General features: G+C 44.2%; 1 protein-coding gene across 1 annotated transcript; it reads left to right on the top strand.

The window, feature by feature from the left end:
* Positions 1–31,615: 31,615 nt before the first annotated feature.
* LOC109870906 (immunoglobulin superfamily member 3) lies at positions 31,616–132,729 on the top strand. Its single transcript, XM_020461601.2, has 9 exons — positions 31,616–32,714; positions 48,374–48,751; positions 81,367–81,786; positions 88,397–88,783; positions 93,767–94,174; positions 107,063–107,503; positions 123,241–123,651; positions 128,133–128,561; positions 128,944–132,729. The coding sequence occupies exons 1-9, from the start codon at positions 32,675–32,677 to the stop codon at positions 129,192–129,194; spliced, it is 3,165 nt and encodes a 1,054-aa protein (XP_020317190.1). The 5' UTR covers positions 31,616–32,674; the 3' UTR covers positions 129,195–132,729.
* Positions 132,730–144,179: the final 11,450 nt, after the last annotated feature.

Raw genomic sequence — 144,179 nt, 5'->3', positions numbered from 1 at the left:
TCTTGTTTTGTGTTATGTTTCGTTTAGTTATTTAAACACTCACTCCCTGAACTTGCTTCCTGACTCTCAGCACATCATTACAGAATAACGCCTCACCTAAGGGAAACATCAGGGAGTGTTTTTTTTGTGTCAGGTGGAATGACTTTGGGTTCAGGAGTCGCTACAGGCTTTCATGCCTCAGCCAGATCACCAGGCCCCCTTGCCTCTGCCGGCTCATCAGGCTCTCAAACCTCAGCCGGATCGCCAGGCTCCCCTGCCTCAGCCAGCTCGTCGGGCTTTCATGCCTTCGTCGGTTCGCTAGGCTCCCCTGTGTCGACAGGTTCCGATGTATCAGCAGGGGTGACTGGTCCACTCCTGATCCCCAGGATCGTCCCTTGGGTTGTCGGCCTGCGGCTGGAGCCTAACGCGCCGGCAAGGGGTACCGTCAGGTATGCTCTCTCTCTGGCGCTCTAGGTCGCCATGCTCCTGCGTCTCAGCCAGATTGACAGGTTTCCCGCGCCTCTGCTCCTGATCCCCGGGATTGTCATTTTGGTCGGCGTTCTGCGGCTGGAGCCGTGCGCTGGGGAGGGGATACTGTCACATGTGCTCCCCCTTTCTGGCCTCTAGGTCACCAGGCCGTCACCATCGTTACGTGCACCTGCGCCTCATCAGACTCACCTGGACTCCATCACTTCCCTGATTACCTTCACTATATATGTCACTCCCTTTGGTTCCTTCCCCAGGCATTATTGTTTCTGTTCCTGTGTCATGTCTGTGCGTTGTTCGTGTTTCTAGTTTTGTATTATGTTGTGTTTATTTATTAAAACACTCACTCCCTGAACTTGCTTCCCGACTCTCAGCGCACATCGTTACACCTGTCCCAAACCTAAACCCTATTCTGAATTAATGCATAAACTTAACTTTCAAAATGTGTCGTCTATGGACAAAAGTTATATTCTGCAGTGAGTCTTTGAGAGCTTGTTGAACACAGAAACACATACAGTACATATGTGCACGCTCACTCAAACACACACAATATTCCTAAATACATTCCGGCGTAAGGAATAAATTGTAATGATTGGTTTCTATTTTGTTTCACACTTTCTAAATATACACATTTTGTCAAGGGTGGTTGCCGTGCTGCCATAGCAACCTCCTCCTTGAAGATATAGCTATTTTAAAAACCTTATTAGCTCTGTCTTAGGTCTCACTAACAGGACTATTCTCACTGAATTATCATCTCAGTGACAGTATAATTTTCAGTGAGACTCTTGTGTCATTTCAACATGAGGGTCATTTCAGGTTATGAGCTGATACACAGTAGATGTACAACAAGCTCTCAATCTCACTGCAGATTCTAACATTTTGTAAGGGTTTTCCTGTGGTGAAGGAGAAGCGGACCAAAATGCAGCGTGGTGGTTATTCATGTTCTTTAATAAAGGAACTAGACATGAAATAACTAACAAAACAAAAATTGCACTAATAAACAATGGGGAATTGTAGCCTACTCGTCCTTCTGCAGCTTGCCTGCCAAAACATGTTTTGTCCCAACTAAGCACCCAAGATACTGGCTAACGTTGGCTAGCTTGCTAACTAGCTACTTCCAGACACAAATGAGAAAACACCTCACATTTTACTCGCCCTAGCAGCGCTGGTTAGCTAGGCTGTGTGCTGACACCGGTCATATTCAGGGTGTTGAATGTTCATAAATTCATCAGTTATTCTGCACTCTGGCACACTCAGATGAGAGTGCTCTGAAATCGGAGTAGATTGTCAGAGTGAATTTGCAAACGCAAGATATATGTTAACTGAATAACATTTGTTCAAGTTTTTGCTAGCTAACCAAATGACACCTACATCTCTAGCTGTGTATAGCCACTGAAAAACGATTTGAGGGGAAAAAGTCAGTCACTCACCCACTCCTCGAATGACAAGACATGACACCCTCCTAGCAGCTACCTAGCTAGCTAATGTTCGTTTTTTTTAATAGATACGCTAGCCTATTAGCCACATTATGACTGTTTGTATAGACATTCCCAGCCTTAGTTACATTAGTCAGTTTTTGTCCAAAATATTGAATCATTGAAACTGAAACAGTGCATCCCGATTTGAGGCAGCAAACAATGTACCAGGCCAGCTGTGATTTAGAACCTGATAGCAATCTTTTTTGGACTACCAAGAAATGTATTGGTGAATTGTATTAATCATGTATTGAACTGCATCCATCTATTCTGCCAACAATGCCTTAGTGTACGTTACGTCATGGAATGTTGAGTAAAATATAACCTATTTTTAAAACCTCTCCTGAAGTTGGTTTTGTAGCATAAACTGGGAATTTGACATTTTTGACTGATATTAAGATTGTCTGATTGTTTCATATCTGCAAAGTAGTTAAAACACTGTCAGTTCCACTTTAAGAATTAGGGTTTGGGATAGGGTTAAAACAAAGCATTTTAAAACTAGTGCCTATCACTGGGATTGAAAGCTCAGCCTTCAGAGCCAAGGCTTGTATCTTACACCTAACGGCCTAGCAAACCCCAAGCCTACTTGAAAGTAATAGCGCTCACTGTTGCCTCTAGTGGCCAGTTTTGAAGTAATCTCCCTACATCCTGTTTACCTGGACAGACGTTGAATTTCGCAGTGGATCTTGAGTGACCTGGCAGAGATGTTAAATCATGGAGAGATGAGAAATACAGAGATTGACAGGACCTGCCATCTTTTGTTGCTCTCTATCACTGCTCCCCCTCTGCCTCAACCCCCCCTTTCTCCCTCCTCTCTCTCTCTCTCTCTCTATCTCTCTCTCTCTCTCTCTCTCTCTATTTCCCTGAATTCTCTCTCTCTATCTCTCTCTTCCTCTGTCTCTGCAGGTATGTCGGCTCTCAGCTATTGTGGCTACCATGGCTGGTGTCTGGTTGACATTCAGGCAGGTTTGTCACCCGGCATCACTGTCCCACAGCTTGACACAGCTGGGCCAAGGAGGCGAGGGGACAGAGGCACAGTGGGCCAGTCTGCTCCAGTCTGCTCCGTGTCTCTAGTACTTTCGTCTCTTTCATGTAGTGAGCAGCATCACATCTGTGGTGGCTGGGCTCTTCAAACAGGCACAAGTACAAACAGACTTGTGCAAGAAACAAAGCAACTGCATGTTGTGAAACTAGTGTTTTGTGTCATTCACCAGCCCTCTGTCTCTGGACATGAGTAGTGTATGTGTGTGTGTGTGTGTGTGTGTGTGTGTGTGTGTGTGTGTGTGTGTGTGTGTGTGTGTGTGTGTGTGTGTGTGTGTGTGTGTGTGTGTGTGTGTGTGTGTGTGTGTCATAAAATAAGGATGCACTAACATCCCCTCCCCTTCCTCGTAATATTAGCTCAATCTCACAAAACATACTGCACTTACCAAATCACCTTCCTAAGGCAAATATCAATGAGAGAAAAAACCCATATTTACCTTTTTCAAAAAATGGACCATCATCAAAATGGATTCATACGTTTATACAAATGGATAGTGGGAGGTTGTTCCTCTGAAATGGAAATGGAGTGTTTCGATTTCTATGTGTCAAGCATGTTTTAATGGTGAGAGGCATTCCCATCAGCTATTTCAAATCAAATAAAAACATTTTGCTAACAGGCTGGCGCTTGGTTCAAACTGAGGAAGCAAGTTTTATGGGGAAGGGGGAGTTTAGATAGAATACTGCAACCCATCTCTCTCTCTCTCTGTCACTCACACACACACTTTTCTCTCACACAAAAACACATACCCGTAGATGAAGTGGGAGTCAGTAGAGGCCTAAAATAGCTCTGCTGTTGTGTTATCTCTATGGGAAAATACACTTCTGCTAGATATGTGTTGCTCAGAGCATGCTCCAAACATGTAGGATTGATCTATTACTAAGACCAAGATACAGGACAGTACTTGGACAGTATCTGTTAAAGGGGTATAGTAAAGATGGTCATTGATGGTCATTGTGTGACAAAGTGGTAATTCCAACCTGACCAAACTCACAACCCTCCCCAGCATAACACAAAGTCTTAAAGCACCGTCAATACTACTGACCCCCAAAATATCAGGTGTTTTCTGGATTTGGGGAGACCAAGGTCCCATGAAGGCAGTAATGATGCAACAATTGATCACTTCACTCTATTAGTCGTGAAGCTCTGATTTCTTTATTTGGGTAGAGGTGTGCTGCCAACTGGGTTTGGCAGGTGCTGAGAGAGAGAGAGAGAGAGAGAGAGAGAGAGAGAGAGAGAGAGAGAGAGAGAGAGAGAGAGAGAGAGAGAGAGAGAGAGAGAGAGATACAAGGAGAGGGACAGAAAGACAGAGAGGGAAGAGTAGAGAAAAACGATGAGAGAATCTTAAGGCCGATTAGAAAATCTGTATTCTGTATGATACAAGACAATGTGGCAGAGAAAGAGGGAGAAGGTAGAGCTTTTGAGAGGGTGAGAACGATACAGTTTGCATAAGAAGATTGGATTGCGTCAGTGAGTGCACACGTGCCATTGTGTGTATGTGTGTGTGTGCACCTACGTGTGTATCTGTTTAAGATAGAGAGAGCTGTTTGCATGACTGTTTGCATGACTGTTTGCATGACTCTCTGCATGGCTCTGGGGTAAACATCTCATGTTTCTCCTCCTCTGCGGGTAGGCAGCAGCAGAGATGAGAACCGACTGACCTGACCATTTATCAGCCCTGATCTCGGCCAACCTACACACCAGCAGGACTTAGAAATCTGTGTTTACAAACACTAAACCCGCATCTGATTGGTTTGATTAGGTGCCAATAGACAGATCACCATGGTAATGCATGGCACTCTCTTATCAAGGCTGTGTGAGAGCTTCCCTCTTTTATTTAGTTCTGTGCAGAGGAGTGTCAGCAGTCAGCACAGAGTTTATAGGCTGAATTGTGTGTGTGTGTGTGTGTGTCCATCTGAGGCTAAACACTCATCCTTCATTCTGAGTCAATACTCCACCCCCAAATGCCCTTTGAGTTTGAGTAAACCAACAGCTCACCCACATTGTAAAGGGGTTGTTGTGAATTTGACAGTAATTTACAGGATATATTTAATTTTACAGTACACCTAGTGTAATCTTAAAAGGCTATCAAAGCAAGTACTGTGTAATGACACACAGTACAATATTGTAAAAGTGACTGTACTATACTGTAAAAAATGTAATGCCACCATAATCGGAATTAATTCATGAATAAATGGACCAAATCACGTTTTATTTGTCACCTACCTGGTAAGCAATGTGTGTAGAGTAACAGTGAAATGCCTACTCAAGGGTCATTTTACAACAATGCAGAGCTAAAGATAAAAAAGACAGAAAATATTGATATAGTGACATGAGGAATAAATGCACAGTGAATAACGAATAAGAATAACGAGTAAAAATATGAATATTTGGTGTTTTTATATCCCTTGCACTTTTGGCAGCGACTACAAGGCAAAACAGACCAAAACAACATGCCAAAATGCTCAACCATTTCAGTTTTAAGACTTGTTGCCACAATCTGTCCCTTATACATTGTAATTTGATGGGGCAGTATAACCACCTCTGTCAGGAGTTAAATTGGTACAGCCTTCTCACTCAAGGATGCAACAAATATAGCCTCTTACAAGGCACACCTCAAAATATGTTAATGAGACAATACCATGCACCCACTAGTGGTAAAAAGGTTTTGGGGGATCCAAAGAGACAGTACTGTATTCTGTGGGGTGAAATAACAATACCAACTGTTTCCCACAATGCACCATAAGTTAAAGTACGCAGCAGTAAAAAAAAGTATTTTACTGTTGATAATTCCCCAAATTAAAGTGTTATGTTACAGTGCACGACTGTGCACAAGCATGTGTGTGTGTGTGTGTGTGTGTGTGTGTGTGTGTGTGTGTGTGTGTGTGTGTGTGTGTGTGTGTGTGTGTGTGTGTGTGTGTGTGTGCGTGTGTGTGTGTGTGTGTGTGTGTGTGTGTGCATGCATTTGCTGGCCATCCTTTTACATCTACATTCTTGTCATCCAGAGCGACTTACAGACTTACAGTGCATTTATCTTAAGATAGTTAGGTGTGACAACCACATATCACAGTCATACACTAGTAAGCAAAATGGTCCTCAATAAAGTAGCTATCGGCAAAGTCATAGTTAGAAAGTACCACACCACAGAGGGACTGTAAGCTGGACACAGGATCCTGTTTCCTGGCGACCATGCGCTCGGGTGTTTTCTGCTTCTGGTATTAGAGAGAGTAATAATGACCCCACCCAGATGTGCTCTCTCTCCATAGATACAGAGCACACACACAGTCAGAATACATGCATAAACATGCTTTCATTCCATATCCGATGTGTTCATTCAATGTCACTGGCCTCCACCCAGTACCCTGCCCTGAACATTAGTCACTGTTACTAGCCGGCTACCACCCGGTACTCAACCCTGCACCTGTGAGTGTTGCTGTCACGATCGTCGTAAGAAGCGGACCAATGGTGTGAATGCATCATTTAATAGATGACGAAAAACACTAAGTAAACTGTACAAAAACAATAAACAAATAACGACCGTGAAGCTATCATAAGAACTGTGCTGACACAAGCAACTAACATAGACAATCACCCACAAACAAACAGTGAAACCCAGGCTACCTAAGTATGATTCTCAATCAGAGACAACTAATGACACCTGCCTCTGATTGAGAACCATACTAGGCCGAAACATAGAAATCCTAAAATCATAGAAAAACAAACATAGACTGCCCACCCCAACTCATGCCCTGACCATACTAAATAACGACAAAACAAAGGAAATAAAGGTCAGAACGTGACAGTTGCCCTATGTACATAGAGTGTTGCCCTATGTACATAGTCGTTGAACACTGTTCATTTTAATAATGTTTACATACTACACAATACAACACTAAGCAATACATGAATTGCACTATAACGGTGGCAAACGGTGCCCACAAACTGTTAGGGCCTACATAAAGCTGTCCAAACAGCAGTCCCAACACCTTACCACTGCTACACCTGGCTATCAGCGGAGCCTTGTCTGGCAGTGAAACAGTTAATTCAGCTCATTTACTGCCTTTAAAAAAAACTGAGCTGATTTGGCTCACTGAGCTAAACGACTACCGCCCCGTAGCACTCACTTCCATCATCATCCATCGTGCTTTGAGAGACTAGTCAAGGACCATATCACCCCTACCCTACCTGACACCCTAGACCAACTCCAATTTGCTTACCGCCCAAATAGGTCCACAGACGATGCAATCTCAACCACACTGCACACTGCCCTAACCCATCTGGACAAGAGGAATACCTATGTGAGAATGCTGTTCATCGACTACAGCTCAGCATTTAACACCATAGTACCCTCCAAACTCGTCATCAAGCTCGAGACCCTGGGTCTCGACCCCGCCCTGTGCAACTGGGTACTGGACTTCCTGACGGGCCGCCCCCAGGTGGTGAGGGTAGGTAACAACATCTCCACCCCGCTGATCCTCAAAACTGGGGCCCCACAAGGGTGCGTTCTGAGCCCTCTCCTGTACTCCCTGTTCACCCATGACTGCATGGCCATGCACACCTCCAACTCAATCATCAAGTTTGTGGACGACACTACAGTGGTAGGCTTGATTACTAACAACGACGAGACGGCCTACAGGGAGGAGGTGAGGGCCCTCGGAGTGTGGTGTCAGGAAAATAACCTCACACTCAACGTCAACAAAACAAAAGAGATGATTGTGGACTTCAGGAAACCGCAGAGGGAGCACCCCCCTATCCACATCGATAGGACAGTAGTGGAGAGGGTAGTAAGTTTTAAGTTCCTCGGCGTACACATCACGGACAAACTGAATTGGTCCACCCACACAGACAGCATCATGAAGAAGGCGCAGCAGCGCCTCTTCAACCGCAGGAAGCTGAAGAAATTCGGCTTGTCACCAAAAGCACTCACAAACTTCCACAGATGCACAATCGAGAGCATCCTGTCGGGCTGTATCACCGCCTGGTACGGCACCTGCTCCGCCCACAACTGTAAGGCTCTCCAGAGGGTAGTGAGGTCTGCACAATGCATCACCGGGGGCAAGCTACCTGCCCTCCAGGACACCTACACCACCCGATGTCACAGGAAGGCCATAAAGATCATCAAGGACAGCAACCACCCGAGCCACTGCCTGTTCACCCCGCTATCATCCAGAAGGCGAGGTCAGTACAGGTGCATTAAAGCAGGGACAGAGAGACTGAAAAACAGCTTCTATCTCAAGGCCATCAGACTGTTAAACAGCCACCCCTAACATTGAGTGGCTGCTGCCAACACACTGACTCAACTCCAGCCACTTTAATAATGGGAATTGATGGAAATTGAAGTAAAATATATCACTAGCCACTTTAAACAATGCTACTTAATATAATGTTTACATACCCTACATTACTCATCTCATATGTATATGTATATACTGTACTCTATATCATCTACTGCATCTTTATGTAATACATGTATCACTAGCCACTATAAACTATGCCACTTTTGTTTACATACCCTACATTACTCATCTCATATGTATATACTGTACTCAATACCATCTACTGCATCTTGCCTATGCCGTTCTGTACCATCACTCATTCATATATCTTTATGTACATATTCTTTATCCCTTTACACTTGTGTGTATAAGGTAGTAGTTTTGGAATTGTTAGGTTAGATTACTCATTGGTTATTACTGCATTGTCGGAACTAGAAGCACAAGCATTTCGCTACACTCGCATTAACATCTGCTAACCATGTGTATGTGACAAATACAAGTCTGTGAATGTCCATGAATGGCCGAGCCAGAGCCCAGACTTGAATCCGATCGAACATCTCTGGAGAGACCTGAAAATAGCTGTGTAGTACACTCCCCATCCGACCTGACAGAGCTTGAGAGCGTCATGCCCAATAAGACTCAATGCTGTAATCGATGCCAAAGGTGCTTCAACAAAGTACTGAGTAAAGGGTATGAATACTTATATGTCATATTTCAGTTTGAATTGTTTTACGTTTGCAACGTTTTCTAAAAACGTGTTTTTGATTTGTCATTATGGGGTATTGTCTGTACAGGTGAATAACAATTTAATCAATATTAAAATAAGGCTGTAACAAAACAAAATGTGGAAAAAGTCAAGGGGTCTGAATACTTTCCAAATACACTGTATACAGTTGAAGTTTAGCCAAATCCATTTAAACCCAGTTTTTCACAATTCCTGACATTTAATCCAAGTAAAACTTCACAGTTTTCAGGTCAGTTAGGATCACCACTTTATTTTTCAAGAATGTGAAATGTCAGAATAATAGTAAAGATAATTTTTTATTTGAGCTTTTATTTCTTTCATCACATTCCCAGTGGGTCAGAAGATTACATACACTCAATTCGTATTTGGTAGCATTGCCTTTAAAAATGGTTTAACTTGGGTCAAACGTTTCAAGTAGCCTTCCACAAGCTTCCCACAATAAGTTGGGTGAATTTTGGCCCATTCCTCCTGACAGAGCTGGGGCCTCCTTGCTCGCACATGCTTTTTCAGTTCTGCCCACATATTTTCTATAGGATTAAGGTCAGGGTTTTATGATGGCCACTCCAATACCTTGACTTTGTTGTCCTTAAGACGTTTTGCCAAAAGTTTGGAAGTATGCTTGGGGTCATTGAGGGTTAGGTGGTTAACAGTCTAATATTGGCTATTAATGTAGAAAGAAACTAACTATAACTTGTTTTAGGGACATGGGATAAGTTTAGAGTTCATTTTTGTCAAGTTGTATGGGAAGAACACGACAGAAAGACAAGAGTAGACAAAATATCTAAGTCTCACAGAAGACGTGGCTAGCTAGCAGACATGCTAGCTAGCCACAACGAGAACCAGAGCAGCATGGATACACAAGAAACTGCAATCTCAAGCAAGAGAATGAACAAACCTGACCAGGATGAAATCCTTGCAACCTCTTTACCTCAGACCCCATTTAAAAATCCACCAGTGAAAAAAGTAAAAGACGACATGTCTGAACTTTTCTCTGAACTTATTAAGTTTAAAGGTGACGTTCTAGATTCCACATCTTCACAAGACGGGAGATGGGTCATAGTAACTGTTAAATTTGACAATGCTATTTTCATCATCTGTAATGTATATGGACATACTGTAACTCACATGCTCATAATAAGACCCTTTTTTACCCAATTTACCAGGAAAGTACTGGATTTAAGCAACAAATAAAATAAATATAAATATTCGAATTATTTCGGGTGATTTTAATGAAACACCTGATGCATCTGCTGATCGTTTTCCTCCTAGAACGAGTCAAAGCCCTCAAATTAGCAATATTATCACTACATTATGCAAGGATCTCTGTGTTGAGGATGCCTGGCGTTATTTGCTAAGGGTTATACCTGGACCAACAAAACTATGTCACGTAAATCTAGAATAGATTTCTTCCTAATTTCCCCTTTTTTTGTTACAATTTGTTATAGATGTAGATTATCAGTTGGCTCCCTTTTCTGATCATCACTTGATTTCCCTGAATTTACAAGCAACTAAAAAATCTAAAGGTATTTGAGGATATTGGGAATGAAACAACACACTTCTTAAAGATACTACTCTCATTGAAAACATCAAATCATTAGCTAAATATATTTTTGCAAGAAAAGACTTGGGTCATAGAAGTAGATTGGAATTTTTTCAAATATGAAATCAGAGTGGTAGCCATTAAACGTGCCAAAGAGCTGATGCAATTAAAGACAATTAGAGAAAAGGAGATGATGAGCAAGCTTGACAGTTTTCTAAAGAAAGATAGATCTGAAGAAGAGGAGTCTATGTTCAGGTCTTTACACCTAGAATTAGAACAGCTTTACACGGATCTGGCAACGGGTGCCTTTGTAAGGTCAAGAGCAAAATGGATTGAAGAGGGGGAAAGAAACATTAGTTACTTTTTTGCACTTGAAAAGAGAAACCACAAAAGGAAATGTATAACTGCACTCAAAATTAACGATATTTTATGCAAAGATCCCATTACAATATCATCATTTGTCAATTCATTTTATGAAAACCTTTACAGCTCTCAATTTCAGGAAGATGGTTGTGAAATCTACGTTTGCCGCTTTCAGAAGTATGTCCCTGTAATTGAGGATGATTTCCACTCAGTTTGCGATTCACCTGTGACAATTGAAGAAATTAGAGAGGCTCTGAATTCAATGAAAAAAGGGAAATCACCTGGCCCTGATGGGCTGTCAGTTGAATTCTATAGACAGTTTTGGGAGTTACTAGAAGACCTGATATTACATTTTTCAAGATTGCATTAAAAGTGGGGAAATGATCTCCACTATGAAACAGGGCCTTATTTCATTGATTCTGAAGCCCGATAAAGACCCTTCTCTCATTGACAATTGGAGACCAATTACTTTATTAAATATTGATTACAAATTGATTGCTCTGGTTTTTGCCAAAAGATTAAAGAAAGGAATAGATACCATTATAAATGAGACTCAAACAGGATTAATCAAGGGCCGTCACATAAGCTCTAACATTAGTTTAGTCTTGGACCTTTTAGATTATTCAGATGCAATAGACTCAGATGCGGTTGTCTTTTTTTGGACTTCTGTTAAACTTTTGACACAATTGAACATGAATTTCTCTTTAGGTCTCAAACTTTTTGGATTTGGTGAAAATTTTATGAAAGTCATTTGTATGTTTTACAAAGATATAAATAGTTCTGTGCTACTAAACCTTAATATTTCCTAAAGATTCAGTATCAACAGAAGTGTACGACAGGGATGCCCAATTTCACAATTTTTATTCATTTTGGTTGTGGAACTTCGATCTCTAGATATTGCTATAACTGCATTTTGTATTGCATCAGGATTAAAATGTAGTGTTTCTAAATGTGAAATGTTATGTTTATTTGACTCTGATGATAAAGAAATAGAAAATATTCCTGTAAAGGACTGGGTTAAATATTTAGGAATACATCTGTCAAAAAAACAGACAAAATTTGAATTTCTCTCCTAAAATTAAGAAAACCAAAAATATATTAAATAATTGTCTACAAAGAGATCTTTCTATACTTGGGAGAGTACTTCTGTCCAAGGCAGAGGGACTGTCTCGTTTTGTGTACCCCTCATTATCGTTATGTGTAAATTATGCTAAAATAAACACGTGAAAAAAAAACATGACATAATTTTCTGGAATTTTCCAAGCTGTTTAAAGGCACAGTCAACTTAGTGTATGTAAACTTCTGACCCGCTGGAATTGTGATACAGGGAATTATAATGGAAATAATATGTCTGTAAACAATTGCTGGACAAATTACTTGTGTCATGCACAAAGTAGATGTCCTAACCAACTTGCCAAAACTATAGATTGTTAACAAGAAATTTGTGGAGTGGTTGAAAAACAAGTTTTAATGATTCCAACCTAAGTGTATGTAAACTTCTGACTTCAACTCTATATTTATATTCCGGACTCTGACATTGCTCATTAAAATATTTCTATATTTCTTAATTCTTTATTTTTATTTGGGGGATTTGCATATATTGTTTTGCATTGTTAGGTATTACTGCACTGTTGGAGCTAGGAACATAAGCATTTCGCTACACCCGCGATAACATCTGCAAAATATGTGTATGTGACCAATACAATTTGATTTGATTTTATCCCTTCGATCCCAACTGCGTAATCATTGCATTAGTACCTACATCAACAATATTGAAACACATAGAATACTGAGAGCTTCTGAGAACAGCGTTCATCGACAAAGTGAATATAGTAGTTGAGTGGTGTGCATTAGACACCCACCCACTGCTAATATGCTATAGTTGCGGTTGAGCTGGTGTTGAGTCATCTATCTTGTCAACATGGTTGCTCTTTCTTCTTTATTGTCTATATTTCCTGATGTGACCTCATGTCTACATGAAATTGTTCATTTTCATGACAGCGTATTGGGTCAATTTCTCCACTGCATTTCCTCACACATGATTTTCCTGATTGTGTAATAAGCGTCTCCGATTCCCCTGTATTTTCTCCAACATGTCCTACCAAAACAAAACCTCCTTTGAGCATGTGTGACCTTGTTCCTGGGGTAGATCGTATCTCTTTTCTTATTATTGCCAAGCTGACATAGTAACAGCAGGCAGTACTGTACCTGTATACTGTGTGTCACTCGTGATGATTTACACTGAATAAAACATTAGGAACTCCTTCCTAACATGCTGACCATATCAAATCAAATCAAATTGTATTTGTTACAAGCGCCGAATACAACAGGTGTAGACCTTAGAGTGAAATGCTTACTTACAAACCCTTAACCAACAACGCATTTTTTAAAAGTGTTAAGTAAAAAATAGACAAGAAAAGGTTACAAATAATTAAACAGTAGCAGTAAAATAACAATAGCAAATCAAATCAAATGTATTTATATAGCCCTTCGTACATTGGCTGGTATCTCAAAGTTTTGTACAGAAACCCAGCCTAAAACCCCAAACAGCAAGCAATGCAGGTGTAGAAGCACGGTGGCTAGGAAAAACTCCCTAGAAAAGCCAAAACCTAGGAAGAAACCTAGAGAGGACCCAGTCTATGAGGGGTGGTCAGTCCTCTTCTGGCTGTGCTGGGTGGAGATTATAACAGAACATGGCCAAGATGTTCAAATGTTCCTAAATTACCAGCATGGTCAAATAATAATAATCACAGTAGTTGTCGACGGTGCAGCAAGTCAGCACCTCAGGAGTAAATGTCAGTTGGCTTTTCATAGCCGATCATTAAGAGTATCTGTCACGCCCTGGTCTTAGTATTTTGTGTTTTCTTTATTAATTTGGTCAGGCCAGGGTGTGACATGGGTTTTGTATGTGGTGTGTTTTGTCTTGGGGTTTTTGTTAGGTATTGGGTTTGTATTATAGTAGGGATATCTAGCATAGTCTATGGCTGTCTGGAATGGTTCTCAATCAGAGGCAGGTGTTTATCGTTGTCTCTGATTGGGAACCATATTTAGGCAGCCATATTCTTTGAGTGTGTCATGGGTGATTGTCCTTATGTCCTTGTTCCTGTCTCTGTGTTACTTTGCACCAATATTAGGCTGTTTCGGTTTTCGTGTTACTTTTATTTGTTTTTGCATTTGATTCATGTTTACTTTGTTTTATTAAACATGGATCGCAATAGCCACGCCGCATTTTGGTCTGACTCTCTTTCACCTAAGGAAAACCGTTACAGAATCACCCACCACAACAGGACCAAGCGGCGTGGTAACGGGCAGCAGCAGGAGCAGCGAAAGGAGGACTGGACATGGGAGGATGAATTGGACGGTAAAGGACCCTGGGCACAGCCTGGAGAATATCGCGGCGAAAGCAGGGGGCGCTGGTATGAGGAGGCAGCACGGCGACGCGGATGGAAGCCCGAGAGTCAGCCCCAAAAAATTATTGGGGGGGGGGCTCACAGGGAGTATGGCTACGCCAGGTAGGAGACCTGTGCAAACTCCCTGTGCTTACCGGGGGGCTAGAGAGACCGGGCAGGCACCGTGTTATGCTGTGGTGCGCACGGTGTCTCCAGTGCGGGTGCATAGCCCGGTGCGGTACATTCCAGCTCCGCGTATCGGCCGGGCTAGAGTGAGCATCGAGCCAAGTGCCATGAAGCCGGCTCTACGCATCTGGTCCCCAGTGCGTCTCCTTGGGCCGGCTTACATGGCACCAGCCTTGCGCTCTGTGTCTCCGGTTCGCCTGCATAGCCCAGTGCGGGCTATTCCACCTCGCCGCACTGGCAGGGCGACCGGGAGCATTCAACCAGGTAAGGTTGGGCAGGCTCGGTGCTCAAGAGCTCCAGTGCGCCTGCACGGTCCGGTCTATCCAGTACCACCTCCACGCATCAGCCCTCCGGTGGCAGCTCTCCGCACCAGGCTTCCTGTGCGTGTTCTCGGCCCAGTACCACCAGTGCCAGCACCACGCATCAGGCCTACAGTGCGCCTCGCCTGTCCAGCGCTGCCAGAGCCTTCCTCCTCTACAGCGCTGCCGGAGTCTCCCGCCTGTTCAGCGCAGTCAGAGCCTTCCTCCTCTCCAGCGCTGTCGGAGTCTCCCGCCTGTTTAGCGCTGCCAGAGCCTTCCGCCTCTACAGCGCTGCCGGAGTCTCCCGCCTGTTCAGAGCTGCCAGGCTGCAAGGAGCTGCCAGTCTGCAAAGAGCTGCCAGTCTGCAAGGAGCTGCCAGTCTACAAGGAGCTGCCAGTCTGCAAGGAGCTGCCAGTCTGCAAAGAGCTGCCAGTCTGCAAGGAGCTGTCAGTCTACAAGAAGCTGCCAATCTGCAAGGAGCTGCCAGAGCTGCCAGTCTGCAGGATGCTGCCAGAGCTGCCAGTCTGCAAGGAGCCGCCAGAGCTGCCAGTCTGCAAGGAGCCGCCAGAGCTGCCAGTCTGCAAGGAGCCGCCAGAGCTGCCAGTCTGCAGGATGCTGCCAGAGCTGCCAGTCTGCAAGGAGCTGCCAGAGCTGCCAGTCTGCAAGGAGCCGCCAGAGCTGCCAGTCTGCAAGGAGCCGCCAGAGCTGCCAGTCTGCAAGGAGCAGCCAGAGCCGCCAGTCAGCATGGAACAGCCAGAGCCGCCAGTCAGCATGGAGCAGCCAGAGGCGCCAGTCAGCATGGAGCAGCCACAGCTGCCAGTCAGCCAGGATCTTCCAGATCCGCTATTCAGCCAGGATCTGCCAGAACCACCAGCCAGCCAGGATCTGCCAGAGCCTACTACCTGCCTGAGCTTCCTCTCAGTGCTGAGCTTCCTCTCAGTCCCGAGCTACCCCTCAGTCCCGAGCTACCCCTCAGTCCCGAGCTACCCCTCAGTCCCGAGCTGCCCCTTGATGAGGACTACTAGGCCAAGGTCGGCGTCGAGGGTCGCCTATCTAAGGACGCGAGGCAAAGGAACTAAGACTTTGTTCGAGTGGGGTCCACGTCCCGCGCCGGGGCCGCCACCGTGGACAGACGCCCACCCGGACCCTCCCCTACGGGTTTAGTTGTGCGGTCGGGAGTCCGCACCTTGGGGGGGGGGGGGGGGGGGGTTCTGTCACGCCCTGGTCTTAGTATTTTGTGTTTTCTTTATTAATTTGGTCAGGCCAGGGTGTGACATGGGTTTTGTATGTGGTGTGTTTTGTCTTGGGGTTTTTGTTAGGTATTGGGTTTGTATTATAGTAGGGATATCTAGCATAGTCTATGGCTGTCTGGAATGGTTCTCAATCAGAGGCAGGTGTTTATCGTTGTCTCTGATTGGGAACCATATTTAGGCAGCCATATTCTTTGAGTGTGTCATGGGTGATTGTCCTTATGTCCTTGTTCCTGTCTCTGTGTTACTTTGCACCAATATTAGGCTGTTTCGGTTTTCGTGTTACTTTTATTTGTTTTTGCATTTGATTCATGTTTACTTTGTTTTATTAAACATGGATCGCAATAGCCACGCCGCATTTTGGTCTGACTCTCTTTCACCTAAGGAAAACCGTTACAGTATCTCTACCACTCCTGCTGTCTCTAAAGAGTTGAAAACAGCAGGTCTGGGACAGGTAGCACGTTCTGGCACAGTCCTCAATAAATTGGATTTACCACGGGTGGACTCCAATCAAGTTGTCGAAACAGACGGCTGTGTTTGTACAGAGGTTGACGCCCACATAATCAAGTCCTGAGAAGTAGAGAGACAGAAAGAAAAAAGAGAGAATGAAAGGTAATGACATAGAGAGAGAGAGACAAAGAACCAGTGTGAACTATATCATCTGTTTGATAAAGCTCCTGGAAAATGTATTCTTCCTAGTGTCTAATAATATCACAACTGTCTCTGTTCATTACACAACTGTCTCTGTTCATTACTGTGATTAGGTGCAATATCTGCCAGTTGCTGCAATGATAGCCATTCGTTTGTTAGACCAGTCAAAGGAGGTAAGCAGGACTAGCCAGACCAGTGGCGGTCGGTGACGTTTAAGACATGGCAGGACATGTTTCATGTGCATGGAGTTATTTCTACTACAGCACATTGGATGACTGTCATTCATATTCCATTCAACCAGCTCAATGTTACGTTGATAGGTTTAGGCTACTACATGATACTAAAATTTTCCCTGTACCCTTCATGAGGTTGCTACAACCTAGCCTATGAATGAAAGTTTACAGAGTAGGTGCACAGGTCGAGGAAAAATGTAATAATCGAGGTGACACACATTCAATACCGCCTTCCACACTCTTGCCTGCATCTAGCTGATCTAGGGTGTAATCATTTGTCCAACAGTTGCAAAAGATAGTTTCTATTGGACGAATTCAGGTATGTTTATCCCCGTTTCATTCCGAATGCTTCCGTTTAAGAAGAATCGGCAGAATGAATACACCCCTGATCATACACAAACACTGTTCACGTCCATAGCAGCCACATACAAACAGCATGATCTGCTCGTTGTATAATTCCTTCTCACATCTACTTGCTCTCCTCCTCTCACCTTTTCCCTTCATTTGTGGACTTCAGTGCATCAGCTGTCTGTGACCAGGCGAAAGAATTTACAAGCCAAACCTTCATATCCTAACTGCTAACTGCTACACACAGGGTTCATCGTTGTCACCAGATTAGCTAACATCATAGTCAACAGAGCTACTAGAACTAACACGCTAGTAAACCCACTACAATCATGCAGTACACTGTACAGTCAGCAAGCAGTTTAGCAGTTACACCGGCGGGGCCTGGCAGCAATAAATTAATAATACGTAAAGCTTACCTTGACTTAGAAGAGTTCAAGTGTTGGATAGCCATAGCCAGCTAGCTCACATTGCATCCCTCTCTGTTTGAGACAGCTGTTTGAGTGTGAAAAAATACAACTAAATATAGCTAGCTCTGTCTCTCTCTCTGTTGCTCTTGCTTCATTTTTTAAAGAAATTAATTTGTTCAAAACTGGTCAACTATTGTCTTTCTCTCTCTTTGAGTGAACTACTCACCACATTCTATGCACTGCAGTGTTAGCTAGCTTATATTTTCAGTACCAGAGTCATTCTCCGATCCTTTGATTGGGTGGAAAACATGTCAGTTCATGCTTGCAAGAGCTCTGATAGGTTGAAGGATGTCCTCTGGAAGTTGTCATGATTACTGTGTAATTCTATGGAAAGGGGTGAGAACCATGAGCCTCCAAGGTTTTGTCTTGAATTCAATGTACCTTGGGGGAATGGAAACTAGCTGTCCTCTGGCTACACCATGGTACTGCCCTACAGAGTACTGGTGAGGCTATTGTAGACCTTCATTGCAAAACAGTGTGTTTAAATCAATTATTTGGTGACATTAATATATTTAGTATAGTTTAAATTAAAAAGGTTTTTAAAAAATGTTTCACAATTTTAATTTTTATGAAATTCACTGAGGAGGATGGTCCTCCCCTTCTTCCTCTGTGGACCCCCCACTGAACCAGACCCATTTGATAACAGCTTTATAGGGGCTAGAACAGACACGCATAAACACACACATGCACACACTCACACATGCGCACGCACGAACAGCCGCACACAAACACACACGCTCAGTTCTCACACATGTACAATCATCTTGTATCCTGTAATTATGTCTCTGATTCTTGGTGTACAAGTGGAAATGAAAAATGAATGAGTGTGTGTGTGTGTGTGTGTGTGTGTGTGTGTGTGTGTGTGTGTTTACAGTGCATTCGGAAAGTAGTCAGACCTCTTGAATTTTTCCACATTTTGTTATGTTACAGCATTATTCTTAGATGGATTAAATCGTTTTTTCCCTCATCAATCTACACACAATACCCCATAATGGCTGAGCAAAAACTGGTTATTAGACATTTTTGCAAATGTAAATCAAATAAAAAAATGAAATAACACATTTGCATAAGTATACAGACCCTTTACTCAGTACTCTGTTGAAGCACCTTTGGCAGTGATTATATTCTTGAGTCTTCTTGGGTAAGACACTACAAACTTGGTACACCTGTATTTGGAGACTTTCTCCCATTCTTCTCTGTAGATCCTCTCAAGCAATGTCAGGTTGGATGGGGAGCGTCACTGCACAGCTATTTTCAGGTCTCTCCAGAAATGTTTGATCAGGTTTTGTATTTGTATTTATTATGCCAAGGCAGCAGCTACTCTTCCTGGGGTCCGGCAGAATTAAGGCAGTTATACAATTTTAAAAACATTACAATACATTCAAGTTGTAAAAACATCTCATGTATGATCAAAGGAAACAGGAGGATCCTAGGGGAGTGCCAGATAATGGCTATGAGATTTAGAGTCTAATAGCCAAGGATTGGAATACCCTTTGCTATTTCTGTTTTTGCTTTGTCATTATGGAGGTATTGTGTGTAGATTGATGAGGATTTATTTAATCAATTTTAGAATAAGGCTGTAACGTAACAAAATGTGGAAAAAGTCAAGGTTTCTGTATACTTTCAGAATGTACTGTATGTGAGGAAAAAGGGATACATTCTGAAAGGGAGAGAGATTGAGAGATATAGGAGAAAGGAAGAGATGGGGAAGAGAGAGAAAGGATAGAGAGATATAGGAGAAAGGAAGAGATGGGGAAGAGAGAGAAAGGATAGAGAGATTGAATGATTGAGAGATATAGGAGAAAGGAAGAGATGGGGAAGAGAGAGAAAGGATAGAGAGATTGAATGATTGAGAGATATAGGAGAAAGGAAGAGATGGGGAAGAGAGAGAAACTGTAGAGAGATTGAATGATTGAGAGATATAGGAGAAAGGAAGAGCTGGGGAAGAGAGAGAAAGGATAGAGAGATTGAATGATTGAGAGATATAGGAGAAAGGAAGAGATGGGGAAGAGAGAGAAAGGGTAGAGAGATTGAATGATTGAGAGATATAGGAGAAAGGAAGAGATGGGGAAGAGAGAGAAAGGGTAGAGAGATTGATAGCAGGTCTAAAAGAAGTGATGCTCAGTCATATATTAATACTTTGCATTAAGAGCCTCTCTAATGAATAATTGATCTGCAGGAAAATTTAGTGATTTGAGCTCCTGGCGGGCTAACGCAATGTTAAATCAAGCTGTGTGGGTGTCAGTGTAAGAGTGTGTACGTACCTGTGTGTGTTAGAGGGTGTGTGTGTAAGTGTACGGCTGTATGTGCTTGTAGGGTAATTCAATGTTAAATCAAGTTGCTAGGCTCCACATACGTGTGTGTGTGTGTGTGTGTGTGTGTGTGTGTGCGCACCTGCGAGCGTCCATGCAACAGAAGGCTACAGAACATTCTGCCTCTTACCTATACTGTGAGAACATCTTGACTATGACAGGCTCTATCTGACAGAATAGGAAAATTACATCCTTGACTTGACCAGCTTTAGCTGCGTTTAATCACAGGTTATCATCTGAGGCAGCATATAATCACCAGGCCCTGTGTAGAGGGTGGCATGAGAAACGTAATGCTCTGTTATTTCGTTGTCCAAATGAAGAGGGCAGCTTGGCTGTTGGTGACCCTCGATGTCGGTCGGCAGGAGAGATCACTCTCCTTCTGGTACAGTATCTGAGGCTACAGGAATTGTCATAGATGTTCACTCACTCCCACATCGAGCTCATTAGAAAAACAGGCCTCGTTACTTTTTCCATCTGAGTGCCATGCCTATCTCTATATCTATGGCTGAATTAGCAGTAAGGATATGGGAATAGATGGTGTAAATTATGTAGTTCATGTAAATGTCATTGTAGATATGCACAGAGTGGATCATATAACTGTCATACCTTTGTATATTTGTCTATGGCAGATTAGCCATGATGGAATGGGAATATATAGTGAAATCTACAGTACCAGTCAAAAGTTTGGACACACGTATTCATTCAAGGGTTTTTCTTTATTTGTACTATTTTCTGCATTGTGGAATAATCATGTAGTAATGAAAAAAGTGTTAAACAAATCAAAATATATTTGAGATTCTTCAAAGAGGCCACCCTTTGCCTTCATGACAGCTTTGCATACTCTTGGCATTCTCTCAACCAGCTTCACCTGGAATGCTTTCCCAACAGTCTTGAAGGAATTCTCAAATATGCTCAGCAGTTGTTGGCTGCTTTTCCTTCACTCTGCGGTCCAACTAATCCCAAACCACCTCAATTGGGATGAGGTCAGGTGATTGTCGAGACCAGGTCATCTGATGCAGCACTCTATCACTCTCATTCTGGGTCAAATAACCCTTACACAGCCTGGAGGTGTGTGTTGGGTCATTGTCCTGTTGAAAAACAATTATAGTCCCACTAAGCACAAACCAGATGGGATGGCGTATCGCTGCAGAATGCTGTGGTTGTAATGGGTGCATATTGGTGGCAGGGAAGTCAGGCGCAGGAGAACCAACTTAGTATAAACGTAGTCATTTAATAAAAGTTAACAAAAAACCAAAATATATCAAATAATCAAAGTGGGTACAAAACCCTTCGCACACAAACACATAACTTGTACAAACATACAATCAAACAATTACCGACAAAGACATGAGGGGAAACAGAGGGTTAAATACACAACATGTAAATGATGGGATTGAAACCAGGTGTGATGTTAGACAAGACATAACCAATGGAACATGAAAAATGGATCACCGATGGCTAGAAGGTCGGTGACGTCGACCGCCGAACACCGCCCGAACAAGAAGAGGGACCAACTTCGGTGGAAGTCGTGACAGTGGTAGCCACGCTGGTTAAGTGTGCCTTGAATTTAAAAAAAATTATTGCTGACAGTGTCACCAGCAAAGCACCCCCACAGCATCACACCTCCTCCTCCATGCTTCACGTGGGAACCACACATGCGGGGATCATCCATTCACCTACTCTGCATCGCACAAAGACAATACGGTTGGAAGCAAATTTGGACTCATCAGACAAAAGGACAGATTTCCACCGGTTTAATGTCCATTGCTCGTGTTTCTTGTCCCAAGCAAGTCCCTTCTTCTTATTGGTGTCCTTTAGTAGTGGTTTCTTTGCAGCAATTCGACCATGAATGCCTGATTCACGCAGTCTCCTTTGAACAGTTGATGTTGAGATGTCTGTTACTTGAACCCTGTGAAGCATTTATTTGGGCTTTAATTTCTGAGGCTGGTAACTCCAATGAACATATCCTCTGCAGCAGAGGTAACTCTGGGTCTTCCTTTCCTGTGGCGGACCTCAAGAGAGACAGTTTCATCATAGCGCTTGATGGTTGTTGCGACTGCACTTGAAGAAACTTTCAAAGTTCTAAAAGTGTTCAGGATTTACTGACCTTCATGTCTTAAAGTAATGACTGACTGTCGTTTCTCTTGCTTATTTGAGCTGTTCTTGCCATAATATGGAGTGATTGGCTCAAACACATTAAGAAGGAAATAAATTCCACCAATTAACTTTTAATAAGGCACACCTGTTAATTGAAATGCATTCCAGGTGACTACCTCATGAAGATGTTACATGAAGAATCTCAAATATAAAATATATTTAGATTTGTTTAACACTTTTTGGTTACTACATGATTCCATATGTGTTATTTCATAGTTTTGATGTCTTCAATATTATTCTACAATGTAGAAAATAGTACAAGTAAAGGAAAACCCTGGAATGAGTAGGTGTGTCCAAACCTTTGACTGGTACTGTTTGTAATTCAGTTAATGTAATTATACGTAGATATGTGTAGATTAGATCATATCATCAGATCATAATAGACTATTTTGCATGTACAGTCAATGGGAAGGCCTGATGTATATTACAGCCCCTCCCCTCGAAGCCTCGCTGGAGCTCATGCTTAATTCAGCTTAACTCCCTTAACTCTCAGCTACAACATAACTTTAGTTCAACAATGAAATATTAAGCTCTTTTTCTATTCTGTCTTCATCTATTTTTCTCTCTCTTCCCTTCTCACCCTTTCTCTCTATCACTGTGACATTTATTGAATTCACTCTCTTCGTCGGAATGAAGTATCTTACTGTGCTTGTGTTGTTTTGTATGTTTGTGTGGGACTAGGGTATGGTGATGCCACAGGACAGAGTGCTCAGGGCTGTGAGTAATGGGTTTTTCTTTAACCTTGTGTATGGTGAGTGGACATACTAGTGATCTGGCTCTCTGTGCAGCCCATGTCCAGTCAGACCACTGACAATGCAGAAGTAGTTACAACGCCTCTGAGGCTCCGACAATCGGATGACAGTATTCATGGTGAGATAACAGACCTATGTTCAGGTATGGGGGTGTGTGTTAATGTTCCAGTGGCGTTAAAGACTTGTAAGGGTGAAAATTAGTTCCTCTCTTTGTGTGTGAGGTTGGAGAGGGACATGATGTGTGTGTGTGTCACAGGTGGCTGGTGGCACCTTAATTTGGGAGGAGGGGCTCATTGTAATGGCTGCAATGGAATAAATGGAATGGCATCAAATACATCAAACACATGGCTTACATGTGTTTCATACCACTCCATTCACTTGATTCCAGCCATTATCATGAGCCGTCCTCCCCTCAGCAGCCTCCTGTGGTGTGCATGTGCACGTTAGTTTGTGTGTGAAGACACACTACTCTCACACATCCTGCTCTGTAACACTGGCAAACTCATGAGAAGCCCGAGAGAGATGCACCAAAAGAAAACAAATGAATAATTTATTTACTTTCTGGATGCACTGTGAAAATATGTGAACGTCAGAAGAAATATGTGAACAAATTTCTCTCCCTAAAGCGAAACCAGCACAGGGTTTCTCCCTAACTAACCTTGTTCATGCTCACCATGAGGATACAATTCAAGTTCATTAAAAGATCAAAACATCAAAACAATGTAGTCTAAATTGGAATTACTAATGACTGGACTCATGCTATTACTGTAATGATTGCTATTGAACTAATCTAAAGGAATACAGTCTGTTCTGAATACTCATCATCAGTCATACAAGAGCTGGATGCCAAATTATGGGATGAGATCAGTAGGGAATCTAGCAGTTCCCCTGTTTCCATGGAGACTGCTATTTCTCTGATCAGAGTACCTCATATCAGGACACCTATGCCTGTCAACGCTGGACTCACCTTTAACGACACAGGTCACAAAATCTGATGACACGTCAAAGACATACTCTGTCTCTAAATTGCAAGTCTGTGTAGTTTTGATGCTAGATAGATGCACATACAGGACACCGTGGATAACAAACAGACAAATTATTACTATAGAGACCATTATTTATGAGGTAGGATGTGTAATTCTTGGATCATAGTTGCTTTGTATACACCTAGGCCTACATTTACACAGCAAATTGGCCAGTGTTGATTTTTAAGTGTTACATTTATAGTGTTGATTGAGGAGTTAAATTCCCTCTGGAAGAGTGAAATTAACACTCAGTGGTGTAAAATAACTCCCAGTGTTGGTATTAATAACCAGAGTTATTGTTTTACACTGTGGAGTGTGAAAACAGTCCCATCAAAACCACAGTCATCATTATCATATTTCCCAGCATGCTCTACTGCATGTTGATTTTTTACAATTGTTTTTAATATCTGTGTTTTGCATGTACATTGATTAATCTTATGCTACACAAAGATAAATAACACATTTCTCTAAACTAATCCAATCAGTTAGTTAGATTTATTGAGCCCATTACTGAAATGGTTGTTCCAGTTTAAATGGTTTAGGTAGTCCTTTATCAATTTCCATGATCCTGAATGTCATTATGAATGTTGTGGATGAATAAGAATACCAATTGTTGGTCTTGATTCCAATAAGAATTAAACATCACTTTGCATGCCAGCATAATGTGGCTTGTAGCCCTGATGTGGCCTGTAAACCAGGAGTTTCCTAACACTACTGAATTAAGATAAAACTAGGCCATCAAAGTAAGGACTTATGATATACAGTGCCTTCAGAAAGTATTCATACACCCTTGACTTTTGTTGTGTTACAGCCTGAATTTTTCTCTCAACGATCTACAAACAATACCCCATAATGGCAAAGTGAAAACATGATTTTAGAAATGTTTGCAAATGTATTGCAAATGAAAATTCTACAAGCTCTGTCAAATTGGTTGTTGACAACCATTTTCAGGTCTTGCCAAAGATTTTCAAGTTAAAACTGTAACTCAGCCACTCAGGAACATTCACTGTCTTCTTGGTAAGTAACTCCAGTGTAGATTTTGCCTTGTATTTTATTGTCCTGCTGAAAGTTGAATTAATCTCCCAATGTCTGGTGGAAAGCAGAATAAACCAGGTTTTCCTCTATGATTCTGCCTGTGCAAAAGCTCCATTCTGTTTTTTTTATTTCACCTTTATTTAACTAGGCAAGTCAGTTAAGAACAAATTCTTATTTTCAATGATGGCCTAGGAACAGTAGGTTAACTGCCTGTTCAGGGGCAGAGCAACAGATATACCTTCAACTCGGGGGTTTGAACTTGCAACCTTCCGGTTACTAGTCCAACGCTCTAACCACTATGCTACCCTGCCGCCCCTAGTCTGTAGCGAGGGCCAGCAGACTAGAGCATACAGGTCGCAGTGGTGGGTGGTATAAGGTGATTTGGTAACAAAGCGCCCTGATAGACTGCATCCAGTTTGCTGAGTAGAGTGTTGGAAGCTATTTTGGAGATGACATCGCCGAAGTCGAGGATCGGGAGGAAAATCAGTTTTACTAGGATAAGTTTGGCGGCGTGAGTAAAGGAGGTTTTGGATTTTGGATTGGAGATGTTTAATATGAGTCTGGAAGGAGAGTTTACAGTCTAGCCAGACACCTAGGTATTTATAGATGTCCACATATTCTAGATCGCAACGTCCAGGGTGGTGATGCTAATCGGGCGGGCGGTTGCGGGCAGCGAACGGTTGAAAAGCATGCATTTGGTTTTACTAGCGTTTAAGAGCAGTTGGAGGCCACGGAAGGAGTGTTGTATGGCATTGAAGCTTGTTTGGAGGTTAGTTAGCACAGTGTCCAAGGAAGGGCCAGAAGTATACAGAATGGTGTCGTCTGCGTAGAGGTGGATCAGGGAATCGCCCGCAGCAAGAGCGACATCATTGATATATACAGAGAAAATAGTCGGCCCGAGAATTTAACACTGTGGTACACCCATAGAGACTGCCAGAGGTCCGGACAACATACCCTCCGATTTGACACACTGAACTCTGTCTGCAAAGTAGTTAGTGAACCAGGCGAGGATAAGAATAAGAATAAGGTGATTGACAGAGTGGAAAGCCTTGGCCAGGTCGATGAAGACGGCTGCCCAGTACTGTCTTTTATCGATGGTGGTTATGATATTGTTTAGTACCTTGAGCGTGGCTTAGGTGCACCCGTGACCGGCTCGGAAGCCAGATTGCACAGCGGAAAAGGTACGGTGGGATTCGAAATGGTCAGTGATCTGTTTATTAACTTGGCTTTCGAAGACTTTGGATAGGCAGGGCAGGATAGATATAGGTCTGTAACAGTTTGGGTCTAGTGTGTCACCCCATTTGAAGAGGGGGATGACCGCGCCAATTTTCCAATCTTTTGGGATCTCGGACGATACGAAAGAGAGGTTGAACAGGCTGGTAATAGGGGTTGCAACAATGGCGGCAGACAGTTTTAGAAAGCGAGGGTCCAGATTGTCTAGCCCAGCCGATTTGTACTGGTCCAGGTTTTGGAGCTGTTGGCTGGGGTTGGAGTAGCCAGGAGGAAGGCATGGCCAGCCGTTGAGAAATGCTTATTGAAATTTTCGATTATAATGGATTTATCAGTGCTGACCGTGTTACCTAGCCTCAGTGCAGTGGGCAGCTCGGGGGAGGTGCTCTTGTTCTCCATGAACTTTCCAGTGTCCAAAAACCTTTTGTTGTTAGAGCTACAGGATGTGAATTTCTCCTTGAAAAAGCTAGCGTTTGCTTTCCTGACGGACTGCGTGGATTGGTTCCTGACTTCCCTGAACAGGTGCATATCGTGGGGACTATTCGATGCTATGGCAGTCCGCCACAGGATGTTTTTGTGCTGGTCAAGGGCAGTCAGGTCTGGAGTGAACCAAGGGCTATATCTGTTCTTAGTTCTGCATTTTTTGAACGGGGCATGCTTATCTAAGATGGTGAGGAAATTACTTTTAAAGAATGACCAGGCATCCTCGACTGACGGGATGAGGTCAATATCCTTCCAGGATACCCGGGCCAGGTCGATTAGAAAGGCCTGCTCGCAGAAGTGTTTTAGGGAGCGTTTGACAGTGATGAGGGTTGGTCGTTTGACCTCGGACCCATAGCGGATACAGGCAAAGAGGCAGTGATCGCTGAGATCCTGATTGAGGTGTATTTGGAGGGCAAGTTGGTCAGGATAATGTCTATGAGGGTGCCCATGTTTACAGATTTAGGGTTGTACCTGGTGGGTTCCTTGATGATTTGTGTGAGATTGAGGGCATCTAGCTTAGATTGTAGGACTGCCGGGGTGTTAAGCATATCCCAGTTTAGGTCACCTAACAGAACGAACTCTGAAGCTAGATGGGGGGTGATCAATTCACAAATGGTGTCCAGAGCACAGCTGGGAGCGAAGGGGGGTCGATAGCAGGCGGCAACAGTGAGAGACTTACTTCTGGAGAGGTTCATTTTTAAAATTAGAAGTTCAAACCGTTTGGGTATAGACCTGGAAAGTATGACAGAACTTTGCAGGCTCTCTCTGCAGTAGATTGCAACTCCTCCCCCTTTGGCAGTTCTATCTTGATGGAAAATGTTGTAGCTGGGTATGGAAATCTCAAAATTGTTGGTGGCCTTCCTAAGCCAGGATTCAGACACGGCAAGGACATCAGGGCTGGTGGAGTGTGCTAAAGCAGTGAGTTAAACAAACTTAGGGAGGAGGCTTCTGATGTTGACATGCATGAAACCAAGGTTTTTTCGAACACAGAAGTCAACAAATGATGGTGCCTGGGGACACGCGGGGCCTGGGTTTACCTCCACATCACCCAAGGAACAGAGGAGGAGTAGGATGAGGGTACGGCTAAAGGCTATCAAAACTGGTCACCTAGAGAGTTGGGGACAAAGAATAAAAGGAGCAGATTTCTGGGCGAGGGAAAGTATATTCAGGGCATAATGTGCAGACAGCGGTATGGTGAGGTGCGGGTACAGCGGGGGTAAGCCCAGGCACTGAGTGATGATAAGAGAGGTTGTATCTCTGGATAAGCTGGTTATAATGGGTGAGGTCACCGCATGTGTGGGAGGTGGGACAAAGCAGGAATCAGAGGTATAATGAGTGGAACTAGGGGCTCCATTGTAAACTAAAACAATGATAACTAACCTAAACAACAGTATACAAGGCATATTGACATATGAGAGAGACATACAGCGAGGCATAAAGTAATCACAGGTGTTGATTTGGAGTGCTAGCTAAGACAACAACAGCTAATCAGCTAAAACAACAACAGGTAAAATGGCGATGAATGGCCAGAGGGTCGGTTAACTACACACACAGAGCCTGAGTTCGCGGCTGGGGCCGGCAGATAAACAAAAAATAATAATAATAATAATAATAATAATAATAATAATAAATAAATAAACAGAATGGAGTACCGTGATTAATGGACAGTCCAGCAGGCATCAGCTATGTAGCCAAGTGATCATAGGGTCCAGGGGGCAGCAATAGATGTAACAGGGAGGCCGCAGAGTAGTCGTTACTACGCTAGTACGCGGGCAACGCGGCGTTTAAAGTTAGTAGCCTGGGGCTAGTAGAAGCGTCTGCTCCGACGGAGGCCGTTTGAAGGCACAGTGGATGGAGTATTCGTGTCCACTAAGGATCCAAGCCAGGTGGCAAAAGAGGTATTGAGTGGTAGTAATTTAGTTTTCTATCCGGGAGATGTGCATGGCTCACGGCTAACTGGTGCTAGCTTCGGGGCAGAGGCGTTAGCCACTATAGCCACTCGGTAGCAGTGGTGATCCGGTGCCAAGGTCCAGAGCTTACGGCAAGGATCCGGTGGAGTAGTGTGTTCTAGCCGTGTTTGGGTGGAGTCCGGGTGAACAACTGAGTAGGCCGGGAGGTGGGCCTCAGGGATAGCTTCGGGTACTGGGTAACTCGGTGGGTGCTAGCTAGCTGTGAAGATCAGGAGAATGGTCCAGGGATTGCGGCAGGAATCCGGTGTGTAGTGGAGAGACAGTCCGTTACTGGTAGGCTGATTCGTATTATCCAGGCAAAAAATATATATGTATTTAAAAAAAGGGCTGGTACCTGTGCAGAAGGTAAAGGCCGCTAGCAGTGGCTAACAATGACTAAATAGCTTGTAGCTAATTAGCTGGTTAGCTTCTGATGGCTGTGTTTCTTGCTATAAGGTCTAAAAATGACATATAATAGTGGTTCCGTATCACATTGGGTGAGGCAGGTTACCGGAAGGTATAATTGAACTAAAATGGAGAAGAGATTGAAAATAAAATTTAAATATATACAAAAAAAGACATTAAGGACTGGGGAGTATTTTTACATTTTTTATCCTGGAAAAAGTCCTTAACGATTAAAAGCATACCCATAACATGATGCATCCACCCCTATGCTTGAAAATATGGAGAGTGGTACTCAGTAACATGTTGTATTGGACTTGCCACTTTGTATTCGGAACAAAAAGTAAATTTCTTTGCAACATTAAGTATTACTTTAGTGCCTTGGATGCATGTTTTGCAAAATGTGTATTCTGTACAGGCTTCCTTCTTTTCACTCTGCCAATTAGGTTAGTATTGTGGAGTAACTACAATGTTGTTGATCCATCCTCAGTTTTCTCCTATCACAGCCATTAAACTGTAATGGTTTTAAAGCTACCATTGGCCTCATGGTGAAATGCCTGAGCAGTTTCCTTCCTAACTGAGTTAGGAAGGACGCTTGTATCTTTGTAGTGACTGGGTGTACTAGTACACCATCCAAAGTGTAATTAATAACTTCACCATGCTCAAACGGTTATTCAATGTCTGCATTATTTTTTTACGCATCTACCAATAGGTGCTCTGCTTTGTGAGGCATTGGAAAACCTCCCTGGTCTTTATGGTTGAGTCTTTGTTTGGAATTCACTGCTCGACTGAGAGACCTTACAGATTAAATGTGTGCGGTACAGAGATGAGGTAGTCATTCAAAAATCATGTTTAACACTATTATTGCACACATAGTCCATGCAACTTATTATGTGACTTGTTAAGCACATTTTTACTGATGAACTTTTTTACAGTGCATTCGGAAAGTATTCAGACCCCTTGACTTTTTCCACATTTTGCTACGTTACAGCCTTATTCTTAAATGGATTAAATAGTTTTTTCCCTTCATCAATCTACACACAATATCCCATAATGATAAAGCAAAAACAGGCCACTGTGTTTGTGGGGACCTTTAATGCAGGTAGAAACATCTCAGGGATGATCAATGGAAACAGGGTGCACCTGAGCTCAATTTCGAGTCTCATAGCAAAGGGTTTGAATACTGATGTAAACAAGGTATTTCTGTAACATAACAAAATGTGGTAAAAGGGAAGGGGTCTGAATACTTTCCAAATGCACTGTAGGCTTGACATATTAAAGGGGTTGAATACGTATTGACTCAAGACGTTTCAGCTTTTCAATTGTATTTCATTGGTAAAACTTTCTAAAAACATAATTCAACTTTGACGTTATGGGGTATCGTGTGTATTCTAGCATCCAAAAATGTCAATTTAATCCATTTTAAATTCAGGCTGTAACACAACAAAATGTAGAAAATGTCAAGGGGTGTGAATACTTTCTGAAGGCATCACAATGTATGTTGTATATTTTCATAGTTTGATAACATTTGCCTAGCAACTCAATTGTTGAACACCACAGCCTTTTTTAAAGGGAATAATTCAACAACCATGTCTGTGTCACTAACAAATACTCTCATGGGTGGTAACTACAATTCACTCAAAAAGAAAAGACACCCCAGGAAATATTGCAATTAGGTTTCCACCACACAGCATTTCATTATATTTCGCTCCACTGTAGAGTTTTGGATATATTGGGTGGAAGACATTATAAGGACTTGGCCCTATGGCAAGAGTAGCCTACATTCCATCACATCACTATCTAATCTGTGACTGAATTGTTATGGGTTGACAGCCATCCACTAAATCCTTTGTTTTTCTCCTTTAAAAACACAGAGATTACTACTCAAAGCTGTCTATCGTTTACATCTACACCACAACTTATTTTTAAGACAAGTCCTAGGGTTAGGCTGATATATTGGAGTGTTTTCAATAGGGATATTCAGCTGTATTTTCATCATGGTTTATTTATAGTGTAAACACTGCCAAACAGTGCTCAGGTATACCATGCCAAACCAAAATATTTGGGCAGCCCTCTTGATTTCAAGTTAGCTCTAGCTGAAGTGCTGAATCCCATATATGTTGTAAACTGCTTATAGGAATCATAAGGCTTTGTGTTTATTCTCAGCTCATAGGATTAATCTATGGCCCTGTATATTTTAGAGAGAGAAATTGAAAAGCAAAAACACATGCTGTTAAATAAATCTCAAGACTATTATTATTGGTATCATAAAATTCAAGACCTAACATTTCATTCAATAAAAAGGGGCATGTAATATCCCATGCCCATACCAACTGTATGCGCTATCCGATTTACTGCATGTGAATACATTTGGAAATTGTAAAAATAATCGTTTAGTCACGCCTTTTGGCCAATTGGAGTGCGTCGATAACTGGGTGAATTGTAGAAAGTAGCCCATGGGGCGTGGTTTCTGCTTGGGGGAGGGATTGTATGGCATGCTAGTTAGTCTTTCAAATGACAGGGAATACGAGATTACAGCGCTCAAAGAGAATTTCTTCCAACCAGGAAATGACATACAAGGAATACACCTAGGGAAGAGTAAAAAAATATTATATTTTAAACTGAATTTGCAGAAGAAGGACTTGACTCGAAGCCGTTGAAGAACAGCAACTGAACCTTTTGACTAAGTTATTGATCAGAAACGTGAGGTTATTCTCGCGGTGTGGGTTTATCAATATATTTGTGCCCGAACAACGCTTTGTGTAGGCTATGAACAACACTCAATTATCTGATCAACGATAAAAAACGTTTCGGATACTTTTATAAACAATTCAAATAAAAAAATAGGCTACTGTGGTTAATTTGCGGTGGGTTCGGTCCATTGACGAATACGCTCGGAAGTCCATCCTATGGCACATTAATATTATATTATGTTCTGCCGCTAGAGCGCCCGCCCAACGACTCCGATTGTTTTTTTGTTGTTGTAGCGAAGCAGTGAAAGGAGATTGATTTTACTGAACGCGTGCGTTTGGATAGCGCTATCTCCCCGGAGGAAGAGGACGCCCACTGAAATTAAGTATTTTATGTACATTCTCAGCAGAAGGACTTTACGTATTTATTTTACATATTGATCCGAAAAAATCTTGATGTTGGCAAAATTCTAAATAGCGCACTAACAAAGCAAGACATCCACACACGCTGGACTTTCCCCGCTGAGGTGGCGAAGGGCCGCCGCAGTCTCTCTGTCGGATGCGTAGGAAAGGAAGAGGGGTCAGGGTACGCGTCTTTTATGGGTGCATATCGTCATTGACGAAGGTGATACAGAGAAACGACACCCCAGTCTACCAAGCCACGCGTTTCAGAGCAGGATACGGGAGATCGGTGAGGGTATCCCACAGGCAGTAGGCGACTTCGCTATAGCGGATCTCAGTCTCAAGTCAACCCATCAGGTTCGATCCCGGTGGGCACCAGACCTACCCGTCCGTCGCCCGCACAGGTGGTCTGCCATAGAACCCAAAATTTCTGCCTCAAAACAGACCCAAGTTTTGCCTCGCCAAACGGATTATAGGAACGGTGTCTGAGGGGAGAGAAACACGGAAGACAATGGGCATCCGCACGCTCCTTACTGCGTGTGCGCTGCTTGGTAAGTCACTCCTGTACCTATATTACTTAGATTGGACACATAGTCATCTTTCTATTTTTTCTCTCTTTAATTACATGAGAGAACTAATAAGAACCCCGAATGTTATTCAAGTGTTACCATGCACTTTCAAAAAAAGATCAATGTGCGAGTTTGTCTATTTAATTCAGAAGAACAGTTCGACACCTGAGTCATAGCACACCTGCATGCCAAGACATCTGCATGATGACACACCTGGATGACAAATCAAAACTCTGAGTGTATGTAGGTGTGAGAGTGTGTGTTTGCCAATGCCACCTCAGTAGGAGTCACTGGTCTAGGGAGGGGGCATTGTCTTAGTCACTACCAATGATGTATATAAATCCATTGCTCACTACTCACTTACCTTTGGACAGCTGTGTCTGCGTGTTTATCTGTTTGTGTTTCACAGCTCTATTATAGCTGTGAACAAGTTCTTGTTTTTCTATCATAGTGTGTGTGGAGGGGGGAGAACTAGGTTCATGTGATATTTGGATGTAAATCTCAGATTAACCCCCTCAGACTCAAGCTCCTCTTTCCCTGGATGAGTTGGATAACAGTGACCACATCCCCGTATTAGTGCCTGTAGTCAATACACACAGACACCTTACATTTTTCACTTTATATAGCACCCTGGGACACTCAGCTATTCTCTCTCCGTCATGCACATTACACACACTTTCACTGACACATATAGCATAGCCTACACAGTACACACACCAGATGGCTGCTCTGTTCCTGGATGGGAGGCATCTTATTGATGTGGAGGGATGGATTCCTGCCATTGGGTTAGATTAACAGTCTTCTTGTTAGTTCACTTACCCTTTCAGCTGGTCAACTTCATGTAGGAGATATTGATTGATTGATCAATTTGAATCATTTTAAATTTCCCAAGGTGAAATGAAGGTGTAGAATGAAATACAATACATCATAGAAATGCTTTGGTTTTCCTATAGAGATGGATAGCAGAAAAACAGAGTACAATATGTTGACTGTCTAATTTTAAACTTTACAGAAAGCTCTTACACATGGTGGTAATGTATATATGTTGCGTGTATTACCCTGTAGTTGTGGCAGAGAGAGAGAGCTCTGAATCCCTGAACCGTTCTGGTTTATATAGCTAATAGAAAGTGTAATGGGTTGTTCAGCAGGAGGCTGGCTGGTTAAACAGTAATGGTGAGATGCTTCAGTTGTCTATACTGGCTCAACTGACTGCAGAATAGTTAGTATAGGTTCTCTATGCCTGTTTGCTGCCAAAGCCTCTGTATGCACTGATCTCAGGCCAGTTTCTCTGTGTAGTTTAAATACACCAGTTGAGTCTCATGGAAACCAATAGTTATGAGGCAGTCTAACATGCAAATGTAAGTCTAGCTGACTCGTCCCTGCTAGTGCAGTATCCTAATTGCTGTCAGTTATTCATTTTACTGGCATTGAATTCACTCAACTTTGTCAATATTGTTAATGGAAGGCCAGTCTAAATGGTGTTTCCTTCTGACTATCCAATGCTCCCCACAGAATGACAGCTGTGTGTCACAAACACACACCCACACACACTTTTAGAATGAGAGGAATTTCACCTCTTGGTCCAGGAAGAGTCAGCATTGTTTAAACATTGCTGTGAGTTTGAGTGGATCTGTCGTGTCTTTGTGGATGTTACTCTGATGCTAAAACTAAATTATTGGTGGTATATGACACACTTTAGGCTTCTAACATATCTTCCAGCTGTTTGGCCAGTAGATGACCTGGGTTTGTGTATCTATATGCGAGTGCCTATGTATACATACAGAGCAAGCATGTCTAGACAGTGCTCATAATGCAATCGCTCACCCTGTCCCTGGCTGTACATCTATGTGCATTCTACAGAGGCTTGGCTGGGAAGCGTGTTTCTCCTGTGTGTGTGCATGTTTTTAGGATATTCCTGTTTTGTAAAGGTCTTTGACTTTGCTTTTATGTTATTTTGCTAATATTTGACTCATTTCAGGAAACTAGACGTATGTCACACGTCTCTATTTCACAGGAGAGGAATTTAAATGTAGACATGATTCTTAAAAAAAAATCCAAGTGCATTTTTTGGGGGCAGAAATGCCATCTGGAACATGTGAACTTTCATGTGCCTTATTAACAAACGTGTATGCCATCTGTAAATATGAGTACAATTGTTAAATTACAAACCTAGTTGGTTTAGCCACGGAAAAAGGCAGGAACCTTCCCACTATGTCAGGATTGGCTGACATAATGGATGGGCTGGACATGCCGAGACATGAGTTCGGATTGGTCTGCCATGTAGCATGGTTCTGTCTATAACATGAGCTGCTTAGTATGTAGGTTTAAAAAAAATGTATAATGAAGAACTGCACAAGTGTTGCTCCTCCTCTCTACTTTCTGGAAGACAGTCCTGCAATGCTGACTCTCTCTGACTCTGAAAATGAATCGGACAATGAGGAAATCCCTGATTTTAGGTAAAAACATTTTAATTGAACCAGACATTGTAGAGTCTTCTGATGACAGTGACGGGGAAGCCAACAGTGTTGTTGTCACAGAAGAAGTGGACCGAGTTTAAAAGTCAGTTGAATGCCGGTGGATGATAGCTAAGGAGAGGGCAACCGTGACAGAGAGGGAAATGTAAGATAGTCTAGCTAGCATTTTCAGATATTATATATTTGTAATTTTGTCAAAGTCATTTTCATTGCCAGTTAAAGTGTACTGTTAACTAACTAATGTTAGTTGGCTGGCTTGCTAGCTAATGCTATGTGTATGATCTGTGTGGTAATATTATTCATATCTCAGAAAACATTTGCATTGCTAGTTACAGCCTAATGTTAGTTAACCAACTAGGTTCAATGTTAGTTCGCTATCTTTAGCTATCTGCAGATTCATGCATGGTGGCTAGCTATGACAATCAGTTTGTATTGATAGTAGTATGGGTTGGGATTATTGCTGTGTTCTAAACAACTGGGAAATCGCAGACTTCAGTGCAAACACGACAACTGGGAACTCGTTTCGAACGGTCATCCAACTCGGAATTCCAACTCGGGAATGCGGGCCTCTTTCTAGAGCCCCAACTTTATGACCTGAAGATCACCGATATCATGATTTGAACTTGTATTATTCCAAGTTCCCAGTTGTTTTGAAAGCACCATTAGGTTAATTGTTTAGCTTGCTAGCTACACGTCTAAACAAATGACTCCACTTCACCAGATGATTACATGACCCATCAAGTTAACCAGGTGTGGGTAAGAATCATCTAATAATTATAAATATTAATCTGGAAACATTATATTTTTGATATTGCTACTGTGCAAAAATGCAAGTAACCATTTCACTGTAGCATTTACATCTTATGTGTCCTGTGCATGTGACAAACTTTGATTAGGATATAGGTGTCGATTTAAAAAAATCTGGAGTTTTTCCTTATTGAAGGCTACTACTTAAACCACTTTTAGTTTAAAAATCTTAGGTTGTTTACTACACTAACTTACTAACTCTGTTTAGCACATGGCCTCACATGTGAATACTTAATGTGTGGGTGGGGCTAAGGCTTATGAGAGTGTTAACTATGCTGAATAGGTGTAGATAAGAATAGCTCTCCAGTAGGTGTACCAAAACATTCAAGGGCCATTTTTTCAAAAGTGAGGTTACAAGTTATCAACTTTCAAAGCAGAATTACTTTCCCATTGTTCCTCAACTGCATTGTATCACATACCATTTTGTAGTCTCTACTTTTATCCAATGTAAATCTGGAGGCTTTTCTGTGTGTGTGTTCTGAAAGTGTGTGTGTGTGTGTGTGTGTGTGTAGTGTACCCATAACATCATGATACTTCATCACATTGTTTCCCCTCTATCTGGCTTGTTTACCTGACAACAGCAAGACCACTACAAACCTCATTCACTTACTGTACCCCACCTGCTTCTCTTTCAACTCCTCAAGAACATTCAGAGATACAAGTCATTGATAGGTTGTTGTCTGCTTCGGGCTGAGAGAGAGCACAACGTTTTGATTGGTGAAGGATCAGTAGACCAGAAAGATAAAATGAGTCTGGACATCACACCCAGTCCTGCCTCCGTAAGTACTTGGGTAGTTTGTTTCCTTTGATGGTAAGTCTTTAGAGAACAGTGTGTGCGCACGCAGCCAGAGAAGGAGTCAGTTTTACAGTTGCCCTCGGGGCTAGAGTGGACCCTGTAATGCTGAGTTAACACAAAGGTGGGGACATTCCCACCTAACTGTCACTGCTGCTAACTACTGCCTCAACACACACTCCTCTCACACTGGAGGGTTTTAAGTCAATTTTACTAAAGCACTGCGACCTACTGTTACACTCAGTAAAAACTTGGTGCTGCTCTCTCAACATAGTTTAGGATACATTCTCTGGACATTTAGGATATATTCTCTGGACATTAAAGATAAATGGGAAAATGGCCTGCTTAATTTTAATCTCCTTCCTGCTTAAATGAATCCGGTGCCTGTCTGCAGCATCTGGTTTGTGTCTGGATGGAGTAACTCTGTAGTGTCTGCATTGTTTCTTTCTGTCGTGGTGAACTCTGTATAGCAGCACATCCTGTTGGAGGTCATGATCTCTTTGACCTCAGAGCTGATCACCAGAGTTCCGACAGCTGTTGATGATTTTACAGTTGTGATTGCAGGCCTAAATCATTTAGGGCACATTTTTTTGTGCGTGTTTTTGTGTCTTTATGTCTGAGGAACCTTCTCTCAGATAAGATAAAAGGCAGTTTAACTGGTCTGTTGGGTTTGGGGGGGGTTCATTCCTTGACATCCCAACCCCTCTTCACTTTAAATACCACCATAAACTACCATCCACTTTGAATACCTCCCTTTTACATTTTTATTTATTTATTTATCTTTACCTTTATTTAATTAGGCAAGTCACTTAAGAACAAATTATTATTTACAATGACAGCCTAGGAACGGTGGGTTAACTGCCTTGTTCAGGGGCAGAACGACAGACTTTTTACCTTGTCAGAGCAGGGATTCAATCTTTCGGTTACAAGTCGAACGCTCTAACCACTAGGCTACCTGCCGCCCCTTCTCCTCTCCCTGGTTTAAAGGGTGAGTAGGATGAGGTTGTCCCCTAGACACTGATCTAATATCAGCTTACCCCCTATAAATCCTAACCATTAGGCAGAACTGATTTTGGACATGTGCCTAGGTGCAACTTCTACTCAGAGCTCTGTTAGATAATAGGTTGCCCAGATTCCACTCCTCCAGATCCACCCACAATACTTGGGTTTACATACCCAGAATCCTCGCTGGATTCTCTACCTAAACACAGCCTCAGTGGGATGCGCATGACACGCAGGGTTACTATGGAGACAGCTCCCCTGCTGCACAGCACAGCACATCCACAGACTGTGACACAAACACACACACACACACACACACACACAACAATGCACACCCCCACAGCTGTTTTTATAGATTGAAAACAAAAGGTGAATAGGATACAGTCAGCATGGGTCTGAGCTAAGATAACCCACAGCGACGTTGGAGGCATCTGATCTGATTCTCAGATCAAATCCCTGTAACTCAAGAGGGAAACACTGTGTGTGTGTTGGTGAGAGAGACTGAGAGAAACTGTGTGTGAGAGACTGTCTTTGTGTACGAGCTTGTACGTGTGTGTGGCTTTGCTTCACTCGCAACCTGAATGCCAAACTGACTGACAATGGTAGAGAAGTCTGTTTGAAGAGTCTAATTATTAGTTAATTAGTTTCCTTTCCAATCTGGGGCTTAATACACAAAAAAGGTAGCGATGGAGAGCAAGCTGTCATACAGAGCTATTAACGTGTGGGTTTGGATAATTATAGAAGACTGAAAGTTGGATTTATAGTGCTACATTAACTTCAGCAGCTGTCTGGAGTTTGTACGTGCACGTGTGATGAGTGTGTGCGCTCCTGGATTGCAGATGTGTGTGTGTGTGTCTCGTTTAAAGGAAAGGTGTTTGTAAAACCTTAAACTGTTTTTGTTGTTGATGTTCTGTGTTTGTGAATGTATGGGGATAGTTCTATGTCCATCTCTTTGTCATGTTGTTGGCTGGTCTGATAGGGTTTAGGGCCCTGGGGAGCAGAGAGGGGGGGGGGGGGGGGAAAGAGGGCTTTTGCACAGGGAAGCAGGTGGCTATATGGAGTTAATGGACTGTGGGAAGGGGGGCAGAGGGGGACACTTCAGATGGGACAGGACAGGGGGCAGAGTACGGTCTCTGTGTGTGAGACACTGTCTGTGTGCTACAGTAGGTTTATTATATGGATGAGTGAGTTGGTCACAAACACTAAATGTTTAATCATGTCCATTATGGACAGAGGTAGAGAGGAGCTGGGTGACTTTAGCCTTCCCCACCATCAACCTCATGAATGAATTATGGGTTGGGATGGGTAGAGGCACACTCAGAAAGGTTCCCCCTGGTGTTCTCGGCCTGGTCTGAGCAGCTGTGATGGGCGGCACACAGATGGGGTCATGTGTATGGTGGCCCAGGAGGGCTATGAATTAGAGCTAGTTGACATGAAGAGACCAGGGCCTTACATGACACTGCACTAACATGAGAGGAGACTCCCCAAAGTGTAAGAATGAGCCAGCTCTGCCTCTGCAAGTGTATGACTGACTGACTGAGCAGTGCTTGATGTTCTTTGTACACTCAGGCTGTGGTCTCTGTTCTTGCTCAGAGGTTGGACCTTAGCCACTACACAACTGCTTAACAAAACTCACCTTCTGAGCCTTTCTCCCCCTCTCTCTATACCCGTCTGCCCCCCCCCCCCCTTTCCCTCTCTGCTCCCCCATGTTGAGATGAGGTAATAGCAGACATGATGGTCTGGTCTATCTCTCTCTCTCAGCCTGGTCTTGTTGGTGGCTGCAGGACTAAATTTTGACCTGAGAGAAGCAGGGGGAGGGAAGGACTGAGGATTGCTTAAGGGACAGAAATTACTGAGTCGAAACACACATGCCTTTTTCCCCTCAGTCTCTTTCCAGCCATTTCTCTTTCTGCCTTTTATATTTTTTCTCCTTTCACTCTTTCTTTCTCATTTTCCCTCTCTCTCCTCCTCTCGCTCCATCTCCTGTCTATTCCCTCTTTCCCCTCCTCCCTCTCTATTAGTCAGTGGTAAGGGCTGGTGGTCAGTCATCACAGTGCTCTGCCGGCCAGTCTTTTAATTGGTGTGTGATGGTGGGTAAATTACACAGAGGCTGTGCTGCTGGACTACTCTACTGTGTGCCTTGACTGCTTTGAAGCTGCCTGTAAAAACACCCTCTCAGCCCCACACTGTCTACTGACTGTCTGTCTACTGACTGTCTGTCTACTGACTGTCTGTCTACTGACTGTCTGTCTACTGACTGACTGTCTACTGTCTACTGACTGTCTACTGACTGTCTACTGACTGTCTACTGTCTGACTGTCTACTGAATGAATTACTGTCTACTGACTGACTGACTGACTGTCGACTGTCTACTGACTGACTGACTGACTGTCTACTGACTGACTGTCTACTGTCTACTGTCTGACTGTCTACTGTCTACTGACTGTCTACTGTCTGACTGTCTACTGAATGAATTACTGTCTGAATTACTGTCTACTGACTGACTGACTGACTGACTGTCTACTTACTGATTGACTGTCTACTGACTGACTGACTGTCGACTGACTGTCTACTGACTGACTGACTGTCGACTGACTGTCTACTGACTGACTGACTGTCTACTGACTGACTGACTGTCGACTGACTGTCTACTGACTGACTGACTGTCGACTGACTGACTGACTGACTGACTGTCTACTGACTGACTGACTGACTGTCTACTGACTGTCTACTGACTGACTGACTGTCTACTGACTGGGCCGAGGAAGGCTGAGGGCAGAGATGGAGTCTGTTGCATTGTGATTGTTTGACCTCATAAACCCACAGAATGCCCATGTACAGTGTTGCCATAACTAAAGCCTGTCTCTCTTCCAAATCTTTGAAAAGAGATGTCAATTAGGATAGGATTTTGAGAGGGTTAAAGTGGTATGAAAAAAAAAAGTATGCGTGGATGCATTTAACTTCTTATGGGCAGGTGGGACGGTAGCGTCTAGAGTGACTTAGAGTAGTGAGCGCATACAGTTTCATATTGGTCCCCTGTGGGAATCCAACCCACAGCCCTGGCATAGCAAGCGCCATGCTCTGCCAACTGAGCCACACAGGACCAGTTCAATTCGGAGTCCTATAAAGGCTAAAGATGAGATCTCTCCCTTACTCTGACTCATACTGTATGTAGTGTGTGTCTGTCTGTTATAGTATCTCTGGGAGAGAGGTCTGGCTGTCTGTTATACTGGCTCTGAGAGAGAGGTCTGGCTGTCTGTTATATTGGTTCTGAGAGAGAGGTCTGTCTACATTATAGAGGTCGGCCGATTAATCGGAATGGCCGATTTAATTAGATTTCAAGTTTTCATAACAATCGCAAATCGGTATTTCTGGACACCGATTTGGACGATTTTTAATTTATTATTATTATTATTTTATTTTTTACACCTTTATTTAACTAGGCAAGTCAGTTAAGAACACATTCTTATTTTCAATGACGGCGGGTTAACTGCCTTGTTCAGGGGCAGAACGACAGATTTTTACCTTGTCAGCTCGGCCATTCAATCTTGCAACCTTACGGTTAACTAGTCCAACGCTCTAACCACCTGCTTTACATTGCACTCCACGAGAATCCTGCCTGTTACGCGAATGCAGTAAGAAGCCAAGGTAAGTTGCTAGCTAGCATTAAACTTATCTTATAAAAAACAATGAATTAATCATAATCACTAGTTAATGGTTGATGATATTACTAGTTTATCTAGTGTGTCCCGCGTTGCATATAATCGATGCGGTGCACATTCGCGAAAAAGGACTGTCGTTGCTCCAATGTACCTAACCATAAAGATCAATGCCTTTCTTAAAATCAATACACAAGTATATATTTTTAAACCTGTGTATGAGTATTGCCTGCTAACATGAATTTCTTTTAACTAGGGAAATAGTGTCACTTCTCTTGCAACAGAGTCGGGCTATAGGCAGCAGCTTGGGCTGCCTGGCTCGTTGCGATCTGTGTGAAGACTATTTCTTCCTAACAAAGACAGCCAACTTCGCCAAATGGGAGATGATTTAACAAAAGAGAACCATTTGCGAAAAAAGCACAATCGTTGCACAATCGTTGCGTATTTTTAAACCTGCATATTTACCTAAAAGAAATTCAGGTTAGCAGGCAATATCAACCAGGTGAAATTGTATCATTTCTCTTGCATTTCACTGCACGCAGAGTCAGGGTATATGCAACAGTTTGGGCCGCCTGGCTCGTTGTGAACTAATTTGCCAGAATTTTACGTTATTATGACATAACATTGAAGGTTGTGCAATGTAACAGGAATATTTAGACTTATGGATGCCATCTGTTAGATAAAATACGGAACGGTTCCAATATTTCACTGAAAGAATAAACGTTTTGTTTTCGAGATGATAGTTTCCGGATTCTACCATACTAATGACCTACGGCTTGTATTTCTGTGTGTTATTATGTTATAATTAAGTCTATGATTTGATAGAGCAGTCTGACTGAGCGATGGTAGGCACCAGCAGGCTCGTAAGCATTCATTCAAACAGCACTTTCGTGCGTTTGACAGCAGCTCTTCGCAATGCTTCCAGCATTGAGCTGTTTATGACTTCATAAACAGCTCCTGAGATTAGGCTGGTGTAACCGATTTGAAATGGCTAGCAAGTTAGCGGGGTGCGCGCTAATAGCGTTTCAATCGGTGACGTCACTCGCTCTGAGACTTGGAGTAGTTGTTCCCCTTGCTCTGCAAGGACCGCGGCTTTTGTGGAGCGATGGGTAACGCTGCTTCGAGGGTGGCTGTTGTCGCTGTGTTCCTGGTTCGAGCCCAGGTAGGAGCGAGGAGAGAGACGGAAGCTATACTGTTACACTGGCAATACTAAAGTGCCTATAAGAACATCCAAATAGTCAAAGCTATATGAAGTACAAATCGTATAGAGAGAAATAGTCCTATAATTCCTATAATAACTACAACCTAAAACTTCTTACCTGGGAATATTGAAGACTCATGTTAAAAGGAACCACCAGTTCTCATGTTCTGAGCAAGGAACTTAAACAAAGGAACTTAAACATGAGCTTTTTTACATGGCACATATTGCACTTTTACTTTCTTCTCAAACACTTGGTTTTTGCATTATTTAAACCAAATTTAACATGTTTCATTATTTATTTGAGGCTAAATTGATTTTATTGATGTATTATATTAAGTTAAAATAAGTGTTCATTCAATATTGTTGTAATTGTCTTTTAAATTATTTTTTTAACCTTTATTTAACTAGGCAAGTCAGTTAAGAACAAATTCTTATTTACAATGACGGCCTAGGAACAGTGGGTTAACTGCCTGTTCAGAGGCAGAACGACAGATTCGTACCTTGTCAGCTCGGGGGTTTGAACTTGCAACCTTTCGGTTACTTATCCAATGCTCTAACCGCTACGGTACGCTGCCGCTACCCTTACAAATACATTTAAAAAATCGGCCGATCGGTATCGGTATCTGCTTTTTTTGGTCCTCCAATAATCTGTATCGGCATTGAAAAATCATAATCGGTCGACCTCTACTACATTACAGCTTCTCACAGAATAACACTGGTGAAAGGATCCCATCCAATCTATAATAAAATAGATGTAATGTAAGAGCAGCATTAATATGAATCCAGGCCCTTATTAATGTAATATGTAGAGAAATAGGCCTTACATCTGCAGTCCTCTGAAGAATTGATGGCTAACAGGGTCCATTTCTTTCAAATGAAAATGTGAATTGTCTGTCGAAATGGGTGATAATAAAGGGGCATGATGTTAAGGGATTCCTTAGGGAGAGATTTAACCCGTCTAGAACGGGAAAACACACACAGTGAAGTATACTCAATGTGTTTCAGTGTGCCTCCGTCATGTAGCACCGGTTTGCGACAAGAACTGCAACGTTGCTGGGTTTTTCCGCACTCAACAGTTTCCCATGTGTATCAAGAATGTTCCACCACCCAAAGGACATCCAGCCAACTTGTCACAACTGTGGGAAGTATTGGAATCAACATGCTATCGACACCTTGTAGAGTCCATACCAAGACGAATTCAGGCTGTTCCCAATGTTTGGTGTACGTCTGCAATTGTCTTTCTCAAAAAAATGAACACTCACTCAAGTAATCGAATACTAATAAAGATATTATATTCCCATCCGTAAGGCTGAGTCCATTTATTTATTTAAGCTATATTCATAATCTATCCCCTTTTTCAGTGCCTTTAGTTGCCTTACCTCCACACTTATTACCCTTCAAAGTAGTGTGGAGGTGGAGGAGTTGAGACAGGACTGGGATTGTCCTCTCCTCTACTCTGTAGTATGGCCCATATGGAGGAGCCAGCTGTGTGTGTAAATAGATCCACCTGGGCATTGGACCAGCCAGGCAGCGTTGGCATGTGCAGCGCTCAGCCCTTAGCATCCTGGGTATAATGAGGAATGAAGGGGGGAGGGAGAGGTAACAGAACTGTCTTATGTCTCCACTGATGCCAGCAGGATGACAAAAGATGGATGGCTTCAAATATGATAAGCTGTACCGTGTGTTTGTGTGTAACTCCCACCTTAGCAGGTGTGTGTAATTATCCTGTGAGGGTTGGAGTAAGCTGGCGGTGTGAGTGCTAACAGTACAGTGCTGTGAGATGATGCTGTTTTCCAGCCACAAATGATTGGATTAGTGTTTACCCCCCCCTTCCACTTAGCATAATCCTCTTTACAGCTTCCTCTTTTGTGTGTGTGTGTGTATGTGTGTGCATAAGTTGTTGTTTATGCCAAAAGCTTCCAAGTCCATTCCTCTATGACCCGCGTGACATTGACTGCCTGCCTTTGCAGGTGGCGATGGTGTTACAGTGAGAGACCGACAGTGGGCTGTTGGTGGTAGAGAACGGGCTATAAAGGGCTTGTAAATGAACGCTACCAGTACCAGGGGCAGCGAGTGATAAAGACAGTGCAGCCAGAGGTGAAGAGGCAGCCAGATGGAGGGTACAGAGGTGAAGAGGCAGCCAGATGGAGGGTACAGAGGTGAAGAGGCAGCCAGATGGAGGGTACAGAGGGATTAGTTTGTAGGGATAGAGTGATCAGTTAGAGGTCTGGAGGGGTTGGTATGTAGTTGTCAGCCTCTCAAAACAGCCTGCAGAGTGCTGTGTTGCTTTGAAGTCTCACAGAGCCTCTTAAATCCTGCCTGAAAAGATGCAGAGAACCGCGAGGCACAGAGGAGAGACAGGAATTTACTCCGAGAGAGAGGAAGGGAAGCGGGAGAGAGACTGGAGGGAGCGAGAAAGCGTAGAGAGGGAGAGGCTGGGTGTATGAGGAGAGGGAGAGTGTGATGAGAGAGAGAGGGGAGGAGAGAGGGCCTGACAGAAAGAAACTGAGAGTGAGGTGGGGGAGGTGAATAATGGTTTCAGTGCTCATACAATATGAGCAGTAGCAGCCTAATCATGTGGTGAGTAATGTATTGTTGGCAGTAATACTGGACCAGGGCAGCAGTAACATGAGCATCAGGGAATACAGCACCATGACTCTGAGCTCTATGTGGTCAGACTGAATGGCGCCCTGGTTACTAATGGTCTGGTATTATGTTAATATCTTCTCTTACTGACAAGACAACAACCACAGAGAGTGGACGAGAGAGGACAGAAAGAGAGTGAACGAGAGAGGACAGAAAGAGAGTGGACGAGAGAGGACAGAAAGAGAGTGGACGAGAGAGGACAGAAAGAGAGTGGACGAGAGAGGACAGAAAGAGAGTGGACGAGAGAGGACAGAAAGAGAGTGGACGAGAGAGGACAGAAAGAGAGTGGACGAGAGAGGACAGAAAGAGAGTGGACGAGAGAGGACAGAAAGAGAGTGGACGAGAGAGGACAGAAAGAGAGTGGACGAGAGAGGACAGAAAGAGAGTGGACGAGAGAGGACAGAAAGAGAGTGGACGAGAGAGGACAGAAAGAGAGTGGACGAGAGAGGACAGAAAGAGAGTGGACGAGAGGACAGAAAGAGAGTGGACGAGAGAGGACAGAAAGAGAGTGGACGAGAGAGGACAGAAAGAGAGTGGACGAGAGAGGACAGAAAGAGAGTGGACGAAATATGACAAATTGAGTAGAAGAGAGAGCACAGAAAGAGTGAGGAAGGGAACTGATAAATGTAGGACGATGACAAGAACAACCTCCCAATATCAAACCAGTGAGGTATTCCACACATTAAATATCACACATTTAGTGCAGATAAAAACATCAGTATTTTGGCAAGATTGCTATTTTCCTGGAGGCCTCTCTCTTCTCTTCTCTTTATCCCCCTGAGACGTTTTAGTGTGTTTAACTGTCCTGCCTGTGAGTTCATGGCCAGTTCTATCTTATTGTGGTCCATTGGAGAAGTGAAGCCTTGGAGTGATTCATTTTTATAATTTTTTTGTTCTCAAACACTGTTCTTATTGAATTGAAATCCCTTTCAACTGAGGCAGCCAAAAACAAATCAGAGATTTGTAACGCTTTTATGAGCTCATGAGCAAAATGTGCCTCAAAATGGAAAAAAAGACAAAGGACCACAAAACAAAACCAAGAAGGATCGAAATATGAGGAAAAACACAATCTTACTCTCACACTATAGCACGCGCACACACAGCGTTTTCTCTCGTTTTGTAGACTCGCTGAGCACAGTCTGGATGCATTTGTTAATTTTTCAACTAGATATTACAACTAGATATTATTTCATTCTTTTCTGCACGCATGCGCAGACACACACACACACACACACACACACACACACACACACACACACACACCTGATCACTATGAGACGGCTTATAGGGAGGAGGTCAGAGACCTGGCAGTGTGTGCCAGGACAACAATCTCTCCCTTAACGTGAGCAAGACAAAGGAGCTGATCGTGGACTACAGGACAAGGCGGGCCGAACATGCCCTCATTAACATTGACGGGCCTGTAAATGAAGCGGGTTGAGAGTTTCAAGTTCCTTCGTGTCCACACCACCAACAAACTATCATGGTCCAAACATGCCAATAAAGTCCTGACGGGGGCACGACAACACCTTTTGCCCCTCAGGAGACTGAAAAGATTTGGAATGGGTCCCCAGATCCTCAAAGTTCTACAGCTGCACCATCGAGAGCATCACAGCCTGGTATGGCAACTGCTCGCCATCCGACCGTAAGGCACTACAGAGGGTAGTGCGTACGGCCCAGTACATCACTGGGGCCAAGCTTCCTGTCATCCAGGACCTATATACTAGGCAGTGTCAGAGGAAGGCCTAAAAAATTGTTAAAGACTCCAGTCACCCAAGTCATAGACTGTTCTCTCTGCTACCACGTGACAAGCAGTACCAGAGCACCAAAAGGCTTCTTAACAGCTTCTACACCCAAGCCATAAGACTGCTGAACAATTAATCAAATGGCCACCCTGACTATTTACATTGACCCCCCCCCCCCCTTGTTTTTACACTGCTGCTTCTCGCTGTTTATTATCTATACATAGTCACTTTACCCCTACCTACATGTCCAAATTACCTCGACTAACCTGACTCGGTACCGGTACCCCCTGTATATAGCCTCGTAATTGTTATTTTATTGTGTTTTATTCCATAAAGATTTTCTTAACTATTTCTTCAACTGCATTGTTGGTTCAGGGCTTGTAAGTAAGCATTTCGCTGTAAGGTCTACCTACACCTGTTGTATTCGGCGCATGTGATAAATAATAAAACGTAACACAATAAAATAACAATAACGAGGCTATATACAGGGGTACAAATAACATTTGATTTGATTTTGTCACACAGTCAACAGTGAATGAAAAATGGGGAATGGGAGAGAAAGTTACTGCGAGAGAGTGATCAACGAGGAAGAGAGGATGTTGGAAGTTTAAATCTGTTGAAATATTAACGTACTTTGTTGTGCCTACAGACACAGCCTCTCTGTGAAAGACACACACAGCTGTGTTCTGCAGTTGGTCATGTAGACCGGAAGCAGTGTCTAGTCTCCTTCTGTTTGGGTGTGTGCCTGCATGCTTTTGCCTGTGCTGCTGTGTATTGTCTGCTCTTCTTTCAAATGTCAGTTTTTTTTACAGAGTCTGTGTGTACTGTGATCTCCTTCAGCTGAAACTGACCACAGGTGTTTTAATTGACATGAATATCCTCCACCAAGAACTAAAATAACAACCTTGCATGACCCCTGTCCCGTGTGTGTGTGTGTGATGCGCATGACCCCTGTCCCGTGTGTGTGTGTGTGTGATGCGCATGACCCCTGTCCCGTGTGTGTGTGTGTGATGCGCATGACCTCTCAGTTTCATGGCTCCTGATCACAGTATTTTAACAGCCAGACACTGACCTCATATTTCATAATTCCCCACGGTCTCTCTTTCTGTAGTGTGTGTGTGTGTGACACTACGGGCTGTTTCTTCAGGACACTGAGTGGACATGTCATGTTGACTCGGTTCCTCTTGGGAGAGTGCTGGAGCTAAAGCTCCCAGGATGTTAAATGTTTTAACAGCAGTTTTGTAACCAATGTTCTTTGTCTCTCCCTCTTTTCTCTCTCTCTCCCCCCTCCTCCTCCCTACCTCTCTCGCCCAGCAGGTGTGAGCGTGGCACAGAGGGTAGTGACCGTTCAGAGCGGACCGCTGGTACGGACGGAGGGCAGTCACGTGACCATCTGGTGCAACGTGACCGGCTACAAGGAGGGTGTGGAGCAGGACTTTGAGTGGTCCATGTACCTGACCTCGGTGCCCGACCGCGAGATCCGCATCGTGAGCACGGCCCAGTCCAACTATGCGTACGCGGTGTACTCCCAGAGGGTCAACAGTAAGGAGATCTGGGTAGAGAGGCTGACCAGGGACTCAGCCCTGCTCCACATCACCAAGGTCCAGGCCAGAGACCAGGGGCTGTTTGAGTGTTACACCCCCAACACAGACGGACAGTACCTCGGCTCCTACAGCGCCCGCACCAACCTCACCGGTAAGTCCATGTTACAACACAATACACCAAGGCTGTGTCCCAAATGGCACCCTTTTCTCTGTATAGTGTACCACTTTTAAACTGGGCCTACATGGGGCATAATACTAGCTGTTAGGATGTCTACATATGATACAGTGGTCTCCAACCCTGGTGTTTGAAAGCTACATGGTGTGGATGTTTTTGTTCTAGCCAAGCACCAACACATCTTATTCAACTAATCAATGTCTTGATTAGAATACTGAATTGTTGAACAGAAGCCTGCGCACCCTGTGGCCCTCCCAGGACCAGGCTAGATGAGGGTAGATGCGTACATACAGGGTAGGTGCATACATACAGGGTAGATGAGGGTAGATATGCATACCTCAAGGGTAGATATGCATACATAGAGGGTAGATGAGAGTAGATATGCGTGCATAGAGGGTAGATGAGGGTAGATGCGTACATACCGGGTAGATGAGGGTAGATATGCATACCTCAAGGGTAGATATACATGCATAGAGGGTAGATGCATACATACAGGGTAGATGAGGGTAGATATGCGTGCATAGAGGGTAGATATGCGTGCATACAGAGCAGATGACAGTAGAGAGACTGCCTGCAATGACAACAAGCTCAGTCCAATGATGCTGTGACACACCACCCCAGACCATGACGGACCCTCCACCTTCAAATCGATCCCACTCCAGAGTACAGGCCTCGGTGTAATACTCATTCCTTCAACGATAAACGCGAATCTGACCATCACCCCTGGTGAGACAAAACCACGACTCGTCAGTGAAGATCACTTTTTGCCAGTCCTGTCTGGTCCAGCGATGGTGGGTTTGTGCCCATAGGAGACATTGCCGGTTATGTCTGGCGAGGACCTGCCTTACAACAGGCCTACAAGCCCTCTGTCCAGCCTATTGAGGACAGTCTGAGCACTGACGGAGGGATTGTACGTTCCTGGTGTAACTCTGGCAGTTGTTGTTGCCATCCTGTACCTGTCCCTCAGGTGTGATGTTCAGATGTACCGATCCTGTGCAGGTGTTGTTACTGGTGGTCTGCCACTTTGAGGACGTTCAGCTGTCCGTCCTGTCTCCCTGTATCGCTGTCTTTGGCGTCTCACAATACAGACATTGCAATTTATTGCCCTGGCCACATCTGCGGTCCACATGCGTCCTTGCAGCTTGCCTAAGGGACGTTCACGCAGATGGGCAGGGATCTTTCTTTTGGTGTTTTTCAGAGTCAGTAGAAAGGCCTCTTTAGTGTCCGAAGTTTTCAGAACAACCGTTCCACAGGTGCATGTTCATTAATTGTTTATGTTTCACTGAACAGGAAACAGTGTTTAAACCATTTACAATGAATATCTGTGACATTATTTTGATTTTTACGAATTATCTTTGAAAGACAGGGTCCTGAAACGGGACGTTTCTTTTTTTGCTGAGTTTAGCAGGGCGACGTTTATCGGCATACACTTTTTTAAGCCACGTGTTTCCGCATGGACCCTTTTTAAGCGTAGAACACAACATGGAACACAGCTACAGTTATATATGTGTGTGTGTTGAAGTCGGAAGTTTACATACACCTTAGCCAAATACATTTAAAAACTCAGTTTTCACAATTCCTGACATTTAATCCTAGTAAAAATTCCCCTTAGGTCAGTTAGGATCGCCACTTTATTTGAATAATGTGAAATGTCAGAATAATAGTAGAGAGAATTTATTTCAGCTTTTCTTTCTTTCACCACATTCCCAGTGGGTCAGAAGTTTACATATACTCAATTAGTATTTTGTAGCATTGCCTTGACATTGTTTAACTTGGGTCAAACATTTCGGGTAGCCTTCCACAAGCTTCCCACAATAAGTTGGGTGAATTTTGGCCCATTCCTCCTGAAAGAGCTGGTGTAACTGAGTCAGGTTTGTAGGCCTCCTTGCTCGCACACGCTTTTTCAGTTCTGCCCACAACTTTTCTAAAGGATTGAGATCAGAGCTTTGTGATGGCCACTCAAATACCTTGACTTTGTTGTCTTTAAGCCATTTTGCCACAACTTTGGAAGTTTGCTTGGATTCATTGTTCTTTCGGAAGACCCATTTGTGACCAAGCTTTAACATCCTGACTGTCTTGCCTGTCTCCTGGTCGCGTCTCCATGCTCTGGACACTACGCTGACGGAAACAGAAAACCTTCTTGCCACAGCTCGCATTGATGTGCCATCCTGGATGAGCTGCACTACCTGAGCCACTTGTGTGGGTTGTAGACTCCGTCTCATGCTACCACTAGAGTGAAAGCACCGCCAGCATTCAAAAGTGACCAAAACATCAGCCAGGAAGCATAGGAACTGAGAAGTGGTCTGCGGTCACCACCTGCAGAAGCACTCCTTTATTGAGGGTGTCTTGCTAATTGCCTATAATTTCCACCTGTTGTCTATTCCATTTGCACAACAGCATGTGAAATTTATTGTCAATCAGTGTTGCTTCCTAAGTGGACAGTTTGATTTCACAGAAGTGTGATTGACTTGGAGTTACATTGTGTTGTTTAAGTGTTACCTTATTTTTTGGAGCAGTGTATATACAGTGTTGTAGCAATGTACAAATGGTTAAAGTATACAAGGGAAAATAAATAAGCATAAATATGGGTTGTATTTACAATGGTGTTTGTTCTTCACTGGTTGCCCTTTTCTTGTGGCAACAGGTCACAAATCTTGCTGCTGTGATGGCACACTGTGGAATTTCACCCAGTAGATATGGGAGTTTATCAAAATTGGATTTGTTTTCGAATTCTTTGTGGATCTGTGTAATCTGAGGGAAATATGTCTCTCTAATATGGTCATACATTGGCCAGGAGGTTAGGAAGTGCAGCTCAGTTTCCACCTCATTTTGTGGGCAGTGAGCACATAGCCTGTCTTCTCTTGAGAGCCATGTCTGCCTACAGCTGCCTTTTTCAATAGCAAGGCTATGCTCACTGAGTCTGTACATAGTCAAAGCTTTCCTTAAGTTTGGGTCAGTCACAGTGGTCAGGTATTCTGCCACTGTGTACTCTCTGTTTAGGGCCAAATAGCATTCTAGTTTGCTCTGTTGTTTTGTTAATTCTTTCCAATGTGTCAAGTAATTATCTTTTTGTTTTCTCATGATTTGGTTGGGTCTAATTGTGCTGCTGTCCTGGGGCTCTGTGGAGTGTGTTTTGTGAACAGAGCCCCAGGACCAGCTTGCTTAGGGGACTCTTCTCCAGGTTCATCTCTCTGTAGGTGATGGCTTTGTTATGGAAGGATTGGGAATCGCTTTCTTTAGTGGTTGTAGAATTGAACGTCTCTTTTCTGAATTTTGATAATTTTTGGGTATCGGCCTAATTCTGCTCTGCATGCATTATTTGGTGTTCTACGTTGTACACGGAGGATATTTTTGCAGAATTCTGCATGCAGAGTCTCAATTTGGTGTTTGTCCCATTTTGTGAAGTCTTGGTTGGTGAGCGGACCCCAGACCTCAACCATAAAGGGTAATGGGCTCTATGACTGATTCAAGTATTTTTTGCCAGATCCTAATTGGTATGTTGAATTTTATGTTCCTTTTGATGGCATAGAGTGCCCTTCTTGCCTTGTCTCTCAGATCGTTCACAGATTTGTGGAAGTTACCTGTGGCGCTGATGTTTAGGCCAAGGTATGTATAGTTTTTTGTGTGCTCTGGAATTTGTATTAGTGGTCCTGGCGACTGGACCTTTTTTGGAACACCATTATTTTGTTCTTACTGAGATTTACTGTCAGGGCCCAGGTCCGACAGAATCTGTGCAGAAGATCTAGATGCTGCTGTTGGCCTTCCTTGGTTGGTGACAAGCACCAGATCATCAGCAAACAGTAGACATTTGACTTTGGATTGTAGTAGGGTGAGGCCGGGTGCTGCGGACTTTTCTAGTGCCCGCGCCAATTCGTTGATATATATGTTGAAGAGCGGGGCTTAAGCTGCATCCCTGTCTCACCCTACGACCCTGTGTGAAGAAATGTTTTTAGCCAATTTTAACTGCACGCTTGTTGTTTGTGTACATGGATTTTATAATGACGTATGTTTTACCCTCAACACAACTTTACATCAATTTGTATAGCAGACCCTCATGCCAAATTGAGTCGAAGGCTTTTTTGAAATCAACAAAGCATGAGAAGACTTTGTCTTTGTTTTGGTTTGTTTGGTTGTCAATTAGGGTGTGCAGGGTGAATACATGGTCTGTTGTACGGTAATTTGGTAAAAAGCCCATTTGACATTTGCTCAGTACATTGTTTTCATTGAGGAAATGTACGAGTCTGCTGTTAATGATAATGCAGAGGATTTTCCCAAGGTTACTGTTGACTCATATTCCACGGTAGTTATTGGGGTCAAATTTGTCTCCACTTTTGTGGATTGGGGTGATCAGTCCTTGGTTCCAAATATTGGGGAAGATGCCAGAGCTAAGGATGATGTTAAAGAGTTTTAGTATAACCAATTGGAATTTGTTGTCTGTATATTCGATCATTTCATTAAGGATACCATCAACACCAGAGGCCTTTTTGGGTTGGAGGGTTTTTATTGTGTCCTGTAACTCATTCAAGGTAATTGGAGAATCCAGTGGGTTCTGGTAGTCTTTAACTAGTTAGGGATGGGCGGGATGCAAATGTCTCAACTGGCCAATTGTCAGGGAAAATGCAGAGTGCCAGATTCAAATAAAATATTATGAAATTCAAACTCAAACTTCAAATTCATTAAATCACACATGTAGGATACTCAATTAAAGCTACACTCGTTGTGAATCCAGCCAACATGTCAGATTTTTAAAATGCTTTTCGGTGAAAGCATAAGAAGCTATTATCTGATAGCCTGCACCATCTGCACCAGCAGTAAACAAAGGAGTTAGCATATTTCAACCCTGTAGGCGCTACACAAAACGCTGAAATAAAATATAAAACATGCATTACCTTTGACGATCTTCTTTTGTTGGCACTCCAATATGTCCCATAAACATCACAATTGGTCCTTTTGTTCAATTAATTCCGTCCATATATATCCAAAATTTCCATTTATAAAGCACGTTTGATCCAGAAAAAAACTGCTTACAAAAACGCAACGTCACTACAAAATATTTCAAAAGTTGCCTATAAACTTTGCCAAAATATTTCAAACTACTTTTGTAATACAACTTTAGGTATTTTTAAACGTTAATAATCGATCAAATTGTAGACGGGGCAATCTGTGTTCAATACAGGAATGAAAACAAACCAGCGCCACTTTTCACGTCTTTCGCAACTCACGAAAGTGTACCCAGTTCCTAGTTAGCCTACTTCTTCATTGCACAAAGGAATAACCTCAACCAAATTCCAAAGACCGGGGACATCCAGTGGAAGCGGTAGGAACTGAAAACATAAAAAATATCCCTTGGCAATAACAAGTCAGGGAACAGAGAGAGGCAAACAAATAAAAAAACAAATCTGAACAGTTAGTCCTCTGGGTTTTGCCTGCTACATATGTTCTGTTATACTCAGACATGATTCAAACAGTTTTAGAAAATTCAGAGTGTTTTCTATCTAAATCTATGAATAATATGCATATCTTATATTCTTGGCATGAGTAGCAGGAAGTTGAAATTGGGAACGCTATTTATCCAAAAGTGAAAATTCTGCCCCCTAGCCCCAAGAATTAATAGTTGATTCTAAGATTTGTATTTGATCATGTATATGTTTTTGCTCTTTATTCTTTGTCATAGAGCCAAAAAGATTAAAGAAGTGGTTTACCCATACATCTCCATTTTGTGTTTTCCCAGAAGTGGTTAGTCTATGGATTCTCTCTCTCTCTCTCTCTCTCTCTCCTCTCTCTCTCTCTCTCTCTCCTCTCTCTCTCTCTCTCTCTCTCTCTCTCTCTCTGTGTGTGTGTATCAGCTCTCTCTCTCTCTGTGTGTGTGTATCAGCTCTCTCTCTCTCTCTGTGTATCAGCTCTCTCTCTCTCTCTGTGTATCAGCTCTCTCTCTCTCTCTCTCTCTGTGTATCAGCTCTCTCTCTGTGTATCAGCTATCTCTCTGTGTGTGTCAGCTCTCTCTCTCTCTCTCTCTCTCTCTCTGTGTATCAGCTCTCTCTCTCTCTGTGTGTATCAGCTCTCTCTCTCTCTCTCTGTGTGTATCAGCTCTCTCTCTCTCTCCCTCTCTCTCTGTGTGTATCAGCTCTCTCTCTCTCTCTCTCTGTGTGTATCAGCTCTCTCTCTCTCTCTCTCTCTCTCTGTGTATCAGCTCTCTCTCTCTCTGTGTGTATCAGCTCTCTCTCTCTCTCTCTGTGTGTATCAGCTCTCTCTCTCTCTCTCCCTCTCTCTCTGTGTGTATCAGCTCTCTCTCTCTCTCTCTCTGTGTGTATCAGCTCTCTCTCTCCCTCTCTCTCTGTGTGTATCAGCTCTCTCTCTCTCTGTGTGTGTGTATCAGCTCTCTCTCTCTCTCTGTGTATCAGCTCTCTCTCTCTCTCTGTGTATCAGCTCTCTCTCTCTCTCTCTCTCTGTGTATCAGCTCTCTCTCTGTGTATCAGCTATCTCTCTGTGTGTGTCAGCTCTCTCTCTCTCTCTCTCTCTCTCTCTCTGTGTATCAGCTCTCTCTCTCTCTGTGTGTATCAGCTCTCTCTCTCTCTCTCTGTGTGTATCAGCTCTCTCTCTCTCTCCCTCTCTCTCTGTGTGTATCAGCTCTCTCTCTCTCTCTCTCTGTGTGTATCAGCTCTCTCTCTCTCTCTCTCTGTGTGTGTATCAGCTCTCTCTCTCTCTCTCTCTCTCTCTGTGTGTGTATCAGCTCTCTCTCTCTCTCTCTCTCTCTCTCTGTGTGTGTATCAGCTCTCTCTCTCTCTCTCTCTCTCTCTCTCTGTGTGTGTGTGTATCAGCTCTCTCTCTCTCTCTCTCTCTCTCTCTGTGTGTGTATCAGCTCTCTCTCTCTCTCTCTCTCTCTCTCTGTGTGTGTATCAGCTCTCTCTCCTCTCTCTGTGTGTATCAGCTCTCTCTCTCTCTCTCCTCTCTGTGTGTATCAGCTCTCTCTCTCTCTCCCTCTCTCTCTGTGTGTATCAGCTCTCTCTCTCTCTCCCTCTCTCTGTGTGTGTATCAGCTCTCTCTCTCTCCCTCTCTCTCTGTGTGTATCAGCTCTCTCTCTCTCTCTCTCTCTCTCTCTCTCTCTCTCTGTGTATCAGCTCTCTCTCTCTGTGTGTCAGCTCTCTCTCTCTCTGTGACAGCTCTCTCTCTCTCTGTGTGTATCAGCTCTCTCTCTCGCTCTCTCCCTCTCTCTGTGTGTATCAGCTCTCTCTCTCTCCCTCTCTGTGTGTATCAGCTCTCTCTCTCTCTCTCTCTCTCTCTCTCTCTCTCTGTGTGTATCAGCTCTCTCTCTCTCCCTCTCTCTCTGTGTGTATCAGCTCTCTCTCTCTCTCTCTCTCTCTCTCTCTCTCTCTCTCTCTCTCTCTCTCTCTCTCTCCCTCTCTCTCTGTGTGTATCAGCTCTCTCTCTCTGTGTGTCAGCTCTCTCTCTCTGTGTGACAGCTCTCTCTCTCTCTGTGTGTATCAGCTCTCTCTCTCGCTCTCTCCCTCTCTGTGTATCAGCTCTCTCTCAGCTATCTATTTGGGCTTGAAGATGTTCTTGTGGATTAGTGGGGGGTGGAAATGGATAGGAGGAGAAACTGGGTGTAATCAGTGTACTGAGTTACAGACGGTGACACACAGTGATCAATGTCCCCTCTGTCACAATGGGTTCTGTGAGAGTGATTTTATAGATGTGGAACAGTATACACACACTGTCCCCAGGGGAATGTTTTCAGCAGCACACCTGGCTTTGTTCCTGCCTGCCCGATACTGTATCATCATTGTTTGTGAAAGTGAGGTGTGTCTATTGTGTACGACTCCTGGGCCGTGTGTATGGCTGATTGTTCAGAAAGATGATACCACCAAACTGTGTGTCTGACACCCCTGGCTGTGTCTGGCTGATGTGGGCCAACTGGAAACACTGCCGCCCTATTACAAAACAACTCATAAAAGCACGAACAAGCTGTTGAAAATATATCTTAAAAATAATAGTAACTTTTCAGACAATTGTTGAGTGTGGACTGTACAATATATTATGTGATATCTACAGTATGTCCTTTTTGGTTGTACAAAGCGACTAAAGACTTCCCAGTCACAAGGCCGGGAGAAGTGATGTTTTCTAACTGATCAGTGTTGTAACACGGATGTCCTGCCAGGTTAAAGGTGAAAGGCTAACATCACCATGTGTAACCGTTTGTACAGAAGTAGCTCCAGGTCGGGGGTCAACCCCAGTCTGTTTTCACCCACATGGCGGACCACTCATTCAGGAGCCATGGTTCCAAGACGGGGGGGGGGGGAGACTGTGAGAGAAAGGGTGCATGAAAGAGTGTGGAGAGCGTGAAGAATTCTGAGTAAAAAAGGCAAAGAATGGAAGAGTAGGAGAAAGAGTGTGGAGAGCGTGAAGAATTCGGAGTAAAATGGAAGAGTAGGAGAATAGTATGGATGGGTAGGATGGTAGGATGCTAAGACCACTTAGCATCCTACCCACCGCCTGTGTCTCCTAAACATTAACTCATGAGAAAAATGACAATACCGTGTGTGTGTGTGTGTGTTCCCATGCATGTCCTACGCACCAGCCTGTGTTTGAGTGTGTCCAAGGCACCAGCTTGTATGAGAACAGGGACCAACAGCAGACTTTTCTTCTCTTACTCAGCCATGAGGCTCAAAAACACAGTCATGTCCAAGACCAATTATTAACTCTGTGGCAAAAATACAGTACATCAAGTGCTCTTTAAAGTAGATAATTCAGTTGTTAGTCACCATCACAGTATGACAGTGCTACTTCGCTCCATGACAGCTTCCATACTGCTGGACACGTGTATCATATTCTCTCACACTCATGTCTGTTTACCTTCTCAGTCTATTGGCTTAAGGGGCTGGTTTATCGTACAGAGTGTGACTGATGGAGAGAAACAGTGTGTGTGTGTGTATGACGGAGAAATTATGAGCCGTTTCTCCTGACTCCCGTCTGATTGGTTACGTCTCCCTGGGCACTACCCACAATGCAGCTGGTGCTATAGGGGCATGTTTTACATAGTCTCTGTGTCTGATATGACTATTCGGGTTACTGCCTTGCCTACCACCTATGATCATTCTCAAAGCAACTAGTTCGCTAGGAGAGAGATGTGTGTTGGCATGGTTGGGTGTCGATGTATAGCTGTGTGTGTGTTGACTCCTGTGGAAGGGTGAGGTTGTTTTTAAGCACATTTTTAGAATGTTTCTCCATTTCTCTCTCCCTCTTTCTTTTTGAAGATAATCCGAATTTAGCAGACACTCTTATTTAGAGCGACTTACAAGAGAAATTAGGGTTAAGTGATTTTTCAGCTATTAGCCCAACACTCTTAACCGCTAGGCTACCTGCCACACTGAGGTAGGTAGAACATTTTTCTGTCATTACACTGAGGATGGATTCACCCTGCAACTCTATGGTATATGCTGCACTGAGAGTGACACTCATCTATCCCCGTCCGCTCTCTTTCCCGATCTCTCTTTCTCCCCTCTTTGCCTTTAGCTGTCTAAGAAGCAGGTCTATGGTTTTGTCAATAGATGTCTTGCCTCCAGCCCTGTCAGATTAATCGAGGAGGAGAAGGAAGAGGGGGGAGGGATTGAGGATTGAACATAGATATAAAGAGGGAGGAAAGGGAGGGATTGAGAGCACTAGATGGAAGAATGGAGAGAAATTAAGGAACAAGGTAGATTTACCGAGGGATAGCGTGATGGAAAGATGCCGATCGGGATAACGTCGTGGGCTGATGGAGTGGGATAAGGAGAGAGGGAGAGTTACTGGAGGTGAGAGGACGGGATAGGAAGGCTGTATCAGTCTGCTGTCTGTTGGTATTGATTGGGAGGCTGTGTGACTGGAACACTTTATCTCACGCAGACTTCCTCCTCACAGTGGCTCTCTTTCCCTCTCTCCTCTCTCTCGGTCTCTCTGACCTCACCATCTCCTTTTCTCTATTTAATTTACAATCGCTCTTCTCTCTTCCGTTTGGCTATGAGTGAATGAGTGTGCTCTCTGAGCTGGTGAATGGGCACGGGTCCAAACGGAATGAGAGATTTTATCACTCCGTCTACTCTGCCATTTCCCTGCCAATCTCATCTCCTCCAAGTGACAGGGGTTCCTGCTCAATGACATTACTGCCACTCTGACTGCGCGCACACACACACACACACCGCCCGGGCGCTGTCCTGTCAGTCAGAACAAATGTTCTGGTGGTAATTGACTCTGTGAGAGGCGCGTCTGAAGAGCCCCCAGTGGAAATGAACAGCACCGCAAAACAATACAGAACGTCTCTTACGGAACACAACCCCACAGTACACACAGAGGCACTTTAGAACCACAGAATAGAACATAGAGCACAAAGAATATAACACTGCAAAGCAGGGTGGAACAAGATGGTAGATGGAAAAGGAAGAGAGGAGAGGAAGTAAACAGGACACAGTATGACAGGGAGGGCGTAGGGTCCGTCTCAATACTCTGAACAGGACACAGTGAGTATGGTTACATGCACACAATATTGATTCTTTTTGTGTGTAGAGTCAGATTAATATAATAGTTTGATTTAAAAGTTTACATGCTTTGCAAGAAGTGATTTCCTAACAATCCTGTTTACTTGGACACATCTGAAATCATGCCATCTGATGGCAGAGCATCGCCAATCAAAATCAACATTCCATCCACCATGTTGCTTTTGGGAAGCATATTTGATTCTGAGTTTGGACATATAAAGTTTATGTGAAAACTAATTCTCAGTTGTTCCTAATTCACTTAACTTGCGCTAAAGAAGGATGCTAGTGTTAGCACATGCGCAGATCAAATACACCGCTGAAGTTTACGTGTCCTAATAATTTGAAAGATTGCTCAGAAAATCAAGTGTTTTAATCGGTGTAGTCTTATGTCGATTTTGATCTTACTCCGATTTAAGATCAGGTGTAAACGTACTCAACGTGACAGGGAGATCATAGAGGCCATCTTAATACTCTGAACAAGACGGTGTGATAGGGAGGGCATAGAGGCCATCTTAATACTCTGAACAAGACGGTGTGATAGGGAGGGCATAGAGGCCATCTTAATACTCTGAACAAGACGGTGTGATAGGGAGGGCATAGAGGCCATCTTAATACTCTGAACAAGACGGTGTGATAGGGAGATCATAGAGGCCATCTTAATACTCTGAACAAGACACAGTGTGATAGGGAGATCATAGAGGCCATCTTAATACTCTGAACAAGACGGTGTGATAGGGAGATCATAGAGGCCATCTTAATACTCTGAACAAGACACCGTGTGATAGGGAGATCATAGAGGCCATCTTAATACTCTGAACAAGACGGTGTGATAGGGAGATCATAGAGGCCATCTTAATACTCTGAACAAGACAGTGTGATAGGGAGATCATAGAGGCCATCTTAATACTCTGAACAAGACACAGTGTGATAGGGAGATCATAGAGGCCATCTTAATACTCTGAACAAGACACAGTGTGATAGGGAGATCATAGAGGCCATCTTAATACTCTGAACAAGACGGTGTGATAGGGAGATCATAGAGGCCATCTTAATACTCTGAACAAGACACCGTGTGATAGGGAGATCATAGAGGCCATCTTAATACTCTGAACAAGACGGTGTGATAGGGAGATCATAGAGGCCATCTTAATACTCTGAACAACACAGTGTGATAGGGAGAGCATAGAGGCCATCTTAATACTCTGAACAAGACAGTGTGATAGGGAGGGCATAGAGGCCAAGTGGCTACCTGCCCTCATCTTCCGCCTCTCCTCCCTCATTTGCACTTATGCTATGGCATGAAGTGTTTGTTGGAGTTACTAGCTCAAGGCTGAAGCTCTTTGTCATTCACCACACACACACACCTACACACCTACACACCTATACACACACACACACACACACACACACACACACACTGGCAATCTTGGCTATTGTCAATACAATAATAGAATATACAGTACAAGTCAGACATCAAAACTATGAAATAACACATGGAATCATGTGGCAACCAAAACAAATCAAAATATATTTTATTTTTGAGATTCTTCCAAGTAGCCAGCATTTCAATTAACAGGTGTGCCTTCTTAAATGTTAATTTGTGGAATTTCTGTCCTCAGTGCGTTTGAGCCAATCAGTTGTGTTGTGACAAGGTAGGGGTGGTATACAGAAGATAGCCGTATTTGATAAAAGACCAAGTCCATATTATGGTAAGAACAGCTCAAATAAGCAGAAACAACTGTCCATCATTACTTTAAGACATGAAGGTCAGTCAATACAGAACATTTCAAGAACTTTGAAAGTTTCTTCAAGTGCAGTCTCAAAAACCATCAGGCGCTATGATGAAACTGGCTCTCATGAGGACCGCCACAGGAAAGGAAGACCCAGATTGACCTCTGCTGCAGAGGATACGTTCATTAGAGTTACCAGCCTCAGAAATTGCAGCCCAAATAAATGCTTCACAGAGTTCAAGTAACAGACATCTCAACATCAACTATTTGAAGGAGACAGCGTGAATCAGGCCTTCATGGTCAAATTGCTGCAAAGAAGCCCTACTAAAGGACACCAATAATAAGAAGAGACTTGGGGCGGCAGGGTAGCCTAGTGGTTAGGGCGTTGGGCTAGTAACCGGAAGGTTGCAAGTTCAAATCCCCGAGCTGACAAGGTACACATCTGTCGTTCTGCCCCTGAACAGGCAGTTAACCCACTGTACCTAGGCCGTCATTGAAAATAAGAACATGTTCTTAACTGACTTGCCTAGTTAAATAAAGGTAAAATAAAAAATAAAATAAACTTGCTTGGGCCAAGAAACACCCGCATTAGACTGTGAGATTTTTGGTTCCAACCGCAGTGTCTTTGTGAGACGTAGAGTAGGTGAATGGATGATTTCCGCATGTGTGGTTATCACCGTGAAGCATGGAGGAGGAGGTGTGATGGTGTGTGGGTGCTTTGCTGGTGACACTGTCAGTGATTTATTTAGAATTCAAGGCAGACTTAACCAGCATGGCTACCACAGCATTCTGCAGTGATACGCCATCCCATCTAGTTTGTGCTGAGGGGGACTATCATTTGTTTTTCAACCACACAATGACCTAACACACCTTCAGGCTGTGTAAGGGCTTTTTGACCATGAAGGAAAGTGATGGAGTGCTGCATCAGATGACCTGGCCTCCACAATCACCTGACTTCAACCCAATTGAGATTAGTTGGACCACAGAGTGAAGGAAAAGCAGCTAACAAGTGCTCAGCATATGTGGGAACTCCTTCAAGACTGTTGGAAAAGCATTCCAAGTGAAGCTAGTTGAGAGAATGCCAACAGTGTGCAAAGCTGTCATGAAGGCAAAGGGTGGCCACTGAAAAATATCAAATATATTTGGATTTGTTTAACACTTCTTTGGTTACTACATGTTTCCATATGTGTTATTTCATAGTTGTGATGTCATCACTATTATTCTACAATGTAGAAAATAGTAAAAAAGAAAATGAAAAACCTTGAATGTGTAGGTGTGTAAACTTTTGACTGGCACTGTATGTCAGCACGCGAGAGAGTGCTGTCTTTAGCGTAGCGCCCACGCTAACGAGCTAGGCTAATGAGAGAGGATTTAACGTGTTAGCGCTATGAGAGTGTTAACAGGGAACGTGTGTGTGTGTAAATGGGAAATGGGCCAAAAGCGCCACTGCTCCTCTGTTTTGATTTGATTAGCTTAGCTAAGCGCTAACCCTCAGGGGTGCTCTGTCTCTTCTCTGTGTGAAATTAATGCAACGCAGTGGCTAGGCTACATGAATATGAATGCTACAAGAATATGTATATTAATAGGAGAATGCTAATGCTACATATGTATTCGTGTTAGTAAGCTGGTTCTCATAAAACAGGCAGGAGACAAATGTGAGGATGAAGCTGGTATTGGAGCCCGAGACGTTTGTGTGCACAACGTTTGTGTTAGTTTGAAGTCTTATCTCAACAGAAAAGAACTCGAGGTGCTTGTAGGTCTACTTTTTCACAGGAACTGCTAATAACCCTGCTCTGTCTACCACACACATGCACACAAGCAGATGCGTATACGTGTGTCAGTCTAAGTAACATAATAGAAAAATCCCCATCAAAATTTGTCTGTTAAAGCTAGAGATACAAATTATCCGTTTTTTTTTTTTGCACGGGTTTCGTCGGCTTTCCGTATTTGCAGTGGAAGGTGGCCGAGCTACAGCGGCATTTGTCAGACAACGAGAAAATCTTCTCGTTGTCACAAAAACGTCGGTGGCACCCGAATGGTTTGGCCTATAAATATGTTTAAAAAAAAAAAATCTATATTTTTTGGTACATTTCTTTAGCTTTCTTAGATCTCCTCGATATATAAGAAAAGATGCGGCCTGTTTTGCCATTTATGAATGTGTTAATCAATGAGTTTCTACGGGCTATAGTAGTAAAGGCCAAATTCTATATTTGATCAAATAAAATAAAGTTACAAAAATATATCTGTATATAATAGCCAAAGGATGCATGGTATGACCATCTTAAAACAATTCTATGTTTGCTTTGTTAAATCCCCACTGCACTTGGCTAATACAGTGGTGTAAGTGAGAGAAAGCATTATTAAACCAGTCAATCCTCCTGCTCGTTCTGCTTTTCTCTCCGCCTGTCTCTCTGTGTGTGGAGGTAGTGCTGGTATCAGTTTAGAGATTAACATCGTGACCGCCTCGTTAGCATGCTAATCAGCCCCTCATTATTTGGAATGAAAAATTGTGATTTAGTTAAAATGTCTACTGTAAAATGTTTCAGAATGGGCTCTACAGCCCCAGGCTGTCTGTCTGTGCCTCTGTGTAAATGGAGGAAAACTAACTCAGCCTGCAGTCTGAACACACTACACAGTAAAACAGGCTCCCGAGTAGCCAGCGGTCTAAGGCACTGCAACTCAGTGCAAAAGGCGACAGATACCCCTGGTTCGAATCCAGGCTGTTTCACAACCGGCCGTGATTGGGAGTCCCAAAGGGCGGCACACAATTGGCCCATCGTTGTCCGGGTTTGGCCGTTGTAGTCTGCCATTGTAAATAAGAATTTGTTCTTAACTGACTTGCCTAGTTAAATAAAGGCAAAAAGACTTCCACTCTGACGATTACTATGTCCTCAATCTCCATAGCATGAGCTAGTGTGTACCTACCACACACATACTCTACCTACCACACACACACTCTACCTACCACACACACACTCTACCTACCACACACACACTCTACCTACCACACACACACTCTACCTACCACACACACACTCTACCTACCACACACACACTCTACCTACCACACACACACTTTACCTACCACACACACACTCTACCTACCACACACACACTCTACCTACCACACACACACTCTACCTACCACACACACACTTTACCTACCACACACACACTCTACCTACCACACACACACTCTCTTCCTCTGTCTTTCCCTCCGAACAGGCGGGTGCAGACATATGCTGCCACCTGTGCCCCTGTGCCAGGGTTGAGATCTGCCAGAGAGAGAGTGTGTGTGCTGGCTCTAGCTCAGACAGTTGCTCCTCTCATCTGCTACCCTGCTGGACTGGTTCCTAGTGGTTCTACTCTACCCACTCTCACCCCAGACTTCACATGCATGTCCCCGCCCCTCACACACGCACATGCGCACACACACCAGACGGTATTTCCCCACCCCACACTACCCTCCTGGGAATCTCCAGACTGCACATTCCTGTCCCACACAGACACACACCAGGTTTAGCATATTCCAGCCCCTCCCCACCCTGAACCCCTTTCTTCACACACAGACACAGTCCACACACACACCCCTCAGCCACCCTACCCTCCTCCCCACACTCCCCTCCCCCATCAGCACCACACACACACACACACACACACACACACACACACACACACACACACACTGGTCACCGACCAGACACCCCTGTCTCTCTCTTGGTCTCCATATAGTTGATGGCTGCATTGCTCTCTGTGGGTGCATGGGGGTTGGTCTGATGAAGGAAAGGACTAGCCCTGTCTTACAGACCAGACCTCTACCCTGTGCTCCTGCTATAATCTGCACGTGCTTCTGGAGATTGGCCTATTTTCCAGTTATTCACACAACATACATATATACACAATCCTCCAAAAGCAAGCAGCACCACCTGGAAGTGGCAACGAGACAAAGCCTGCAGTGATCTAAACACACACACACAGTAGTGCTGGTCAGATGGCTGAGGCTGTAGCTGGCTCTGTTCCCAGGGTTGTCTTCAATTGGTCACAGTACTTGACCATCTGGGGCTGGAGAGAGTGGGGGATGGAAGAGAGGGTGGGGTGCTTCTCTCGGTGTAAGAGGCAGAGAGAGGGTGGGGTGCTTCTCTCGGTGTAAGAGGCAGAGGGAGGGATGAAAAGAGAGGGTGGGGTGCTTCTCGGTGTAAGAGGCAGAGAGAGAGCGGGATGAAAAGAGAGGGTGGGGTGCTTCTCTCGGTGTAAGAGGCAGAGAGAGAGAGGGATGAAAAGAGAGGGTGGGGTGCTTCTCTCGGTGTAAGAGGCAGAGAGAGAGAGGGATGAAAAGAGAGGGTGGGGTGCTTCTCTAGGTGTAAGAGGCAGAGAGAGAGAGGGATGAAAAGAGAGGGTGGGGTGCTTCTCTCGGTGTAAGAGGCAGAGAGAGGGAGGTGAAGCCCTGTAACAAAAATAGTAACTAGGTTGCATACAGTAGATGACTGCTTTTATTCTGGTTACATTGTTTTTGCCCTTTTTTGGGAATTCATCCATTCTTAGACAATATACAGTATGTTTGAGTACAGTAGAATGTTTACTGTTACAGTACACAAGTCAGTACGGTTAGAGAAGTGAGAGACGAGGGGAGAAATGGAGGGAGAGGTGGAGAAACGGGGCCGAGGGAGATGGACGGGAGGAAAATCCTTCAGTTGAGAGCGAGTACAGGGGAATGAGAGAGAAAACGAGTGATGGCAGGAAACGGATGTTTTCTTGTGTTTTAAAAGCATCATGTGTATGTATTTGATGCTCCCAAGGATTTTATTCAGCGACAGCATTGCCTGAACACTTCTCAAACGCTCATCTTAGGAAGATTTGTCTTTCATACACCCACCTCTCTTTCCAAACTACCCCTCCTCTCACGCCTCTCTCTTTTTAATCTCTCGCTTTTCTCTTTCTTCCCTAAATCTCTCTCTTTCTCAAGCTCCTTTGCTTGCTGGGCCTCTAGGAGGATAGGAATCGTGTCAGAGAGAAAGCGAGTGTGTGTGTTTTCAAATGTTCAACCTGCTTCCATGCTCTCGTGTGTTTTCGTGTGTGTTTTCGTGTGTTTTTGTGTGCGCGCGTTTTCGTGTGTATGTGTGTGTGCGCGTTTTCGTGTGTGTGTGTGCGCGTTTTCGTGTGTGTGTGCGCGCGTTTTTCGTGTGTGTGCGCGCGTTTTGGTGTGTGTGTGTGTGTGCGCGCGCGTTTTTGTGTGTGTGCGCGTGCGTTTTCATGGGAGTGTAGGTGTGTTTTCATGGGAGTGTGTGTGTGCGCGCGCAGGTGCGTGTTTTCATGGGAACGTGGGCGCGTGTTTTCATGGGAGTGTGTGTGTGTTAAATCTGTCCTCCTGTCTTTGTGTAAACAGCTCCTCATGCTACATCCTCTCTCCATGAATCAGCCAACTAACTCCACCTCACCTTTCAGCTGCTACAATAACAAAATCCACTGATTCCTGCGCTTCCAGATCAACTCAACGTGTGTCCCTTTTGAATACAGTGCTCCCCCCTCTGTCTGTGACTCCGTGTTTCAGTGAAGAGGGGAGGGGAATTGGCTAGTTGAGGGGCTGAAGGTGAGAGAGGGACGTGTGTGTGTGTGTGTGTGTGTGTGTGTGTTGAGAGAGAGCAGCTGTCCCCTCAGGGCTCTCATACTGATGTGTGTGTGTTGAGAGAGAGCAGCTGTCTCCTCAGGGCTCTCATACTGACGTGTGTGTGTGTGTGTGTGTGTGTGTGTGTGTGTGTGTTGAGAGAGCAGCTGTCCCCTCAGGGCTCTCATACTGACGTGTGTGTTGAGAGAGAGCAGCTGTCCCCTCAGGGCTCTCATACTGATGTGTGTGTGTTGAGAGAGCAGCTGTCCCCTCAGGACTCTCATACTGATGTGTGTGTGTTGAGAGAGAGCAGCTGTCCCCTCAGGGCTCTCATACTGACGTGTGTGTGTGTGTGTGTGTGTGTTGAGAGAGAGAGCAGCTGTCTCCTCAGGGCTCCCATACTGACGTGTGTGTTGAGAGAGAGAGCAGCTGTCCCCTCAGGGCTCTCATACTGACGTGTGTGTGTTGAGAGAGCTGCTGTCGCCTCAGGGCTCTCATACTGATGTGTGTGTGTTGAGAGAGAGCAGCTGTCGCCTCAGGGCTCTCATACTGATGTGTGTGTGTTGAGAGAGAGCAGCTGTCCCCTCAGGGCTCTCATACTGATGTGTGTGTGTTGAGAGAGAGCAGCTGTCGCCTCAGGGCTCTCATACTGACGTGTGTGTGTGTTGAGAGAGAGCAGCTGTCCCCTCAGGGCTCTCATACTGATGTGTGTGTGTTGAGAGAGAGCAGCTGTCTCCTCAGGGCTCCCATACTGACGTGTGTGTGTTGAGAGAGAGCAGCGGTCCCCTCAGGGCTCTCATACTGACGTGTGTGTGTGTGTGTGTGTGTTGCTGTGTCGCTCTGTATGTGTGGTACCGTGGTTCTTTGTGAGTGTGTGTGTTAGGTGTGCCAGAGGTGTGTGTGTGTGTGGCACACAGATTTTCATCTTGGTATAGTGAGCAGTAATATTCGCAGGGGGTCTGCTCTCACCCATAGGTCTAGTCTAGTTGTGATTGTATAATTTCCATATGAAATCATCTATGTTCAAATAGTGTGAGGGGAGAGATAGAGCAGCTTGCATGTACAGCCCAGTCAGCAAGGTAGCGTGAAAGAAAAGCTCAGTATCAGCCAGTATGTGTGTTGTGTGATTGACTAGAGGATAGAGAGGAGAGCGAGAGAAGCGGAATGTGATAATTGGGTGCTGACAAACCGCTTAGCTAAAGAAAGAGAACCATGAGACTGTGAGAGAAAGGGTGCATGAAAGAGTGTGGAGAGCGTGAAGAATTCGGAGTAAAAAAGGCAAAGAATGGAAGAGTAGGAGTGTGAAAAAGGACAGCGAGAGGCGAGGAGGATTCAGCGGCCCTTGTTTAACAGTAGAGCCTTCATGTGGGCTGCAGTCACAGTGACACACCACCTGGATGTGGTTACTCCATTAGCTGGCCGCCAGATGTCTGATGTTGAATAGCTCAGAACTATTTCTGCAGACACACTTGAGTGTCTTGTCATCCCTTCTCCCACTACCTCTTTACTGCCCTCCCTCCCCTCCTCCATCTGTCTCCTCTGTTCATTTTAGGTGATTGGACACGGTGTGGTTTTTATAGCACTGTGTGGGAGAGTGAGAGAGAGCTTGGGATATGTTCGTGAGAGTGTACACACACACAGACTATGTTTGATAGGCAGTATGGCTCATTGTCTGTATGTGTTGTATTATGAATGTGCCCCCTGCTGTGGCCCTAGATCCAAAACTGTGGCTGTCGTCTTTCTCTGTTCTCCTGTTCTCCTCTCCCCCCTCTCCCCTCCCCTCCCCTCCTCTGCTCTCCTCTCTCCCCTCCTCTGCTCTCCTCTCTCCCCTCCTCTCTCCCCTCCCCTGCTCTCCTCTCTCCCCTCCTCTCTCCCCTCCCCTGCTCTCCTCTCTCCCCTCCTCTCTCCCCTCCCCTCCTCTGCTCTCCTCTCTCCCCTCCTCTCTCCCCTCCTCTCCTCTGCTCTCCCCTCCTCTCCTTTGCTCTACTCTCCTCTCTCTGCTCTCCTCTCTCCTCCCCCCTCTCCTCTCTGAATATGTTCACTCAACATCTAAAGTGAGGCTCAAAATGTGTATGTCAGAGCATCGGGCCTAGCAGAACACTCATGATCCTCTTCCTCAATCATCCTCTTCATCCTCTCTCTGATCAGCATCATCCTCATCCTACTCCTCCCTCTTGCTAATCCTGAGAATGTATTCATCCCTCTCTGACTCACTGCCAGCTCTAAGCCATAGAGAGGAAGACAGAGGGAAATAAATAGTACACATATGCCCATTCCTCTAGTCATCACTGGATTCGTAGGCATCTCCTGTGTACACACACACACACACACCTTCTCCATTTTCCTCTGAGCAGCAATCTATGTTTCTCACAGAGCAATTACTGCTAATTATCCTAACTTGTCCTCACCATTCTCTGCTTTCTCTTCTCTTATAGTGTTATTATGTTCTATAATGTCTGTTTTCACTAGCCTAACACTTTAACTCTCAAAGTTTTCTGTTGAGGATGAAGGGGGCTGTGCTTTTACGGGTTGGCTCTCCTCTGTGTCTTTCTCACTCAAACACCCACATGCACAGCCATACACAGCCCTCCGAGCGCCACCCCAGTTGAATTTTCACATCCAAACAACGAGACGTCTCAACCAATCAAACCCGTCACACAATTTCTGAGCGAATATTGAATTAACAAATGGCCTCCTTTCCAGATCAGTGTGGTCATGGTCACAGCTGTCCCTGTGCCGAGTCACATGGGTCGTGTCAGCCATACTGTTTGCCCCTCAACATTTTTATTTCTATTGAGGGTAACTAGATGCTTGGGTTATTACTAGTAGTTGTGTGTCAGTGGGCACTTCCAAGTGACTCAGCTCTGCAGAGAAATCTGGTAACGAGGATTGACCCGTCACAGTCCACAGGAACACACAAAAGTACACACACATTATTTTAATCTACTCCGATGGCTTTCTTCAAAGAGGAGCGTTTGTTCAGTTTAACTTATTAATGGTGACATAAAGGTTAGATGTAATTCAGGACAGGGTTTTGAAGTGAACTTGAGCCGTTTGATCTGCAATGTCATCGTCTTTACCGCTCTTTCTGTCTCTTTTCCTCCCTCGTTCATCCCTCTCAGATGATTTGGGACGCTACATGAAATGCCGTCCAGAGGGACTAGCGACAGAGGGAGAGACCCTTCCTCTGTTATTTAATAACTAAGGTCTAAGGCAGGGCTATTCGACTGGCGGCTCGCGGCCAGATCTGGCCCGTTTGTGCATTTTAAAATAGCCCTTTGATCAACTCTGAACATCATTGATTAAACAAAATCAGCAAAAAATACTATGTTTAGTGCGAAAAGGAACCTTCGTTCAAATACTTTACAATGGGAGAATCTGTTTTCTGCACATTTAAATGCTGTCAATCAATATCACCCACCATACCAGTTACAGCCAATCAAAGCTGCTAACAGAGGTACAGGGTCTGTCTGCCAGCCTATCGGCTCTTTCACTGCAGATGAGATCACTACACTGCCTGGTACATCAGAACATGCTTTACTCTTAACTCAGCGGTGAGTTAAAAAACACCATGGACTCGGTTATAACTATCATGACCTTTATCTGATCAACATCGCTTGTTTTGTAGACTGCTGAGCAACGGGCTCTACTTTTACATCATGATCAGTGGCTAAGCATGGGTAATAATGCTGTCAAGAGAGCGGCCTATGTGAGTTTAGGGAGGAGATGGGTGTTGGCTTTCTTGTGGCGAAGAAAAGCAACTATCTAGCGACAATGTTTGATGAGGACTTCATATCAGATGTTTGTTAGTGACGTCTTCAATCAATTGAATGGACTTCATTTTGGACTAAGAGGAGGGATAAAATAGTTGACATGACTGATTTTAGCCCAAACAAAACACTCCATTGTGTGGGGTCAAAAGTAACAGTCAGTATCTGGTGTGGCCACCAGCTGCATTAAGTACTGGAGTGCATCTCCTCCTCATGGACTGCACCAGATTTGCCAGTTCATGCTGTGAGATGTTACCTGACTCTTCCACCATGGCACCTGCAAGTTCCCGGGGATTTCTGGGGGGAATGGCCCTAGCCCTCACCCTCCGATCCAACAGGTCCCAGATGTGCTCAGTGGGATTGAGATCCGGGCTCTTCGCTGGCCATGGCAGAACACTGACATTCCTGTCTTGCAGGAAATGACGCACAGAACGAGCAGTGTAGCTGGTGGCATTATCATGCCAGAGTGTCATGTCAGGATGAGCCTGCAGGAAGGATACCACATGAGGGAGGAGGATGTCTTCCCTGTAACACACAGCGTTGTCATTGCAGGCAATCTCAACAAGCTCAGTCCCATGATGCTGTGACACACCGCCCCAGACCATGACAGACCCTCCACCTCCAAATCAATCCCGCTCCAGAGTAAAGGCCTCTGTGTAACACTCATTCCTTCGACGATAAACGTGAATCTGACCATCACCCCTGGTGAGACAAAACAGCGACTCTGCAATGAAGAGCACTTTTTGCCAGTCCTGTCTGGTTCAGCGACGGTGGGTTTGTACCCATAGGCGACGGTTGTTGTCGGTGATGTCTGGTGAGGTGGTGAGAACCTGCCTTACAACAGGCCTATAAGCCCTCAGTCCAGCCTCTCTCAGCCTATTGTGGACAGTCTGAGCACTGATGGAGGGATTGTGGGTTCCTGGTGTAACTCTGGCAGTTGTTGTTGCCATCCTGTACCTGTCCTGCAGGTGTGCAGTTCGGATGTACCGATCCTGTGCAGGTGTTGTTACAGGTGGTCTGCGAGGACTATCAGATGTCCGTCCTGTCTCCCTGTAGCACTGTCTTTGGTGTCTCACAGTATGGACATCGCAATTTATTGCCCTGGCCACATCTGCAGTCCTCATGCCTCCTTGCAGCATGCCTAAGGTACTTTCACGCAGATGAGCAGCACTTAAAATGAACTTTTAGCAACATTTAATTTGAGGTAAAGTGCGTTATAAGATTATTATTGTGTTTTGTGGATATTTTTTTTACTCGGGAAGAGTAAGAGTAGTGCCATGTAGAAAATATTGGTCCCCCCTGTAAATAACCTTTTTCAAATCTGGCCCCAGTAAGAATATACTTGAATAGCCCTGGTATAAGGGCCCAGGGCTAGGTTTCTACTAAGTTAACATTTTGATCATGTTAGCGATTTGATTTGGAACCCTTGTAAGTATATAACAATTGAACATTATTATGGAACATTTATTCTGAATTTGGCCTCACTGCTGGGGGGCACTGAAGTACTTCCATACCGTGTGTATATATACAATGCATTCGGAAAGTAGTCAGACCCCTTGACTTTTTCGACGTTTGTTACGTTAAACTTATTCTAAAATGGAGTAAATCTTTGTGTAAAAAAATCTACACACAATACCCCATAATGACAAAGCAAAAACAGGTTTTTGAAATGTTTGCAAATGTAAAAAAATATATATGAAATCACATTTGCATAAGTATTCAGACCATTAACTTAATACTTTGTTGAAGCAGCTTTGGTAGCGATTAGAGCCCCGAGTCTTCTTGGGTATGAAGCTCCAACCTTCTTCTCTATAGATCCTCTCAAGCTGTGTCAAGTCGGATGGGGAGCGTTGCTGTACAGCTATTTTCAGGTCTCTCCAGAGATGTTTGATCGGGTTCTAGTCCGGACTCTGGCTGGGCCGCTCAAGGACGTTCAGAGACTTGTCCCGAAGCCACTCCTGTGTTTTGACTGTGTGCGTAGGGTCGTTGTCCTGTAGGAATGTGAACCTTCGCCCAAGTCTGAGGTCAGGTTTTCATCAAGGATCTTTCTCTACTTTCCACCGTTCATCTTTACCTCGATCCTGACTAGTCTCCCAGTCCCTGTTGCTGAAAGAAAATCCCTACAGCATGATTCTGCCACCACCATGCTTCACAATAGGGATGGTGCCAGGTTTCCACCATACGTGACGCTTGGCATTCAGTACAAAGAGTTCAATCTTGGTTTCATCAGACCAGAGAATCGTGTTTCTCATGATCTGAGAGTCCTTTAGGTGCCTTTTGGCAAACTGCACGCGGGCTGTTACAGTGCCTTGCGAAAGTATTCGGCCCCCTTGAACTTTGCGACCTTTTGCCACATTTCAGGCTTCAAACATAAAGATATAAAACTGTATTTTTTTTGTGAAGAATCAACAACAAGTGGGACACAATCATGAAGTGGAACGACAGTTAATGGATATTTCAAACGTTTTTAACAAATCAAAAACTGAAAAATTGGGCGTGCAAAATTATTCAGCCCCCTTAAGTTAATACTTTGTAGCGCCACCTTTTGCTGCGATTACAGCTGTAAGTCGCTTGGGGTATGTCTCTATCAGTTTTGCACATCGAGAGACTGACATTTTTTCCCATTCCTCCTTGCAAAACAGCTCGAGCTCAGTGAGGTTGGATGGAGAGCATTTGTGAACAGCAGTTTTCAGTTCTTTCCACAGATTCTCGATTGGATTCAGGTCTGGACTTTGACTTGGCCATTCTAACACCTGGATATGTTTATTTTTTTGAACCATTCCATTGTAGATTTTGCTTTATGTTTTGGATCATTGTCTTGTTGGAAGACAAATCTCCGTCCCAGTCTCAGGTCTTTTGCAGACTCCATCTGGTTTTCTTCCAGAATGGTCCTGTATTTGGCTCCATCCATCTTCCCATCAATTTTAACCATCTTCCCTGTCCCTGCTGAAGAAAAGCAGGCCCAAACCATGATGCTGCCACCACCATGTTTGACAGTGGGGATGGTGTGTTCAGGGTGATGAGCTGTGTTGCTTTTACGCCAAACATAACGTTTTGCATTGTTGCCAAAAAGTTACATTTTGGTTTCATCTGACCAGAGCACCTTCTTCCACATGTTTGTTGTGTCTCCCAGGTGGCTTGTGGCAAACTTTAAACAACACTTTTTATGGATATCTTTAAGAAATGGCTTTCTTCTTGCCACTCTTCCATAAAGGCCAGATTTGTGCAATATACGACTGATTGTTGTCCTATGGATAGAGTCTCCCACCTCAGCTGTAGATCTCTGCAGTTCATCCAGAGAGATCATGGGCCTCTTGGCTGCATCTCTGATCAGTCTTCTCCTTGTATGAGCTGAAAGTTTAGAGGGACGGCCAGGTCTTGGTAGATTTGCAGTGGTCTGATACTCCTTCCATTTCAATATTATCGCTTGCACAGTGCTCCTTGGGATGTTTAAAGCTTTTGTATCCAAATCCGGCTTTAAACTTCTTCACATCAGTATCTCGGACCTGCCTGGTGTGTTCCTTGTTCTTCATGATGCTCTCCGCGCTTTTAACGGACCTCTGAGACTATCACAGTGCAGGTGCATTTATACGGAGACTTGATTACACACAGGTGGATTGTATTTATCATCATTAGTCATTTAGGTCAACATTGGATCATTCAGAGATCCTCACTGAACTTCTGGAGAGAGTTTGCTGCACTGAAAGTAAAGGGGCTGAATAATTTTGCACGCCCAATTTTTCAGTTTTTGATTTGTTAAAAAAGTTTGAAATATCCAATAAATGTCTTTCCACTTTAACCAGTTAGCTCACGTGCTTGACTGCCGTTGTGAGGTCAGAACTCTTGGATCAACCCTACTCCTCGGCCAGAGTGTCCAGTGTGCACTCTGAATTTACGAACGGACAATCTGACAATGCACAGAATTTATCAAATGGACAATCTGACAACGCTCTGAATTTACGAATGCCCAGAGCGCACTCTCAGCGCACTCTGGCACTCCAGAGTGAATTTCTGCAGGGGCACTTACATCAACTCTACGTTTTAACGCACCTTGTGACGCGTTCAGACGTGACTCATGATGATATGACCAAACTGGATGTCATTGTTTACTGTGGGACCACAATGGCATTTTAGACAATGCCAATGGAAAATCTGGTAGGTGGCAACAAACGTACTGTCATGGCAGCAATCATACCAACCACAGGATGTGACCAAGTTGTGATTGTAGATGTTTGTAGCCTGTTTTCATAGTACTATCTCTTACTTAAGAGAAAACAAGTCCACGTACCAGCAGCAGCAGTAGTATGGGCTGGCCAGGTGCCTGTCCTGGAAGTCTCTCCCAGATTCAGGCCAAGTCCATACTCCTGCAGTGTATGCACGGGCTTGCATGTTTGCTTCGTCTCATCCTTAATCCTGCTCAGATTGAGGTCAAGGGGCGATTGGGAGAATCTCAAGTAGATCACATCAGTGTGTTTATCACCTGGGCCCTGACCCCACGACCCCAATGGGTCATGTCTGATTGGTTGAATGCATTCTAGACAGGATTTGATTGGCCTTGGGGGACAGTACAGTAAGTGGGCTATGTTTGTTTTTGTGTCAGGCCAACCCAGCTGTTTTGTGGACCTGTCAACCCAGGGATGTAGAGAAGAGCAGCATGTTTTCATTTTGCAGTTATCCAGATTCTTTGGGGGGAGGGGGACCATGGGAAAGATCTATGGAAGTGGAGATGTTGTTATGGCAACTCTGGGCTGTTTTAGGGGGAACCTCAGTAGTGTAAAGTAGGTGGGTTGTTATGGCAACAGGAGGCTGTAGCGTAGGAGGGTTGTTGTGGAATGAGTAGGCTCTCCCTCTCCTTTTTTCTCTTTCTCCCTCTCGATCATGTTGTAAATCTCTCCCTCTCTCCTGTTGATCGGGGTGGTAGAATGTGGTCTCTGTGTGAGAGCTGCTCTCTGCTATGCTTTTCACACACCAAATAAGGCCTCTGTCACACCAACTAACATTCTCTCCCTAAGTAGCCTTCAGACATCTGAAATGCCCTATGTATCACAGGCAGCATCAGGAGACTGCCATATAGAGCCTCTCTCCTTCAGCCCTCTCATGGAACATTCAAGCTACCATATCAAGGAACAGCACCATGTGCCAGTTGGCTTACTCCAGTGCCAACTGAGAATTTTGTAAGACACAAACACATTTATTCTCCATCCATATGGATCCAAGGCAGAACACATTGGCTAGGAGTGCTACCGTGGTTAACCTGCTACTTGTTGGCAATCAATTGATGGTACAGTTGTACTCGTCGCTAAGTAACAGATATTTGGTGTTGACACGGAGAAAACGACTTTTACCCTTAGTGACAGGGATTGCCTGTAACTCATTCAACCCTCATCAACTCTAATCAATTCCAAACTTTCAGTGAATTCTAAGTCATTTCAGCTCAATGCAACCCAAATCTGTATACTGACATGCTAAATTTTCCATTTCCGGAGCGTACATGAGCACTATTTCAATAGGAATGAAGGACAAACGTAATTATTCCCTGTCATTTTCATCCCTCTCCTTTCATGTTATGTTTTTCTCCCCGGTGATAAACTGCAGTAACCAGATCCTCCCCTCTTATTCTATCTCTCTGATCACTCTGTCGTGGTGTCTGTCTCTCTCTCTTATTCCTGCTCCATCTCTCAGAATCTGTCCCCTGTTCAAGTGTGTGGGCACAAGCGCACACACACACACACACACACACACACACACACACACACACACACACACACACACACACACAGAGAGCTGGACGATATGGACAAAAGTCCATATTGCGATAAATCGCCTGACTTAATGCGATAATAAAAAATGGAATGATAAGTTTATAACATTAATGTGCACCACAGTAGTTTTTAAAATTGTATTATCCTTTAAGCTACTGCTACTGGTTTGATGGTTGTAGCCATCAATTGTCCCATTAACAATCACTCGCATTTCTGTAGTGTAGGCTACATATTGTAATGAACGATATACAGTCCATTCGGAAAGTATTCAGACGCCTTGACTTTTTCACATTTACAGCTTTATTCTAAGATTGATATTTAATCCATCTACACACAATATCCCATAATGACAAAGGGAAAACAGGTTTTTGGACATTTTTGCACGTTTTATTTAAAGTAAAAAATAGAAATACCTTATTTACATAAGTATTCAGACCCTTTGCTATGAGACTTTGATCATCCTTGAGATGTTTCTACAATTTGGAGTCCACCTGTGGTAAATTTAATTGATTGGATATGATTTGGAAAGGCACACACCTGTCTATATAAGGTCCCCCAGTTGACGGTGCATGTCAGAGAAAAAAACCAAGCCATGAGGTCGAAGGAATTGTCCGTATAACTCAGACAGGATTGTGTCGAGGTACAGATCTGTGGTACCAAAACATTTGTGCAGCATTGAGGGTCCCCAAGAACAGTGGCCATCATTCTTAAATGGAAGAAGTTTGGAACCACCCAGACTCTTTCTAGAACTGGCCGCCCGGCCAAATTGAGCAATCGAAGGAGAAGGGCTTTGGTCAGGGAGGTGACCAAGAACCCGATGGTCACTCTGACAGAGCTCCAGTGTTGTTTTGTGGAGATGGGAGAACCTTACAGAAGGACAACCATCTCTGAAGCACTCCATTAATAAGGCCTTTATAGTACAGTGGCCAGATGGAAGCCACTCCTCAGTAAAGTCACATAGAGTTGAAGTCGGAAGTTTACATACACCTTAGCCAAATACATTTAAACTCAGTATTTCACAATTCCCGACATTTAATCCGAGTAACAATTCCCTGTCTTAGGGCAGTTAGGAATACCACTTTATTTTAAGAACGTGAAATGTCAGAATAATAGTAGAGATAATGATTTATTTCAGCTTTTATTTCTTTCATCACATTCCCAGTGGGTCAGAAGTTTACATACACTCAATTAGTATTTGGTAGCATTGCCTTTAAATTGTTTAACTTAGGTCAAATGTTCTGGGTAGCCTTCCACAAGCTTCCCACAATAAGTTGGGAAAATTTTGGCCCATTCCTCCTGACAGAGCTGGTGTAACTGAGTCAGGTTTGTAGGCCTCCTTGCTCGCACACGCTTTTTCAGTTCTGCCCACAACTTTTCTACAGGATTGAGATCAGAGCTTTGTGATGGCCACTCCAATACTTTGACTTTGTTGTCCTTAAGCCATTTTGCCACAACTTTGGAAGTATGCTTGGTGTAATTGTCCATTCGGAAGACCCATTTGCGACCAAGCTTTAACATCCTGACTGTCTTGAGATGTTGCTTCAATATATCCACATAATTTTCCGTCCTCATGATGTCATCTATTTTGTGAAGTGCACCAGTCCCTCCTGCAGCAAACCACCCCCACAACATGATGCTGCCATCCCCGTGCTTCACGGTTGGGATGGTGTTCTTCGGCTTGCAAGCCTCCCCCTTTCTCCTCCAAACATAACGATGGTCACTGGCCAAACAGTTCTATTTTTGTTTCATCAGACCAGAGGACATTTCTCCAAAAAGTACAATCTTTGTCCCCATGTGCAGTTGTAAACCTAAGTCTGGCTTTTTTATGGTGGTTTTGGAGCAGTGTCTTTCTTGTTGAGCGGCCTTTCAGGTTATGTCGATATAAGACTCGTTTTACTGTGGATATAGATACTTTTGTACCTGTTTCCTCCGGCATCTTCACAAGGCCCTCTGCTTTTGTTCTGTGATTGACTTGTACTTGTCGCACCAAAGTGCGTTCGTCTCTAGGAGACCGAACGCGTCTCCTTCCTGAGCGGTATGACGGCTGCGTGGTCCCATGGTGTTTTTACTTGCATACTATTGTTTGTACAGATGAACGTGGTACCTTCAGGCATTTGGAAATTGCTCCCAAGGATGAACCAGACTTGTGGAGATCTTAAAAAATAAAAATTCTGAGGTCTTCACTTATTTATTTTGATTTCCCCATGATGTCAAGCAACGAGGCACGAGCAACATCCAATTGACGAATATGATGTCAATTAGTCTAACAGAAGCTTCTAAAGCCATGACATCATTTTCTGGAATATTCCAAGCTGTTTATTTATTTTATTTGACCTTTATATAACTAGGCAAGTCAGTTATTCTTATTTTCAATGACGGCCTAGGAACAGTAGGTTAACTGCCTGTTCAGGGGCAGAACGACAGATTTGTACCTTGTCAGCTCGGGGATTTGAACTTGCAACCTTCCGGTTACTAGTCCAACGCTCTAACCACTAGGCTACCCTGCTTAGCGGTTAGCAGAGTCGACTTCGAGAGTATGTAAACTATGTAAGCATCATACCCCAAAATACTTGAGGTTGTAATCTCTACCAAATGGGCTTCAACAAAGTACTGAATAAATGGTCTGAAAACTTATGTAAATATAATATTTAATTATTTAAAAAAAAAACATTTTCAAACATTTCTAAACTGTTTTTGCTTTGTCATTATGTGGTATAGTTTGTCAATTGATAAGGGAAAAAACTATTTAATCCATTTTAGAATAAGGTGGTGACTTAACAAAAATGTGGAAAAAGTCAAGGGGTCTGAATTATTTCCGAACGCACTGTAAGCAAAATGCCTGTGATAAGTGATTAGTATGGTTGGTGTTAATAATTTTAGGTTCATCATTCCAGCTCTAGACACAGACACAGACAACAAGACAGACAAGCAAGCTGTTAGCATATGTGCTCATTCATACCAGGAAATCTTCGGGATAGATGGATACCACCAGGCTTGAAACCAGCCCATGCCCATCTCCACAATAACAATGCTTATGTGTTTCAATTGCTTTGCAATACCATGTGCCTGCTGCACAATGCACTCCAATATCATATATCTTGACAAAGCCCTTGAAGAGCCAAGCATCTTAACCAGGGCTTGACAATACTACACTGTATTACTGGAAAGCCTACTCTCAGTCCCTGCATTTTTCAATCCTCCATTCATTTGTCCAGGTCAACTAAAAGGATGACTGCTGCTGCACATTGTGTCCTACACACTGTCTTTATACATACTAGGGCAGAGTGTGTGTGTGTGTGTGTGTTAATCACATCAAGCCCCTGACCGGTTAGATGAGCCATTTCCTACTGAGATAATAGGACCCAAGCAGGATATGAGTCCAACTGACAGACATTTAGACGGGATGTATCTTCACACACACACCCTCTGACTGCTGCTGGGACATTTAGTCTTCCATCCCATAATATTCCTGCCGCCTGCCGATCCCTGTCTCCAGACAGAGTAACCAGGGTTTATTTCTGGAGATGTATAGTGTTTTACCACTCCTCCCTCTCAAACCTGTCATGTCACTCTCTTCTTGTCTCCTGCTTTTCCTCTTTCTCTCTGTTCTTAACCGGCCGGGTTTGACTCTCTCTGTTGTCAGTTTTAGATGCTAGCTAATGCTGAAATGTGTTCTCATTCCAAATCCATTGTCTGTATATTTAGAGTGTGTGATCTGGTAGACCTCCGTCTGAGGCTTCACAGGGTTAGGGCTGTCAGTCAGGAGAACGTGCCCTGGCTTGTTGAACACTGTGTGTGTGTGTGTGTGTGTGTGTGTGTGTGTGTGGAGTTACAAGTTTCACGTTTTTTTTTTGTATATACAGGATACACATTGTGTACACCATCCAACAATGCAACAACAATAAGAAATATAAGAATATGAACATAAAGGAAATAGCTCAGTAGGATAGAATAAATCAAATCAAAAATGTTATTTGTCACATGCACCGAATACAACAGATGTAGTAGACCTTACAGTGAAATGCTTACTTACAAGCCCTTAACCAACGATGCAGTTTAAAAAAATCGATGTTAAGTAAGTCAATGTGGAGGCTATATACAGGGGGTACCGATAGGGTCAGTGTGGAGGCTATATACAGGGGGTACCGATAGGGTCAGTGTGGAGGCTATATACAGGGGGTACCGATAGGGTCAGTGTGTGGGGGCACCGGTTAGTGGATGTAATTGGTAAAATAACAGTAGCGAGGCCATATACAGGGGGTACCGATAGGGTCAGTGTGTGGGGGCACCGGTTAGTGGATGTAATTGGTAAAATAACAGTAGCGATGCTATATACAGGGGGTACCGATAGGGTCCGTGTGTAGGGGCACCGGTTAGTGGATGTAATTGAGATATTATGTAGGTAGAGGTAACGTGACTATGCATAGACAAACAGAGTAGCAGGGGCGTAAAAGAGGAGTCTGGGTAGCTTTTTGATTAGCTGTTCAGGAGTCTTATGGCTTGGGGTTAAAAGCTGTTTAGAAGCCTCTTGGACCTAGACTTGGTGCTCCGGTACCGCTTGCCGTACGGAAGGAGAGAGAACAGTCCATGACTAGGATGGCTGGTGTTTTTGACATTTATAGTTTAATTATAATACAGAAAGGCACAATTTATAGTGCAATATTTACACGTGTTTTGGGGAAGGGGGAACCGGGGGGGGCAAGTGTTTTTTTATTTTTATTGTGCAATATTTAGCAATAATAATAAGAGGTGTGTGTGTGTGTGTGTGTGTGTGTGTGTGTGTGAGAGAGCTAAAGTGTGAAGAGTCTGAGCAGGTGGTCAGTCCAGTTCAAGTGTTCAGCAGTCTGATAGCTTGTAGATAGTTTCTATCTTTGAGCCTGTTGGTATCAGACCTCATGCCGATACCGTCCGCCCGATGGTAAGGGAGTGAACAGCTTGTGTGTGAGGTCTATGAGGGGAGGGAGAGGTACTGTATGTCTGAGAGGGTTATGCTATACGCAAGAGAAGGTGTCAACGCAAAGGGCTGATGTAACAGAAATATAACAACAATGTCCTATAGCAAATGCTAATCTAAAGCCACTTAAAGTTTACATGTGTAAATATTGTATATGTGGGAATGAAAGCCACAACTTTGATCCATGTGCTAAGCAAACACTGAACCACTGATGTGACACTCATCTTTTCTCTCCTTCTTTCTCTCCTCTCCTCTCCTCCTGCAGTCATCCCCGACTCCCTCACCGTCGCCGCACCGCCACAGACCCTCTCCCAGGTGGAGGGAGACACGCTCCAGCTCAGCTGTGAGGTATCCCGGGCGACGGAGCAGCACACACACCTGTCTGTGGGTTGGTACCTGCGCTCCCCAGAAGACGCTGTCGCCCCACCCCTGGAGATCCTCACTCTGTCCCGGGACTTTGTCCTCCGGGCCGGCGGGCCATACAAACAGAGGATGACCTCAGGAGACCTGAGACTGGATAAGACCAGCGCTACGTCCTACAGGCTGACCATCCACCGGCTGCAGCCTGCTGACCAGGGCCTGCTCTACTGCCAGGCTGCAGAGTGGATCCAGGACCCCGACCGCAGCTGGTTCGCCATGACCCGCAAGCAGGCCGACAAGACCCAGCTACGTATACAGCCCACTGGTCAGTAGGGGGCGACGGGAGTGGTGAGATTGTTTGTGTGTGTGTGTGTGTGTAAGGTTGTGACTCGTCATACACACTCTCCGAGAGCTGATCAGTATCTCTCACTAAGCTCATTAGAGCACTAAGGAGAGCTTACCAAACCTCTACAGACTGCCCTTATCAGTGTATTCGTGCATGTGTTGACTGGCATACAGGAAACACAAAGCTGGATCGTTACAAGGGTCAGAGATTGCACAGGGTCAGGAAGCAGGAAGTACACACACCCTGACAATAATGGAGTGTTTCATGATAGTAGTGATAGTAGTACGTCATCTCATTGGGCTTCCTGTGACCTTGAAGTCAGAGACGAAATGTCATTTCTATTCCTCAGTGTTCCCTCTGTGTATCTTACAGTGAAACTCCCTTTGTGTCTGGGCTCGTCTACTGTATATGACACATACTGCTCTGTTTGTGACGAGAGTTAAATCTCTCAGCCATCCACGGTTATACTGGGGAAATTCCCCCAGAGATAGGAGGATGGTGGAGCGGAACAGGCGAGAGAGCGAGACAGAAGAGATAGTATGCTTCTTATGATAATGATCTTATAATTAGCTGTCGACCTCTAACCCAGCAGACAGGGCACAAGAACAGAGTCTGAACTACACACACACTGTACTATCCTTGTGAGGACTTCTAGTTGTTCCGGATAGCAAAATCCCCCAACACACACATTACATACAGGGCCACTGTACAGTACAATACTGTCTTTCTCCAGATCCAGGAACACCATTCCAGTAGATATATGGTGCAAAACATTTGTATAATTTTTTGTTGTTGTTGCAGAATGACAGTGGAATTATTCATTGATTGTTAATGGCACCCCAGATTGTGATCAGAGGATGTTCGATAGGAAGACTCTGTCTCTCAGAAGAGCAATAAGTTAGCCAAGAGAGGCACATAGAGCTCTGCATCTTACACCCCCTCTCTTCACTCTCTTTTTTTATCATCTAAAATGGATGGGAGTGTTGTAGTGTGACAAAGGGAGTAGAGCAGGGCGTGTATGTGTCTACTGATTGTGTGTGTGTGTTGGAGGCTCTTTCATTAGGCTGTGTGTATTAGAGGGAGGGAGAGAGAGGACCCTGAGACAGCCCCATCACTGGCTAATCACCCACAGACAGAGAGGAGAGAGGCTAGACAAGGACAGAATCCTAATGGACCTCTTCTCTTTCCATCTCTCTCTCTCCCTCACTTTATCATTCTCTCCCTTTCTCGTCACATCTCTCCCTCTACATATCTTTAAACCTCTCTTTTTTTTTCACTTTATCTTTCTTGTTCTCTGCTCTCCTTGCCTTTCTTTTTTCAGACCCTCTCTGTTTCTCCCTTTAACGTCTCATCCCACATCTCTCCCTTGCCCCCTTTTATCTTTTCCCAACTCTCTTCTTTTCTAACTTCCTACTCTCTCGCTGCATCTGATTGGCCTGTTTCTTTTCACGTTTAATTTATTACAAACTGTTGACAGGTGCATGTCTCCACTTTTAGCTCCTCCCTTCCTCCGTGTCTCTCACCTCTCAGTATTGCCCAGGCACAGTTCATGGCAGTATTCATGAAGACGCATCATAGCAAATCAAATCAAATCAAATTTTATTTGTCACATACACATGGTTAGCAGATGTTAATGCGAGTGTAGCGAAATGCTTGTGCTTCTAGTACCGACAATGCAGTAATAACGAACAAGTAATCTAACTAACAATTCCAAAAAACTACTGTCTTATACACAGTGTAAGGGGATAAAGAATATGTACATAAGGATATATGAATGAGTGATGGTACAGAGCAGCATAGGCAAGATACAGTAGGTGATATCGAGTACAGTATATACATATGAGATGAGTATGTAAACCAAGTGGCATAGTTAAAGTGGCTAGTGATACATGTATTACATAAGGATGCAGTCGATGATATAGAGTACAGTATCTACGTATGCATATGAGATGAATAATGTAGGGTAAGTAACATTATATAAGGTAGCATTGTTTAAAGTGGCTAGTGATATATTTACATCATTTCCCATCAATTCCCATTATTAAAGTGGCTGGAGTAGAGTCAGTGTCATTGACAGTGTGTTGGCAGTAGCCACTCAATGTTAGTGGTGGCTGTTTAACAGTCTGATGGCCTTGAGATAGAAGCTGTTTTTCAGTCTCTCGGTCCCAGCTTTGATGCACCTGTACTGACCTCGCCTTCTGGATGACAGCGGGGTGAACAGGCAGTGGCTCGGGTGGTTGATGTCCTTGATGATCTTTATGGCCTTCCTGTAGCATCGGGTGGTGTAGGTGTCCTGGAGGGCAGGTAGTTTGCCCCCGGTGATGCGTTGTGCAGACCTCACTACCCTCTGGAGAGCCTTACGGTTGAGGGCGGTGCAGTTGCCTTACCAGGCGGTGATACAGCCCGCCAGGATGCTCTCGATTGTGCATCTGTAGAACTTTGTGAGTGCTTTTGGTGACAAGCCGAATTTCTTCAGCCTCCTGAGGTTGAAGAGGCGCTGCTGCGCCTTCCTCACGATGCTGTCTGTGTGAGTGGACCAATTCAGTTTGTCTGTGATGTGTATGCCGAGGAACTTAAAACTTGCTACCCTCTCCACTACTGTTCCATCGATGTGGATGGGGGGGGTGTTCCCTCTGCTGTTTCCTGAAGTCCACAATCATCTCCTTAGTTTTGTTGACGTTGAGTGTGAGGTTATTTTCCTGACACCACACTCCGAGGGCCCTCACCTCCTCCCTGTAGGCCGTCTCGTCGTTGTTGGTAATCAAGCCTACCACTGTTGTGTCGTCCGCAAACTTGATGATTGAGTTGGAGGCGTGCGTGGCCACGCAGTCGTGGGTGAACAGGGAGTACAGGAGAGGGCTCAGAACGCACCCTTGTGGGGCCCCAGTGTTGAGGATCAGCGGGGAGGAGATGTTGTTGCCTACCCTCACCACCTGGGGGCGGCCCGTCAGGAAGTCCAGTACCCAGTTGCACAGGGTGGGGTCGAGACCCAGGGTCTCGAGCTTGATGACGAGCTTGGAGGGTACTATGGTGTTGAATGCCGAGCTGTAGTCGATGAACAGCATTCTCACATAGGTATTCCTCTTGTCCAGATGGGTTAGGGCAGTGTGCAGTGTGGTTGAGATTGCATCGTCTGTGGACCTATTTGGGCGGTAAGCAAATTGGAGTGGGTCTAGGGTGTCAGGTAGGGTGGAGGTGATATGGTCCTTGACTAGTCTCTAAGCACTTCATGATGACGGATGTGAGTGCTACGGGGCGGTAGTCGTTTAGTTACCTTAGCTTTCTTGGGAACAGGAACAATGGTGGCCCTCTTGAAGCATGTGGGAACGGCAGACTGGTATAGGGATTGATTGAATATGTCCGTAAACACACCGGCCAGCTGGTCTGCGCATGCTCTGAGGGCGCGGCTGGGGATGCCGTCTGGGCCTGCAGCCTTGTGAGGGTTAACACGTTTAAATGTCTTACTCACTTCGGCTGCAGTGAAGGAGAGACCGCATGTTTTCGTTGCAGGCCGTGTCAGTGGCACAGTATTGTCCTCAAAGCGGGCAAAAAAGTTATTTAGTCTGCCTGGGAGCAAGACATCCTGGTCCGTGACTGGGCTGGGTTTCTTCCTGTAGTCCGTGATTGACTGTAGACCCTGCCACATGCCTCTTGTGTCTGAGCCGTTGAATTGAGATTCTACTTTGTCTCTGTACTGGCGCTTAGCTTGTTTGATAGCCTTGCGGAGGGAATAGCTGCACTGTTTGTATTCAGTCATGTTACCAGACACCTTGCCCTGATTAAAAGCAGTGGTTCGCGCCTTCAGTTTCACACGAATGCGGACATCAATCCACGGTTTCTGGTTAGGGAATGTTTTAATCGTTGCTATGGGAACGACATCTTCAACGCACGTTCTAATGAACTCGCACACCGAATCAGCATATTCGTCAATGTTGTTGTCTGACGCAATACGAAACATCTCCCAGTCCACGTGATGGAAGCAGTCTTGGAGTGTGGAGTCAGCTTGGTCAGACCAGCGTTGGACAGACCTCAGCGTGGGAGCTTCTTGTTTTAGTTTCTGTCTGTAGGCAGGGATCAACAAAATGGAGTCGTGGTCAGCTTTTCCGAAAGGGGGGCGGGGCAGGGCCTTATATGCGTCGCGGAAGTTAGAGTAACAATGATCCAGGGTCTTTCCACCCCTGGTTGCGCAATCGATATGCTGATAAAATTTAGGGAGTCTTGTTTTCAGATTAGCCTTGTTAAAATCCCCAGCTACAATGAATGCAGCCTCCGGATAAATCGTTTCCAGTTTGCAGAGAGTTAAATAAAGTTCGTTCAGAGCCATCGATGTGTCTGCTTGGGGGGGGGGGGGGATATATACGGCTGTGATTATAATCGAAGAGAATTCTCTTGGTAGATAATGCAGTCTACATTTGATTTGTGAGGAATTCTAAATCAGGTGAACAGAAGGATTTGAGTTCCTGTATGTTTCTTTCATCACACCATGTCACGTTGGTCATAAGGCATACGCCCCCGCCCCTCTTCTTACCAGAAAGATGTTTGTTTCTGTCGGCGCGATGCGTGGAGAAACCCGCTGGCTGCACCGCTTCGGATAGCGTCTCTCCAGTTAGCCATGTTTCCGTGAAGCAGAGAACGTTACAGTCTCTGATGTCCCTCTGGAATGCTACCCTTGCTCGGATTTCATCAACCTTGTTGTCAAGAGACTGGACATTGGCAAGAAGAATGCTAGGGAGTGGTGCACGGTGTGCCCGTCTCCGGAGTCTGACCAGAAGACCGCTTCGTTTCCCTCTTTTTCTGAGTCGTTTCTTTGGGTCGCTGCATGTAATCCGCTCCGTTGCACTGGTTGTAAGGCAGAACACAGGATCCGCATCGCGAAAAACATTCTTGGTCGTACTGATGGTGAGTTGACGCTGATCTTATATTCAGTAGTTCTTCTCGGCTGTATGTAATGAAACCTAAGATGACCTGGGGTACTAGTGTAAGAAATAACACGTAAAAAAACAAAAAACTGCATAGTTTCCTAGGAACGCGAAGCGAGGCGGCCATCTCTGTCGGCGCCGGAAGTAGCAAAAAGTTTAAAAACGTTGTGCAATGGAAAACGTAAAAAGCATTTCTTATTGGACAAGTTGAGATGGTAACTCCCCATTTTCATCTGTTTGCTTCAGTTTGGTGCCCAGTGAGTACGACCCAGTGTCCCAAGGCCATGTTTGTTGCTGAACTCTAAGTTGTCCTTGTAAAGCAGGTCACAGCAACATGAGTTTAGATCCAGGAATACAGATCTGATGTCACAATGCAATATCCTGCCGCTTCATTGGTCAATGATCGTCACTTGCCTTTGTTTTGGCATCTGCTTTCCACTCTGTTAGTGATGACCTGTTTGTGTGTGAGTCTGCTTGTATCTGTCCAGGCAGTGCCAGACTGTTAGCTATTAGGCTCATTGTTATTTTAGAGACAAGCGCTCAGCATGAAAGTTCACTGTGTGTGTGTACGTGTAAACAGTCACCCCCCTCCCCTCTTCAAATGGCAGGCTTTGAACTTTTCCACGACTGTGTTTTGTCAGGAAGTCTGTTAAAAGTCTTTATAATTACAGCCAGGGGCTAGCACCTCTCTGAGAGAGGGAATGAGATGCACAGAGCATACCGCCACTCATCATCAAATCAAATCAAATCAAATTTATTTATATAGCCCTTCGTACATCAGCTGATATCTCAAAGTGCTGTACAGAAACCCAGCCTAAAACCCCAAACAGCAAGCAATGCAGGTGGAGAAGCATGTTGAAATGAATACTGTAAATAAAAGCTGGTGCCGCTGTGTGCAGAGTCCATCTATAATTAGGAGCCCAGTCAGAGGTGTATGCAGAGACAGCTACACTGATAATGTTTGCTCGGCCTCCTCTCCTCTCTCTTCTGTCAGGAAGAGCGAAGGAGACGAGCGGAATGGCGAGGCTTTTTTCGTCTGCTGTAGAGAATCTTAATTCGCTGTGTTTCTGTGTTGGAGGTGAAACCAAGGGGAGAGGAGGATGAGAGAGGAGAGGAGGCGGCTGTAGGAGCTGTGCTTCACTCTGGGCATAGCTGACCCCTTGTGTGACCACCCCCCTTTCTCTTTCTCTCTCTCTCCTCTTTCTCTTGCTCTCTCTGCACCCAATGTGACAGGCAGCAGACATTAAAGAATAGAATGTGTTAGTGTGATGCATTTGAATTTCATATGCTGGTATTTAAAGAAGGTCTCTATCCCGAGCAGCTTGTCATGCTCTCATGCGTTATATGAGGATGAGGAAATATGTGATATGCAACAGCTAAATCAGAGTTGATGACTCCTTCCCTCTCTCTGTCTTTGGGAGAAACTGGCAGCTGAAACCATACTGATGCTAAATGTTAAAATAGGGGATGACAATTTCTCTTATCCCTCTCCCCTTTCCTTCCCCCTCTCCTTCCATACCCCCAGATCGGGACTTCAGCATCCTGGTGGAAAGTAACATCCATCTCTTTTCATTAAGGACTGGAGTGTGAAGATGTGTTGACATGTGCTATCTGGAGACAGGAGGAGCTAAACTCTGCTTTTTAGCTCATTTTATCTCTCTCTCCCCCAGATCGGGACTTCTCTATCCAGGTGAGCACGGAGCGGCGGTCCTTCACGGCGGGCGAGCCGCTGGAGCTACGCTGCACCATCGATGCCCAGAGCGTGCCTGAGCGCTTCTTCTCGGTGTCGTGGGTGTTCAGCAGCTCGTCGGTTGCCGTGATAGGGCCCAGCGCTGTGCCCGTCCTGGGACCCGACTATGTGGCACGCGAGGCCGCCGGTCACATGACCGTGCGTAAGGAGAGCCCCGCCGTGCACCTGCTAAAGTTGCAGCGCCTCCGACCAGAGGATGCTGGGAAATACATCTGTAGAGTCACGGAGAGGGAGAAGACGCCCACTGGGGACTTTATAGACCGGAGCAAGAGGTCCCGCAACGTCCAGATCACCGTCCAGCCCATCAGTGAGTATCAACACGGCACGCTATTGGCCCCTTTGGTAGTAAAAAGCCTCTTGGTCAGTTAAACCAAGGGTTCCCAAACTTTTTCACTTGAGGGCCCCCCTTCCAGCACTGGGGAACATTGCGCCCCTCCCTGCGTGCACCACATCTATTTCTATGGGCAAAAGCACTGTTCATGACACAAACTGTTCACACCCCTCTTGTTAGTGGAGAGAACATTTAGCAGGTTTAAAGATTATTTCATGCAATTCTACACATTTTGTCATTGGGTGCAAAGAACATTTAGCAGTTTTAAAGCAAATTTCCTTGAAATTCTATACATTTTGCCATGTCTAATCTGTATTCATGTGATATTTGATTGACCAAAAAATTACAACAATATCTATGGGCATACATGGGCAAGTTGATCTGGACATTTCTGGATGGTTATAAATGGCTCTCTAAGGTATGTAATGACTAATATGACAAGAGGAACTGATCATTTCTAAATTGCACCTTGCATTATTATTACAATTTTCAAGAATAGGTTTAAAGAGTTGGGGCCCCTGCGCCTCTTCACCCCCCGGCCGACCCGTCGCGTCCCCCACGGGAGGCGCGTTTCTCAGTTTGGGAACCACTGAGTTAAACGACATTTGATTGACACGTTGATAGTAGTATGCTTTTCTAATGATATACATTATGCATCCTCCCAGAGCAGAGGTCAGATACCTCTATTCCAGAGAACAATAGAGCCTCTATTGTGGACCGTGAGTCTCACTGAGAATAAACCGCTCTTTATTACACCATTATTTTCTATAGGGCTGAGAATTGCCTGGGACCTCACAAGATGATATCATGATACTTGGGTGCCGATACGATATGTATTGTGATACTTGCGATTCGATACTTGGATTTTATTGCGATTTTCTGTTCCAAACATATTGCTCACTATACACTGAGTACACCAAACATTAGGAACACCTTCGACACCTTTTTTCCCCCCTCAGAACAGCCTCAATTCGTCGGGGCATGGACTCTACAAGGTGTCGAAAGCGTTCCACAGGGATGCTGGCCCATGTTGACTCCAATGCTTCCAACAGTTGTGTCAAGTTGGCTGGATGTCCTTTGGGTGGTGGACCATTCTTCAAACACATGGGAAACTGGTTGAGTGTGAAAAACCCAGCAGCGTTGCAATTCCTGGCACAAACTGTTGCACCTGGCACCTATAGTTGAAGTCGGAAGTTTACATATACCTAAACCCAGTTTTTCACAATTCCTGGCTTTTAATTCTAGTAAAAATTCCATGTTTTAGGTCAGTTATGATCACCACTTTATTTTATTGTGAAATGCCTCACTGGGAATGTGAAATGTCAGAATAGTAGGAGAGAGAATTATTTAAGCTTTTATTTCTTTCATCACATTTCCAGTGGGTCAGAAGTTTATACGCTCAATTAGTATTTGGTAGCATTGTCTTTAAGTTGTTTAACTTGGGTCAAACATTTTCGGGCAGTCTTCCACAAGCTTCACAAGCTTGAATTTTGTCCCATTCCTCCTGACAGAGCTGGTGTAACTGAGTCAGGTTTGTAGGCCTCCTTTCTCGCACACGCTTTTTCAGTTCCGCACACCAATGTTCTATTGGATTGAGGTCAGGGCTTTGTGATGGCCACTCCAATACTTTGACTTTGTTGTCCTTAAGACATTTTGCCACAACTTTGGAAGTATGCTTGGGGTCATTGTCCATTTGGAACCAAGCTTTAACTTCCTGACTGATGTCTTGAGATGTTGCTTCAATATATCCACATAATTGTCCGTCCTCATGATGTCATCTATTTTGTGAAGTGCACCAGTCCCTCCTGCAGCAAAGCACCTCCACATGATGCTGCCACCCCCGTGCTTCACGGTTGGGATGGTGTCTTCTTCCTTGCTGAGCGGCCTTTCAGGTTATGTCGATATAGGACTCGTTTTACTGTGGATATATATACTTTTGTACCTGTTTCCTCCAGCATCTTCACAAGGTCCTTTGCTGTTGTTCTGGGTTTGATTAGCACTTTTCGCACCAAAGTAAGTTAATCTCTAGGAGACAGAACGAGTCTCCTTCCTGAGTGGCATGACAGCTACATGGTCCCGTGGTGTTTATACTTGCGTACTATTGTTTGTACAGATGAACGTGGTACCTTCAGGCGTTTGGAAATTGCTCCCAAGGATGAACCAGACTTGTGGAGGTCTACAATTTTTCTGAGGTCTTGGCTGATTTCTTTTGATTTTCAAGTAAAGAGGCACTGAGTTTGAAGGTAGGCCTTGAAATACATCCACATGATGTCATGGCTTCTAAAGCCATGACATCATTTTCTGGAATTTTCCAAGCTGTTTAAAGGCACAGTCAACTTAGTGTATGTAAACTTCTGACCCACTGGAATTGTGATACAGTGAATTATACGTGAAATAATCTGTCTGTAAACAATTGTTGGAAAAATGACTTGTGTCATGCACAAAGTAGATGTCCTAACCAACTTGCCAAAACTATAGTTTCATAACAAGAACTTTGTGGAGTGGTTGAAAAATGAGTTTTAATGACTCCTACCTAGGTGTATGTAAACTTCCGACTTCAACTGTACTACCATACCCCGTTCAAAGGTACTTACATGTTGTCTTGCCCATTTACCCTCTGATTGGCATACATACACAATCCATGTCTCAATTGTTTCAAGGCTATAGAAGGACAAATACTGGAGTTTGGGTGCAGGTACAGAGATGACTAGTGGTAGCTAACACTACCTAGCAATTCAAATATTATTTGTACTTGGGGTCAAAGTATCAATATAATATTGTTCAAAATAATATTGTGATATGAAACTGTGTCGACTTTTCCCCCATCGCTCATTTTCTGTCTGAGTGGATCGCTAAATATTGGTAATGCAGTATTATGGTCCTTCTCATTTCCTTAGCTCAGAGCTGCGAGTGAGCTGCTAGGTTGGATAATGGAGAGAGCTGGAGAGTAGGATGCAGGAGGCTGAACTAACAGCCGTGAAATGAGAGTGTGAAGAAGGATAGAGGAAGGAATGGGGCCTAGCTCTCCAGGGCCCACTAATGGATCCCCGGGCTAAATTAATGTGTTCTGCTGGAGCTGAGTGACTCAGCTGGGCTTTCAGAGTGTTGGCCACTAGGGGCGTGCTGGAACACTGGGAGGCGATATGAAGCCTAATCTAGCTAATATAACCCTCCCAAAACCTCCAGTGCACAATGTTCTCATCCTCTCTCTTTCTATCCTGATGTATCCTCTCTGTCTAGTAGTTCAGTGTGTCCCCCAGTCTGCAGCTCAAAAGCCTCTCTATCTCTCACTCTCTCTTTCTAAGGGCTGGTGTTGAATGCTCAAGCCTGCTGTTACCAGCATAAAAACACAATAACAACCCACCCCAACTCACCCTAATCATGCCATCATCCACCACCTGCACCCAACCATCCTGACCTTACCCAAGAACCCCCCACTTCACTCCACTCCCACCCAAACTGTCCCAAAAACAAAGACCCCCTGGCCCCCACATGGCCCCAGTAATCCCCAGGGATTCTCCCTAATGGGACCTTTTGTTTCCCTAACATAGATTTAATGTTCTATAAAAGCATTGTATGTTTAATAACCATGGTTACAGCAGGGAGGGAGGTCTTAATGGAGAGTGGGTAGAGGGGTATGGGGTCAGGTTGACTCCCCCCAGCTCACCCGCCTCTAGTTACCATCCCTTGTATCTGGACCCATTAACAGCGGTGATGGGGTAGTATGGGTTAGAGAGGGTTGAGAGCAGGAGGATGGGAAGAGAGAGGTGTAAACAGTACTGACAAATCAGTCCTGATGAATGAGTTTACCTTGGGCAGGGAAGAGGGGTAAACGCGCTGCTATGAATTACAAACACACAGAGAAAAGGGAAAGAGGGAGTGAGAGACGGGCAGTAGAGAGAGAGAGAGAGAGAGAGAGAGAGAGAGAGAATTGAAAGAGGAGAAAGACAAAAACAGGCGGGTTTGAAGAGGAGAGAAGCTGCCCTCTGCCTGCCTAACCATCTGTGATGTTCATACAAATCCACATTGACACTAAGAGCCGAGAGACAGAGAGGATGTATAATGTATTTAACATGGGGTAAAGCTGTGGTGAAATTAAAAGATAGAGAAGAAGAGAAAGGGATGGAGGCCTTCCATTTGTTCATGTAAGTGTGGAAAGGCTGCTTCATTTTGTATTCTCCCAGGGCTGGGGCTTGGTAGGAGGGGTGGTTAGCACCCAGTCAACCCCTCATACTCTGACAGCAGAGAAAACGAGATGGAGGGAAGGAGAAAGAAGCCCTCCCTGTAGACTCAGATCACCCGAGGGTTGAAGGGGGTGTTGGGGCCGGGCAGTGCTCTGCCAGGCTCTGCAGTGTGTGAAAGGCGCTGAAGTGATGCGAGAAGGAGAGAGAGGGTCTGTTTTAAAGCACAGGGGCAGCTAAAGACTTTTATCCTCCTGCACTTTCTTCTGAGGAGGAATCCCTCAGACGCTGGGCCGTGTGATCTCAGGCCCGGCCCCTAAGCCCTGGGTGGACCTGGGTATCAGCTGCATTACATTAGGTGTCAGAAGTGGGATCTGCTAACCAGAACGCATCAGTCCACTGGGGTCTGTGTGTGTCTCTGACAGTTCCTCTCTCTCTTTTTCTCAGCTGCCCCAAGTTCAGAGTCGAGTGATCATCTCCACAGATACAGGCTGCTGTGACATAAATACAGTACATGCATAGGCTAGTCCGTAGTATACTCCAGTCACTGGTAGACACGATACTTCCGTGGTTCTTTTTGTCCTCTGAATTGTTTTACATGTGAAGCCTGGTTCTAGTGTTTAATTATTTAAATGTAAAACCCTGTCAAAATGTCATTGGAGAGGTTTTGGTCCATTTTGACTTATTTTGTATATGTTCTGTCACTCCTTCTACCTCAACCCTCCCTCTCTGAATTCTCTCTCTCTCTCCCCACTCCTCTCCTCTCTCCCTCTACCAGAGAGTAACGTCACAGTGTCTTTGTCCAGTAACTCGTCAGAGGTCCAGGAGGGGGACGTGGTCCAGCTGACCTGCTCCATCCACTCCACCACGGGTCCTCTCTCTGTGGCCTGGCAGTGGAGTGAGAAGCAGGGCTCCACCTCTCCCCAGGACCTGGTCTCCGTAGACCGCGATGGGACCGTCCGACCAGGCCCTGGGTACCGTGAGCGTTCCAGCTACGGGGAGATCCGGGTAGAGAGGGTACGGGAGGACATCTATACCCTGTCCCTATACAACGCCCTGCCTGGGGACGAGGGGCTGTACCGGTGCACGGCCACAGAGTGGGTGGAAGCCGGGACTGAGCCAGAGCAGAGCTGGGAAATAATAGGAGAGAAATCAGCCACCAAGACCATCACTGTTAAGACCGTGGGTGAGTGTGTGTAGTAGGGAATTTTTGTTTGTTTGTTTTGTTTTTTAACCTTTATTTAACTAGGCAAGTCAGTTAAAACTTCTTGACGCTACCCATCCCGGTACCGGGATAATTGTCATCAGCAACCGCAGAATAGCATAGCGCCACAGTCAAATAATATTACAAAAAAATATTCATATTCATGAAATCACAAGTGCAATATTGCAAAACACAGTTTAGCCTTTTGTTAATCCACCTGTCGTCTCAGATTTTGAAATGATGCTTTACAGCGAAAGCAATCCAAGCGTTTGTGTAAGTTTATCGATAGCAAAGCATAACATTATGTACACTAAGCATTAAGCAGCTAGGTCACGAAAATCAGAAAAGCAATCAAAAAAATAGTTTGATCTTCGGATGTTTTCACTCACAAGACTCCCAGTTACACAACACATGTTCCTTTTGTTCCATAAAGATGATGTTTATACCCAAAATACCAACATTTGTTTGTCCCGTTATGTTCAGAAATCCACAGGAAAGAGCGGTCACGACAACGCAGACGTATATTCCACATAATATCCATAATGTCCACAGAAACATGTCAAATGTTTTTATAATCAATCAAGTTGTTTTTAAAATATATATTAGATAATATATCAACCGAGTGTGTAGCTTTTTCATTAACAGCAGGAGAAACAATGGCTGCTTTACTCAGTTGCGCAAAACTCACTCTGAGAGCCCCGACCTATCCACTTACATAATGTGATCCTTCACGCTCATTTTTCAAAATAAAAGCCTGAAACTATGTCTAAAGACTGTTGACACCTTAGGGAAGCCATAGAAAACGGAATCTGGTTGATATCCCTTTAAATGGAGGATAGGCATGCATAGGAACAGCGAGGTTTCAAAATAAGAGGCACATCCTGATTGGATTTTCCTCAGGCTTTCGCCTGCAATATCAGTTCTGTTATAATCACAGACAATATTTTTACAGTTTTGGAAACTTTAGAGTGTTTTCTATCCTAATCTGACAATTATATGCATATTCTAGTTTCTGGGGCAGTTTCAAATGGGTACGTTTTTTAGCCAAAAATGAAAATATTGCCCCCTACACAAAAAAAGGTTAAGAACACATTCTTATTTTCAATGACGGCCTAGGAACAGTGGGTTAACTACCTGTTCAGGGGCAGAACGACAGATTTGTACCTTGTCAGCTCGGGGATTTGAACTTGCAGCCTTTCGGTTCCTAGTCCAACGCTCGAACCACTAGGCTACCCTGCTGCCCAATGACTCAGGAAGACATATATATCAGGAAGATATCTATATATCACACACACGGAACCCTGACACACACACACAGAGCATATAAAGGGAAAGGGGATACCTAGTTAGTTGTACAACTGAAATGTGTCTTCTGCATTTAACCCAACCCCTCTGAATCAGAGAGGTGCGGGGGGCTTCCTTAATCGACATACACGCCATCGGCGTCCGGGGAACAGTGTGTTAACTGCCTTGCTCAGGGGCAGAACGACAGATTTTTACCTTGTCAGCTCGGACACACACAGTATACATATCAAGGTCATCTCTGTCACGACAAGTTGTAATCTTAAGCAACAGGCGAACACACACATATACACACACATCAAGGTCATCTCTGTCACGACAAGTTGTAAGCTTAAGCAACAGGCAAACACACACATATACACACAAATTAGGGTCAACGCTGGCATTTCTTTAGATTTTCTCTAGAGTGAGCACCCAAATACACACGTCTAGTCCTAGATAGTTGGTAAGCGTGTGCGGGGGATGTCGGGAGCACAAAGAGGGCAGTCATTTTCCTACCTGTTGTAAGATATTGTGATGAATAGCTCACTGAGAGGCTGGAAAATAAAGCATGCTTTATTCATGGAGAGCCAGGGGGTGTGTGTCACTACAACACACACACACCATTCTGACTTCAGATATAGTTTTTATTTTTCATGATATTATGGACAGAACACACACAATCTTGACTTGAGACACACCCGCACTATTTGCGATACACACAGATGATCTAGAATTATTCAAATGAAAATGTGTTTAGCAGTGGGCAGGCTTTCCTCTGTCAGTGAGTTAAGCTGAACATCACTGGTACAGACTGACTGAGAGAGGCAGTGGAGCGGTGCACTGACTGAGGCGCTGGGGGAACCAAGGGCTCAGTGCACACACACACACAGAAGGGATTAGTCCCTGCAGCAGAGTATTGGGGTGCTGTGGAGGGAGAGAAAATATGTCGGTTTTTTAATTGGACATTTGTTGTGTTGTAGTAAAAACGGATGAGTTATAGGTAACTGACAAAATAAAGTAAACACCAACATAAAATGCCTTTATAGGGCATTGGGCCACCATGAGCCAGAACGGCTTCAATGTGCCTTGGCATAGATTCTACAAGTGTCTGGAACTATATTAGAGGGATGTGACACCATTTTTCCATGAGATATTCCATCATTTGGTGTTTTGTTGATGGCCACCGCTCCAGAATCTCCCATAAGTGTTCAACTGGGTTGAGATCTGGTGACTGAGACACACTAAGCTCCTTTGAGACCCCTCTTTCAAAGTCACTGAGCTCTCTTCTTCTAGCCATGGTAGCCAAAATAATGGGCAACTGGGCATTTTTATACATCACCCTAAGCATGATGGGATGTTAATAACTTAATATACTCAGGAACCACACCTGTGTGGAAGCACCGGCTTTCAATATACTTTGCATCCCTCATTTACTCAAGTTTTTCCATTATTTTGGCAGTTACCTGTATGTAGATTATGTAGATGTTTATTTTGTTATTGTTCCTACACGTTGTTTTTATTTTATTTGTGCATACAGTATGCCTGTCTCTGTGTATACAGTATGTGTGTCAGTTTCCCTGTGTGTGTCTGTATCACGTGTTTGTGCCTCTGCGCGCGTCCTTGTGTCTTCAAGATGTGTAGCATCTGCTTGCCTCAGTCTCTACTGAAGTCTCCTCTGAAGAGCAGTGACAGTCAGCCAAGGTATAAATAGGCCTGCACTCTTTTCCTCTGTTCATCCTCTCCTCTATTCTCTCTCTTCTCCTTTAATCTGTTTCTCCTTCTGTTCTTCCATTCCCTTTTTTCACAATGCGTCTTTTTCCAAATTGGCTGTCTGGCCCTTGGGGATTAGTGATAGTGTCCTCTGGGGTTTGACAGAGAGGTGATGCGTTGCCATGGTGAAAGTGTTCATTAGGGGATCCTGGTAGCTGATTGGCTGAAGAGTGCCCAGGAGTGATTGGGTTGGCAGGTCTGTGATGACAAGCCCAGGTCCTTAGACCTAACAAACACATACATAAGCAAACATGCACACACGTGATAGGCATACACTTACAATCAACTCACAACGACACATACATAGGAAAGGGCATATTAAGGTAATATAATAGGAAAGGAATTATCAGTGTGAACTTGTCTCTCCCATCACAGAGGCCGACAGTGATGGAGATGGATGGAAGAAGACAGAGAGAGGGAGGGAAGGGCTGAACGAGAGATGGAAGGAGAGCGAGAGACGAGAGTTATTGTCTAATGTAGTAGCCAACCAGCAGTAGCCAACAGTCTGGACATAAAACCATTGATTACACACCCTGAAGGACACAATGGACAACTCACTGCCAGGAGAGAGGGATGAGGAGAGGAGGCAGAGATGACAAGTGAATAATAGGGAAATCTGCACAGTCTCATAGACATGAATTATCGGATCTTGTAAAAATCAGAAAGTGGTCTCACTCACTCACCGCTTCTCTCTCTCGCTCTCTCTCTCGCTCTCTTTCTCCCTCTCTGAAATACATGTACAGTGGGGCAATAAAGTATTTAGTCAGCCACCAATTGTGCAAGTTCTCCCACTTATAAAGATGAGAGGCCTGTAATTTTCATCATAGGTACACTTCAACTATGACAGACAAAATAAAAAATCCAGAAAATCACATTGTAGGATTTTTTATGAATTTATTTGCAAATTATGGTGGAAAATAAGTATTTGGTCAATAACAAAATGTTATATCAATACTTTATATACCCTTTTATATACCCTTTGTTGGCAATGACAGAGGTCAAATGTTTTCTGTAAGTCTTCACACACTGTTGCTGGTATTTTGGCCCATTCCTCCATGCAGATCTCCTCTAGAGCAGTGATGTTTTGGGGCTATTGCTGCCACAAACTACAATGTGGTTTTCTGGATATTTTTCAAATTTTGTCTGTCATAGTTGAAGTGTACCTATGATGAAAATTACAGGTCTCATCTTTTTAAGTGGGAGAACTTGCACAATTGGTGGCTGACTAAATACTTTTTTGCCCCACTGTATATGAGGGCAGTAAGATACTGAAATGGGTTGATATCAGTAAGAATCGCAGACTCGAATGGAAGATGTTACGGAGGGATATCTGCGTGGAGTGAAGTGTACTGTACCAGGGAATCTCCCCTCCTCCTCTTTCTCAACTCTCTAAGTGGTGTAGTGTAGGTCTATGTTGGCCCTATTAACTGGACCAGGGTGACTTATCTTAATGAGGAAGGTTTGGATTGGCTAGAGAAAGAAGCAGGTCGAGTATCAGCTCTTAGAGCAAATCTCTCCCTGGAGCCTTCTTTGGTGTTGCATCACCATTAGTTCTAAACTCTGCTATCTCACACCGTTACAAACTCACTCACTCACTTCGATGAGACACGCATACATTCACTGCCACCCGGGCAGTCATGATAAATTGATCTGTGCTCCGTTGGCACAGGGCTCTAGAACTAAGCCCCGGTGCACCCTGGGTAAATGTGTGCTAATCTCAGCAGGAGAGTCCTCCCCCATTCAACCACTGGTGACCATTAACCTTATTAGTGTTGCATGGTATACTGACTCCTCACTACTTTTTCAATACCTAGAACATGAAATGCGTCTCACGTCGTCTACTGAGAGAGGATCAAGTCTGTCTATTAGCGCAGCCCATGTCTCCTTATAGTGTGAGAGCACCGTTTCCTGCTCCGGATCCACTTACTGGTGGCCAGCTCTAGCCTGTCCTGAGGAACCACTGCACTCACTGGGAGTCTGGGCTGTATCACCACTTCTGCTGCACAAGCAGTTAGCAAGATGATCTTTGCTCGAGTCTCAAACAGACCATGTGTGTGAATGGCATCATGGGGCTTAAAGAGACACATAAAATAAGAGATTGCTTTCTTCTATACAAATGTTGTTGATCAGTACAATGAAGTAAGTCCCAAATGGAAGGGAAATAGATTGTTTTTCATCTGTAGCCCAATGAAATCAGCTAAAACCAGGTCAATAACTCAATTTGAATATGCAATAACTCCTATTGAATATGCATTCACCTGTATTGTGAATAGGCCTAGGCTACACCTTGATTTACCATTCAAATCAATTATTACTATTATGTTGTTATGTAGTAAGATGGGTAAACAACTAAGTCAAATTTATTGTATAATTGATTAATTAAAGCATACATTCAACAACTGCCTCACCTAAAGCCCATTATTGTGGGAAGCTGCTATAGACCAAGTGCTAACAGTCAGTATCTGGAAAATATGTGTGAAATGCTTGATATGTATGTGTTATCAACAGAGAAGTATATTTTCTGGGCGGTTTAAATATTGACTGGCTATCAACATTCTGCCCACTCAGGAAAATAGTTCTATCTGTAACCAGTGCCAGTAACCAGTAACCTGGATCAGGTTGTCAGTCAACCTACCAGGGTAGTTACAAACAGTACATTAAATCATCAACATGTATTGATCACATTTTTACTGACGCTGCAGATATTTGCTTTACAGCCGTTTCCAAATCCATAGGATGTAGTGATCACAATATAATCTAGGAAAACCAAAGTTCCAAAGGCTGGGCCTAATATAATGTATAAGAGGTCATAAAAGAAGTTTTGTAGTAATTCATATGTTGATGATGTAAAGAATATTTGCTGGTTTGTGGTGTGTAATGAGGAGCAACCAGATGCTGGACTTGATGCATTTATGAAACTACTTATTCCAGTTACTAATAAGCACTTACCCATTTAAGAAAATGACTGTAAAAACTGTTAAATCCCCTTGGCTTGATAAGGAACTTAAAATTGTATGGTTGAGAGGGATGAGGAAAAAGGTATGGCAATTAAGTCTGGCAGCCCAACTGATTGGCAAACGTACTGCAAGTTAAGAAATCATGTGACTAAACTAAATAAAAATAAAAATAAACTACATTATGAAACAAAGATAATTGATACAAAGAATGATATTAAAAAGCTTTGGGGCACCTTAAATAAAAATTTGGGAAAAAAGCCAACTCCGCTCCTTCATTTATTGAATCAAATGGCTCATTCATCACAAAGCCCACTGATATTGCAAACTACTTTAATGACTTTTTCATTGGCAAGAAAAGCAAACTTAGGGATGACATGCCAGAAACAAACGCTGACACTACACATCCAGGTATATCAGACTAAATTATGAAAGACAATAATTGTACTTTTGAATTCCGTAAAGTCTGTGTGGATGAAAAAATTGTCAACAATGGCAAGCCACCAGGGTCTGACAATCTAGATGGAAATTTACTGACGATAATAGCAGATGATATTGCCACTCCTATTTGCCACATCTTCAATTTAAGCCTACTAGAGAGCGTGTGCCCTCAGGCCTGGAGGGAAGCAAAGTCATTCTGCTACACAAGAATAGTAAAGCCCCCTTTACTGGTTCAGATAGCCGACCAATCAGCCTGTTACCAACCCCTTAGTAAACATCTGGGAAAAAATGTGTTTGACCAGATACAATGCTATTTTACAGTAAAACAAATTGACAACAGCATTTCAGAACGCTTATAGGGAAGGACACTCAACAAGCAAAGCACTTACACAAATGACTGATGATTGGCTGAGAGAAATTGATGATAACATGATTGTGGGGGCTGTCTTGTTAGACTTCAGTGTAGCGTTTGACATTGTCGATCATAGTCTGCTGCTGGAAAAAACTGTGTTATGGCTTCACACCCCCAGCTATAATATGGATAAAGAGTTACTTGTCTAACAGAACACGGAGGGTGTTCTTTAATGGAAGCCTATCAAATATAATCCAGTTAAAATCAGGATTTCCCAGGGTAGCTGTTTAGGCCCCTTGCTTTTTCCATTTTTACTAACGACATGCCACTGACTAAGTAAAGCCAGAGTTTCTATGAATGCGAATGACTCAACACTATACACGTTAGCTACTACAGCGACTGAAATGACGGCAAACCTCAACAAAGAGCTGCAGTTAATTTCAGAGTGGGTGGAAAGGAATAAGTTAGCCCTAAATATTTCTAAAACTAAAAGCATTGTATTTGGAACAAAACACTCACTAAACCCTAAACCTCAACTAAATCTTGTGGAAATTGAGCAAGTTGAGATGACTAAACAGCTTGGAGTAACTAGATTGTAAACTGTCATGGTCAAAACATATTGATGCAGTAGTAGCTAAGATGGGGAGAAGTCTGTCTATAATAAAGCGATTCTCTGCTGCCTTAACAAGGCAGGTCCTACAGGCCCTAGTTTTGTCGCACCTTGATAACTGTTCAGTCGTGTGATCAGGTGCCACAAAAAAGGATGGATGTACACAGAAAGCTAATATTAATAATATGCATGTCAATCTCTCATGGCTGAAAGTGGAGGAGAGATTGACTTCATCACTACTTTTATTTATGAGAGGTATTGACAAGTTGAATGCACCAATATGTTTGTCTAAACTACTGGCACACAGCTCAGACACCCATGCATAAGACATGCACAAGAGGTCTCTTCATAGTCACCAAATCCAGAACAGACTATGGGAGGCACACAGTACTTCATGACTACATGGAACTCTATTCCACATCAAGTAACTGATGCGAACAAGTAACTGATGCAAACTGATGCAATTTTTCCAACAATTGTTCAGACAGATTATTTCACTTATAATTCACTGTATCACAATTCCAGTGGGTCAGACCTTTACATGCACTAAGTTGACTGTGTCTTTAACCATCTTGGAAAATTCCAGAAAATGATGTCATGGCTTTAGAAGCTTCTGATAGGCTAATTGACATAATTTGAGTCAAATGGAGGTGTACCTGTGGATGTATTTCAAGGCCGAACTTCAAACTAAGTGCCTCTTTGCTTGACATCATGGGAAAATCTAAAGAAATCAGCCAAGACTTCATTTAAAAAATTGCACACCTCCACAAGTCTGGTTCATCCTTGGGAGCAATTTCCAAATGCCTGAAGGTACCACATTCGTCTGTACAAACAATACTACGCAAGTATAAACACCACTGCTCCAAAACCACAAAAAAGCCAGACTACGGTTTGCAACTGCACACAGGGACAAAGATTGTACTTTTTGGAAAAATGTGCTCTGGTTTGATGAAACAAAAATACAAATGTTTGGCCATAATGACCATCGTTACGTTTGGAGGAATAAGGGGGAGGCTTACAAGCTGAAGAGCATCATCCCAACCGTGAAGCACGGGGGTGGCAGCATCATGTTGTGGGGGTGTATTTCTGCAGGAGGGACTGGTGCACTTCACAAAATAGATGGCATCATGAGGATGGAAAATGATGTGGATATATTGAAGCAACAATCTCAAGACATCAGTCAGGAAGTTAAAGCTCGTCGTAAATGGGTCTTCCAAATGGACAATGACCCCAAACAAACCTGACTTCGTTACACCAACTCTGTCAGGAGGAATGGGCCAAAATTCTCCTTACATATTGTGGGAAGCTTGTGGAAGGCTACCTGAAACGTTTGACCCAAGTTAAATCATTTTAAAGGCAATGCTACCAAATACTAATTGAGTGTATGTAAACTTCTGACCCACTGGGAATGTGATGAAAGAAAGAAAAGCTGAAATAAATCACTCTCTACCATTATTCTGACATTTCACATTCTTAAAATAAAGTGGTGATCCTAACTGACCTAAAATGGGGAATATTTACTAGGATTAAATGTCAGGAATTGTCAAAAACTGAGTTTATACATGGATTTAGTACTGTGTATATGTGGTAGTGGTGGAGTTGGGGCACAGTGTGTTGTGAATGTATTGTAATGTTTTAAAATTGTATAAACTGCCTTAATTTAGCTGAACCCCAGGAAGAGTAGCTGCTGCTTCTGTCTGGATCAAGTGCCATTCTGTGACTTTGGCTAATACGCCCTCTTTTTTGCCATGGTATTGAGTATCATGATACTAAACCTGGTATCAGTATCGAAGTCAATATTCTGGTATCGTGACACGTTATATAATCTATAGATACAGTATAAAACCTCTCCATACGCTTGTGTTTCAGAGGACAGTGAACGGATTCTAACAGCTAACTTGTTGATGGAAGGCAATTTATTAAACTCTCATTGAATGCCACTAGGTCTTGCAATCCCGACTCCTTCCCTTCCCCTTTGTCTGTGTATTGAAGCAGAGGGTTGCTCACTTCAGTCTGTCACCACCATGGCCTCTGTCATGCTGCCTGACCTGCCACACTGCTTACCTCTCCAATCCTTTCACATACAGTGGGGCAAAAAAGTACAGTTCCTTGCGAAAGTATTCGGCCCCCTTGAACTTTGCGACCGTTTGCCACATTTCAGGCTTCAAACATAAAGATATAAAACTATTTTTTTGTGAAGAATCAACAACAAGTGGGACACAATCATGAAGTGGAACGACATTTATTGGATATTTCAAACTTTTTTAACAAATCAAAAACTGAAAAATTGGGCGTGCAAAATTATTCAGCCCCCTTAAGTTAATACTTTGTAGCGCCACCTTTTGCTGCGATTACAGCTGTAAGTCGCTTGGGGTATGTCTCTATCAGTTTTGCACATCGAGAGACCGAATTTTTTTTTCCCCATTCCTCCTTGCAAAACAGCTCGAGCTCAGTGAGGTTGGATGGAGAGCATTTGTGAACAGCAGTTTTCAGTTCTTTCCACAGATTCTCGATTGGATTCAGGTCTGGACTTTGACTTGGCCATTCTAACACCTGGATATGTTTATTTTTGAACCATTCCATTGTAGATTTTGCTTTATGTTTTGGATCATTGTCTTGTTGGAAGACAAATCTCCGTCCCAGTCTCAGGTCTTTTGCAGACTCCATCTGGTTTTCTTCCAGAATGGTCCTGTATTTGGCTCCATCCATCTTCCCATCAATTTTAACCATCTTCCCTGTCCCCGCTGAAGAAAAGCAGGCCCAAACCATGATGCTGCCACCACCATGTTTGACAGTGGGGATGGTGTGTTCAGGGTGATGAGCTGTGTTGCTTTTACGCCAAACATAACGTTTTGCATTGTTGCCAAAAAGTTCCATTTTGGTTTCATCTGACCAGAGCACCTTCTTCCACATGTTTGGTGTGTCTCCCAGGTGGCTTGTGGCAAACTTTAAACAACACTTTTTATGGATATCTTTAAGAAATGGCTTTCTTCTTGCCACTCTTCCATAAAGGCCAGATTTGTGCAATATACGACTGATTGTTGTCCTATGGACAGAGTCTCCCACCTCAGCTGTAGATCTCTGCAGTTCATCCAGAGTGATCATGGGCCTCTTGGCTGCATCTCTGATCAGTCTTCTCCTTGTATGAGCTGAAGGTTTAGAGAGATGGCCAGGTCTTGGTAGATTTGCAGTGGTCTGATACTCCTTCCATTTCAATATTATCGCTTGCACAGTGCTCCTTGGGATGTTTAAAGCTTGGGAAATCTTTTTGTATCCAAATCCGGCTTTAAACTTCTTCACAACAGTATCTCGGACCTGCCTGGTGTGTTCCTTGTTCTTCATGATGCTCTCTGCGCTTTTAACGGACCTCTGAGACTATCACAGTGCAGGTGCATTTATACAGAGACTTGATTACACACAGGTGGATTGTATTTATCATCATTAGTCATTTAGGTCAACTATGGATCAATCAGAGATCCTCACTGAACTTCTGGAGAGAGTTTGCTGCACCGAAAGTAAAGGGGCTGAATAATTTTGCACGCCCAATTTTTCAGTTTTTGATTTGTTAAAAAAGTTTGAAATATCCAATAAATGTCGTTCCACTTCATGATTGTGTCCCACTTGTTGTTGATTCTTCACAAAAAAATACAGTTTTATATCTTTATGTTTGAAGCCTGAAATGTGGCAAATGTCGCAAAGTTCAAGGGGGCCGAATACTTTCGCAAGGCACTGTATTTAGTCAGCCACCAATTGTGCAAGTTCTCCCACTTAAAAAGATGAGAGAGGCCTGTAATTTCCATCATAGGTACACTTCAACTATGACAGACAAAATTAGAAGAAAAAAAATCCTGAAAATTACATTGTAGGATTTTTAATGAATTTATTTGCAAATTATGGTGGAAAATAAGTATTTGGTCACCTACAAACAAGCAAGATTTCTCGCTCTCACAGACCTGTAACTTCTTCTATAAGAGGCTCCTCTGTCCTCCACTCGTTACCTGTATTAATGGCACCTGTTTGAACTTGTTATCAGTATAAAAGACACCAGTCCACAACCTCAAACAGTCACACTCCAAACTCCACTATGGCCAAGACCAAAGAGCTGTCAAAGGACACTAGGTAAGCAGCTTGGTTTGAAGAAATCAACTGTGGGAGCAATTATTAGGAAATGGAAGACATACAAGACCACTGATAATCTCCCTCGGTCTGGGGCTCCACGCAAGATCTCACGCCGTGGGGTCAAAATGATCACAAGAACGATGAGCAAAAATCCCAGAACCACACGGGGGGACCTAGTGAATGACCTGCAGAGAGCTGGGACCAAAGTAACAAAGCCTACCATCAGTAACACACTACGCCGCCGGGAACTCAAATCCTGCAGTGCCAGACGTGTCCCCCTGCTTAAGCCAGTACATGTCCAGGCCCGTCTGAAGTTTGCTAGAGAGCATTTGGATGATCCAGAAGAAGATTGGGAGAATGTCATATGGTCAGATCAAACCAAAATATAACTTTTTTGTAAAAACTCAACTCGTCGTGTTTGGAGGACAAAGAATGCTGAGTTGCATCCAAAGGACACCATACCTACTGTGAAGCATGGGGGTGGAAACATCATGCTTTTGGGCTGTTTTTCTGCAAAGGGACCAGGACGACTGATCCGTGTAAAGGAAAGAATGAATGGGGCCATGTATCGTGAGATTTTGAGTGAAAACCTCCTTCCATCAGCAAGGGCATTGAAGATGAAACATGGCTGGGTCTTTCAGCATGACAATGATCCCAAACACACCGCCCGGGCAACGAAGGAGTGGCTTCGTAAGAAGCATTTCAAGGTCCTGGAGTGGCCTAGCCAGTCTCCAGATCTCAACCCCATAGAAAATCTTTGGAGGGAGTTGAAAGTCCGTGTTGCCCAGCAACAGCCCCAAAACATCACTGCTCTGGAGGAGATCTGCATGGAGGAATGGGCCAAAATACCAGCAACAGTGTGTGAAAACCTGGTGAAGACTTACAGAAAACGTTTGACCTCTGTCATTGCCAACAAAGGGTATATAACAAAGTATTGAGAAACTTTTGTTATTGACCAAATACTTATTTTCCACCATAATTTGCAAATAAATTCATAAAAAATCCTACAATGTGATTTTCTGGATTTTTTTCCTTCTCATTTTGTCTGTCATAGTTGAAGTGTACCTATGATGAAAATTACAGGCCTCTCATCTTTATAAGTGGGAGAACTTGCACAATTGGTGGCTGACTAAATACTTTTTTGCCCCACTGTACTTCAAGTGCCTAAGGAATAGCAGATAGGAAATAGCAGCTAGGAAATAGGAGTTATGGAATAGAAACTCGGGTATAGGAATTAGGGAATAGGAACTAGTAATCCAATTTAGGGAATAGGAGCTATGGGTCGGTTTGGAATTTAGCCTTACTATCCAACATTAACACATCATTTCCTGTCTCCCCAGAATCCTCCTTCGTGGTGTCGGCATCGTCACGGACGCCTAGCGTGACCTTTGGCGACTCGTTTGATCTCCAGTGCCTGGTCAAGCCCCGCCATAACCCTCGTGTGCCCGCCTCCGTCACCTGGCGCTTCATGCCCTCCAGCTCGGGTTCTGCCGGCGAGGGTGGTGAGGGTGGCGCAGTGGGCGAGTTCCGAGACCTGGTGACGTTTACCCGAGAGGGCACGCTGCAGTGGGGCGAGCAGCTGCTGGGCCAGGGCACCCGCACCACCGTGGACCGTTCCCATGCCAACACCAACTTCAGGTTGTCTGTGACGCGTGCTGGGCGTAGGGAGGCGGGGACATATCAGTGCTCTGCCCTCCTCTGGAGGAAGAACTACGACAACACCTGGAGCAAAGTGGCCAACAGGACGTCCAACCTGCTGGGGATCAGCGTGTTACAGCCAGGTGGGAGACGCACACACGCCTTGAGCCATGTGGCCAACCAACCACACTTCTGGACATTAATTAACACACAAAAAAGAGACACACACAGAATGACTGCAGTAGGCCTGAGGTCGGGGAATGTTTAGAGGAGAACATATGCTGCACAGGTTTTCCCTGTCATCCTTTGTTCTGTGAGAGTCCTGTACAGTCTGAGGAGTGAGTCCTGTATTAGCATTGTGTGTTCTGCCCATTAGGTCTGTGGTGCCACGGACTTATAGGTGTTAGTCTTTCTCTGCTCTAATTGCGCTCGCTCTCTGCTGTAATTGCTCTCACTCTCTTTTGACGGACTAATTGTGTGTGTGTGTGTGAGAGAGAGTGCTTGCATGCGTGTTTCTGGGCGTGTGTAGCCCTGGGCAGGGCGGAACCTCCTAATGGAGCAGTGTAATGTCCTCACTAGAGGTAGTGATCAGAGAGGAAAATAATAGGTGGAAAAAAAGAGAGAGGGACTGAGAAAGGGGGGGGGGGAATCGAAAGAGGTCCTTGAACTCTTTCCCTCATCAACAATTGTCTAACTACACCCCATGGCATCACGTGCTGCTGCAATAATAGGCTTTTATTCGCTCACACCCACACACACTGTATACCGTTCCTTTGGGATACCTCATTGTCGACTATGATTTCCCTCCAGGGGTCAGGGTTGTGGTGTGGATCTGGCTGGCTGGCCATAGGTCTGGAGATGGCTGGATAGGCTAATCCATGACCTGGCGATCTTGTCGCAGGGGTGGCTGTTACACACACACACACACACACACACACTGAACAACCCACTGATGACGTTGAGGCAGAGTTTGTGTGTAGTGGAGGTTAATGTCAGTGCTTGTGTTCCTGGGTTCCCAGGTTGTTTATGTAGTCTCTCTGTGAGGAGACTGAATGACATTACTGTCACTCTGGTCTTGAGCTGAGCTGAGGAGTGTTTCTGTTTGTGCAATGTGCACTACCTCATTAAAGTGTGTGGGTGTGCTCTGTGTTGCTCTCTGTTTTCCTTCACCATCTACACACACACACACACACACACACACACACACACACACTCACACTGAGTCTTATACAGCTAACCTTGTGGGCACACACAATTCAGTCCCATTCAAAGTCCTATTTACCCTAACACATACTCTTACCCTAACCCTAAAACTAACCCTAGCTCCTAAACCTAATTCTAACACTAATTCTAACCTTAACCCTAAACCCTCTAGAAATAGCATTTGACCTTGTGGGGTTCAACAAAATGTCCCCAGTTGGCCAAATTTTTGTTTGTTTACTATTCTTGTGGGGACTTCTGGTCCACACACACAGGAAGCTCCTGCTTAATGGGAATGGCTTTAGGAAAGCACTGGAGGCAAGCCCTACACCTGTGGTGCTTCTTTTATCCTGCCTGTGAGGCCGTAAGTGGGAGGATCAGCCTGGGGTTATACCACTTTACTGTCACTGAGACTGGCTGTGTGGGGTTATACCACTTTACTGTCACTGAGCCTGTCTGTGTGGGGTTATACCACTTTACTGTCACTGAGACTGGCTGTGTGGGGTTATACCACTTTACTGTCACTGAGACTGGCTGTGTGGGGTTATACCACTTTACTGTCACTGAGACTGGCTGTGTGTGTGACTGATGTGTCAAGGTGAGGCTGATTACAACTCAGCAGGGAGATGAGCTCAGTGACTCTGCTGATCAATAAGACAGCCATTAGAATATAGTCAACTGTACAGGGTTTCTCTCTCTGTCCCACTCCCTCTCTCTCTCACACACACACACACACACACACACACACACACACACACACACACACACACACACACACACACACACACACACACACACACACACAGCAACCTCAGACCATGTACACACACACACACACACACGCACGCACACACAGGTCTGTGCTCTGAAGCAGCTCAGGGACAGACAGTGTTCTGACCTTAGCCACTCAAGCTGAACACAGTCTCACCAGACCCTTCAGGAGCCATTTGGCAATCGATTTATCATCCTGCACGCTTGTTTAGTTTCCCTGATGTGCACTTTACTGTCTTTACCCCTAGTGAAGAGGACCAATGACACGTGCACACACATTTAGAAAATCAATGGAGCTCTCTTTCACTCTCTTCTGGCTCCGCACTGTCTCCATGACGACATGATCAGTTACCTTGGAAAAGCCACCAGTTACTGTGACAATGTGATCGGTAACATTGGCATGAGTTACCATGGCGAAGTAATCAATTATGGTGGCTATATTCCATGTATAGTCCATGTATAGGCTTGGGCTCACAGGAGTATTTGATTGGCTGTGAGGTGGACTAATCCAGCTCCCCCATTGGCTCCTCCATACTTTCTGTTGTTTTAGTCAAATCCTGTTTTCCTCCCCAACTAGGCCTGACACACACACCACACACACGCGCGCGTCACATGGCTCCATTTAGAGCCGTGATTCATCTGTCAGAATGTAGGCCGTCTCTTCTGCTTTCCCCTAGCTGTTTTCTTAAATGTTAACCACTCTTCGCTAAATGAGAGGCTGACATTTGCCGTTTCCACTTTCTCTCTCAAAGAAGCAGAAACGAGCGGAACAGGAGAGTGGGGGTAATGAGGTGTGAGCAGAGCTGGAGCATCACACAGCATCTGACCAAATACATTATTGAGAGACTTTAAATCATGCTTCCAGAGGTGCCTGTACACTGACCCACCAGCCTGCTCAATATGTATGAGCTTCCTCACATGTGTGCGCGTGCGAGCGAGCGTGCGAGGCTGACTGCTATGGTTGGGCGGTATTCAGATTTCATACCGTTTCTGTGCCATAGGGTGTTATGCGGTATTACCGAATGTGCACACAAGGGGCGCTATTGGACGGATGCACAAACCATTTTAGGCAACAGAGATCTTGATCCAGGAGGGGATTGAATGTCTCTGCTGTAACCAAGAAGCTTGACATCTAGCCAGTTAGTAAACCAAATGCATAGCTGGAGATAATTTATTTGACACATCTTAGATTTCTTATAGATATACTTATAGATTATTTTTTGTTTACAGTATTGAAAATCATACCGTTGGTATTTGGAAATACCCGGTAGAAACGGTATATCGCCCAAGCCTAGTGACTGCATAATGCTACTCATATGCATACTCTGCATACATGCAGTTTGCAGCTCCCTCCCTGTGATGGGACAGTGCCTCTGACTGCACTGGGCCTCTGCTGGGCTGAGGATGACGTGTGAAGTGCTAGAAAGGACTAGAGAAATTAAACGTGTGAGGCCTTGGCCCAGCATAGCACCAGCATAGCCCCAGGCTCAGCATAACCCCTGCACCAGACCCAGCATAGCCCCAGCTCACTGACAGCCCTACAGAGCCCCAGCTCACCTACAGCCCCAGCTCACCTACAGCCCTACAGAGCACCAGCCCCAGCTCACCTACAGCCCTACAGAGCCCCAGCTCACCGACAGCCCTACAGAGCCCCAGCACCAGCCCCAGTTCCCTACAGCCCTACAGAGCCCCAGCACCAGCCCCAGTTCCCTACAGCCCTACAGAGCCCCAGCACCAGCCCCAGTTCCCTACAGCCCTACAGAGCCCCAGCACCAGCCCCAGTTCCCTACAGCCCTACAGAGCCCCAGCCCCAGCCCCCTAAAGCCCTACAGAGCACCAGCCCCAACCTTAGCTCCTCTGGTAGGTTTGTTCTGGTCTTCTTCTCCAGAAACATAAAGAGCTTTTCTGCTGCAGAAGGAGGAAGAGCGTCTGTTCTCCTTTGTCCTTTCTATGGAAACTAAGATGCCTTGAACACTAACCCATAGATTAGAGGCTACCAGAGACACACACACACACAAACTCCTGGATTCTGTCCCTGTGCATGAGTGTAATTATTTTATATTGGAACATGCTTCTATATAGTCTAACACACGGCTCACAGCACACAAATGGAAGGAGGAATACTATATCCCTCCTGATTGCGTTTTTTCTTTGTCTCTCTGCAAAACATAATAAGAGCAGACACATGTTCAGTCCTGCACATCACCAGGGAAGCTTCAGTCTCATCTCTACACAATCTAATACCAGCTCTTCATAACTCTTCCGTACCACACACACCATTATGCTGATTCTCCGTAATGAAGCAGGAGCTCAGATTAATGATGGTTTGGGGAATTTAATACATTTTCTCGTGTGTGTGTGTGTGCGCGTCCACATAGTTTGAGGAATGTGATATTAACTTTCCCTGGTTGTAGGCTGGAATCAAAAGGGAGATGATGGTGTCCTACTTCCTGTAGAGAGAGATCTGGGGGGGTCCACACCTACACTCTAGCCTACATGCTGTACATTTTGACATTTTCGTCATTTAGCAGACACTTATCCAGAGCAACTTACAGGAGCAATTAGGGTTAAGTACCTTGCTCAAGGACACTTCGACAAATGTTTCACCTACTCTGCTCTGGGATTCGAACCAGCGACCGGTTACTGGCCCAACGCTCGTAACCGCTAGACTACAAGAACAGTATGCTGATTATTACTGGAACTAGCCCACATAGGCTGAGTCAAAAATGGCACCCTATTCCCTATATAGTGCACTGCTTTTGACCAGAGCCCTGCTCAAACTATAGTCAAGAGTAGGGCACTCTATAGGGAATATGGTTCCATTTGGTAAGCAGACATACAGTATGGGTTGAAGAGCAGGTCTTTGTAGCTGATACAGTATACATATGATGACATGTCCATCATACCTGTGTCAGTAAAGTGTCCCCCTGCTATTTCTATCTTCTTCTACTCTCCCCCCCTTTCTCTCGCTCCTCTCTTTCTCTCTCTCTCTCCCCTCTTTCTGTCTCTCTCTCTCTCCCCTGTTTCTGTCTCTCTCTCTCCCTTCTTTCTCTTTCTCCCTCCCTCCCCTCGTTGTCTTTCTCTCTCCCCTCTTCCTCTCTCTCCTTTCTGTCTCTCTCCTTTCTCTCCCCGCTGTCTCTCTCTCTCCGCCCTCCTTTCCCCACCCCTTCACTATCCGCCCACCCCCTCCTGGTGGTGTCTTGGTGCCGAGTGCTAGTGAAGTGTCTTCAGTGTTAATGGCAGTAACAGCTCTCTCTGTGCCCACGCTCCCTTCATGTCACCCAGCACAGCCCTTCTCCTCCTCCTCCAACCTTGTTATTGATAGCGTTACCATCACCGTGGTGACTGGAGGTTCCTGCTTATCTGTGGATGGATTGCAGCTGTCCGTCTTCATTAGGGAGGAGTCGTCCCCCCAATTCTCCAGTCAGACGCCACTGGGCTCAGAGTTTCACAACCACCCTGACATAGCCTTCCTCCTTTTTATCTTGTCTTCTCTACCTCCGTCTTTCTCTGCCATTCCTTCTCCTTACTCTTTCCTCTTCTTCTACCCACAGTGACCGATTCTCTCTCACTCTCCCTCTCTCTCCTGCACCCATCTTGTCTTCCTATTCGTCCTCTCCAGATGTTGCTGTGGTGTTTTTACAGTGGTGGTGTGACATGGCTGAAGGGGTTGTTATTGTTGTGACTGGGATATGACGTCATGTTTGAGCTGTGCTGTGTACAGTAGAGTTTTGATCTAACCCCCCAGGCACTGGTGTGTCTTCTACTGTCGGATTGGATATCTGCACTCCAAGCCCGCCTTCCTATTCCCCCCACACACACACACGTGTAAACACACACATTCACACACACAGTAGGTGATAAAATTAAGAGCCATTGTGTGAGAAAATAATTTCATAAAAGGCTTTTGATGAATCATGTCTGATTCAGACACTCAAGGTCAGCTCATCTCTGTCTTCCTCACAGACTGCACAGACAGCCCACCACGCACACCTACTGCTCGGGACATACAAGGACACACGCACAATCTCTAAAAACACACATACTTCCCCCCCTAATACACTACACACAGTCTATTGTGTCCTCTCTCTCTCTGTCTCATTCATCTCCAGGCCAGAAACTGTTCTGCAGCCAGCAGTCAGCAATGGCTTCCCTCAACAATATCTATGACCACATTCCAGCACTGGTTTAATGGACATAAAGTGTTTTATGTTTACTGGCAGAGACTCATTTTCCCCTCACACATACATGGACCCACACACACACATGGACCCACACACACACAGGGACCCACACACGCGCAGACCTATTTACAGACCCACACACAACCGCGCACGGACCCACCTACACACGCACATACCCCCACACACATCGCACGGACCCACACACATCACATGAACCCCCACACACATCGCACGGACCCACACACATCACATGAACCCACACACACATCGCACGGACCCACACACACACATCGCACGGACCAACACACACATATCGCACGGACCCACACACACACCACTTTATTCAATCCCATTTCCCTGCCTGCTTCTGGGGGGTCATTAATCAGTACCTAGAGTTCCCCTGACCCCCCTTGTCTCTCTCCCTCTCTGCTCGCCTTCCCTTTCCCTCTCTTCCTCTCTCGCCTCCCCCTTTCCAGTTAGGCCAGGCAGAGTCCAGTGATCAGTCTCTGAGACAGCGAGCAGGAGACAGAGGAGAAAGGCAGCTGGGTGTGTGAGGCTGCCATTGGGTGTGTGCAGATCCCCATAATTACCTCAATCTTAATGACATTGCGGCGGGAGTGTGAGATGGGGGGGTAATCTCCTTTTGACACAAAAGGATCAGAGATACATCGGCATCATTAGCATAGAAATTAGGCTCCCCATTATAGCAGAAGAAGAGAGGAACAGCGGCTCCTCAGCGAGAGTAGAGGCCCATCCCTCCCCAAAGGGAACCCGCTCCGACCTCTCCCCAGAGGCAGGGCTCCGGGCCGGGGGAGCGACCCAGCTGGATTGAGCCGTCCTCGGGGATCAGAGTGTGTCTGAGCCCTTGGTGTTGTACATCCGTTCTGGGCTCAGCCTGTGGCTAGGCTAATGCTAAGGGCGGAGCAGGCCGGGTTTAAGACGTTAAGCCTCCCTGAGTTGAAACCCAAGAGACCCCCCTCTGGTCCTAAATCCTACCAGGAGAACTCTCTCTTTTCTTTTAGCCTCCCCACATCTCCCATGATCCCTCTTGCCTCATCTCTTTGCTGCTCCTCCTGTCTCTTCAACCTGATCTGCTCTCTCTTTATTTAATTCATCTACCTTCTCCATTCATCCTCTAATCCCCCATGTCCTCTCTCTCTTTCTCTCTGACTTATTTCTTCCCCACTGCCTCAATGACACCTCTGAGGACTTTTATGCCTGTAATACTGAAACATATTTCACCAAAAGGCCTGTGTAGATGGAGAAACAATAGTGGGCCATTAGGCTGAGTGGGGTCTAATCACATTGTCTCTGGCCCAAATAGCACTCAATTCCCTATATAATAGTGCAGTATTTTGACCAGGGCACATGGGGTTCTGGTGAAAAGTAGTGCACCATGTAGGTAATTTGGTGCCATTTGGGATGCATCCAATGTCCCTGGTGTCAAGCCTTTCAGACGAATGATCATAAAGCACCAAAATATGAACCAGAGACCCACAACACCTTCCTGTCGGAGTTCTTCATTGGAGCCTCATGAATATACATGAGCATGTAGGTGAGCCTGCTGAATATTCATGTCCTGGCAGGTGATGAGACTGGCTGTCTGGATGAATTCTAGAAGGTTTATTTGTTCTATATACTATTGAATACTGTACATCCCTATGGTTGGGCTGTTTTGCAACGGTCTGTGGTCTGTAGTTGATAGCATTTCATTGAGTTCAGACCGATGGGCGGTGTTCTGATTAGACTGGTAGAGAGGGATGGTAAGAGGTTGGAAAGATACTACAGAGCACAGCCTTAACAGTGCACTTTCCTTCCCACCTCCTGGACCGTAAAATACTTCCCAAAATATGTCTTCATCTGTTCCTGCACTTGACTCGGCAAATAAAGAACCGCTTCACAGAGTTGTGGCATATAGCTATGAGGACAGAGTTGTGGCATATAGCTATGAGGAGAGAGTTGTGGCATATAGCTATGAGGACAGAGTTGTGGCATATAGCTATGAGGACAGAGTTGTGGCATATAGCTATGAGGACAGAGTTGTGGCATATAGCTATGAGGACAGAGTTGTGGCATATAGCTATGAGGACAGAGTTGTGGCATATAGCTATGAGGACAGAGTTGTGGCATATAGCTATGAGGACAGAGTTGTGGCATATAGCTATGAGGACAGAGTTGTGGCATATAGCTATGAGGACAGAGTTGTGGCATATAGCTATGAGGACAGAGTTGTGGCATATAGCTATGAGGACAGAGTTGTGGCATATAGCTATGAGGACAGAGTTGTGGCATATAGCTATGAGGACAGAGTTGTGGCATATAGCTATGAGGACAGAGTTGTGGCATATAGCTATGAGGACAGAGTTGTGGCATATAGCTATGAGGACAGAGTTGTGGCATATAGCTATGAGGACAGAGTTGTGGCATATAGCTATGAGGACAGAGTTGTGGCATATAGCTATGAGGACAGAGTTGTGGCATATAGCTATGAGGACAGAGTTGTGCCATATAGCTATGAGGACAGAGTTGTGGCATATAGCTATGAGGACAGAGTTGTGGCATATAGCTATGAGGACAGAGTTGTGGCATATAGCTATGAGGACAGAGTTGTGGCATATAGCTATGAGGACAGAGTTGTGGCATATAGCTATGAGGAGAGAGTTGTGCCATATAGCTATGAGGAGAGAGTTGTGCCATATAGCTATGAGGAGAGAGTTGTGCCATATAGCTATGAGGACAGAGTTGTGGCATATAGCTATGAGGACAGAGTTGTGGCATATAGCTATGAGGACAGAGTTGTGGCATATAGCTATGAGGACAGAGTTGTGGCATATAGCTATGAGGACAGAGTTGTGGCATATAGCTATGAGGAGAGAGTTGTGGCATATAGCTATGAGGAGAGAGTTGTGGCATATAGCTATGAGGACAGAGTTGTGGCATATAGCTATGAGGACAGAGTTGTGGCATATAGCTATGAGGACAGAGTTGTGACAAATAGCTATGAGGACAGAGTTGTGGCATATAGCTATGAGGACAGAGTTGTGGCATATAGCTATGAGGAGAGAGTTGTGGCATATAGCTATGAGGACAGAGTTGTGGCATATAGCTATGAGGACAGAGTTGTGGCATATAGCTATGAGGACAGAGTTGTGGCATATAGCTATGAGGACAGAGTTGTGGCATATAGCTATGAGGAGAGTGAAGATGGAGCGTGTGCATGTGTTGGGCATAAAGTTTGTATCCCTGCCTGCGTTCTGGATGTGAATGGGGCTGTGTTTGTGGCCATTGTGTGCTTTACACCACTGATAAATAAGGAGCTTTATCTGGGCTCGGCAGCACACTCTGCCATTAACACCTTCTGACGATAAATTGGACACACTCAGGGAAGGAGAAAGGGGGTGGTTTCGATTAGCTTCTTAGAGAGCGTAAAAGTGTGTGCTCCTATCAATGCCACGTGCTCTGCACACTGCTAACAAACTCCAGCCGCCACACACACACAGAATCTTGTTTAATTTGACAAACAAAGAGAAAACCCTCACTCTGTTTTAGGAGAGTGAGGGGCTGAATGTTAATTAACTTGTCATTTAATCATGCCTGGCTATGGCAGTGCAGGGCTCTTTGGCAGTGTTTTATTTGGTCTGTTCCCTCACTGGGAGACCCAGCAGGACTGTCTAAGGGGATTCTAGCCACACCCTCAGTAGCGTTTACTTCAAGGTTAACTTATAAAAATGATCATCTTCTCATCTATCATCTAGTATCTGATTAGCTCCCAATTCCCAGAATAGGCCCCTTTCGCTGACCAGAGTATGGGAGGGATAAAAATCGTACACAGGATCTCAGCAGTACTCACTATCTCTTGTACTTGTGAGAGATTACACAGAGCTGACGGAGAGTAGAACAAATCTGAGCCTGTTGCGCGCACACACACACACACTTTAAATACTTTATTTTTATTAACATATTACATCGCACACACACACACTTTAAATACTTTATTTTTATTAACATATTACATCGCACACACACACACTTTAAATACTTTATTTGAATCCACATTACATCACACACACACACACAGGCATAGGGCCTGGGTTTGAGTGACACACCAGCTAATGCAGAACATAGATGACAAGTGTTTCCAATTATGTATTTGTCTTACTTTGGGTTGGCACCTATGAGACTCATTAAAGAAACACACTCACGCAGAACATGCAAACACAATTAACATAGACATTGACAGACTCGCTAAAACACACACACACACAGAATCCAGCAGTAAACGGAACTGGCAATAACTATGCAAGATGTATGGCCTTGTAACATATGTGTGATTGAAAATGTCAGTCTCTCGATGTGCAAAACTGATAGAGACATACCCCAAGCGACTTACAGCTGTAATTGCAGCAAAAGGTGGCGCTACAAAGTATTAACTTAAGGGGGCTGAATAATTTTGCACGCCCAATTTTTCAGTTTTTGATTTGTTAAAAAAGTTTGAAATATCCAATAAATGTCGTTCCACTTCATGATTGTGTCTCAAAAAAAAATACAGTTTTATATCTTTGTTTGAAGCCTGAAATGTGGCAAAAGGTCGCAAAAGGTTCTGTATACTTCCGGCCCTTCTTTGGACACTGTGTTAACAACCCTCCAGGCAAGCTTCAATGCCATACAACTCTCCTTCCGTGGCCTCCAATTGCTCTTAAATAAAACTAAATGCATGCTCTTCAACCGATCGCTACCTGCACCTACCCGCCTGTCCAACATCACTACTCTGGACGGCTCCGACTTAGAATACGTGGACAACTACAAATACTTAGGTGTCTGGTTAGACTGTAAACTCTCCTTCCAGACCCATATCAAACATCTCCAATCCAAAGTTAAATCTAGAATTGGCTTCCTATTTCGCAACAAAGCATCCTTCACTCATGCTGCCAAACATACCCTTGTAAAACTGACCATCCTACCAATCCTCGACTTTGGCGATGTCATTTACAAAATAGCCTCCAATACCCTACTCAACAAATTGGATGCAGTCTATCACAGTGCAATCCGTTTTATCACCAAAGCCCCATATACTACCCACCATTGCGACCTGTACGCTCTCGTTGGCTGGCCCTCGCTTCATACTCGTCGCCAAACCCACTGGCTCCATGTCATCTACAAGACCCTGCTAGGTAAAGTCCCCCCTTATCTCAGCTCGCTGGTCACCATAGCATCTCCCACCTGTAGCACACGCTCCAGCAGGTATATCTCTCTAGTCACCCCCAAAACCAATTCTTTCTTTGGCCGCCTCTCCTTCCAGTTCTCTGCTGCCAATGACTGGAACGAACTACAAAAATCTCTGAAACTGGAAACACTTATCTCCCTCACTAGCTTTAAGCACCAACTGTCAGAGCAGCTCACAGATTACTGCACCTGTACATAGCCCACCTATAATTTAGCCCAAACAACTACCTCTTTCCCAACTGTATTTAATTTTTATTTATTTATTTATTTTGCTCCTTTGCACCCCATTATTTTTTATTTCTACTTTGCACATTCTTCCATTGCAAAACTACCATTCCAGTATTTTACTTGCTATATTGTATTTACTTTGCCATCATGGCCTTTTTTGCCTTTACCTCCCTTCTCACCTCATTTGCTCACATTGTATATAGACTTGTTTATACTGCATTATTGACTGTATGTTTGTTTTTACTCCATGTGTAACTCTGTGTCGTTTTATCTGTCGAACTGCTTTGCTTTATCTTGGCCAGGTCGCAATTGTAAATGAGAACTTGTTCTCAACTTGCCTACCTGGTTAAATAAAGGTAAAATAAAAAAATTAAATTAAAATTACAATTCAAGGGGGCCGAATACTTTCGCAAGGCACTGTATATGCTCTTTTCCCAAAGCATCAACACACACGCATACACACTGAAAATGCGGGCGATCCCTGCACATACACTGAGTGTACAAAACATTAGGAACACCGGCTCCTTTGACTGACCAGGTAAAAGCTATAATTCTTTATTGATGTCACTTGTTAAATCCACTTCAACCAGTGTAGATGAAGAGGAAGATACAGGTTAAAAAAATGATTTTTAAGCCTTGAGACATGGATTGTGTATGTATGCCATTGAGGGTGAATGGGCAAGACACGTTTTCAGTGCCTTTGAAAGGTGGTAGGTGGTAGGTGCCAGGCACACTGGTTTGAGTGTGTCAAGAACTGCAATGCTGCTGGGTTTGTTCAACAGTTTCCCATGTGTTTCAAGAATGGTCCACCAACCAAAGGACATCCAGCCAGCTTGACACAACTATGGGAAGCATTGGAGTCAACATGGGCCAGCTTCCCTTTTAAATGCCGTTGAAACTTGCACAAGTGTGTGTTTGGGGTCCTGGTGCGGAGTCTCTCCCCCTCTCTCTCTGCAGTGTGAAAAGGTTTTCACTGGTCTTGTATTGAGCACCATTGTGTACTGCTTCCTATGATTCTGAAGCCAATGGACCTGCTTCAGGGCTCAGAATGACTTAATGCCTTTTATAATGGATTATAATGCACCATAATGGCCTTGAATGGCTGGTATTTGGTCAGGCTTTGAAGTTGAACAGGCCTTTTTGTAAACACTGGTCCAAGGAAACAGGCTTATAACCTCCCCCACTCTCCTCTGTTTTCCAAGTGGAATCTAACTTCAAATGGGGAAAAACAGCGAGGCGCTTTGTCCTTTGCCAATCCAATCCAGCACGGTTCCACTCCAGGTGATTCCGAGGTAATTCTCTCCTGGAGAATGATTGCCAGGATTCTGGAGGGTTCGTCTGTAATTCCAGCTGGAGTGGTTGTTGGGGTTGGGAGCGTTCAGAGCGGGTCTCTCTCCAGTGTGTAGCCAGCCGAAGATGACTAATTTCGGAACTCACTGAAGAGGCCATTGTGGAGAGGAAAGAGGGCTGTGAAAATGCATGTTAGAGCACGGCCAAATGCTAGCTCTCTAACACACGCTCTGACCATCCAAGCACATTCACCAATCTGTGAGTACGGGTGAAATTCTCGAGGCAGATGGTTGTGACTCCAGGCAGTCATTCCTATCAAAGCTCAGCACAGGCGTGTGTGTGTGTGTGTGTGTGTGTGTGTCCTATTTCATGCCCTAGTGTTCAAATGAGAATGGTGAATTAAATCTGTTCTCTTTTACATTGATGATAATGTACCTTTTCATGTGTGACCTAGTTAATGTTTTAGTTGATCAGTTAAGGGGTGTGTGTGTTTGTGTGTACACACGCTGTGTTTTCTCTCCTTTAAGCCTCCAACTGAGGTGCCGGTCGGTCACACTTGATGTACCTGTAGCTAATCCAATCTCACACTTGATGTCCCTTTAACCAATTCAGTCACAGCGCCCTGAGCCCCATCCTAACACTACTTCCCTGACATCATATTCTAGCACTGCCTCCCTCCATATCTCCCTCCCTTCCTCCCTCTTACTCCCACAGGCCTCTTATGCCTCCTTTCCTAATTTCTCCATATTTTTATTTTTTCTTCTTTGCCGCGCTCGCTTTTAAACTGAATCTTGCGTAACCCTCTTCCCTTCATCTTTCCCTCCTAAATATTTTCCTCTCACCCACCCAACTTATTCAAGGCCTATCTTTTTTTGGTTTTGTTGTAATTTACACCCTTTTTCTCCCCAATTTCGTGATATTCAATTCTTGCGTTCTTGTCTCATCGCTGCAACTCCCCAACGGGCTCGGGAGGCGAAGTTCGAGTCATGCTTCCTCTGAAATATGACCCACCAAATCGTGCTTCTTAACCTGTTGCGACGAGCAATCCCGTATCCGGGATCCTATTTATAGCCTCAAGCTCATTACCATAACGCGACGTTAACTATTCATGAAAATCGCAAATGAAATAAATATATTTGCTCTCAAGCTTAGCCTTTTGTTAACAACACTGTCATCTCAGATTTTCAAAATATGCTTTTGAACCATAGCTAAACAAGCATTTGTGTAAGAGTATTGATAGCTAGCATAGCATTAAGCCTATAATTCAGCATGCAACATTTTCACAAAAACAAGAAAAGCATTCAAATAAAATAATTTACCTTTGAAGAACTTCAGATGTTTTCAATGAGGAGACTCTCAGTTAGATAGCAAATGTTCAGTTTTTCCAAAAAGATTATTTGTGTAGGACAAATCGCTCCGTTTTGTTCATCACGTTTGGGTAAGAAAAAAAAAGAAAATTAAGTCATTACAACGCGAACTTTTTTCCAAATTAACTCCATAATATCGACAGAAACATGGCAAACGTTGTTTAGAATCAATCCTCAAGGTGTTTTTCACATATCTATCGATGATAAATCATTCGTGGCAGTTTGGTTTCTCCTCTGAAGAAAATGGAACGCGCATGGACCTGAAGATTACGCAATAATTTCGACGGAGGACACCGGGCGGACACCTGGTAAATGTAGTCTCTTATGGTCAATCTTCCAATGATATGCCTACAAATACGTCACAATGCTGCAGACACCTTGGGGAAACGACAGAAAGTGCAGGCTCATTCCTGGTGCATTCACAGCCATATAAGGAGACATTGGAACACAGGGCATTCAAATCTGGACCATTTCCTGATTTAAATTTCATCTTGGTTTCGCCTGTAGCATTAGTTCTGGGGCACTCACAGATAATATCTTTGCCGTTTTGGAAACGTCAGAGTTTTTTCTTTCCAAAGCTGTCAATTACATGCATAGTCGAGCATCTTTTCGTGACAAAATATCTTGTTTAAAACGGGAACGTTTTTTATCCAAAAATTAAACACCCGCCCGCTTAACCCGGAAGCCAGCCGCATCAATGTGTTGGAGGAAATACTGTTCAACTAATGACCGAAGTCAGCCCGCAGGCGCCCAGCCTGCTACAAGGAGTCGCTAGAGTGCGATGAGCCAAGTTAAGCACCCCCCCGGGCCAAACCGTCAGCTAACCCAGACGACGCTGGGCCAATTGTGCACAGCCCTATGGGACTCCCGGTCGCGGCTGGTTGTGACACAGCCTGGGATCGAACCCAGGTCTGTAGTGACGCCTCAAGCTTTGCAATGCAGTGCCTTAGACCGCTGTGCCACTCGGGAGGCCCAAGGCCTCTCTTTTCATCCCTCTGTCATACACTGACAGCCTTCCCTTCCATCTCTCCTTGCCTCTCCTCCACCCACACACTAATATCCTCTCTTTTTCGGCAGGAAATGAAGACCGCCTCAACAAGTCTGTCACAAACAGAAATGACATTGTGTACCTGTCACCACCATTCACTTGTTTCTATAAACACTGAAATAACTGTTTCCTGTTCCCCCTCTCTCTCTCCTCTTCCTCCCCCCACTACCTTCCTACCCTCCCTCTCTTCCCCCCTCTCTTCCCCCCTCCCTCTCTTCCCCCCTCTCTTCCCCCCCTCTCTCTCTCCTCTTCCTCCCCCCACTACCTTCCTACCCTCCCTCTCTTCCCCCCTCTCTCTCCTCTTCCTCCCCCCACTACCTTCCTACCCTCCCTCTCTTCCCCCCTCTCTCTCTCCTCTTCCTCCCCCCACTACCTTCCTACCCTCCCTCTCTTCCCCTCTCTCTCTCTCCTCTTCCTCCCCCCACTACCTTCCTACCCTCCCTCTCTTCCCCTCTCTCTCTCTCTCCTCTTCCTCCCCCCACTACCTTCCTACCCTCTCTCACTACCCCCCCCCCCCCCTCCATTCCTCTCCCCCCTGTCTCTCTCCCTCCCCTGTCTCTCCTCCACAGTGAGTAAGCTGCGGGTGCAGAAGACCAACCAGTCCCTGGTCTACCTGGAAGATAGTCGCGTGCGTGTCAACTGCTCCGTGGCGTCCCAGACCAGCCAAGACTCCCAGCATGCCGTGCTCTGGTATGTGCGCCGTGCGGCAGGTGCTGAGGCCGATGAACTACTGCTGAGGATTGAGCGCTCGGGCGCGTTTGAATATGGCGCGTATGCGGACGAGGAGAGGTTGAGGCGACGAGTGCAGGCTGAGAGGCTGTCGCCACGGCTCTACGCGCTGACACTGAACAGGGCAGAGAGCAGCGACTCTGGGACGTACTACTGCCTGGTGGAGGAGTGGCTCACAGACCCAGACGGAGCCTGGTACAGACTGGCACGGGACTCCTCAGGATTCACACAGGTCCTAGTCAGACAACCAGGTGAGGACAGAAAGGAGGGAACAAGGGAAGGGATGACGGGAGGGATATAGAGCTGAATGGGATGAAGCCTGGTACAGACTGGCACGTGAGTCCTCAAGCTTCACACAGGTCCTGGTATGACAACCAAGTGAAAACAGAGAGGAGGGATACTGGTACAAACTGGCACGGGACTCCTCACTCAGCCTTTACACACAGAAATCTTCCTAAGAGAAACCGCAAGAGCCCAGTGTCTCTCTCTGTCTCTGTAGTGTTTAGCAGCTGCTGTTTTCGACCCATGTGGTTCATTTATCTTCTGGCAGTGACCAGTTGTGCCCTCTCCCCCTGCCCTAAAGGCCGTCTCGCTTTGATGACCTCATCACCATCCACCTGCCCTAGGCAGAGCTCAGGTGGACGTGGTGGGTGTTGCCCTGGTGCCAAATGGGCAGAGCCTGGCAGAGCTGAGGGGCATAAACCACCTGCCAATAAGTCAATTTTGTGCCGACACCCAACTACACACAACCTCACCTCAGCCCCATGCCACCCTACCCACCGAGCTGCTACCTTACTCCCCTCAAACCCAATGGCCCCAACCCTACCATGTACTATACAGACTTCCAAGCCCCCCTCCTAGGGCTGGGCGATAGATCTGATTCATTTGAATGTATGTTTTTGCATAATATTCCAAATGTCTGTACTGCAAGAGTCAACATGTTTTCTGTTTTTATGGGCGTTTATGTCTGCTTGTTGTCTTTTTGGTCTCGTCTCCTTCACTCCTTCTGTGCTGTGTGCACCTTCCCATTTACACCAGAGATCTGCATATAATGACGAGATGCTCATATCTCCACTCTAACAATGGGAGGTGTCCCAAATGCATGAAGGCAGAAACGTATTGGCCTTAATTTGGACCGATTTTGGCGAAACCTCTCGCTTTACCACTTCCTCATTAGAAAGGTTAACTTTTCTATTACAGTAAAATAATGTCTCTGTTTCAGTGTCCATATGACTGTTCGTGTTTGACCAAACCGCTTGTCAGAGAGGAAGAAGTGATCTTGGGGTGTGTGTGTTAACGGAGAGTCTCAACTCCTCAAATGACTCACAGAGCAGACACTACTAAAACAGTAGTATCAATGGACATTCATTCTGGAGAATGAAAGCCCAGTTTGTCGCGCAGCCACATTGGGGTACCGCTAGCAGCATTTATCCAAAGACTGTTCTACCAGCTGTCTAGTCTGTGTTTTATAAATGCGCAATAAGCATAAAGCACAATTAGATAATAAATTGGCAATTCATTCTCATTCTGAAAAATAAGGTAGGCTTGATTTCAACACCTGAACAAAGTGGACCGGCTGGCAATCGGAGGCGGACAGAAGGGTGTGTTCATAACAATAGAAAGATTAGATGGCTACTCACTAGCATGTGGGCTTGTGCTTGAGAGATTGTTTATGAGACCTGTGTTAATGTTTTATAATGGCTGTAACAAGAAGATAGTCATTATTAGTGAATGTACATTATACATGGTTCTGGTTATAATTTTTTTTTTTTTATCCATTTGAATTAACATATTTAAAAGCCAGATCAGTGATTGCAAAAAAAGCAGGTTAAAACTACACAGAACAAAAATATAAACGCAACATGTAAAGTGTTGATCCCATGTTTCACGAGCTGAAATAAAATATCCCAGAAATGTTCCATGCGCACAAAAAGCTTATTTCTCAAAAATGTTGTGCACAGATTTGTTTACACCCCTGTTAGTGAGCATTTCTCCTTTGCCAATATAATCCATCCACCTGACAGGTGTAGCACATCAAGAAGCTGATTAAACAGCATGATCATTACACAGGTGCACCATGTGCTGGGGACAATAAAAGGCCACTCTAAAATGCAGTTTTGTCACTGATGTCTACAGATGACTCAAGTTGAGGGAGCATGCAATTGGCATGCCGACTGTAGGAATATCCACCAAAGCTGTTGTCAAAATTTTATGTGCATTTCTCTACCATAAAGCCGCCTCCAATGTCGTTGTAGAGAATTTGGCAGTACGGTCAACCGGCCTCACAACCGCAGACCATGTGTATGGCACCGTGTGGGCGAGCGGTTTTCTGAGGTCAATGTTGTGAACAGAGTGCCCAATGGTGGCAGTGAGGTAATGGTATGGGAAGGTATAAGCTACCGACAATGAACACAATTGCATTTTATTGATGTCAGTTTGAATGCACAGAGATACCGTGACGAGATCCTGGGGCCCATAGTCATGCCATTCATCCGCCTCCGTCAACTCATGTTTCAGCTCCCGAGTGGCACAGCGGTCTAAGGCACTGTATCTCAGTGCTAGAGGCGTCACTACAGACCCTGGCACAATTGGCCCAGCGTCGGGCCAGATAAGGGGAAGGTTTGGCCGGGTTAGGCCGTCATTGTAAAATAAGAATTTGTTCTTTAACCGATATGGCTAGTTAAATAAAGGTTAAATAAAATAAAAATATGTCCCAGTTCTTCCATGGCCTGCATACTCAGACATGTCACCCATTGAGCATATTTGAGATGCTCTGGATTGACGTGTACTACAGTGTTCCAGTTCCCACCAATATTCAGCAACTTCGCACAGCCATTGAAGAGAAGTAGGACAGCATTCCACAGGCCACAATCAACTGCCTGATCAACTCTATGCGAAGGAGATGTGTCGTGCTGCATGAGGTAAATGGTGGTCACACCAGATACTGACTGGTTGTCTGATCCACTTCCCTACTTTCTTTTTTTTGGTAAGGTATCTGTGACCAACAGATGCATACTTGTATTCCCAGTCATGTGAAATCTATAGATTAGGGACCTAATGAATTTATTTCAATGGACTGATTTCCTTATATGAACTGTAAGGATGTAAAATCTTTGAAATTGTTGAATGTTGCTTTTTATATTTTTGTTCAGTATATTTTGATCAAATTAAGTACATTATTAGTGGGTCTTATGGTTGTGGAAGGATTATATTTATTTCACACACCCTAAATTCATTACATTATTGCTGACTGTTTGAAATGCAGTGTATTTGACCTTTAGTTGTACAACTAAGCTGATTTAGAGAAGAAAAAAATGGAGATATGACTTTTAGGCCATATCGCCTCCCCCCCTCCACCCAGCTACCCTGCTATTACCCTCCTCACCCCCCTATGCCTCCTCTCTCTGACCCCCAAAGGAAGGTGACTGTTGATAGACAAACATGGCTACACCCTCCCCTAACATCTCTGAAAGCAATCTGTTGTGCCAGGGGTCCTGTGAGTAGGGCATTGTAAATGCAGGGTGAAATGTGCGGGTGTCTGTGACATTTGCCCAAATGCAACATGAAGATCAGACTGAAGCTGGAGCTGGTCAGGGAGCAAAAGCACTCGTATGTTATTTTAGCAGGAAAGTGGACACTTCTTCCCCACAGATTGCAGAAACGCATCTATTTCCTTCAAGTGCACGCCCTTGTGCATGTGTGTATTCATGATTGTGTGTGTATGCATATCAGTGACTCACTTTGTTTGAGTCTCACCTCTGTTTCCTTCAGGATTCCAAGGCTCACCAGGGGATTTGGTTATTATCAAACACCATATCAGGGAGTGCTCATTCCATATAGTTATACATGTACAGCTATATAAATATATAATGATGGGCTGCAAATTTACAGGCCTGATTTCCCAGGTGGCTGTTGGGAGGGTCTCATTAAGGTGCTAAAGAATGCAGTCACCCAGGAAGTCAAACAGAAATGGTTCAGATGCCAGTTCTCTCCTTGTCTGTCTTCTTTCCCTCTGCGCTCTCCTTTTTAACAAGAAGAAACATTACAGACAGCCTGATCTAGCAGAGTCTTTTTAAGTTCAGTTCTTTTTACTTGTTCTAACTGGGTCAGTGTGAAGGCCCTGTAGGAGTGTAGCCATCCCACACAGACACTCTCCCCCTGGGCTAGTAGCCTCTAAGAGGGAGGGAGGCCTGGAGCAGAACAGCAGACTGGAAAGGCCATGGACAGCTGGTGGGGCTAGTTACCCTGTTAGACAATTCTTTTTTGGATTTGGGGTTTTGGCATTTAAAGGTAGTTGGGCACATAAAACTGACAATGAGAGATGTTTTGCTATCAAATGATTGTGTTTTTGATTATGTGTGTTGAGGTTCTGAAGTATAAACTGATTTGAAGCACATCTGCCAGTCTGAAGTTTTCTGTTTCAAGGCATGACAATTATTCTGCCCAAGAAATGAGCTTCAATTGGAATGTTCTTTTATTCCCCCCTCTCTCTTCCTTCACCCTTTCTTTCCTCCCTCCCCTCTCTCTTCCTTCACCCTTTCTTTCCTCCCTCCCCTCTCTCTTCCTTCACCCTTTCTTTCCTCCCTCCCCTCTCTCTTCCTTCACCCTTTCTTTCCTCCCTCCCCTCTCTCTTCCTTCACCCTTTCTTTCCTCCCTCCCCTCTCTCTTCCTTCACCCTTTCTTTCCTCCCTCCCCTCTTTCCCAATCTCCCTCTTCCTCACTCTCTCTGCAGAGGTGCGGTTGCAGGTGGAGGAGTTGGAATCTAACATCACTGTGTCCCAGTCTGGTTCCATCCGGTTGGGCTGCAGCATCCCTTCCCAGTCCTCCCGAGACTCCCGCTTCTCCGTGTCCTGGTACGTGGAGCGCCCCGAGGAGGAAGAGGAGGAAGAGGAAGACCAGTTGTGTGTGTTCTCCATTGGACACGATGCCGTGTTCGGGAACGGGAACTGTAGCCCCACCGAGGAGGCGGGGCCTAACTCACGTCTGCAGTTTGAGAGGACAACCTCTGACCTCTACAGCCTGACCATCCAGGGAGCACGGCCCGCTGACACGGGGCGCTACTACTGTCACGTGGAGGAGTGGCTGCTCAACCCCCGCAACGCCTGGTATCGCCTGGCGACCAACAACTCTGGTGTCACCATCGTCACCGTGATCCAGCAGGGTAAATCAATCAAATTTTTATTTTTAATAGTGCTTTTTAAAATAAAACAGATGGTACCACATGGTGAATAACAATGGCCTGGGGCTACAAAAACATTTCGGCTGGGGTTTTTTCCAACCCTGGCCAACCAACTCCTCCCATTTGTATCATTCTACAGATGGCATATGAGATCATTGGCTCGTGCTGATGATTCTGGTCTTTGAGTTAGTACTGACACACTCACAACTATGACTATAGACTGCTATAAGTAGCATGCCAAAGTAACATCAAACTACACCATAATGTAATGCTCTCCATTGATGTCATTTTTTCATCCATATCGCACTCTCATTCAATTCTCTTCTTTCCCTTCTCTCTCTATCTTATCTCTTCTTCTCCACAGTCTCCACACTGCAGTCGGTGGTGTGCTCCAATGACTCTCTCTTTTACTTTATCTTCTTCTACCCGTTCCCCATCTTCGGCATCCTCCTCATCGCCGTGCTCCTGGTGCGCTATAAAAGCCGTAGCCACAGCAAGTCCCAGGAGGGCAAGAACGGCGCCCCCTTACTGTGGATCAAAGAACCCCACCTCAGCTACTCGCCCACCTGCCTGGACCCACCCGCCCTCAGCCTGCACCCTGGCTCAGTGGAGTAAGGAAGCAACTCATAACCCTCCTCCACCCCGTACTCATCGAGGATCCAACCAATACCACGCCAGGGAGGGTCTACTTCAGACCTCCACCTGACCAACCACTGCTGTGTCCAAGCTGTCAGTCAATCTGTTCGTCCATGTATAACCCCGCCCCCCCCCCGTGGTTGCCCCGGCTGTGCTGGCTGCCTGTCTGTGAGATACTCTGCAGCAGCCCTGTCGTGTGTGTGTGTGTCTGTGGAAAAGTGTGTAGCCGTGTGTGTGTTTGGAAGTGTGAGTGTATGTATCTCTCGCTCTCATCTTCTCTTCGTCCAGTGAAAAACATAGCTATAGTTATTTTTCTTTTTTTAAATTCTGTTTTTCAAAAGATGTCTGCTAGAATGATACAATCTGGGAACAAGAAAATGACTAGTCAAGGACCCTATATGGGCATACTGTTCTGTACTGAACTGAGGACGTAGTGAGGATGATAAGGAATCTCTCTCTGTGCTCGTTTGACTTAGCACTGAACTCAGATCAGTCCCTGCCTGGCCTTATACCTTGGTTACCATAGCGAGGGCCCTTTTCAAACTGACTCCAGCACTGTGGACTAGACTCCCACAAAAACACACAAAGACAATTAGAAGAGATGTGTGCGTGACAATGTGAAAGTGTGTGTGTGTTCACCCACCTGTCTCCTCAGTGTGTTTGCCTTGGCAGACAGAGACAGACCTAGCGAGCCCATTGAACATTGCCAGACACTAGGCATCGGTGTGAATGCACACCTCTTCTCCTCCTCTCCAAACAGAGTGAGAATGAGGGAAAGAGAGAAGGAATGAGGATAAATGAACATATTTTTGACATGAGGGATATTTCAGTGCCAAGAACTTATTCCAGGCTGTCCTCTGCAACAAATGTTTGAAGTTTAAAGGGGCGAGCAAAGCCGATTGGTTCCGAGGCACTCTGTAAATATGGCTGCCGACCCCATGCTGGGGGATTATAGGCCTTGTAGGCAGAAAGGGCGATTTTTACGCTTATGTTAAACCCGTTGAGTAGTTTCTGCATAAATGTATTGACACAGTGGGATTTATTGACTGAAATGAAATTCTCTGCCATTTCATACGCTGTCTGCCATTACTACCACATGCTGTCTTTAATAGACATGAATTAATGGGTACAAGCTGTGCAGCTCTTAGAAATTCCTGTAGAGGGGAGCTGAGCCACAAGACATATCATCACTAGAGATGTGTGTAGAGGTTAAGAACATGCATATTAAAACACACACACGCACACACAACCAGCTCTTTGGACAACGTGTAGAGAAAACAAAAGCATCCCCAGAAACAGATTACCAACACACCATGGGAATTAATATCATGTCTGATTTTGTTTTTTGTACCTTCATTTATATATTTTTGTTATTTTATACTGTTTTGCATAGTTCATGTACATGTCTTTTTAGAATTCTCCAAGTACTGCTCTTTGACTTGTGTTGCCAGGCAACCACACCACACAGATACAAAGTCATGATAACACTGTGCGTCCATAGTCATAGTCACAGGCACTGAAATGTCGTAGATATAGAAATGCTAGATTCATTTGTTCTGCGCAGTCAGTGGCATCACATTGAAGATTTATGTTTTGGCCAGTGTGGAAACACTAACTAAATGCTCTATACCTGTATTGGAAACCTAGCAGCTTCACTATAGGATGTACAGTAGATTAACAGCGAGAGTCACAAAATGATCCACTTTAAGCTTTTGCTCGTCTTGTTTATTTATTGAAATGTACAGTATCACCTAGTTAGGATGTGTGAGCTTCATAGAAATGCATTAGACTGCCATCGATGACTGGACCGAAGCCGGCCTCTCGTGGACTGTGGATGTTTCCCCCTTACCTTGGCAGAAGGGTTGGGAATCACTCACATTCCCATAGTATGGAACGGCCGGGAGAGGAAGTGTGACATTCCTGATCCGTAAAATAACCCTTTCACTGCCAGACTGCTGAAAGCTCTCGTCATTCTCTTCTCAATCGTGTCGAAATGTATATTGCATGACAATATTGCAGGAAGCGTTTTGATGTTTTGTAACCTTCAAACTTTTTAGCGTTGTGTTTGTGTGACCGAGCGATGCCAAGCCCTTCACTTCCTGTGCCAAGTGTCAGACGGATCTACAGAATAGGAAGTCACTTTGAACAGCAGATTTATGGGGGAGGGAGAACAACTTTTTGGTTGTTTCTATTCTTTTCCATCTGCCATTCAAATCTTGAGAGAGCGGAAGGCCTCATCACCTGCATTGGCTGACAGCTATAGAACAATGCTTTCATGTGTGTAGGTGTTTAGCTGTAGCACCAGGCTATGTTAGCAGGTTAGGTCAGCAGCGCAATATTTACTTATTCGCTCTAGGCTAGATCTATCCATCATTGGGTTAGATGTGTTGTTTTTAGGCAGTTGAAAGAGCAGCTCAAGCCAACTGTGCTCAACCCTGTCACAAACCCAAGACGCTAAGATAAGATCTGGTCCAACATCTGACCAGAGGTGGACCCTCAGTTTTAAACTTCAACAATTTTTCATTGGTTTTGCCACAATTCAGTGATAAGGAAATCAGCAAATCCCTGAGCAGCGTGCAGGATCTCTGAATCTAAACCAGGAAGTGGAGGGGTGCGGCTTTGGTGTGTGTTGTCACAGTGCCACAGTGCGTAATTGGAGCTGTGTTGTACTCTGAACGGTGTTTTTGTAGTAATCAACATCCTTAGACGAAATCCTAAATGCTCTCCAGACGCTCCGACAGTGTTGTAGCTGCGTTCCGAGGGCTGCATGCAGTGACTGTGGCTCCAGATTTAGCTGGAAAATAACTTTGTGGTGAAGTGTTCAGTTCAGCCAGTGCTGCTTTTTTCCAGTGATGTATTTTTGTTATTTTTTCAAGTCTATGATAAATGATAGTGCACTGAAATGAAAAGGCCATAGCTTTTTTTAGATGCTTATTGTGTTTTTTGTGTATATGACATGTTTTTGTTGATTTTTATTCTGATATATATTCTATTGAATAGTAACCACTGCTATCATTCAAAAGGCACTTTGCTATTCTGTCAGTTTATTGCAATAAAAACATGTTCAGTGCAACCTTAGGTGTTGACATTCCTCCTGACCCTTCTACATATTTCCTTCTATGAACCTCCGGACATAGGCGCCTGAGCAATGGAGCAAACAGAACAGCTGTACCCCCACTTTCAGAATAGGGGTACAAACTTGTTTTTGCACCCCCACTTTTTTAAAACCAGAAAATGATCATGAATCATTGTTTAATTTGTCATTTTCAATGATTAGCAATGTTAAGCTAGTTTGTATTAAAACCCACCCATTTTAGATTTTAATGAACAGATTGCATTTTTCGCCACCTCCCCCTGTCACCTCAAGATGAATGGTTTTGACCACAAGTTTTGCTTTGCTCCGGTGAGCCACTGTGTTGGTTCAGTGCAGTTAGAAAACATTAGTTGCACTACTGGTGTTTGAAATAAAAAAGGCACCTATTCAAAAGGTGTGATTTTAAGAACCAAAACACAATTATGTATGCAAGTGCTTTTCTTTGTTTCAATTAATCAACTTTGGTGATTTTTATCATTTTTTTATATGAAGTAGCCTTTTGGAAAGAAATGGTTGGAGACCACAAGTGGCTAAATTGGAATGCAGTGGCTGTACAGTAACATGCTATACATGACGTCAGAGTTCAAGGTCGCCGCTTCACAGCTGTGTATTAGAGGTCGGCCGATTAATTAGGGACGATTTCAAGTTCTCATAACAATCGGAAATCGTTTTTTTCGGGCGCCGATTTGTCGATTTATTTTAATTTTTTAACCTTTATTTAACTAGACAAGTCGGTTAAGAACACATTCTTATTTTCAATGACGGTGGGTTAAATGCCTCGTTCAGGGGCAGAACGACAGATTTTCACCTTGTCAGCTTGGGGAACCAATCTTGCAACCTTACAGTTAACTAGTCCAACGCAATAACGACCTGCCTCTCTCTCGTTGCACTCCACAAGGAGACTGACTGCCTGTTACGCGAATGCAGTAAGCCAAGGTAAGTTGCTAGCTAGCATTAAACTTATCTTATAAATAACAATCAATCAATCAATCACTAGTTAACTACACATGGTTGATGATATTACTAGATATTATCTAGCATGTCCTGCGTTGCATATAATCTGACTGAGCATACAAGTATCTGACTGAGTGGTGGTAGGCAGAAGCAGGCGTGTAAACATTCATTCAAACAGCACTTTCGTGCGTTTTGCCAGCAGCTCTTCGTTGTGCGTCAAGCATTGCGCCGTTTATGACTTCAAGCCTATCAACTCCCTAGATGAGGCTGGTGTAACCGATGTAAATGGCTAGATAGTTAGCACGTGCTAATAGTGTTTCAAACTTTACTCGCTCTGAGCCTTGGGGTGGTTGTTCCCCTTGCTCTGCATGGGTAAGGCTGCTTCGATGGTGACTGTTGTCGCTGTGCTGCTGGTTCGAGCCCAGGGAGGAGCGAGGAGAGGGACTGAAGCTATACTGTTACATTGGCAATACTAAAGTGCCTATAAGAACATCCAATAGTCAAAGGTTAATGAAATACAAATGGTATAGAGGGAAATAGTCCTATAATTCCTATAATAACTACAACCTAAAACTTCTTACCTAGGAATATTGAAGACTCATGTTAAAAGGAACCACCAGCTTTCATATGTTCTCATGTTCTGAGCAAGGAACTGAAACGTTAGCTTTCTTACATGGCACATATTGCACTTTTGCTTTCTTCTCCAACACTTTGTTTTTGCATTATTTACTTGAGGCTAAATTGATTTTATTGATGTATTATTTTAAGTTAAAATAAGTGTTCATTCAGTATTGTTCTAATTGTCATTATTACAAATAAATATATATATATATATAAATATATATATAAAATATTTTTTGAAATCGGCCGACTTAATCGGTACCGGCTTTTTTTGGTCCTCCAATAATCGGTATCGGCGTTGAAAAATCATAATCGGTCACCCTCTACTCTGTATGGGTTTTGACTGATAGCTGTTCTGAACTTGAGCCCCGCCCATGACAAGTTGCCACCATCCCTCCCATTAATTGGGCAACTTTTGCAAATTCTTTGTTGTCCAAGTGAAGGAAATGCTGTAAATTAAGAGGACACAGTGTATTTTGAAAGATGAGACGTTGAGGATTATAATAAAATACCACTAAGGTCAATAAAGCAAACCAAACACCAGTGAGTCCAAATGTGCATGAATGAATGATTAAATTAATTATTTGTGTCAAATCGCCAGTTGGCAAGCCATCACGTACGGGACTAATTGACACAAAGACTCACAGGGATAATTGTGTTAATTCTTCCGGTGTTCTGTTCACATTCCCATATCATAAACCTTGTAATATACGGTGTCCATGATCACTGTTTGATGTAGTTACAAGATTACATGGCATTATACCCAGGGATATCCTGAACAGAATGAGCCTGTGTTTGTTGTATTGTAAAGGAAATTTGCCATGGAACACGCATCTGAACACACTCATGATTAGGGCTGTGGCGGTCACACAATTAATTCAGCCGGTGACTGTCAAGCCAATAACTGTCGGTCTCACGGAAATTGACCGTTAATTAACACGTTTAGCATCTCCTGGCTTCCACACGGCCTACAGAAGTTTACATACACTTAGGTTGGAGTCATTAAAACTCGTTTTTCAACCACTCCACAAATCTTGTTAACAAACTATAGTTTTGGCAAGTTGGTTAGGACATCTACTTTGTGCATGACACAAGTCTTTTATCCAACAATTGTTTACAGACAGATTACTTCACTTATAATTCACTGTATCACAATTCCAGCGGGTCAGACGTTTATAGGCTAAGCGCACGCTTCAAACATAGTGTAATGTGAATTGTCAATGATCATGGCCCTACGGATCCTCAAAGGCCAATTATGCAATCGATATGGTTAATATGTCATGAAATTTAATTATATGTTCACATGAAGATAATTGAAAGAGTGAAATGAGAAACGTCATTGTTTGCTAACTGATCGACTTTGATACCAAACTAATGGGGATTATAGATTGAATAATCATTGTTTGTATTCTTTCATGATTTATGATAAATAGTTACGAGCCTAAATGACTCACGGATGATTACTATTGACTTCTTAATGAACTGGATTGTTGACTTCCCTAATTATGTTAATCATGAATGATTGTTATTTGATCAGATGCATGTTATTTGTTTCCTTTGTGATGCAGCACAGACTACTCGGTAAATATACCACTTTATGGTTAAAGGAATTCCTGCCTCAGTCTCACCCATTCCTCTGTTACCTGACACGTGACCACCTGTTTACCTTCACTGTCAGTCATCCTACCTGTCCAGCTACCCACACTGATTCCACTAATCTTTCATTGACTGTGCCTTGAAACATTCCAGAAAATGATGTCATGGCTTTAGAAGCTTCTGATAGGCTAATTGACATAATTTGAGTCAATTGGAGGTGGATGTATTTCAAAGCCTACCTTCAAACTCAGTGCCTCTTTGCTTGACATCATGGGAGAAATCAACCAAGACCTCAATTGCTCCTTGGGAGCAATTTCCAAATGCCTGAAGGTACCACGTTCATCTGTACAAACAATAGTACGCAAGTATAAACACCATGGGACCACACAGCTGTCATACCACTCAGGAAGAGATGAACGTACTTTGGTGTGAAAAGTGCAAATCAATCCCAGAACAGCAAAGGACCTAGTGAAGATGCTGGAGGACACCGGTACAAAAGTATTGATATCCACAGTAAAACTAGTCCTATATCAATATAACCTGAAAGGCTGCTCAGCAAGGAAGAAGCCACTGGTCCAAAACCACCATATAAAAATCCAGACTACGGTTTGCAACTGGACATGGGGACAAAGATCGTACTTTTTGGAGAAATGTCCTCTGGTCTGATGAAACAAAAATAGAACTGTTTGGCCATGATGACCATTGTTATGTTTGGAGGACGCTTGCAAACCGAAGAACACCATCCCAACCGTGAAGCATGGGGGTGGCAGCATCATGTGGGGGTGCTTTGCTGCAGGAATGACTGGTGCACTTCACAAAATAGATGGCATCATGAGGCAGGACAATTATGTGGATATATTGAAGCAACATCTCAAGACATCAGTTAAAGTTAAAAGCTTAAAAGTTAAAGCTTGGTCGCATATGGGTCTTCCAAATGGACATTTACCCTAAGCATACTTCCAAAGGTGTGGCAAAATGGCTTAAGGACAAAGTCAAGGTATTGGAGTGGCCATCACAAAGCCCTGACCTCAATCCTATAGAAAATTTGTGGGCAGAACTGAAAAAGTGTGTGCGCGCAAGGAGGCCTACCAACCTGACTCAGTTACACCAGCTCTGTCAGGAGGAATGTGCCAAAATTCACCCAACATATTGTGGGAAGCTTATGGAAGGCTACCCGAAATGTTTGACCCAAGTTAAACAATTTAAAGGCAATGCTACCAAATACTAATTGAGTGTATGTAAATGTCTGACCCACTTGGAATGTGATGAAAGAAATAAACCTCTCTCTGCTATTATTCTGATGTTTCACATTCTTAAAATAAAGTGGTGATCCTAACTGACCTAAGACAGGGAATATTTACTAGGATTAAATGTCAGGAATAGTGAAAAACTTTAAATGTATGTAAACCTCCAACTTTTTTAATTTTTATTTTTATTTTTAACCAGGCAAGTCAGTTAAGAACACATTCTTATTTTCAATGACGGCCTGGGAACAGTGGGTTAACTGCCTGTTCAGGGGCAGAACGACAGATTTGTACCTTCTCAGCTCGGGGGTTTGAACTCACAACCTTCCGGTTACTAGTCTAACGCTCTAACCACTAGGCTACCCTGCCGCCCCGACTTCAACTGTACATTATTTAAAGTCTAATAAATCCATGTCATATAGTCTACACCTTCACAAGAAATCTTTTGTTTTTTAAAGACCAGTCTAAAAAAACCAAACATTTAAATTTAGAAAATGTAGTCTATTTCAGAAGAACAGAATAACATACTCCAAGTTGTTCTTTTAGTTCTTTTAGGTCCTGATCTGGCTATGCCAAATGGCTGTGGGCTACACTAGTTCATTTAGCAGACAATATTTGCTTAGAATTACATAGCATTATTATATAGTATGAAGAATAAAATGGAAAAAAACTGAATAAAATAGGAAGGATATTTTCTCAACAATTTGAGGGAGTGTGCACATGCGGCTATTCTGTGTTGAGCGGTTAACATAGAAATAGGTACTCGTATGCTTCATTAAGCGTTATTAATGCAACTTTAGTTCTACAAACGTTGGGCAATATGTTTTGATTTTTAATAGATTGTCAGGCTGGATGATGTGACCAATGATTTTGAAAAATGTTGCTTGAAAGGCATGAGCTCTGCTTTGTTTTGAACACAGGTTGTACAGACTTCCTCAGTCTTGTATTTACAATTTGACAAGCACTTGCTAATGCCTCAAATTTACCGGCGGCATCCCTTTTGTGTGGCCGTAATGCACCCTAAAAAAAATGATGCCTTTTGTGGCCTTGGCCCGGAGTGCTGCATTGTGCCCTCCTCCTTGAGTGCTGCCTGCTCCGAAGCACCTCACTCACAGGCTACAAGTGAAGACAGACACATCGGGGATGCAACTGTGCGCGTCCTTATCCAATTCCGAGGTGGATATTGAAGATATTGGAAGAATTGTCCACATTTACTTTGTCAGCCAACCAGATGAGTAGACCTAACGAACAGCAAAAGCACTAACCTATGTCAATGTACTATCACCCAAAGTACAAAAGTTGACATTCTATTCTGTCCGAGAAATAGATATTCCAAACATAGTCTGGGACAACCACTAACATAATGTGGCTGACACAACAGATCAGAACGTTTAGCTTAAAAATGTTGATAGCCTAATGGTTTATTTCTTCATATTATAAGTGCAGCAATGCACACATGGCAGTATGCTATATGCTCGAATGTTCCAGTGGGAAAACACCATTATCAAAAGTGACCGCAAATGCAATTATGCATGTAATGTTTTTACTATAAAGGTGCATTTTGATGATAAATGATCTTCCCTTAACATAAAACCCACGCGCTGGGTATTTATGCTAGTTAGGCTCTACACCCCTTGTAAAGTGGATTAATGTGCTTAATTTTTAAGAAGTTATTTGGCCACTTTAGTTGTGATACAAACCCTATAGGGCTATGATTTGAAAAAGTCGCAAAAAAAGGGTCTGTATTGTTTCTTGCCTTACGCTGGGAACCATTCACAAGTTATAATATATAATTCACAAGTGAAAGGCTAATATTGTCACGCATCAGACTATTCATGATTTAATCTTGTCGTTACATATACTAAATCATGTGTAATTTGTTTTGATTTAAAATGGACCATTATCATGCACCTGTCTTGAAACGGGGGGAAAATGCATGTCATCTATGCACTTAAATAGCAAATGGAGGAAGGTTTTCCTGTGGTTCATTTTCATGCCAGCTAGGTAGGCTATACTCCTGTAGTAAAGATAAACATTGTGCTTAATATTAGGAAAGTTGAGAGAAATATAGTTGGCCTAGCCTATAGAAAGCCGATAGGATCTTTTTAATAGGTCATCCCTCTTTTCTCGTACAATTCCATAACCTATACAAAATGTTGAGCAACATGAGCTCTCATTAAATGTTTGATTAGAGTACCAGGCAGTTAGCATGTTCGGTAGGCTACTAATGACCAGCAGCAGCATCAGAGCTTGGAGAAGCCTAATTACCATGACTAAACGGTCAAGTGGAATTTGACTGCCTTCATGACTAGTGACCGCAGGTGTGGCAGTAATATGGTCAACAGCCCTACTCATGACTCCCTTCTATATGCACAAATTACCATCTGCTTCTCTGAATTGCCTTGTGAAAGCCTAACACCACAAAGATCATATTTTATCATTTAGCTTGTCATGTTGGCAATAGAACAAGCTTTCAAATGATGCCCACCTGACCCAGATTGCCATTTATAATGGACCGTTTGATTGCTTAAACAACTAATTGTGTGATGGCGGTTATGCAAGGCTGTGTTCAAAACAACAAATGTGCTTGCTCTAGTTCCTCTACGGCACAGCTAGGAGAGCTCAAAAAAGCAGCTTATAGTTGAACTCTTCTTAAGAGTCAAGTGCATTGAAAATATTTAGGGACTGTGCAATCTTTGGAGAGGTGTGGCCACTTGAGCCGTGTTGACATTGGCCGTTTGAAGTCTCAAATCCTATTTATTTGCATATCCAATTTGAATCTGTTCTTTTTCCTGCAGTCTGAACTGCTAAAAAAGCACATGGAATTCAAGCCACATTTCAAATCCCCTTCGTAGGTGGTTTGAAGTCCAATACAAATATGATTCTTGGCAGCGGTCAAATCTGCTTAATTTTCCCAAAAGTGGTTTTTGACTTATTTGGCTAATCTTGTTGCTTGCTACCCTGTGTACAGTTTGACAAGAACATGTGCATTTGTGAATGCTAAACAGCTACCTAGCTAGCCAGTGTAGCACTGTGGCTAGCCAAAAAGGATCTGTTTTGAAATTTGGATAATCTTATCCTTTTGAGGATTTAAAAAAGTGTTCTTACCCTATGATTTTGAACATTCAAAGCAACTGGGAAACATCCATGGCAGGCATTGTCACCTTAGCTTGCTACATAACATCTGAGTGATAGGAAGCACGAGCAACACCAATCAACCTACACCACTGCAAACACATCCATCGTTACTATGACAACTAGCATAGCATTGTCAGCAAGTGACTGCTCTCTGAACACACACACGTCCGATTTGGTCACTTGTAACTTGCTGTTTGGCCGGTCAGTAGTACAAAAAAAGACTTGAAAAACAAAACTAATTTAACATTAAGGTCTGCAGTGTGAACAAGGAGATTTTATTTTATTTATTTTATTTTACCTTTATTTAACCAGGTAGGCAAGTTGAGAACAAGTTCTCATTTACAATTGCGACCTGGCCAAGATAAAGCAAAGCAGTTCGACAGATAAAACGACACAGAGTTACACATGGAGTAAAAACAAACATACAGTCAATAATGCAGTATAAACAAGTCTATATACAATGTGAGCAAATGAGGTGAAGGGAGGTAAAGGCAAAAAAGGCCATGATGGCAAAGTAAATACAATATAGCAAGTAAAATACTGGAATGGTAGTTTTGCAATGGAAGAAAGTGCAAAGTAGAAATAAAAATAATGGGGGGTATGGTAGATACCAGTATGACCTCTCACTCATACCCCTGTCATGTTGTCTTATGTTGCACCTATTCCTAATTGTTCCAAGAATGTTCTTATGTAACAATGTGTCGAGTATTTTCAGAGTTTGTTAAATGCGGCGTAAAGTACAGTACATGTACATAAAATCACCAGTGTAATATTTGGATTCCATCTTGTATCAGGCGTTGTCCTCACCTTTAGTCTAACACTTTTCCCATAATCTCCAAACTGTTCCCTTTTAATTGCTACCATTGTGATGCATATGCTTTCCATATTACTTCAGCAAGATAAAAAGTCAACAATTTAGCCCAGGATATTTGTGAGGGCTTCAGACCTGTCAATCAATACCTAAGAAAAATAGGTTTTCTGTTCATAAATATGGATTCCCCGTTAAGAAACAGTATAATCACCCCCGCCAAGCTTTTACACCCCCACTTTCAGACAGTCAGTCAACCATGCCCCCAGACAGACTATTTCTTTAGTACAAAGGAATTATTCTCTTCAGGTTACTACATGTTCCTTCCATTGCACTGTTAGTTTCGTAACCTTCACTACAGAGCTGAATAGCCATGATGCAGGGGCACTGAGTGATTGTAGGATGTTGCCCTTGTGACAATGTGAGTCCATTTCTGCCTTTCCACCCATATTGCCAGGGGCATCAAAATAGCATCATGTGTGTGTCAGCCTGTCACAGGGATAAATGGTGCTCACAGGTCTCCCTTTGGTTAACCAGCCTCTTTCTGACGGCCTCAGCAAATAACATCACACCATTCATAACTCATCCTGACACACACACACACACACACACACACAGTATGCCGACTGTTGCTCAGACTACTCCATTAACAAAACCTTAACATTCCAAACACAAACACACAAAGTTTCCCATTTCCCCACACACACCATGACCAGTGAGGGTCAGACCAAATCCAAATCGCCCTAACCATAACACAGTGACAGAGGAAAAATGGCATTTAGTGCAGCAGAAATGATATTCCTGTGTGTCAACGTGATGCATGCACTATTAGTGGATCATAACATTGGCTCAGTGGTACCCGGGTCCCCCTGTAGGGCTGGCTCTATGGGAAACTCTCTCTCCTATCTGTCACACACCACAGCACAACACTGATGGTGTGCCATTGATAACGGCATCACTGATGACATTGTTGATGTCAAATGTGCTCTGTCACAACTCTGGAGGACAAATAAATAATGCTCATTAGAGGACATTTCTTTGTATTTCTCGCTCTCCCTCTGTTCTCTCTGACTCTCACTCACTCATTCCCTCAAACACATTCTCTCTCTTCCCTCCAAACACACACACTTAAGACATGGCAAGTAAATAATCAAATAGGCAAACACATTCTCACAGACACCATAGGGCAATCATGGGCAGACAGCACTTAACGATCCAGAGCAGAGAAGCAGCAGGCAGCCTAGTAGATGATGATTCATGACCAGTGAGAGAGAGGAGAGAATACAGAAGGAGAGACAGGACATCTCCCTAGGTTACACTTCAGATAGGTAGGGGGCAGCATTCAGAACAGGCCCTGAAGCACTCATAACTATGATAAAATATGTACAAGAACGTTAACAGGAATCTACAGAAATGAATGTCCCATAGGCGACATCAGGTATTGGTGGAGTCATCATAATGTGACTGTTGATCATGCCTGGAGCTTTTGTGTTTAACAGCCACAGTGCCTGAGGTTGTATTGCCTTTACATAAGACATGGTGAGATATTCTACTCCATTGTCAGATTGCATTGCACAGCGTTGTTACATGTCTACTCTTCTAATGCACTGTTCTACTTGTGCGTGTGACATGTGTGTGAGAGAGTTCCCACAGTAAGTGCTCTGACCCATGTCCTAATACACTGTTCAGGTTGTGTGGGCTGAGGCTTGGAGACGGAGGTAAATCTATTGATTTATCCGCTGTATCAGCTGGTCTCCTGAGTGTAGCTCTGTGTAAACGCTCTCTGCCAGGAGGCTGGGGATCAATAGCTGTATACAAATAAAGTCCATTGAACAAAGACTATTTCCTGTGAAGAGCAGCGACGTGGCCGGCGTCAGGGCAAACAAACTAAACACCTACACTCTTCCTGATGTGAGCTCTTCTCTCACAGCTCTGCGCGTGGCGAAAAACAATAATGCTGCGATCTCATCCATTATGAATTAGAAAACATGAACACACACACACACACTCGCAAAGATAGCAGTAAGTCTTGGCCCATATATAATAGATGATAACTAAAAATCCTGTGTACTTCTGTTGGGTCTCTGCCTGTGATGGGGTCGTTACCAAGGCAGCTCCCCCGGGACAACACAGTGCACCCGTTCAACACTGCCATCCCTTTTATTGTCTGTGAGAAAACCTCATGGCTCTGGGTGGAAGTTACCCTTTGACACGCACAGATCTAGGATAATCTACCCCTCCTATGAATCCTATCCTTACCTGTTGAGGGGGGTGAAACTGACCGATCAGTGCTGAGGGAGAACGTAATAATACTCCACATGTATGCCTTGAATAGCTCTGATTAACGTCTCACCAAGTCAAGGCCATTGCCAAAGCAGCTACTTCAGCACCACCTCAGTTCCAGGACAGTGCTGGAATAATGGAATATGGTCCCTCACACAAATTGTGGGCTCATCATATCACTGCTACAGTGTGCCTACCCCGTAGGCCCTCTCTTAAAACAACTGAAAACAGAGGGGAACTATGGAGCAACCATGACAAACGGGCACCCCGTGTCACTGCGCCTCCCGTCCTCTGTGAATCACAATCACCGCCACGGCCTTCCATGAATCCCTGCACACTCCACTCCACCCGGGGCAAAGCAAAGAGATCGTTTGTAATGTTATTCTAAGCAATTAAAGTTTTTTTTATTTTTATAAATCATTAATTAGACCAGTGTTTCCCAAACTCGGTCCTCTGGACCCCAAGGGGTGCACGTTTTGTTTTTTGCCCTAACACTACACAGCTGATTCAAATGATCAAAGCTTGATGACTCGTTGATTATTTGAATCTGCAGAGTAGTGCTACAGCAAAAATCTAAACGTACCCCTTGGGGACCCGAATTTGGGAAACCCTGAATAAGACAGCTAGCACACTCAATCAGAGAAGAGGACTTTATGCATTATGTAATGGCTGTGACAACAGTGAGCTAATCAGCCCTACGCTTCCTGTCTCCTGTGGGATCGTGGGTAATTATGAATGAGCTGGAACATGCAATGTGACGAGTGAGGTAATGTGCTTTTAGTGCCGAGAACGACGGGGAGAGGAGGACTGGGAGAGCAAAGACATCGCTGCTTGCCACCAGAGAGAGTAGTAGAAAAGAAGAAAGCGAGAGGGAAAATAAAAAGGGAAGATGAAAGGGGGACATAATAAAGGAGAGCACGCCACACACCATGTTCTCTGACAGAAAGATTCATTATACAATAGCCTAGCTTTGGACGGATGGATTTGAATAATCCAGTCAATGTGACTGCATGATGAATGAGAAATGTTACATCTCAAGTCTACATATCAATACGTCTTGATTTACATGATCATGAAGATGAATAAATCTTATTCACATTGGAATTCAAAGCCTTGGATGTCACATTTCTTTCCAATCCAAGCCCAGTAGATGGTGTTGCTGAGAAGCGCTGGCTTCTGGTTTATCTTCCAGTGGTAGTGTGTTCCAATTACTGATGTAGGCTGAC

The sequence above is a fragment of the Oncorhynchus kisutch genome, linkage group LG26 (assembly GCF_002021735.2).
Source record: "Oncorhynchus kisutch isolate 150728-3 linkage group LG26, Okis_V2, whole genome shotgun sequence".
Classification (NCBI taxonomy): Eukaryota; Metazoa; Chordata; class Actinopteri; order Salmoniformes; family Salmonidae; genus Oncorhynchus; species Oncorhynchus kisutch.
This window is presented reverse-complemented; position numbering and strand designations above follow the sequence as displayed.

What these genes read in the sequence shown, in the direction of transcription:
- LOC109870906 (XM_020461601.2), top strand. Translation starts at nt 32,675, where the DNA reads ATGGGCATCCGCACGCTCCTTACTGCGTGTGCGCTGCTTG. An exon ending in TACTGCGTGTGCGCTGCTTG is followed by an intron (nt 32,715 to 48,373) that starts GTAAGTCACTCC and finishes CTCGCCCAGCAG; the next exon opens with GTGTGAGCGTGGCACAGAGG. An exon ending in CGCCCGCACCAACCTCACCG is followed by an intron (nt 48,752 to 81,366) that starts GTAAGTCCATGT and finishes CTCCTCCTGCAG; the next exon opens with TCATCCCCGACTCCCTCACC.